The sequence below is a fragment of the Anomaloglossus baeobatrachus genome, chromosome 7, assembly GCF_048569485.1.
Source record: "Anomaloglossus baeobatrachus isolate aAnoBae1 chromosome 7, aAnoBae1.hap1, whole genome shotgun sequence".
NCBI classification, from domain to species: domain Eukaryota; kingdom Metazoa; phylum Chordata; class Amphibia; order Anura; family Aromobatidae; genus Anomaloglossus; species Anomaloglossus baeobatrachus.
Window position 1 is genome coordinate 308,397,125 of NC_134359.1, and position 110,284 is coordinate 308,507,408.

At 50.1% G+C, this 110,284-nt stretch overlaps 1 protein-coding gene and 1 long non-coding RNA gene across 2 annotated transcripts; one reads left to right on the forward strand and one right to left on the reverse strand.

The window, feature by feature from the left end:
• Window positions 1-11,565: 11,565 nt before the first annotated feature.
• LOC142245719 (integrin alpha-M-like) lies at window positions 11,566-78,413 on the forward strand. Its single transcript, XM_075318664.1, has 30 exons — window positions 11,566-11,679; window positions 20,528-20,630; window positions 33,805-33,908; window positions 35,537-35,607; window positions 35,817-35,931; window positions 36,054-36,175; window positions 51,018-51,163; window positions 51,405-51,552; window positions 57,115-57,259; window positions 58,422-58,495; window positions 58,794-58,926; window positions 59,033-59,172; window positions 60,650-60,787; window positions 60,940-61,164; window positions 61,317-61,447; window positions 62,429-62,580; window positions 62,848-63,011; window positions 67,978-68,082; window positions 68,277-68,350; window positions 68,442-68,583; window positions 68,669-68,764; window positions 69,325-69,404; window positions 69,492-69,578; window positions 69,705-69,771; window positions 69,904-70,011; window positions 73,219-73,302; window positions 73,902-74,015; window positions 75,781-75,873; window positions 76,699-76,809; window positions 76,984-78,413. Exons 1-30 carry the CDS (start codon window positions 11,643-11,645, stop codon window positions 77,083-77,085), a joined length of 3,411 nt encoding a protein of 1,136 aa, XP_075174779.1. The 5' UTR covers window positions 11,566-11,642; the 3' UTR covers window positions 77,086-78,413.
• Window positions 78,414-107,843: 29,430 nt separating this feature from the next.
• Window positions 107,844-110,246, reverse strand: LOC142246593 (uncharacterized). The gene is made up of 2 exons (XR_012724906.1): window positions 110,127-110,246; window positions 107,844-108,332 (listed from the first exon to the last, which is right to left on the reverse strand). It is a non-coding gene; the product is annotated as an uncharacterized LOC142246593 (long non-coding RNA).
• Between the last annotated feature and the right edge of the window lie 38 nt (window positions 110,247-110,284).

Here is a 110,284-nt window from a genome sequence, read left to right on the forward strand (position 1 = left end):
GATCTCGGGTGCTCTCCGGGACGTGTCGGGCCTGGGCTCCTGTCTGCAGATCTCGCTCTGACGCCCCCGGAGCCTCCTCAGTCACTGACATCTTACTCTCCTGACATTAAATACAAAGCTTCTGGTTTATCTCTCGTCTCCACCATTGTATTGTACGGCCTGACGCCTCCGGACGGGTGTATGATGGACCGGGGTGGGGGGTGTGCGGGGCGGGCGGGGGGGGGCACCGGCCATATAGGAGGGCAGCGGGGGGCACCGGCCATATATAGGAGGGCAGCGGGAGTCTGGGGTGGGGGAGACACCGGATATATATAGGAGGGCAGCGGGTGTCCGGGGTGGGGGAGACACCGGCTATATATAGGAGGGCAGCGGGAGTCCGGGGTGGGGGAGACACCGGCTATATATAGGAGGGCAGCGGGTGTCCGGGGCGGGGGAGGCACCGGCTATATATAGAAGGGCAGCGGGAGTCTGGGGTGGGGGAGACACCGGATATATATAGGAGGGCAGCGGGTGTCCGGGGTGGGGGAGACACCGGCTATATATAGGAGGGCAGCGGGTGTCCGGGGTGGGGGAGACACCGGCTATATATAGAAGGGCAGCGGGAGTCTGGGGTGGGGGAGACACCGGATATATATAGGAGGGCAGCGGGTGTCCGGGGTGGGGGAGACACCGGCCATATAGGAGGGCAGCGGGTGTCCGGGGTGGGGGAGACACCGGCTATATATAGGAGGGCAGCGGGTGTCCGGGGTGGGGGAGACACCGGCTATATATAGGAGGGCAGCGGGAGTCTGGGGCGGGGGAGACACCGGCTATATATGGGAGGGCAGCGGGAGTCTGGGGTGGGGGAGACACCGGCCATATATAGGAGGGCAGCGGGTGTCCGGGGCGGGGGAGACAGTCTATATATAGGAGGGCAGCGGGTGTCCGGGGTGGGGGAGACACCGGCTATATATAGGAGGGCAGCGGGAGTCTGGGGCGGGGGAGACACCGGATATATATAGGAGGGCAGCGGGAGTCCGGGGTGGGGGAGACACCGGCCATATATAGGAGGGCAGCGGGTGTCCGGGGTGGGGGAGACACCGGCTATATATAGGAGGGCAGCGGGTGTCCGGGGTGGGGGAGACACCGGCCATATATAGGAGGGCAGCGGGTGTCCGGGGCGGGGGAGACACCGGCTATATATGGGAGGGCAGCGGGTGTCCGGGGCGGGGGAGACACCGGCTATATATGGGAGGGCAGCGGGAGTCTGGGGTGGGGGAGACACCGGCCATATATAGGAGGGCAGCGGGTGTCCGGGGCGGGGGAGACACCGGCTATATATAGGAGGGCAGCGGGTGTCCGGGGCGGGCGAGACACCGGCTATATATAGGAGGGCAGCGGGTGTCCGGGGCGGGGGAGACACCGGATATATATAGGAGGGCAGCGGGTGTCCGGGGTGGGGGAGACACCGGCTATATATAGGAGGGCAGCGGGTGTCCGGGGTGGGGGAGACACCGGCTATATATAGGAGGGCAGCGGGTGTCCGGGGTGGGGGAGACACCGGATATATATAGGAGGGCAGCGGGTGTCCGGGGTGGGGGAGACACCGGCTATATATAGGAGGGCAGCGGGTGTCCGGGGCGGGGGAGACACCGGCTATATATAGGAGGGCAGCGGGAGGCTGGGGCGGGGGAGACACCGGCTATATATAGGAGGGCAGCGGGTGTCCGGGGCGGGGGAGACACCGGCTATATATAGGAGGGCAGCGGGTGTCCGGGGTGGGGGAGACACCGGCCATATAGGAGGGCAGCGGGTGTCCGGGGTGGGGGAGACACCGGCTATAAATAGGAGGGCAGCGGGAGTCTGGGGCGGGGGAGACACCGGATATATATAGGAGGGCAGCGGGAGTCCGGGGTGGGGGAGACACCGGCCATATATAGGAGGGCAGCGGGTGTCCGGGGTGGGGGAGACACCGGCTATATATAGGAGGGCAGCGGGTGTCCGGGGTGGGGGAGACACCGGCCATATATAGGAGGGCAGCGGGTGTCCGGGGCGGGGGAGACACCGGCTATATATGGGAGGGCAGCGGGTGTCCGGGGCGGGGGAGACACCGGCTATATATGGGAGGGCAGCGGGAGTCTGGGGTGGGGGAGACACCGGCCATATATAGGAGGGCAGCGGGTGTCCGGGGCGGGGGAGACAGTCTATATATAGGAGGGCAGCGGGTGTCCGGGGCGGGGGAGACACCGGCTATATATAGGAGGGCAGCGGGTGTCCGGGGCGGGCGAGACACCGGCTATATATAGGAGGGCAGCGGGTGTCCGGGGCGGGGGAGACACCGGATATATAGGAGGGCAGCGGGTGTCCGGGGTGGGGGAGACACCGGCTATATATAGGAGGGCAGCGGGTGTCCGGGGTGGGGGAGACACCGGCTATATATAGGAGGGCAGCGGGTGTCCGGGGTGGGGGAGACACCGGATATATATAGGAGGGCAGCGGGTGTCCGGGGTGGGGGAGACACCGGCTATATATAGGAGGGCAGCGGGTGTCCGGGGCGGGGGAGACACCGGCTATATATAGGAGGGCAGCGGGAGGCTGGGGCGGGGGAGACACCGGCTATATATAGGAGGGCAGCGGGTGTCCGGGGCGGGGGAGACACCGGCTATATATAGGAGGGCAGCGGGTGTCTGGGGTGGGGGAGACACCGGCTATATATAGGAGGGCAGCGGGTGTCCGGGGCGGGGAAGCACCGGCTATATATAGGAGGGCAGCGGGTGTCCGGGGCGGGGGAGGCACCGGATATATATAGGAGGGCAGCGGGTGTCCGGGGCGGGGGAGGCACCGGCTATATATAGGAGGGCAGCGGGTGTCCGGGGCGGGGGAGGCACCGGATATATATAGGAGGGCAGCGGGAGTCTGGGGCGGGGGAGACACCGGCTATATATAGGAGGGCAGCGGGAGTCTGGGGCGGGGGAGGCATTGGTCATATCTGAAGAAGGGGAGTAGGTGTCTGTGGTGGGGGACGCACCGGTCATATCAGTGGGGGCAGCGTGTATGTGAGGTGAGGGGCAGCGTATACCCGGGGGCTCAGCACTGATTAGTGTCACTGCTCCTCTCTTCTGAGTCCTGAGGTAATCAGTAAGAAGTTGTGAAACAACAAAACTCAACCGCAAACGTTCAGTCCTGGCCCGTACTTCCCAATACACCCATACAGTGCAGAAATAATACCGCCATAGAAATAACACCGCCATACAGCTCCTGGGTATCGCTATATGGTAGATGTTGTGATCTGGGGTTTGTGGTCCTTTTCTGGGGGTCATGTGATCATTTTTGGGGGGTGATGTGTTCTCTCTTGGAGTGATGTGATCCTTCTTTGGCATGACACTATATACACTGTGTGCAGAATTATTAGGCAGATGAGTATTGTGATCACATGACACTTGTTATACATGTCGTCCTACTCCAAGCTGTATAGTGAGAGCCAACTACCAATGCAGTAATTCCGGTGATGTGCACCTCTGTAATGAGGAGGGGTGCGGTGTAATGAGGAGGGGTGCGGTGTAATGAGGAGGGGTGCGGTGTAATGAGGAGGGGTGCGGTGTAATGACATCAACACCCTATATAAGGTAAATAACTGCCCATGAACTGAGGAAAATCAAGCGTGAAGCTGCCAAGATGCCATTTACCACCAGTGTGGCCATATTTCAGAGCCGCAATGTTACTGGAGTATCAGAAAGCACAAGGTGTGCCATACTCAGGGACAGGCCAAGGTAAGGAAGGCCGAAAACCACCACCTCTGAACAAGAAACATGAGCTAAAACGTCAAGACTGGGCCAAGAAATATCTGAAGACTGATTCTTCACAGGTTTTATGGACTGATGAAATGAGAGTGACTCTTGATGGGCCAGATGGATGGGCCCGAGGCTGGATCAGTAAAGGGCAGAGAGCTCCACTCCGACTCAGACGCCAGCAAGGTGGAGGTGGGCACTGGTATGGGCTGGGATCAGCAAAGATCAACTTGTGGGACCTTTTCGGGTTGAGGATGGAGTGAAGCTCAACTCCCAGACCTACTGCCAGTTTCTGGAAGACAACTTCTTCAAGCAGTGGTACAGGAAGAAGTCGCTATCGTTCAAGAGGAACATGATTTTCATGCAGGACAATGCTCCATCACATGCATCCAACTACTCCACAGCGTGGCTGGCCAGTAAAGGTCTAAAAGATGAAAAATAATGACATGGCCCCCTTGTTCACCTAATCTGAACCCCATAGAGAACCTGTGGTCCCTCATAAAATGTGAGATCTACAGGGAGGGGAAACAGTCCACCTCTGGGAGCAGTGTCTGGAGGCTGCGGAGTCTGGAGGCTGCGGAGTCTGGGGGCTGCGGAGTCTGGGGGCTGCGGAGTCTGGGGGCTGCGGAGTCTGGGGGCTGCTGCACGCAATGTTGATGGTAAACAGATGAAGCAATGACAGGATCTATGGATGGTGGCTGCTGGGGGCATCATATAGAAAGGGGGCGATATATATATATATATTATATTGGGCACTCATTTTTTGGTTTTGCTTTTATGTCAGGAATGTTTATTTCTTCGGCGCTCCATTGGGAGACCCAGACGATTGGGTGTATAGCACTGCCTCCGGAGGCCACACAAAGCAATTACACTAAAAAGTGTAAGGCCCCTCCCCTTCTGGCTATACACCCCCAGTGGGATCACTGGCTCACCAGTTTTCTGCTTTGTGCGAAGGAGGTCAGACATCCACGCATAGCTCCACTGTTCAGTCAGCAGTAGCTGCTGACTCTATCGGATGGAAGAAAAGAGGGCCCATACAGGGCCCCCAGCATGCTCCCTTCTTACCCCACTTGTGGTTTGTAAGGTCGAGGTACCTATTGCTGGTACGGAGGCTGGAGCCCACATGCTGTTTTCCTTCCCCATCCCCCTGAGGGGCTCTGAGGAAGTGGGATCTTACCGGCCACCAAGCCCTGAGGCCGGGCTCCATCCACAGACCCATAGAACCTGCTGGATGTGGAGCGGGAGTGCCGTTCAGGGACAAGGCCCTGCAACTTTCAGGTACTCTGTGTCCCCGTATGGCAGGCCACGCACACTCCAGGCTTGCTGGGTGTGCTAGTGCGCCGGGGACTGTAGCGCTGTGCGCTGGGCTTATAGTCCCTGCAGATTACTGGGGGACTTTACGTGTGGGGACCGCCGCGCCGACCGCCCCTGGAGCGGCGGCGCAGCTGCGACTTGTAGTGCGCCGGGGACGCGCCGACCGCGCTTTTACGGCGGCGGCGCTTCTAACTTTAGTCCCCGGCTTTTGCGGCCTAGCGCCGCTTCGTTCCCGCCCCCACCCTGTCACTCAGGGACAGGGAGAGACGCTGTTCTATAGCAGCGCCGAGGGCTGGAGCCTTATTTGCATTCTCCAGCCCCCTTCACTAGACACAGTGGGCGCCGGGTTCCCGCTCTTGTCTCGGGCACGCCCTCGGCCCGCCCCTCTCCTCTGGACGCCGGCAGCCATTCCGGCACGCAGAGCGGGAAAACGGAGACACTGAGCTACCAGCACAGGATTCCGGCGCCACACACCCGCTTTTGTGCGGGCGGTAAGCGGCAACTAAAGTGCTGACCCACTAATGCCGAAGTGTCCTGTTGTACTTTTGTACGGTCGCTATTCAGGATGCAGACCTAGAAACAGCAGCAAAAGATCAGGGGTGCTAAAGCACAGACTCTATATGCTGCTTGTCTTGCATGTGCTGCAGTGTCATGTGTCCTTTATGCTTGTATGCTTTACATTGCACTGTAAGGGCTATTCTTGGCTGTCTACCCGCCTAGATGGCTAGACAGCGGCAGCAAACAGCAATGGTGCTAAGGCACAGGCTTTCAATGCTGCTTGGATTGCATGTACTGCAGAGTTTATTTTCATGCTTGTACATTCACTGCATGTCGCTATTCTTGGCTAATGCTCCTTGATGACTAGACAACAGCAGCAGAAAAGCAAGGGTGCTAAGGCACAAGCTTTCAATGCTGCTTGGATTGCATGTGCTGCAGTGGTTATTTTCATGCTTGTATGCTATACATTCACTGTATGTAGCTTTTCCTGGCTAATGCTCCTGAATAACTAGACAACGGCAGCAGAAAAGCAAAGGTGCCAAGGCACAGGCTTTCTATGCTCCTTGTACTGCATGTGCTGAAGTGTTTATTGTACTTCATGCTTGTATGCTATACATTGCACTGTACAGTCGCTATTCTTGGCTAATGCTCCTAGATGGCTAGACAGCAACAGCAAAAAAAAAAAAAAAAAAAAAAAAAAAAGCATGGGTGCCAAGGCACAGGCTTTCTATGCTGCTTGTACTGCATGCGACTGTTCCAGGACCCCCAGTGTGTGCAATTATTCAACGGGGTCTCTGCTACAGGTGGCCAAAAGAACCACCTGTGATCCCTGTCCAGGGACAGGGACGGAGTTGCAGTTTCCGCTGATATATTGTCTGTGGCTATGACTAACATCTTACAGACTTTGCAGTCCAGACAGACCTTGGGCAATGTTGATCCAATGCCCCTGGCCACCCTGATTTCGAAACAAATTATGGCTCCAGGAGGGTCCCATGCATCCCAGGGTGCAGGCTCTGACACGGACGACGGTCCCAGACGGCCTAAGCGAGCTCCCTAAGAACGGCCCTCGACTTCATCACAGTACTCTCTGTATGATGAGGCAGCCGTAGCTGTTCAGGACTCTGATCCTGAGACCGCTCTCAATCCGGATACTCCGGATGGTGACGCTATAGTGAATAATCTTATAGCGTCCATCAATGGAAGGTTGGGTATTTCTCCCTCAACTCCTCCAGTGGAGGGGTCAGCTTCACAGCAGAAGAAATCCCTATTTCGGTATCTCAAGCGTATATTGAGTACTTTTCTGGTCACTCTGACTCCAGAGAAGCAGTCCAGGAACACCACGCTTATCCCGATAAGCGTTTCTCCAACCGTATTGAAGATACGCGTTGTCTCTTCCCCCCCTGACGTGCTCAAGCGCTCCAAGGGTGGATCCCCCAATCTCCAGGCTTGCGGCTAGATCTATAGTTGCAGTGGAAGATGGGACTTCACTTAAAGATGCCATTGACAGACAGATAGCCCTATCGGCGGGTCGGTTGCCCCGGCATTCGCAGCCATAGAGGCACTCCAAGCTATTTCAGCTAGTATTGCGCAGAGGGACGCGGTCACATGTACATCTTGGCCGCAGTAGCGTCCTTCACCTCGCAATGTCGGCATTGCGACTCAAGCTGTTTATGCTGTCCTGGACTCTACGAGCCGTACGTCAGTGGCGTCCGCCAACTCCGTGTTGTTACGCTCCTAGTGTTAAGGGATTGGAGCAGATGCTGCTTCCACAAAAGTGCTTAACCAGATTGCCTTTATCTGGTGACAGACTGTTTCGTGAGCGGTTGGATTAAATCATTCAACTGTCCAAGGGTACGGATTCTTCCTTACCCCAGCTATCAAACAAGACCCATCAGGAGAAGGGACAGTCGAGGTTTCGGTCCTTCCCAGGCTCGGGCACGTCCCAATTGCCCTCGTCCAACAGGACTCAAAAGGCTCAGAGGGGCGCAGGTTCCTGGCGGGCTCAATCACGCCCGGAGAAGGCAGCCGGAGGAACCGCTACCAAGGCGGTTTCCTCATGACTTTCAGCCCTCTCTCTCCGCGTCCGCGGTCGGTGGCAGACTCCCCCGCTTTAGCGACATTTAACTGCCACAGGTCAATGGCCGGTGGGTGAGAGACAGTTTGTCGCAAAAACTTCCTCACCGGCCGAGCCGAGGCTCTTCTGCAGGCAGTAGGAGTCGTAATCCCGGTTCCTCCTCAGGAACAAAAGACACTTTTTACTCCGATCTGGTCGGGGTGACAAAATAGGACGACTCCTTCCGTTCCGTTCTGGACCTTAAACTGCTCAACAAGCACGTGAAAACCAGGCGGTTCCGGATGGAATCCCTCCGCTCCGTCATTGCCTCAATGTCTCAAGGAGATTTCCTAGCATCAATAGACATCAGGATGCTTATCTCCACGTGCCGATTGCTCCAGAGCACCGGCGTTTGCTACGATTCGTTATTGAAGACGAGCATCTTCGGTTCGTAGCCCTACCCTTCGGTCTGGCGACAGCCCCACGGGTTTTCACCAAGTTCATGGCAGCAGTGGGACCACTCCCGCACTCTCAGGGTCACCCTGTGATCCCTTACTTAGACCATCTACTTGTCAAGGCACTCTTTTAAGAGGCATGCCAACACAGCCTGAACATGGCGCTGGAGACTTCCCAGAGTTTCGGGTGGGTCCTCAACTTTTCAAAGTTAAACCCAATCGCTGGCATATCTTAGCTTGGGGTTTCACACTCTCTCAGCGATGGTGAAGCTCCCACTGGACAAACAGCGGTCACTACAGACGGGGGTGCAGTCTCTCCTTCAAGGAGACACCTCATCCAGAGGCAGTCCCTTTCACGCAGTTTCATCTGCGTCCACTTCAATAGAACATTCTTCGCTAATGGGAGGGGAAGTCGATGTCCCTACACAGGAACGTCCCCCTTTCTCAGACGATCAAGGACTCTCTTCAGAGGAGTCCACTCTTCAGATCAATTGTCTGGAGCTCTGGGCAGTGCATATGGCCCTGCAAGACTTCCTGCAGTGGCTGGAAGGCAAACAGATCCGAATTCAGTCGGACAATCCACAGCGGTGGCATACATCAACCACCAAGGCGGACTACGCAGTCGGCGAGCCTCCCAGGAAGTCCGCCGGATTCTGCTAGGGGTGGAAGACAGAGCATACACCATATCCGCAGTTCACATCCCGGGCGTAGAAAACTGGGAAGCAGACTTCCTCAGTCACCAGGGCGTGGACGCAGGAGAATGGTCTCTGCACCCGGACGGGTTTCACAAATCGGCACAACAGCAAGGTCCCGGTTTTCATGACGATCAAAGAGCTCTGGCGACAGGCATCTCACGGTCGGTCAACCGTGGGCACTACCAGACCGGCCAGAATTACTGTCCCAAGGGCCGTTTTTCCATCTGAATTCTACGGCCCTGAACCTACTGTGTGGCCATTGCGTCTTAGATCCTAGTGTCCTCAGGATTATCCCACGGGGTCGTTGCCACCATGAGACAGGCTATGAAGCCCACGTCTGCTAAGATCTACCACGGAAGTGGAAGATTTTCTTTTACTGGTACTCTGTACAAGGAGTGTCCCCCTGGCCATTGGCATTGCCTACTTTTCTTTCCTTCCTGCAATCTGGGTTGGAAAAGGGCTTGTCGCTCGGCTCCCTTAAAGGGCAAGTCTCGGCGCTATTGGTGTTTTTTTCAGAAGCGTCTAGCACGACGTCCGCAGGTACGCACGTTCCTGCAGGGGGTTTGGTCATATCGTCCCCCCGTACGAGCGGCCGTTAGATCCATGGGATCTGAACAGGGTACTAGTTGCTCTCCAGAAGCCGCCTTTCGAGTCTCTGACGGATGTTTCACTCTCTCGACTATCACGGAAAGTGGCCTTTCTGGTAGCGATCACGTCTCTTCGGAGAGTGTCTGAGCTAGCAGCGCTGTCATCCAAGGCTCCCTTCCTGGTGGTCCACCAGGATAAGGTAGTGCTGCGCCCCATTCAGGAGTTTCTCCCTAAGGTAGTATCCTCGTTTCATATTAATCAGGATATCTCCTTACCTTCTTTTTGTCCTCATCCGGTTCACCGGTATGAAAAGGATTTACATTTGTTAGATCTGGTGAGAGCACTCAGAATCTACATTTCCCGCACGGCGCCCCTGCGCCGCTCTGATGCACTCTTTGTCCTTGTCGCTGGCCAGCGCAAGGGGTCGCAGGCTTCCAAAGCCACCCTGGCTCGATGGATCAAAGAACCAATTCTTGAAGCCTACCGTTCTGCTGGGCTTCCGGTTCCATCAGGGCTGAAGGCCCATTCTACCAGAGCCGTGGGTGCGTCCTGGGCATTACGACACCAGGCTACGGCTCAACAGGTGTGCCAGGCAGCTACCTGGTCGAGTCTGCACACTTTCACCAAACATTATCAGGTGCATACCTATGCTTCGGCGGACGCCAGCCTAGGTAGAAGAGTCCTGCAGGCGGCAGTTGCCTCCCCGTAGGGGAGGGCTGTCTTTGCAGCTCTAACATGAGGTATTTCTTTACCCACCCAGGGACAGCTTTTGGACGTCCCAATCGTCTGGGTCTCCCAATGGAGCGCCGAAGAAGAAGGGAATTTTGTTACTTACCGTAAATTCCTTTTCTTCTAGCTCCTATTGGGAGACCCAGCACCCGCCCTGTTGTCCTTCGGGATTTTTGGTGGTTTTTCGGGTACACATGTTGTTCATGTTGAATGGTTTTTCAGTTCTCCGACGTTACTTCGGAGTGAATTTGTTTAAACCAGTTATTGGCTTTCCTCCTTCTTGCTTTTGCACTAAAACTGGTGAGCCAGTGATCCCACTGGGGGTGTATAGCCAGAAGGGGAGGGGCCTTACACTTTTTAGTGTAATTGCTTTGTGTGGCCTCCGGAGGCAGTGCTATACACCCAATCGTCTGGGTCTCCCAATAGGAGCTAGAAGAAAAGGAATTTACGGTAAGTAACAAAATTCCCTTCTTCTATATGTTGTGCAGTTGTATTGGTTTCCTGGTGACAATAAACAAGTGATGGGAATAGATTTGGTTTTTATTAAGTTGTCTTAGGCTTTGTGCGCACTAGAAATGTGAAGTTTCTCAAGAAAATTTCTTGAGAAATTTCTGGGAGTGAAAGATTTCCGGACCTCCGGAAAAAATCCGCACCATGCGGATTTGCCGCGATTTTGCCGCGATTTTCCCCCGGGTGGTTCCCTGCGGATTTTGCAGGCTGTACTGGACATGTTCATTTTCTCAAGAAATTTTCTCGAGAAATTCTTCTCAAGGAAATTTGTTGAGAAAAATCCGCACAGTGCGCACAGATATATTTTTTTTTTTTTCATAGAATTTGCTGGGAAATGTGTGCAGAAAGATTGCAGACATTTCTCAAGAAATTTCCGCGGCAAATCCACGGGTAAAAAGGTCTAGTGCGCACACAGCCTAATAATTCTGTATAAGTGAATACCATCTTCGTAGTGATGGGCGGGGTCTCCTCTTCCCGGGGGTCAGGGGTCTCCTCTTCCCGGGGGTCAGGGGTCTCCTCTTCCCGGGGGTCAGGGGTCTCCTCTTCCCGGGGGTCAGGGGTCTCCTCTTGCCGGGGGTCAGGGGTCTCCTCTTGTGGTCTCGGTGGAGCGGTGAGGATGCCGCGTCTCCTCTCTGGGCACTGTACACACCTCAGCGTCTCTAGGACAGACGAGAGCGTCTACGTGATGTTCCCCTTTCCTTACAGAAAACCCGTGTACAATGTGAGAATGAGGCCACGGCTTCTTGGCTCCTTATTACTCGGGGGTCTCGCTACGAGTGCCGGCTCCAGCCTCACCGTCCTGGAGAGGAGGAGAGGGAAGAGGCAGCAGAGTGTGATGGTGGCGCTCTCCGCTGTCCCGCTCCCTCCAGCTCATACTCACATCCATCACTTGTATTTCTTACTTCTGCTTCTGGATGTTGCGTGTGTTTGAGGAAGTCTCGGATCTGACCGTAGAGCTCAGTCTATAAGGGTGTGAGGACTTATCTGAGATCATCAGAACACAGGATCTGGCCGCGGTCTGCATTGGGCTGAGATGGCGGCTCCGCTGCGCTGGTGTCTTCTGGGTCTGGGTGAGTGATGGGGACATTATATCACTTCATGGCTCTGGCTGCAGGGGGATGAAGGGTGCAGAGGAGTAAAGACCCCCCCAGATTGTCCTCAGAGGAGTAAAGACCCCCCAGATTGTCCTCAGAGGAGTAAAGACCCCACAGATTGTCCCCAGAGGAGTAAAGACCCCCCCCCAGATTGTCCCCAGAGGAGTAAAGACCCCCCCCCAGATTGTCCTCACAATAGTAAAGACCCCCCGGATTGTCCTCCTCAGAGGAGTAAATACCCCCCGGATTGTCCTCCTCAGAGGAGTAAAGACCCCCCGGATTGTCCTCCTCAGAGGAGTAAAGACCCCCCGGATTGTCCTCCTCAGAGGAGTAAAGACCCCCCGGATTGTCCTCAGAGGAATAAAGACCCCCCCCCGGATTGTCCTCCTCAGAGGAGTAAAGACCTCCAGATTGTCCCCACAGTCTGAACAGAACACAACGGAGGGGCGCTGATGAGAGCTGGACGGAATATATACGTGATATACTGTATATTGGTGTGGTGTATACGGTATATAGGTGTGGTATATAATATATAGGTGGTAATGCTGTATATAGGTGGTATATACTGTATATAGGTGTGGTATATAATATATAGGTGGTATATACTGTATATAGGTGTGGTATATAATATATAGGTGTGGTGTATACGGTATATAGGTGTGGTATATAATATATAGGTGGTATATACTGTATATAGGTGTGGTATATAATATATAGGTGGTATATACTGTATATAGGTGTGGTATATAATATATAGGTGGTATATACTGTATATAGGTGTGGTATATAATATATAGGTGGTATATACTGTATATAGGTGTGGCATATAATATATAGGTGGTATATGCTGTATATAGGTGGGATATACTGTATATAGGTGTGGTATATAATATATAGGTGGTATATACTGTATATAGGTGTGGTATATAATATATAGGTGTGGTGTATACGGTATATAGGTGTGGTATATAATATATAGGTGGTATATACTGTATATAGGTGTGGTATATAATATATAGGTGGTATATACTGTATATAGGTGTGGTATATAATATATAGGTGGTATATACTGTATATAGGTGTGGTATATAATATATAGGTGGTATATACTGTATATAGGTGTGGTATATAATATATAGGTGTGGTGTATACGGTATATAGGTGTGGTATATAATAGGTGGTATATACTGTATATAGGTGTGGTATATAATATATAGGTGGTATATACTGTATATAGGTGTGGTATATAATATATAGGTGGTATATACTGTATATAGGTGTGGTGTATATAATATATAGGTGGTATATACTGTATATAGGTGTGGTATATAATATATAGGTGGTATATACTGTATATAGGTGTGGTATATAATATATAGGTGGTGTATACTGTATATAGGTGTGGTATATAATATATAGGTGGTATATACTGTATATAGGTGTGGTATATAATATATAGGTGGTATATACTGTATATAGGTGTGGTATATAATATATAGGTGGTATATACTGTATATAGGTGTGGTATATAATATATAGGTGGTATATACTGTATATAGGTGTGGTATATAATATATAGGTGGTGTGCGGCTGACGCTGGATTTATTCTTTCTTTATTTGCATTATCACATAGAGATAATCAGAAGATCAGGAAATGCCAAAACCCGAGCTCCATAGTCACAGCAGCGTATACAGTGACCACACACAGGGGATATATAGTGATTGAGATATATATATATATATATATATATATATATATATCCTGTATATTGCTGGGTATAGATGATATAGGGACAGCAGTGTATACAGTGACCACACACAGGGGATATATAGTGATTTGAGGTATACATATATATCCTGTGTATTAGTGGGTATAGATAATATAGGGACAGCAGTGTATACAGTGATCACACACAGGGGATATATAGTGATTGAGGTATATATATATCCTGTGTATTGGTGGATGGTGCGCAACCAGCTCTGTCCTCACCTATTGTACCATCACCCATTCCCTGTAGATTGTGAGCCCTCGTGGGCAGGGTCCTTTCTCCTCCTGTAGACTGTGAGCCCTCGCGGGCAGGGTCCTTTCTCCTCCTGTAGACTGTGAGCCCTCGCGGGCAGGGTCCATTCTCCTCCTGTAGACTGTGAGCCCTCGCGGGCAGGGTCCTCTCTCCTCCTGTAGACTGTGAGCCCTCGCGGGCAGGGTTCTCTCTCCTCCTGTAGACTGTGATCCCTCGCGGGCAGGGTTCTCTCTCCTCCTGTAGACTGTGATCCCTCGCGGGCAGGGTTCTCTCTCCTCCTGTAGACTGTGAGCCCTCGCGGGCAGGGCCCTCTCTCCTCCTGTAGACTGTGAGCCCTCGCGGGCAGGGTCCTTTCTCCTCCTGTAGACTGTGAGCCCTCGCGGGCAGGGTCCTCTCTCCTCCTGTAGACTGTGAGCCCTCGCGGGCAGGGTCCTCTCTCCTCCTGTAGACTGTGAGCCCTTGTGGGCAGGGTCCTCTCTCCTCCTGTAGACTGTGAGCCCTCGGGGGCAGGGTCCTCTCTCCTCCTGTAGACTGTGAGCCCTCGGGGGCAGGGTCCTCTCTCTTCCTGTAGACTGTGAGCCCTCGCGGGCAGGGTCCTCTCTCCTCCTGTAGACTGTGAGCCCTCGCGGGCAGGGTCCTCTCTCCCCCTGTAGACTGTGAGCCCTCGCGGGCAGGGTCCTTTCTCCTCCTGTAGACTGTGAGCCCTCGCGGGCAGGGTCCTTTCTCCTCCTGTAGACTGTGAGCTCTCGCGGGCAGGGTCCTTTCTCCTCCTGTAGACTGTGAGCCCTCGCGGGCAGGGACCTCTCTCCCCCTGTAGATTGTGAGCCCTCGCGGGCAGGGTCCTTTTTCCTCCTGTAGACTGTGAGCCCTCGCGGGCAGGGTCCTCTCTCCCCCTGTAATTGTGAGCCCTCGTGGGCAGGGTCCTTTCTCCTCCTGTAGACTGTGAGCCCTCGTGGGCAGGGTCCTTTCTCCTCCTGTAGACTGTGAGCCCTCGCGGGCAGGGTCCTTTCTCCTCCTGTAGACTGTGAGCCCTCGTGGGCAGGGTCCTTTCTCCTCCTGTAGACTGTGAGCCCTCGCGGGCAGGGACCTCTCTCCCCCTGTAGATTGTGAGCCCTCACGGGCAGGGTCCTTTCTCCTCCTGTAGACTGTGAGCCCTCGCGGGCAGGGTCCTCTCTCCCCCTGTAGATTGTGAGCCCTCGCGGGCAGGGTCCTTTCTCCTCCTGTAGACTGTGAGCCCTCGGGGGCAGGGTCCTTTCTCCTCCTGTAGACTGTGAGCCCTCGCGGGCAGGGTCCTTTCTCCTCCTGTAGACTGTGAGCCCTCGCGGGCAGGGTCCTTTCTCCTCCTGTAGACTGTGAGCCCTCGTGGGCAGGGTCCTTTCTCCTCCTGTAGACTGTGAGCCCTCGTGGGCAGGGACCTCTCTCCTCCTGTAGACTGTGAGCCCTCGCGGGCAGGGTCCTCTCTCCCCCTGTAGACTGTGAGCCCTCGCGGGCAGGGTCCTTTCTCCTCCTGTAGACTGTGAGCCCTCGCGGGCAGGGTCCTTTCTCCTCCTGTAGACTGTGAGCCCTCGGGGGCAGGGACCTCTCTCCTCCTGTAGACTGTGAGCCCTCGCGGGCAGGGTCCTTTCTCCTCCTGTAGATTGTGAGCCCTCGCGGGCAGGGTCCTTTCTCCTCCTGTAGACTGTGAGCCCTCGCGGGCAGGGTCCTCTCTCCTCCTGTAGACTGTGAGCCCTCGCGGGCAGGGTCCTCTCTCCTCCTGTAGACTGTGAGCCCTCGCGGGCAGGGTCCTCTCTCCTCCTATACCAGTCTGTTTTGTACTGTTAATGATTGTTGTACGTATACCCTCTCTCACTTGTAAAGTGCCATGGAATAAATGGCGCTATAATAAATAATAATAATAATAATAATAATATAGATGATATAGGGACATCAGCGTATACAATGATGGCACACAGGGATAATAGGAATGTATGTGAGCGGTGGGGGGAGGGGCACGGAGAAGAGGACAGGATATGGCAATATAGGCGCGTAGAGCAGCAGCATATATAGGAGGACCCCCGGGGACATCACAGACCCCCATCAGTAATCGGAGAGAACAGCGGGAGATTGTCAGCTCTGCAGTCTGGGCTTTATAGTCCTACAGCGTATAGAGAACTAGATGTGTCCGATCACCGGCAGTGAAGACCTATAGGAGCAGCAGAATATGAGGCGTAAACACCCCCCAACTCTGCACCCCCCACACCCCTCCACCGCTCTGAGAACTTTCTATTTCAGGCACCTTCTCTTCTGCTTTTTATTGTACATTTTACTAAAAACATATATTTTATGAAGTAATATCTGTCTATGTTCCCTTTTATATACTAATGTCCCTACTTAGGTTAGGGTAACTGGTGTGTATGAGGGGCTGGGGCACTGGTGTGTATGAGGGGCTGGGGCACTGGTGTGTATGAGGGGTTGCAGGGGCACTGGTGTGTATGAGGGGTTGCAGTGGCACTGGTGTGTATGAGGGGTTGCAGTGGCACTGGTGTGTATGAGGGGTTGCAGGGGCACTGTTGTGTATGAGGGGCTGGGGGCACTGGTGTGTATGAGGGGTTGCAGGGGCACTGGTGTGTATGAGGGGTTGCAGGGGCACTGGTGTGTATGAGGGGTTGCAGTGGCACTGGTGTGTATGAGGGGTTGCAGTGGCACTGGTGTGTATGAGGGGTTGCAGTGGCACTGGTGTGTATGAGGGGTTGCAGTGGCACTGGTGTGTATGAGGGGTTGCAGGGGCACTGGTGTGTGTGGGGAGTTGCAGGGGCACTGGTGTGTATGAGGGGTTGGGGCACTGGTGTGTATGAGGGGCTGGGGGCACTGGTGTGTATGAGGATGGATGGATGGTTGGAGAGATGGATGGATGGATGGAGGGAGGGATATATAGATATGATAGATGGATATATAGATAGATAAATACTGCATCTCTTTGTAGGTGAAGAAATGAGTCAGATTCATTTGTTCCCATAAAACTATTATAAAGAAATGAGAAATATATATATTTTTTTTATTTTAACCACCTTGGATTGAAACCAGCAACTTTCAAACTTGTGTCCAGCAGCCTCGTGGCTTTCCTAGCTTCTCTAGCTGCTCTAGCGGTTCTAGCTGCTCTAGCGGTTCTAGCTGCTCTAGCGGTTCTAGCTGCTCTAGCGGTTCTAGCTGCTCTAGTGGTTCTAGCTGCTCTAGCTGCTCTAGCTGCTCTAGCTGTTCTAGCTGCTCTAGCTGTTCTAGTGGTTCTAGCTGCTCTAGCTGTTCTAGCTGCTCTAGCTGTTCTAGCTGCTCTAGCTGTTCTAGTGGTTCTAGCTGCTCTAGCTGTTCTAGTGGCTCTAGCTGCTCTAGCTGCTCTAGCTATTCTAGCTGTTCTTGCTGTTCTAGCTGCTCTAGCTGTTCTAGCTGTTGAGCCACTAGGATTGATGACGTCAGGGGGAGGATTTTACATAAATGAACCTACAATGCAGCCTCTGATTACACAGCAGATTACACAGCTCCATTGTACAGAGCAGCGTCTCTGTGTCCTTTATTCTAGAGAGAGAGGAAAAGAGGGTTTTTTTTCATCTAATAAAATTACTAAAAATAATTAAAAAAAATAGAATAATGTAATTTTATTACACTTTTTTATAAAATAATAAACATCACAAATCAGCAAATATCATGGACATATTTGGTGTCCCTGTAATCGTAATGACCCGAACAACGCAGCGATCAGGTTATTGATGGGGATCAGTAAAAGGCGTAAAAAATGGCGCAATTTATTATTTTTCTTTGTTAAAACCCATAAAAAAATGTAATAAAAATGTAATACAAATGTATCGCTGAGGCCGTGTTCACACGAAGCGTAAATGCTGTGTTTTTCTGCAGGATCTGCACCACGAGCGCAATAACAATGTTCTCTGATTATTGGTGTCTGCGGTATTTTTATGCATTGTCCCTTATTTGATACATGTTTGTTGCTGATGTGAATCCTGAAGATTATAAAGAAAGAAACACCAAATCCGCACAGTTCAGCGGCGTCTTTCCATGCGCCAGGGGCGGAGATCGCATGACGTCTCATCCACTTTGCTTGGATAATTAGTCCGTGTTCACATGTGGTGGAAATGCCGGGTTTTGTCTGCAGTTTTTTTGCACATTTATTCTGCTGTGTTTAATTGTCCAAGTAAAGTGGATTTCATGAGAAGACGCCGCTGAACTCTGCGGTTTTCGGGGGGGGGGTTTCTCTGGAGGTTTCTATGTGGACTTTAAAAAAAACCCAGGAAAAAGCTTCTGTACGATAAAAACACTTAAAAATGCAGATTCTCGTCTGAGCCAAAAACACATTAAATAATGGAGAAAAGGCAGAAAAAATGCAGCAAAAATGGAAAAACAGAGAAGATTGTTATTGTGTAGTTTGGTGCCGACAGAAACAATAAGAAACAGGATTTATGCAGCGTGTGAACACGGCCTTATAGGCTCAAATAAGCAGTGTCATATAGTGACACATAGAAATAGAAGAACATTCTGGCTGCTGTGAATATGAATGAACAGTCCGGGGCATCTGCTGAATGACCCTTACTGACAAATGGGTGTGGCTAGGGGCGTGGTTAAAAATTGCCGCGGCGCTCGTAGCAGACTTTGTCCCTCTTTCCTTTCTTTAAAAGGTTTACTAGTTCCATAGCTAATGCTGAAAAGGCCACCTGCCGTCACCTTCCACCGAGGAAGCGATAAAGGGAATCCGTGAGCCAGTCCACCACAGAAGGCCTCATCGCTCCCTCCTCATCCCTAATGTCCATCCATTGGACCAAATATTCAGAAAAGAACTTGACACTTTCATATTATTTATTTTTATTTATTATTTTATTCTCTCTAAAAAGCATTTTCCTGCCGCGATGGCTCCTGAGGACGACTATTCCTCAGATTATTAGCTCCTATAGCACGGAAGCCTCATCTCCTCTGGAAACTGAACCTTTCTTTCTCCAGGGGAAGAGGGCGAGCCCCCCACCTTGGCTTTTGGGGAGTTTACATGAAACCGCTTTTGTTCAGATTTCTTGTATGGGCCATTTATTCAGTCCTAACCCTGACCAGAGGAGCTTCACTTACATTGCCTTTCTCCAGCTCAGTCCACCCTACGTCCAGTCCTCCCCGCACAGTCCACAATACTTCCACTACTTCTCCCCTTCACAGAGTTGTACCGGTTCCAGTCTTTCTCTCCAGCCCAGTCCGCTCTTTTTCTAGTCCTTCTCTGCTCTGTCAATCCTGTTTCCAGTCCTTTTTCCCTTCTCAGTCCACCTTTCTTCCAGTCCTTCTTCCCTGCCCAGTCCACCTTTCTTCCAGTCCTTCTTCCCTGCCCAGTCCACCTTTCTTCCAGTCTCCTTCTTCCCTGCCCAGTCCACCTTTCTTCCAGTCTCCTTCTTCCCTGCCCAGTCCACCTTTCTTCCAGTCCTTCCCATCTTAGTCCACCTCTCTTCCAGTACTTCTTCTCTGCCCAGTCCCCCTTCTTCCCAGTCCACCTTTCTTCCAGTCTCCTTCTTCCCAGTCCACCTTTCTTCCAGTCTCCTTCATTCCTGTCCAGTCCACCTTTCTTCCAGTCCTTCCCATCTTAGTCCACCTCTCTTCCAGTACTTCTTCTCTGCCCAGTACACCTTTCTTCCAGTCTCCTTCTTCCCAGTCCACCTTTATTCCAGTCCTTCTTCCCTGCCCAGTCCACCTTTCTTCCAGTCCTTCTTCCCTGCCCAGTCCACCTTTCTTCCAGTCTCCTTCTACCCTGCCCAGTCCACTTTTTTACCAGTCCTTCCCATCTTAGTCCACCTCTCTTCCAGTACTTCTTCTCTGCCCAGTCCACCTTTCTTCCAGTCTCCTTCTTCCCTGCCCAGTCCACCTTTCTTCCAGTCTCCTTCTACCCTGCCCAGTCCACTTTTTTTTACCAGTCCTTCCCATCTTAGTCCACCTCTCTTCCAGTACTTCTTCTCTGCCCAGTCCACCTTTCTTCCAGTCTCCTTCTAACCTGCCCAGTCCACTTTTTTACCAGTCCTTCCCTTCTTAGTCCACCTTTCTTCCAGTACTTCCTCTTTGCCCAGTCCACCTTTCTTCCAGTCTCCTTCTTCCCTGCCCAGTCCACTTTTTTTACCAGTCCTTTCCTTCTTAGTCCACCTCTCTTCCAGTACTTCTTCTCTGCCCAGTCCACCTTTCTTCCAGTCTCCTTCTAACCTGCCCAGTCCACTTTTTTACCAGTCCTTCCCTTCTTAGTCCACCTTTCTTCCATTACTTCTTCTCTGCCCAGTCCACCTTTCCTCCAGTCTCCTTCTTCCCTGCCCAGTCCACCTTTCCTCCAGTCTCCTTCTTCCCTGCCCAGTCCACTTCTTTACCAGTCCTTTCCTTCTTAGTCCACCTTTCCTCCAGTCTCCTTCTTCCCTGCCCAGTCCACCTTTCCTCCAGTCTCCTTCTTCCCTGCCCAGTCCACTTTTTTACCAGTCCTTTCCTTCTTAGTCCACCTTTCTTCCAGTACTTCTTCCCTGCCCAGTCCACCTTTCTTCCAGTTATTTTGTTCTGTCAAGTCCAGTTATTGAGGGTCGAGAACTGACCACTGATGGCTGCCAATACTCTCACCACAGTGTTTGTCTCCCAGTTTTTCACCTATACGCTGTAGTGTATAAATCTAAGGTGGTATATGTGTTTATGATATATATGTATGAGAATATGAAGGCCTCACAAGAGACGCCCCAGGGGAGGATATCTCCTGGAAGAGTTCTCGTTGTCGGGAGGCCATGTGCGGTATCCACCTCATGTTCTTTACATCCTTACAGCCCTGTTCCCGGCTGGCTCCTCCATCTTGGACACACTGCAGCCAATCGTCTTCCAGGAGAGTGACCGCAGCTTCGGACATCAGGTTGTACAGCTGGGAAATAGGTAAGAGAATCATCTGCTCCATCCCGAAATGATCAGTGTAAGGGAGGGAGACATGTCTGATGGGTATTGTGACCTCTCCCGATGTCTCATGCCTCCTGAGCTTCGCCATGTGTTGTCCCCCATTTACATTCAGAGAACTCCTGCTTGTTCAGTGTCTGCATCTTTATAAAGGGGCTCTGCACAGGCCAGAACAACCAACTGTCTGGAAAACTGGACCGGACCAGTCTCTATGATTACAGGGGTAAGCGATGTTAGGGAATGGCCATTGACAGGTATTGACGTCTGGCGGCTGCTGGAGATTCTTATAAATGCTGCGTGACGTCTGTCATTCACGTGTCACGATGGCGGAGGGGTCTCCAGGTCCATGGCACTAGGCCCGTAGGGCCGGATTCATTGCTTGCATTTTATTTAATCCTCTTCTGCTGTCGTTTGTTGCCATTTTAGCTTCAAATTATTCAAAGAGACAAATCCCAGAAACAAGAAGAAAATCTGCTCCAAAATAGTAACCCACAAACCGCCCAAACCCAACAATCCATCTCTCTTCCTCTTATTTTTTCGTTTTTTTGTTTGTTTTTTGTTTTTTTTTAAACATCTTTTTATTGAATTTTAACCGAATTTCTTTTACAATCTGCTCTTATTTTTTGTTTGTTTTTATTCGTTCATTGTGCGGTCACATTGACTTCCGGTCCGGACGTGTCCGGCGACCCTGACCGTATACCGTTGTGTAGGCAGTGCCGTATACGGGTGAGCAGCCGCCAGGTTTACCCTGATTTTATTCCCTCCCGACTATTACGTTTCTTCTTTCTTTTTTTAATCCTCTGTATTGTTCCAGCCTCATGGGTTTTTTATTTAGTGCCAATTTAAGGTCTTATCCAAAGGGGCGGTGCTTACAGGGTTCCCTGTGGGTGTGGCTATAAGCTGCTCTGAATAATTACCCTGTAACCACACCCCCTTGGTAAAAAGCATAAATTTAGCACTAAATAGGCCCGTATCTCTGAACTGTAGGGAGGAATTAACAATAAGAGGAAACCTAATACTCCGGAGCAGCGGGAATAAAATAACAGCAAACACCGCCGACTCTTCCCCCGCAGGCCGGACCCCGAAATCAGCAGAACCCCATCACCAGGAGATTCTGCCGCACAATGAACCCCGGAAAATGGAGCAAAACAGGAGAATTGTTGGGATTTTTCACTATTTCATTGCACTTAGATTTTTCAGTGAATTATATGATATAATGAATGATGTGAATCACGAAAAGTGTGTGAAGGTTAGATCCTGGAGACCAGCAGTAACCGAGACCCTCGTTGCCAGAACTGTGCCCTCACACCGCAGGGCAAGGAGTTCTGACCATGGCTCCTGGCATGGCGCACTGTGGGTGACTGCATGTAATTGCCGCCATTACTGTATGTGCACGGCTCTGCGGCACGTGGGGTTATATGAAGATCCTGCCGCACAGAGCATCTCATGCTCCAGAGGCGGCACAACTAGATCCAGCAGAATTATGAATGCAGCTCCGCAGCTTCTGGACCTCATCATCTCCTGTGATGTACAGCAATTTTTAAAGTTAATGTATATCTAAAGGTGCTATTCACATGAATTTCTCACTAAATGTCAGTAACAACCCATCCAATCCACTCAGGCAAAAAAGTCAAACCATAGATGTCCATAAATTATGTGTAATAATGAGAACTGACCCAGGGAAACAGTACTGAACACATGATGACATCATGTCCTGACACCAGCAGAAATCTGTCAGTAATTAAAAAGCAAGCCTGCCAATTATTTCATGGTTCAACTGAAAAAAGTTGTCTCATTACCACAGTGCCACACAAAAAACATCTCATGATGGGTAAAACCAGAGAGCTATGTCAAGACCTTTACAACCTTATTGTTGTAAAGCATACAGGTACCATTGATTACATTAGAATTTCTAAACTACTAAACTAAGCTTCCAGTGAGCTCTGTTGGGGCCATAATCCAGAAGTGGAAAGAATACAACTGGCCATGATCAGGTGCTTCCCACAAGATTCCAGAAAGAGGAGTGAGAAGAATTATCAGAAGAGTTGTCCAAGAGCCAAGAACACCTGTGGAGAGCTACAGAAAGACCTGGAAAAAGCAGGTATAATTGTTTCACAGAAACCAATAAGTAATGCACTCCCCTCCATGTGTGCTCCCCCTCCGTTGCCCATATGCGCTCTCCCTCCATGACCCATATGCGTTCCCCTCCGTGGCCCATATATGCTCCCCCTCCATGGCCCACATGCGCTTCCTCGTCGTGGCCCACATGCGCTTCCTCGCCGTGGCCCACATGCGCTTCCTCGCCGTGGCCCGCATGCGCTTCCTCGCCGTGGCCTGTATGCACGCTCCTGTATGCACGCTCATCACGTAAGCCTCCATTGCTGAACAAAACGCAGGTTCAAGATTATTTTTTAGCTTTCTTAACAACATTTAGACAAGTCTGTGAAATCCTGGGAGAATATAGTCTGGTCAGATGAGACCAAAACTGCACTCTTTGGCTGCCATAGTACACACTGTGTGATATTGCTCTCTCTATGTGATGGTTGTCACTCACTTTGCTGCGTCTTAAAGGTAGCACAGGAACACACTTTTATTAAAAGTCCAGATGGTTTATTATACGTGGATCGACTGTATGTCCTCCTCCGCTCACTGACAGCGGTCAGATGACATGAACCCTCACTTCCATCAGAGGGTTCCTTCCAGAGGGATCAAACCTGTCACTGGGTGGCAGGAGATAACAGGGGACCAGGACTTGTAAACTGGCCCTCAGGCTAGGGGGCCCTAGGTATCACTGATCCCAGAGATACCTTTGAAGGTGACGATGTCTGGGCCGCCTTCCTACCCCTGACCACCTCTGATCTAGTACCCCCTAACTCCCTACCCCAGGGGGGGCTGGAACAGGAGTGTTTAAACACCAAAGAAAGACTTTAGGATTGCTGCTTCCAATAGGTGGCGCTAGAGTTTGTCTCCTTTCCTGGAGAGACAATTTGAATAATTCCCAGAGGGGCATTGCAGCTATAAGTCCCCTTACCACTGACAGCAAGACTGGTTTGTCAGGTCTCCATAAGGAGAATAGTCTTCCCCCGTGGTGCCCACATAGCTTTTCATACAGCCAGATCAGATACCCACACTTTGCACTGACGAGGGGCAATCACCCCGACACACCGTGTCTGCAAATTGGGATTCTGATCTGGCATATATCCTAGGTCATATGAAAATGCTTGTTAAAAGGCCAATTTTGACTTTTAGGATCGCTACTTCCAATAGGTGGAGCTAGAGTTTGTCTCCTTTCCTGGAGAGACAATTTAAACACCAACAGTGATAGACAAACAGGGAAAATCAGAACTCTATCACACACACACAGCGCCTCACACTGAGTTATCAGACAAGTGATAAGGAGGAAAACTAAAGGAGGGAGGAAATAAGCAGAGGACAGGAGGAATCCACAGAACACCAAGCAGTAAATCACCAGACTGGAAAACAACAGCACACAGACCGGTGTAGTAGAAAGCTATAGTTGGCATAGGAAGACAAATTCATCCGTCTTAGAAAACCAGGGAATACCTGTGATAGGTCTCCCACAACACGTGATCCAGCAGGCCAGCAGAAATTAAGTCCTGTTAGCCCGATCATTAAGCACACAGCTGGTAGACGCCCGAGCCTGGCTGTGCAACTCAGAAGCACCAGAGAAAGTACAGTTCAAGTACAAGTACAGTTTAAGATTTCTCACGAGCTGCGCCTATGCTCTGGAACACACTACCAAGAGAAATCCGATTAATTCCCATCATCCACACCTTTAAGCGGGCCCTAAAAACGCATTTCTTTAGACCGGCCTATCACCTCACCGCCCTGATCTAATCTAGTCCCTTTCTGCCCTTCATAACAAAAATGTACTTCCAATTCTTGTCCCCTGTACCAGTATAAATTCTGGCCAATGACGGGTTCATGCAGCTGGTTTCGAACCCCCTATTAAATCGATGGCTGGACCATATATGACAAGCTTTTCTCCCCCCATTCACCTTTTGTGCCCCCCCTATGTCCTCATAGACTGTAGCTTACGAGCGCGGCCCGCACTCCTCCTGGGATCTTAATTGTGTTTTTTATATTGTCTCATACTGTCTGTACATGTCCCCTCTGAATTGTAAAGCGCTGCGGAATATGCTGGCGCTATAGAAATTAAACTTTATATATATATTATACAGTGAGGAGTGTCAGAGTGTGTGGTCTGAACAACGTCTGATGCCGCCATGACACTCGGCGAGTCTAGAGCAAAATCCTGTGTGACAAAGCCTCAACACAAAGTCCCAGTCAGGACTCGCCAATCCTCTCTTCCCACAGAGGATTCTTCCCAGAGGATGGACAGAACAAAGTCTTCACTCACTGACTACCATGTGCCAAACAACAGTCTCATTAAGTGACATGAGCCACATCCATTGGTGGAGTTATGTGGATCGCCAAACCCACCCATCTCTCCAGCAATCCATACACCTAGCCCTTCTGAATGCCTTAACCAAACTTGTGGCACTTTAGGCACCAGCATAGCAATTCCAGGTTTACATGCCAGAGGACAACCACCTCTTGGATACATACCAGCCATTCACCATCTTTGCACCATTCCTTTCCCAACCAGAGAGTCTTCTCTCTCAACTCTGCGCTCCAGCCCTTTAGACACAGTCTATCAATGTCACCAGACCCTTTTTAGTCAACCCATCTTTTAGATATGCCTGTTTGTCAGACCTCTCTCTCCATGACCGCCTCCAATAGTTAACGTGGTAGTGAGACCCCCTCATAGTCAGATCTACTGTTTGGTCTTACTCTGTGTTATCTAGTACACTGCAGGGGCTACTATCTTGGTCCCTCAGCATCGAGCTGACAGACGATTTGCAACTTTTAGAACCTCCACGTCCTCTTTTTGCAGATCTATTTTGGCCTCTTCTTCCAGGGTATCTTCAACTGTCTCCATTGACGCATTTTCCTATCACCATCCTTGCTAGAGGCCCGTCATTCCGGCTATCCTTTCCTTCTGATTCTGTTTCAGGGGTTGGCCCCTGCCACCGTAAGGCCTGCTTCCTCTGACATCCAAGGCGACGCTTTTAACAGGTAGACCACACGTTTCCTTCTCTGGTCCCCGGCCTGAAAGCTGTCACCACCTCATACCAACTTCATAAAGTTATTCTGTAATCTTCAATCCTTTCAGATCCAACTGCCTCAGTTCTTCCAGGTATCTCATGCGATATTCTAGGGAGAACCTGTATATTTTCAACACAATCCTTTGTTCCCCCAACGACAAATGGAACTATACCAACTTCAAGGGTATCTTTGTTTCTTCAATTCTTACTCTTACCACCCCTGATTTATCCACAATCTCCTGAATGACTCTTCCATTCTTCCAATAATTTTTCCAACAAGATTTCTGGTCACCTGGATGAAGTTTTCCACAAATTCCAAAAAACATTGCGCTGTTTGGACTGCTTCTACAGTTTCTCCATAAATTCAAAAAGTTCCACCGTCTTCTTTCAATTCGATAGCTGTAACGCCCAGAGTCTTCCTGGTTTGTTGCTGAATATTATTTCTCAGTGCTCGTATTGCAAACCGAATTAACAGTTTCTTCACTGCAATCACTTCCTAAAAAGATGTGGTCAGCTGCTTGATGTATTCTAAGCGTCTGGCGGATTCTCCCTTTTTTACCGTGATCATTTATTTTGTACAAACACATTGTAGGTGCATGTCACTTAGGATAGCCATTCGCTTTTTTATGGCTTCACTTCCCTACCAAACCACCAACTGTCTAGCCTCTGGAGCAGTGTACACTTTAAAGGCTCCTACGGCCTTGAATTTTTCATGTACCATCTTACTGGTAAAGGCTTCTCTCATGCACGTAAAGACTGGGTGGATTCCTTTACCTTCACGGTCATCGAACCATTTCTTGGGTCTTTCACACCCATCATCCACTTCTTTTCTTACCAAAGGCTCCACCTTTTGAGCTGCACGCTCCTTAGGTTTAGCCACAGCCTCCAAGCCTTTGTGTTTCTCATCATATATGATCTCGGGTTTCTCACTCTTTGGAGCCAAGTCAATTTCTGTGTCTTCAGTCTTGGCCTTTATCAGCAGGTTTAATCGAGCTCTCAGCTCCTGATGAGACTCTGGCCCTGATTTTACTTCCTCAGTGGCTGTCTTCACTTCCACAGCTTTAGCTGTCTCTTGGTTCTCCGCCGCATTACATTCAACTTCCTCTTGGGTCTCTGCAGTGTCACCTTCTGCCGTTTATTGCGTCTCTGCAGCATCACATTAAATTTTATCTGGGTTCTCTAGACCTTGAGAGGTTTTCTAGCACTCCATCCCCTCAACCTCATGTTCTCTGGCGTCTTCACCAGTTTTGGCGCTGTTTTCACGGTCAACTGCCCCATCGCTTGGTGGATCACCAGTCTGCTCACCATGACCTTTGTGGATTTTTACTCCACTAACAGTCTCCAGGATTCCTTCTTGTATAGTGCTCTTAAGGAATTATTTTCCTATAGTGCTCCTGAGGACTTCATCTCCTCCAGCACTCTCAAGAACTTCATCTCCTCCAGCACTCTCCAGGATTTCATCTCCTCCAGCACTCTCAAGAACTTCAGCTCCTCCAGTGCTCTCAAGGATTTCATCTCCTCCAGCACTCTCAAGAACTTCATCTCCTCCAGCATTCTCTAGGATTTCATCTCCTCCAGCACTCTCGAAAACTTCAGCTCCTCCAGCACTCTCAAGAACTTCATCTCCTCCAGCGCTCTCCAGGATTTCATCTCCTCCAGCACTCTCAAGAACTTCAGCTCCTCCAGTGCTCTCAAGGATTTCATCTCCTCCAGCACTCTCAAGAACTTCATCTCCTCCAGCATTCTCTAGGATTTCATCTCCTCCAGCACTCTCGAAAACTTCAGCTCCTCCAGCGCTCTCAAGAACTTCATCTCCTCCAGCACTCTCCAGGATTTCATCTCCTCCAGCACTCTCAAGAACTTCATCTCCTCCAATGCTCTCAAGGATTTCATCTCCTCCAGCACTCTCAAGAACTTCATCTCCTCCAGCATCCTCCAGGATTTTATCTCCTCCAGCACTCTCCAGTATTTTATCTCCTCCAGCACTCTCCAGGATTTCTTCTCCTTCAATGCTCTCGCCCTACGCAACATCTTTTTTACACTCAGAAATTGTTGCAGACACCATTAATTCCTCTGTGTCCTTTTCTGTGCTTTCCTCCTGCTGATTTGCGTTGTCCCAACGTATCCTCTCCGATTTTACTTCTGCTTGCACCACAGTATTATCGGCCTCCAAACCAGCGGTTGTGATTGTCAATGTGCCTTCATCAACAAGGTATTCACCCTTCTCTGGACACTCAGATGGTGCATCTTGTTTGACCTCTCGAAGCTAATTATGTCTCCGGCGTTGGGAGGAGGATTTATCCTTCTTACTTGCCTCTTCCTCACTGTACTCTCTTGTCATTTTATTAGAGTTACAGACTTCATGTGATTTTTTTCCTTTCTTGAAGGAGGAAGATTCTCCAAAACGCGTGGAAATAAAATCACCGTAAAAGAATCCTGGATTGTTCCTTACTATGGAAGTGCGGCATTTGACCCTTTCTTATATGATTTAGCTCTTAATAAAACTCGTGGCACTACAGGTACCAACGTAGACATTCAATTTTTACATCCCAAAGGACAACCATCTCGGGTATACATACCGGCCATTCGCAATGTGGCCGGTCACCATCTTACACGTTTAGAGGCAAAAAGCCAAATCACCCCAAAAAAACAGTGAAGTGTGGAGGTGTGAACTTCATGGTATGGGGCTGTTCTTCAGCAGACGGCACTGGCAAACTTCATATAATGGAAGGAAGGATGAATGGACAAATGTAGCGAGACATTCCTGATAAATATCTGCTGCCATCTACCAGGATGATAAAGAGGAAACGAGGGAGGACATTTCAGAAGACAATGATCCCAAACACACGGCCAAGGAAAATACCAACTGGTTTCAGATAAAGAAAAAAAAAACTACTACAATGGCCGAGACGATCACCGGGGCTGAATCCAAGAGAAGGAAGGAACTAAATCTCAAAGATCATAGAAGCAGCCGGGACCTGCAGGATGGGAGGAGTGTTAGTGTGGAAAAATGAGCCAAAATCCACCTGACCGATGCAGGTGACTAGTGTCTCCACACAGGGTGTGAGGAGTGTGTGCAGAAGAATGGACCAAAATCCACCTGAGCAATGCAGGTGACTAGTGTCTCCATACAGGATGTGAGGAGTGTGTGCGGAAAAATGGGCCAAAATCCACCTGAGCAATGCAAGTGTCTAGTGTCTCCATACAGGATGTAAGGAGTGTGTGCAGAAGAATGGGCCAAAATCCACCTGAGCAATGCAGGCGACTAGTGTCTCCATACAGGATGTGAGGAGTGTGTGCAGAAGAATGGGCCAAAATCCACCTGAACAATGCAGGCGACCAGTGTCTCCATACAGGATGTGAGGAGTGTGTGTGCGGAAGAATGGGCCAAAATCCACCTGAGCAATGCAGGTGACTAGTGTCTCCATACAGGATGTGAGGAGTGTGTGCGGAAGAATGGGCCAAAATCCACCTGAGCAATGCAGGCGACTAGTGTCTCCATACAGGATGTGAGGAGTGTGTGCGGAAGAATGGATCAAAATCCACCTGAGCAATGCAGGCAACTAGTGTCTCCATACAGGATGTGAGGAGTGTGTGCGGAAGAATGGCCCAAAATCCACCTGAGCAATGCAGGCAACTAGTGTCTCCATACAGGATGTGAGGAGTGTGTGCGGAAGAATGGGCCAAAATCCACCTGAGCAATGCAGATTACTAATGTCTCCATACAGGATGTGAGGAGTGTGTGCAGAAGATTGGACCAAAATCCACCTGAGCAATGCAGATTACTAATGTCTCCATACAGGATGTGAGGAGTGTGTGCAGAAGAATGGACCAAACTCCACCTGAGCGATGCAGGTGACTAGTGTCTCCATACAGGATGTGAGGAGTGTGTGCGGAAGAATGGGCCAAAATCCACCTGAGCAATGCAGGTGACCAGTGTCTCCATACAGGATGTGAGGAGTGTGTGTGGAAGAATGGACAAAATCCACCTGAGCAATGCAGGTGACTAATGTTTCCATACAGGATGTGAGGAGTGTGTGCGGAAGAATCGACAAAATCCACCTGAGCAATGCAGGCGACTAGTGTCTCCATACAGGATGTGAGGAGTGTGTGCGGAAGAATGGACAAAATCCACCTGAGCAATGCAGGTGACTAATGTTTCCATACAGGATGTGAGGAGTGTGTGCAGAAGAATGGGCCAAAATCCACCTGAGCAATGCAGGCGACTAGTGTCTCCATACAGGATGTGAGGAGTGTGTGCGGAAGAATGGGCCAAAATCCACCTGAGCAATGCAGGTGACTAATGTTTCCATACAGTATGTGAGGAGTGTGTGTGGAAGAATGGGCCAAAATCCACCTGAGCAATGCAGGCGACCAGTGTCTCCATACAGGATGTGAGGAGTGTGTGCGGAAGAATGGGCCAAATCCACCTGAGCAATGCAGGTGACTAGTGTCTCCATACAGGATGTGAGGAGTGTGTGTGGAAGAATGGACAAAATCCACCTGAGCAATGCAGGTGACTAGTGTCTCCATACAGGATGTGAGGAGTGTGTGCGGAACAATGGGCCAAAATCCACCTGAGCAATGCAGGCGACTAGTGTCTCCATACAGGATGTGAGGAGTGTGTGCGGAAGAATGGGCCAAAATCCACCTGAGCAATGCAGGCGACTAGTGTCTCCATACAGGATGTGAGGAGTGTGTGTGGAAGAATGGTCCAAAATCCACCGGAGCAATGCAGGTGACTAGTGTCTCCATACAGGATGTGAGGAGTGTGTGCGGAAGAATGGACAAAATCCACCTGAGCAATGCAGATTACTAATGTCTCCATACAGGATGTGAGGAGTGTGTGTGGAAGAATGGTCCAAAATCCACCGGAGCAATGCAGGTGACTAGTGTCTCCATACAGGATGTGAGGAGTGTGTGTGGAAGAATGGACAAAATCCACCTGAGCAATGCAGATTACTAATGTCTCCATACAGGATGTGAGGAGTGTGTGCGGAAGAATGGACAAAATCCACCTGAGCAATGCAGGCGACTAGTGTCTCCATACAGGATGTGAGGAGTGTGTGCGGAAGAATGGACAAAATCCACCTGAGCAATGCAGGTGACTAGTGTCTCCATACAGGATGTGAGGAGTGTGTGCGGAAGAATGGACAAAATCCACCTGAGCAATGCAGATTACTAATGTCTCCATACAGGATGTGAGGAGTGTGTGTGGAAGAATGGTCCAAAATCCACCGGAGCAATGCAGGTGACTAATGTTTCCATACAGGATGTGAGGAGTGTGTGCGGAAGAATGGGCCAAATCCACCTGAGCAATGCAGGTGACTAGTGTCTCCATACAGGATGTGAGGAGTGTGTGCGGAAGAATGGACAAAATCCACCTGAGCAATGCAGGCGACTAGTGTCTCCATACAGGATGTGAGGAGTGTGTGCGGAAGAATGGGCCAAAATCCACCTGAGCAATGCAGGCGACTAGTGTCTCCATACAGGATGTGAGGAGTGTGTGTGGAAGAATGGGCCAAATTCCACCTGAGGAATGCAGGTGACCAGTGTCTCCATACAGGATGTGAGGAGTGTGTGCAGAAGAATGGGCCAAAATCCACCTGAGCAATGCAGGCGACTAGTGTCTCCATACAGGATGTGAGGAGTGTGTGCGGAAGAATGGACAAAATCCACCTGAGCAATGCAGATTACTAATGTCTCCATACAGGATGTGAGGAGTGTGTGTGGAAGAATGGACAAAATCCACCTGAGCAATACAGGTGACTAATGTTTCCATACAGGATGTGAGGAGTGTGTGCGGAAGAATGGGCCAAATCCACCTGAGCAATGCAGGTGACTAGTGTCTCCATACAGGATGTGAGGAGTGTGTGCGTAAGAATGGTCCAAAATACACCTGAGCAATGCAGGTGACTAGTGTCTCCATACAGGATGTGAGGAGTGTGTGCAGAAGATTGGACCAATATCCACCTGAGCAATGCAGGTGACTAGTGTCTCCATACAGGATGTGAGGAGTGTGTGCGGAAGAATGGGCCAAATCCACCTGAGCAATGCAGGTGACTAGTGTCTCCATACAGGATGTGAGGAGTGTGTGCGGAAGAATGGACCAAAATCCACCTGAGCAATGCAGGCGACTAGTGTCTCCATACAGGATGTGAGGCGTGTGTGCGGAAGAATGGGCCAAATCCACCTGAGCAATGCAGGTGACTAATGTTTCCATACAGGATGTGAGGAGTGTGTGTGCGGAAGAATGGACCAAAATCCACCTGAGCAATGCAGGCGACTAGTGTCTCCATACAGGATGTGAGGAGTGCGTGTGCGGAAGACTGGGCCAAAATCCACCTGAGCAATGCAGGCGACTAGTGTCTCCATACAGGATGTGAGGAGTGTATGCGGAAGAATGGCTCAAATCCACCTGAGCAATGCAGGCGACTAGTGTCTCCATACAGGATGTGAGGAGTGTATGCGGAAGAATGGGCCAAAATCCACCTGAGCAATGCAGGTGACTAGTGTCTCCATACAGGATGTGAGGAGTGTGTGCGGAAGAATGGGCCAAAATCCACCTGAGCAATGCAGGTGACCAGTGTCTCCATACAGGATGTGAGGAGTGTGTGCGGAAGAATGGGCCAAAATCCACCTGAGCAATGCAGGTGACTAGTGTCTCCATACAGGATGTGAGGAGTGTGTGCGGAAGAATGGGCCAAAATCCACCTGAGCAATGCAGGGACTAGTGTCTCCATACAGGATGTGAGGAGTGTGTGCGGAAGAATGGACCAAAATCCACCTGAGCAATGCAGGAGACTAGTGTCTCCATACAAGATGTGAGGAGTGTGTGCGGAAGAATGGGCCAAAATCCACCTGAGCAATGCAGGCGACTAGTGTCTCCATACAGGATGTGAGGAGTGTGTGCGGAAGAATGGGCCAAATCCACCTGAGCAATGCAGGTGACTAATGTTTCCATACAGGATGTGAGGAGTATGTGCGGAAGAATGGGCCAAATCCACCTGAGCAATGCAGGCGACTAGTGTCTCCATACAGGATGTGAGGAGTGTGTGCGGAAGAATGGGCCAAATCCACCTGAGCAATGCAGGTGACTAGTGTCTCCATACAGGATGTGAGGAGTGTGTGCGGAAGAATGGGCCAAAATCCACCTGAGCAATGCAGGCGACTAGTGTCTCCATACAGGATGTGAGGAGTGTGTGCGGAAGAATGGGCCAAAATCCACCTGAGCAATGCAGGTGACTAGTGTCTCCATACAGGATCTGAGGAGTGTGTGCGGAAGAATGGGCCAAAATCCACCTGAGCAATGCAGGCGACTAGTGTCTCCATACAGGATGTGAGGAGTGTGTGCGGAAGAATGGGCCAAAATCCACCTGAGCAATGCAGGTGACTAGTGTCTCCATACAGGATCTGAGGAGTGTGTGCGGAAGAATGGGCCAAAATCCACCTGAGCAATGCAGGCGACTAGTGTCTCCATACAGGATGTGAGGAGTGTGTGCGGAAGAATGGGCCAAATCCACCTGAGCAATGCAGGTGACTAATGTTTCCATACAGGTGGTGTCTGGAAGCTTCATCAACAACAAAGGAGAATGTACCAAGTATTAAATACATTTCAGTAACCTGTTCAATACTTTTCCCTGTATCATTTCTCATTATTATTACACATCATTTATGGACATCTATGGTTTGATGTCTTTGCCTGTGTGGATTGGATGGGTTGTTACCGACATCTGGTGAGAAATGATGTGAATAGCAGCTTAGAGCTGTATTCACTGTTTTCTATGTGGTCTTCGGTGTTGTGGGGCAGGAGCGGGAGACATTACTGCATCTAACATCCTGGCTCTCAGAATTTGCTGAATGTCCATCACTTTCTAGATTAACATTGAAAAGTCATAAAAGTTGTTTTGCAGTTTGTGCGGAGACAATGAGAGGTGAAGTATGACGAGGGGATGCGGCCTTTCCATAGTCGCTGTGACTTCAGTCTTAGCGGGGTGTCTGACTAACCACTTGATGTGTCATTACAGGGTGATCGTCAGCGCCCCCCGCTATCCTGTGGCGACTAATAATACCGGTCGGCTGTATAACTGCAATCCGGGGACCAGTCGTTGTTCTCCCATCACTATCCCTGGTAAGAATAACTCAAGGCAGATCCTCCTCTGGCCAAATAGATCATCTTTCAGCATCATGGACCGTCCTCCAGACTCACAGTTTATCCTCTGGCCTTATAGATTATCTTCTGGCTTCATAGATCTTCCTCTGGCCTTACAGACTGTCCTCTGGCCTCACAGATTGTCATCTGACCTCATAGATCGTCCTCCAGCGTGATAGATTGCCATCTGAACTTATAAATCATCCTCTGGCCTCCTAGATCATTCTCCTGCCTTACAGATCGTCCTCCGGTCTCACAGATAGTACTTTGTCCTCATAAATCGTCCTCCAGTCTCCTAGATCGGCCTCAAAGACTGTCCTCTGGTCTCATAGATCATCCTCCGGCCTCATGGATTGTCCTCCGGCTTCCTAGATTGTCCTTGGGTCTCATAGATTGTCCTCCGGCCTCATGGATTGTCCTCCGGCTTTATAGATTGTCCTTGGGTCTCATAGATTGTCCTCCGGCCTCATGGATTGTCCTCCGGCTTTATAGATTGTCCTTGGGCCTCACAGATCATCCTCCAGCCTCATAGATCTTGCCAGGCCGCATAGATTGTGCTTCATAGATTCTCATACGTGGCCTCCATGTTCGTTGGTGACCCTATGGATCAGATGATGACACACGTCCTGATCTCTTTCTTTTCGCTGTGGTATCAGGCAGTGTATTCTCATTCATGGTCTCATACGTGGCCTCCATGTTTGCTGGTGACTCTGTGGATCGGATGATGACACACGTCCTGATTTCTCTCTCTTCGCTGTGGTATCAGGCAGGGTCTTCTCATTCATCGTTTCACACGTGGCCTCCATGTTTGTTGGCGACTCTATGGATCAGATGATGACACACGTCCTGATTTCTCTCTCTTCGCTGTGGTATCAGGCAGGGTCTTCTCATTCATGGTCTCACACGTGGCCTCCATGTTTGTTGGCGACTCTATGGATCAGATGATGACAGACGTCCTGATTTCTCTCTCTTCGCTGTGGTATCAGGCAGGGTCTTCTCATTCATGGTCTCACACGTGGCCTCCATGTTTGTTGGCGACTCTATGGATCAGATGATGACACACGTCCTAATTTCTTTCTTTTCGCTGTGGTATCAGGCAGGGTCTTCTCATTCATGGTCTCACACGTGGCCTCCATGTTTGTTGGCGACTCTATGGATCAGATGATGACAGACGTCCTGATTTCTCTCTCTTCGCTGTGGTATCAGGCAGGGTCTTCTCATTCATGGTCTCACACGTGGCCTCCATGTTTGTTGGCAACTCTATGGATCAGATGATGACACACGTCCTAATTTCTTTCTTTTCGCTGTGGTATCAGGCAGGGTCTTCTCATTCATGGTCTCACACGTGGCCTCCATGTTTGTTGGCGACTCTATGGATCAGATGATGACACACGTCCTGATTTCTCTCTCTTCTATGTGGTATCAGGCAGGGTCTTCTCATTCATGGTCTCACACGTGGCCTCCATGTTTGTTGGCGACTCTATGGATCAGATGATGACACACGTCCTGATTTCTCTCTCTTCGCTGTGGTATCAGGCAGGGTCTTCTCATTCATGGTCTCATACGTGGCCTCGTCACTCATTGTCCTTTATGTGTTTGGTTTACAGGAGCAGAGGATGATATCAATATATCACTTGGACTTTCCCTGGCAAGTCGGGAGAATCCTGGTCAGTTACTGGTACGTGTAATGTCTCCTTTCTGTTGTCTTTGTCTCGAATCTTAATCTACCTCATGGTCCACTCACATAATCAAGATGTTAGTCCTTGTAGAAGATCCCCGTCCAGGAGGATCTCTTCTCAGCACTATAAGACCCTGGGTGGGGTGATGAAATGTGTGGTGAAAAGTCTCCAAACTGCAGACACCTAATATCACTCATATGTCTGACAGGCGTGCGGCCCGACCCTGCAGAGATCCTGTGGACAGGACATCTATGTCAATGGACGCTGCTACCAGTTAGATCAAAGCCTGAGGGTAGAGGGCAACCTGTCAGCGCCTCCACCAGGTAAGTCCTGTGTGCCCAGTACGGGGCCTGTTTGTCACACAGTGTGCATAGACTGATGCAGAGCTGCGGCTCGGGACCACCCCACCCCACCCCAGCCTCATCACACCTTATTGTTTCCTCAGAGTGCGGTCTGGGTGTGGTTTTCGTCATCGATGGTTCCGGTAGTGTGGAAATACACAACTTCATCACAATGATGACATTTGTGAGGGAGGTTATCTCATCACTGAAGGAGACAGATACAGAGGTAATAAACTGTGCTCACAAGGCGGGAATGCGGGCTGAGCGGGGGCGACCAAAAACCACAGGATCAGAAGATCACAAAACGTGAAGAAAATGCCTTAAGCCCGCTTTACACGGTACAATATATCCTACGATGTGTCGGCGGGGTCACGTCGTAAGTGACGCACATCCAGCATTGTAAGTACATTGCAGTGTGTGACAGGTACGTGCGATTGCGATTGAACGGTAAAACGTTCCTCGCACGCACGTCGTTCATTTCTCTAGAATTGAACGTCAGATTGTTCATCGTTCCCGGGGTAGTGCACATCGCAGTGTGTGACACCCCGGGAACGATGAACAGATCTTACCTGCGTCCTGCGGCTCCCGGCCAGCAATGCGGAAGGAAGGAGGTGGGCGGGATGTTTACGTCCCGCTCATCTCCGCCCCTCCGCTTCTATTGGCCGGCTGCCACGTGACGTCGATGTGACGCCGAATGTCCCTCCCACTCCAGGAAGTGGACGTTCGCCGCCCACAGCGAGGTCGTATGGACGGGTAAGTACGTGTGACGGGGGTTAATCGTTTGTGCGGCACGTTCAACAAATTGAACGTGCCACACATATGATGGGGGCGCTGCAAATCGCATACGATATCGTATGCAAAATTGCAACGTGTAAAGCAGGCTTTAGTCTCTGCTGAGATCTGATTGGTTGAAGTTCCAGAGCTTGAGGCTGTGGCAGTACTGGTGAGACTCTGATGATACCACCTCCTGATCAAGTCTGTGGCAGCACTGCTGAGACTCTGATGATACCACCTCCTGATCAAGTCTGTGGCAGCACTGGTGAGACTCTGATGATACCACCTCCTGATCAAGTCTGTGGCAGCACTGCTGAGACACTGATTATACCACCTCCTGATCAAGTCTGTGGCAGCACTGCTGAGACTCTGATGATACCACCTCCTGATCAAGTCTGTGGCAGCACTGCTGAGACACTGATTATACCACCTCCTGATCAAGTCTGTGGCAGCACTGCTGAGACACTGATTATACCACCTCCTGATCAAGTCTGTGGCAGCACTGCTGAGACTCTGATGATACCACCTCCTGATCAAGTCTGTGGCAGCACTGCTGAGACACTGATTATACCACCTCCTGATCAAGTCTGTGGCAGCACTGCTGAGACACTGATGATACCACCTCCTGATCAAGTCTGTGGCAGCACTGCTGAGACACTGATTATACCACCTCCTGATCAAGTCTGTGGCAGCACTGCTGAGACACTGATTATACCACCTCCTGATCAAGTCTGCAGCAGCACTGCTGAGACACTGATTATACCACCTCCTGATCAAGTCTGCAGCAGCACTGCTGAGACACTGATTATACCACCTCCTGATCAAGTCTGTGGCAGCACTGCTGAGACACTGATTATACCACCTCCTGATCAAGTCTGTGGCAGCACTGCTGAGACTCTGATGATACCACCTCCTGATCAAGTCTGTGGCAGCACTGCTGAGACACTGATTATACCACCTCCTGATCAAGTCTGTGGCAGCACTGCTGAGACTCTGATGATACCACCTCCTGATCAAGTCTGTGGCAGCACTGCTGAGACTCTGATGATACCACCTCCTGATCAAGTCTGTGGCAGCACTGCTGAGACTCTGATGATACCACCTCCTGATCAAGTCTGTGGCAGCACTGCTGAGACTCTGATGATACCACCTCCTGATCAAGTCTGTGGCAGCACTGCTGAGACACTGATTATACCACCTCCTGATCAAGTCTGTGGCAGTACTGCTGAGACACTGATGATACCACCTCCTGATCAAGTCTGTGGCAGCACTGCTGAGACTCTGATGATACCACCTCCTGATCAAGTCTGTGGCAGTACTGGTGAGACTCTGATGATACCACCTCCTGATCAAGTCTGTGGCAGCACTGCTGAGACACTGATTATACCACCTCCTGATCAAGTCTGTGGCAGCACTGCTGAGACTCTGATGATACCACCTCCTGATCAAGTCTGTGGCAGCACTGCTGAGACACTGATTATACCACCTCCTGATCAAGTCTGTGGCAGCACTGCTGAGACACTGATTATACCACCTCCTGATCAAGTCTGCGGCAGTACTGCTGAGACTCTGATGATACCACCTCCTGATCAAGTCTGCAGCAGCACTGCTGAGACACTGATTATACCACCTCCTGATCAAGTCTGTGGCAGCACTGCTGAGACACTGATTATACCACCTCCTGATCAAGTCTGTGGCAGCACTGCTGAGACTCTGATGATACCACCTCCTGATCAAGTCTGTGGCAGTACTGGTGAGACTCTGATGATACCACCTCCTGATCAAGTCTGTGGCAGCACTGCTGAGACACTGATTATACCACCTCCTGATCAAGTCTGTGGCAGTACTGCTGAGACTCTGATGATACCACCTCCTGATCAAGTCTGCAGCAGCACTGCTGAGACTCTGATGATACCACCTCCTGATCAAGTCTGTGGCAGTACTGGTGAGACTCTGATGATACCACCTCCTGATCAAGTCTGCGGCAGCACTGCTGAGACTCTGAGGATACCAACGCCTGAACAAGTCTGCAACAGCACTGCTGAGACTCTGATGATACCAACGCCTGAACAAGTCTGCAACAGCACTGCTGAGACTCTGATGATACCACCGCCTGATCAAGTCTGCGACAGCACTGCTGAGACTCTGATGATACCAACGCTTGAACAAGTCTGCAACAGCACTACTGAGACTGGTCAGGTCTCGTCTTTACTTTCCCAGTGTTGGTGTATACTGGACAAGTCCAGGCCAGCTTTTCCCTGCTGTGGTTACACCCAGCTCTGACCTGGTCATGTCAGGGGTTAACTTCCTTTGCCTCGTTATGGATCCCAGGACGCTATATATTGCCTCTCTCCCTATGGGTCAGTGCCAGTGATATTTCTGCCTTGCAGCGTGTATACTGGCTCTGGTGAGTGTTCCCGATCTGTCCTGCCTCCCTGCTACTGTGTCCTGACTTGTACCCTCCCTGTTCGTCTGCCTGTCCCGGTCCCTGACTTCCCACTCCTGTCTGTTGTTTGTGTTTCCCTCTGCATTCCTGATCTCCCGACTTCTGACTCGGTTCTGTTTTCTGACTTTGATATTGATCCTCCCTCTGCAGTGACTCGACTTGCCTGGCTAGACCCTGACTGTTTGACTACTCTATTGCCCCCTGGTGGCTTGCCTGTTAACTGCCTGCTGAAGTTACTCTGCTGTACTTCAGCTGCCTTTCCGTTACAGTGTTTCTTTGTCTCTGCTTCACTACTCTGCTGCCACCTAGTGGGGATTACGCTGTACTATGTCTTACTAGCCCTTTGTACAGCGTGACAACAAGTCTCTTCTCCACGTTCCCAGTGTTGGTGTATACTGGTCAGGTCTCTTCTCCACGTTCCCAGTGTTGGTGTATACTGGTCAGGTCTCTTCTCCATGTCCCCAGTGTTGGTGTATACTGGTCAGGTCTCTGCTCCACGTTCCCAGTGTTGGTGTATACTGGTCAGGTCTCTTCTCCATGTTCCCAGTGTTGGTGTATACTGGTCAGGTCTCTTCTCCACGTTCCCAGTGTTGGTGTATACTGGTCAGGTCTCTTCTCCACGTTCCCAGTGTTGGTGTATACTGGTGAGGTCTCTTCTCCACGTTCCCAGTGTTGGTGTATACTGGTTAGGTCTCTTCTCCATGTTCCCAGTGTTGGTGTATACTGGTCAGGTCTCTTCTCCATGTTCCCAGTGTTGGTGTATACTGGTCAGATCTCTTCTCCATGTTCCCAGTGTTGGTGTATACTGGTCAGGTCTCTTCTCCACGTTCCCAGTGTTGGTGTATACTGGTCAGGTCTCTTCTCCATGTTCCCAGTGTTGGTGTATACTGGTCAGGTCTCTTCTCCACGTTCCCAGTGTTGGTGTATACTGGTCAGGTCTCTTTTCCATGTTCCCAGTGTTGGTGTATACTGGTCAGGTCTCTTCTCCATGTTCCCAGTGTTGGTGTATACTGGTCAGGTCTCTTCTCCATGTTCCCAGTGTTGGTGTATACTGGTCAGGTCTCTTCTCCGCGTTCCCAGTGTTGGTGTATACTGGTTAGGTCTCTTCTCCATGTTCCCAGTGTTGGTGTATACTGGTCAGGTCTCTTCTCCATGTTCCCAGTGTTGGTGTATACTGGTCAGATCTCTTCTCCATGTTCCCAGTGTTGGTGTATACTGGTCAGGTCTCTTCTCCACGTTCCCAGTGTTGGTGTATACTGGTCAGGTCTCTTCTCCATGTTCCCAGTGTTGGTGTATACTGGTCAGGTGTCTTCTCCACGTTCCCAGTGTTGGTGTATACTGGTCAGGTCTCTTCTCCATGTTCCCAGTGTAGGTGTATACTGGTCGGGTCTCTTCTCCATGTTCCCAGTGTTGGTGTATACTGGTCAGGTCTCTTCTCCATGTTCCCAGTGTTGGTGTATACTGGTCAGGTCTCTTCTCCACGTTCCCAGTGTTGGTGTATACTGGTCAGGTCTCTTCTCCATGTTCCCAGTGTTGGTGTATACTGGTCAGGTCTCTTCTCCACGTTCCCAGTGTTGGTGTATATTGGGCAGGTCTCTTCTCCACGTTCCCAGTGTTGGTGTATACTGGTCAGGTCTCTTCTCCACGTTCCCAGTGTTGGTGTATACTGGTCAGATCTCTTCTCCACGTTCCCAGTGTTGGTGTATACTGGTCAGGTCTCTTCTCCACGTTCCCAGTGTTGGTGTATACTGGTCAGGTCTCTTCTCCATGTTCCCAGTGTTGGTGTATACTGGTCAGGTCTCTTCTCCATGTTCCCAGTGTTGGTGTATACTGGTCAGATCTTTTCTCCACGTTCCCAGTGTTGGTGTATACTGGTCAGGTCTCTTCTCCATGTTCCCAGTGTTGGTGTATACTGGTCAGATCTTTTCTCCACGTTCCCAGTGTTGGTGTATACTGGTCAGGTCTCTTCTCCACGTTCCCAGTGTTGGTGTATACTGGACAGGTCTCTTCTCCACGTTCCCAGTGTTGGTGTATACTGGTCAGGTCTCTTCTCCACGTTCCCAGTGTTGGTGTATACTGGTCAGGTCTCTTCTCCATGTTCCCAGTGTTGGTGTATACTGGTCAGGTCTCTTCTCCACATTCCCAGTGTTGGTGTATACTGGTCAGGTCTCTTCTCCATGTTCCCAGTGTTGGTGTATACTGGTCAGGTCTCTTCTTCACGTTCCCAGTGTTGGTGTATACTGGTCAGGTCTCTTCTCCACGTTCCCAGTGTTGGTATATACTGGTCAGATCTCTTCTCCATGTTCCCAGTGTTGGTGTATACTGGTCAGGTCTCTTCTGCACGTTCCCAGTGTTGGTGTATACTGGTCAGGTCTCTTCTCCATGTTCCCAGTGTTGGTGTATACTGGTCAGGTCTCTTCTCCATGTTCCCAGTGTTGGTGTATACTGATCAGGTCTCTTCTCCACGTTCCCAGTGTTGGTGTACACTGGTCAGGTCTCTTCTCCATGTTCCCAGTGTTGGTGTATACTGGTCATATCTCTTCTCCACGTTCCCAGTGTTGGTGTATACTGGTCAGGTCTCTTCTCCACGTTCCCAGTGTTGGTGTACACTGGTCAGGTCTCTTCTCCATGTTCCCAGTGTTGGTGTATACTGGTCATATCTCTTCTCCACGTTCCCAGTGTTGGTGTATACTGGTCAGGTCTCTTCTCTACGTTCCCAGTGTTGGTGTACACTGGTCAGGTCTCTTCTCCATGTTCCCAGTGTTGGTGTACACTGGTCAGGTCTCTTCTCCATGTTCCCAGTGTTGGTGTATACTGGTCAGGTCTCTTCTCCATGTTCCCAGTGTTGGTGTATACTGGTCATATCTCTTCTCCACGTTCCCAGTGTTTGTGTATACTGGTCAGGTCTCTTCTCCATGTTTCCAGTGTTGGTGTATACTGGTCAGGTCTCTTCTCCACGTTCCCAGTGTTGGTGTATACTGGTCAGGTCTCTTCTCCACGTTCCCAGTGTTGGTGTATACTGGTCAGGTCTCTTCTCCACGTTCCCAGTGTTGGTGTATACTGGTCAGGGTTCTTCTCCACGTTCCCAGTGTTGGTGTATACTGGTCAGGTCTCTTCTCCACGTTCCCAGTGTTGGTGTATACTGGTCAGGTCTCTTCTCCACGTTCCCAGTGTTGGTGTATACTGGTCAGGTCTCTTCTCCATGTTCCCAGTGTTGGTGTATACTGGTCAGGTCTCTTCTCCATGTTCCCAGTGTTGGTGTATACTGGTCAGGTCTCTTCTCCATGTTCCCAGTGTTGGTGTATACTGGTCATGTCTCTTCTCCACGTTCCCAGTGTTGGTGTATACTGGTCAGGTCTCTTCTCCATGTTCCCAGTGTTGGTGTATACTGGTCCGGATTCTTCTCCATGTTCCCAGTGTTGGTGTATACTGGTCAGGTCTCTTCTCCACGTTCCCAGTGTTGGTGTATACTGGTCGGGTCTCTTCTCCACATTCCCAGTGTTGGTGTATACTGGTCAGGTCTCTTCTCCATGTTCCCAGTGTTGGTGTATACTGGTCAGGTCTCTTCTCCACGTTCCCAGTGTTGGTGTATACTGGTCAGGTCTCTTCTCCACAATCCCAGTGTTGGTGTATACTGGTCAGGTCTCTTCTCCATGTTCCCAGTGTTGGTGTATACTGGTCAGGTCTCTTCTCCATGTTCCCAGTGTTGGTGTATACTGGTCAGGTGTCTTCTCCACGTTCCCAGTGTTGGTGTATACTGGTCAGGTCTCTTCTCCACGTCCCCAGTGTTGGTGTATACTGGTCAGGTCTCTTCTCCACGTCCCCAGTGTTGGTGTATACTGGTCAGGTCTCTTCTCCACGTTCCCAGTGTTGGTGTATACTGGTCAGGTCTCTTCTCCACGTTCCCAGTGTTGGTGTATACTGGTCAGGTCTCTTCTCCACGTTCCCAGTGTTGGTGTATACTGGTCAGGTCTCTTCTCCACGTTCCCAGTGTTGGTGTATACTGGTCAGGTCTCTTCTCCATGTTCCCAGTGTTGGTGTATACTGGTCAGATCTCTTCTCCATGTTCCCAGTGTTGGTGTATACTGGTCAGGTCTCTTCTCCACGTTCCCAGTGTTGGTGTATACTGGTCAGGTCTCTTCTCCACGTTCCCAGTGTTGGTGTATACTGGTCAGGTCTCTTTTCCATGTTCCCAGTGTTGGTGTATACTGGTCAGGTCTCTTCTCCATGTTCCCAGTGTTGGTGTATACTGGTCAGGTCTCTTCTCCATGTTCCCAGTGTTGGTGTATACTGGTCAGGTCTCTTCTCCACGTTCCCAGTGTTGGTGTATACTGGTCAGGTCTCTTCTCCACGTTCCCAGTGTTGGTGTATACTGGTCAGGTCTCTTCTCCACGTTCCCAGTGTTGGTGTATACTGGTGAGGTCTCTTCTCCACGTTCCCAGTGTTGGTGTATACTGGTCAGGTCTCTTCTCCATGTCCCCAGTGTTGGTGTATACTGGTCAGGTCTCTTCTCCACATTCCCAGTGTTGGTGTATACCGGTCCGGATTCTTCTCCATGTTCCCAGTGTTGGTGTATACTGGTCAGGTCTCTTCTCCACATTCCCAGTGTTGGTGTATACCGGTCCGGATTCTTCTCCATGTCCCCAGTGTTGGTGTATACTGGTCCGGATTCTTCTCCATGTTCCCAGTGTTGGTGTATACTGGTCAGGTCTCTTCTCCATGTTTCCAGTGTTGGTGTATACTGGTCAGGTCTCTTCTCCATGTTCCCAGTGTTGGTGTATACTGGTCAGGTCTCTTCTCCATGTCCCCAGTGTTGGTGTATACTGGTCAGGTCTCTTCTCCATGTTCCCAGTGTTGGTGTATACTGGTCAGGTCTCTTCTCCACGTTCCCAGTGTTGGTGTATACTGGTCAGGTGTCTTCTCCATGTTCCCAGTGTTGGTGTATACTGGTCAGGTCTCTTCTCCATGTTCCCAGTGTTGGTGTATACTGGTCAGGTCTCTTCTCCATGTCCCCAGTGTTGGTGTATACTGGTCAGGTCTCTTCTCCACGTTCCCAGTGTTGGTGTATACTGGTCAGGTCTCTTCTCCACGTTCCCAGTGTTGGTGTATACTGGTCAGGTCTCTTCTCCACGTTCCCAGTGTTGGTGTATACTGGTCAGGTCTCTTCTCCACGTTCCCAGTGTTGGTGTATACTGGTGAGGTCTCTTCTCCACGTTCCCAGTGTTGGTGTATACTGGTCAGGTCTCTTCTCCATGTCCCCAGTGTTGGTGTATACTGGTCAGGTCTCTTCTCCACATTCCCAGTGTTGGTGTATACCGGTCCGGATTCTTCTCCATGTTCCCAGTGTTGGTGTATACTGGTCAGGTCTCTTCTCCACATTCCCAGTGTTGGTGTATACCGGTCCGGATTCTTCTCCATGTCCCCAGTGTTGGTGTATACTGGTCCGGATTCTTCTCCATGTTCCCAGTGTTGGTGTATACTGGGGTTGTATACGGCTTTTTCTTCCCCCACAAGTGTTGGATTGGGTTGGGGTCTGGGGACTGTGGGGACAATCCAGCTCCTCTACTTCATTGTCATTGTGTTATGACCGGACGTCCTAGTGAGATCCAGCGAGTCACAGACTGCGGCCCAGGCAGAAATGCCACACAGCAGTATTTACTGGAAGGGATAGGGGAGAGGCTCACAGGGAAAATGCGTTTACAGTTTCTCCCCGGTCAGTGCTATGCTTATGCATAGACAGGCTATACGCCGCGGTGTTAACTCCAGAGATCCTCCAATGTGTTTCACAAACTACAGGAACAAATTCACCTAAGGACCCCCTGTGTGGCCCAAACAGAGACCACCTTACGCTTCAACAGACAGGGTGTAAATACAATGGTGTAACTGAGGGTCTCTGGAATTAGCACAGCGGCTTACAGTTACCAATACTAAATGTCACTACAGCAAGCGCAACCTATGGATGCTTCAACTGCTCGGAAACCAGGGACAGTGACAGGGACAGTGACAGGGAGAGGGACAGGGAGAGGGACAGGGAGAGGGACAGTGACAGGGAGAGGGACAGTGACAGGGAGAGGGACAGTGAGAGGGACAGGGACAGTGACAGTGACAGGGAGAGGGACAGGGAGAGGGACAGGGAGAGGGACAGGGACAGTGACAGTGACAGGGACAGTGACAGGGACAGTGACAGGGAGAGGGACAGGGAGAGGGACAGTGACAGGGAGAGGGACAGGGAGAGGGACAGGGACAGTGACAGTGACAGGGAGAGGGACAGGGAGAGGGACAGGGACAGGGACAGTGACAGGGAGAGGGACAGGGAGAGGGACAGGGAGAGGGACAGGGAGAGGGACAGGGAGAGGGACAGGGAGAGGGACAGGGACAGTGACAGGGAGAGGGACAGTGACAGGGAGAGGGACAGGGAGAGGGACAGGGAGAGGGACAGTGACAGGGAGAGGGACAGGGAGAGGGACAGGGACAGTGACAGGGAGAGGGACAGGGAGAGGGACAGGGACAGTGACAGGGAGAGGGACAGGGAGAGGGACAGGGACAGGGAGAGGGACAGTGACAGGGAGAGGGACAGGGAGAGGGACAGGGACAGTGACAGGGAGAGGGACAGGGAGAGGGACAGGGACAGTGACAGGGAGAGGGACAGGGAGAGGGACAGTGACAGGGAGAGGGACAGGGAGAGGGACAGGGAGAGGGACAGTGACAGGGAGAGGGACAGGGAGAGGGACAGGGACAGTGACAGGGAGAGGGACAGGGAGAGGGACAGGGACAGGGAGAGGGACAGGGAGAGGGACAGGGAGAGGGACAGTGACAGGGAGAGGGACAGGGAGAGGGACAGGGACAGTGACAGGGAGAGGGACAGGGAGAGGGACAGGGACAGTGACAGGGAGAGGGACAGGGAGAGGGACAGTGACAGGGAGAGGGACAGGGAGAGGGACAGGGAGAGGGACAGTGACAGGGAGAGGGACAGGGAGAGGGACAGGGACAGTGACAGGGAGAGGGACAGGGAGAGGGACAGGGACAGTGACAGGGAGAGGGACAGGGAGAGGGACAGGGACAGTGACAGGGAGAGGGACAGGGAGAGGGACAGGGACAGGGACAGTGACAGGGAGAGGGACAGGGAGAGGGACAGGGAGAGGGACAGGGACAGTGACAGGGAGAGGGACAGGGAGAGGGACAGGGACAGTGACAGGGAGAGGGACAGGGAGAGGGACAGTGACAGGGAGAGGGACAGGGAGAGGGACAGGGAGAGGGACAGTGACAGGGAGAGGGACAGGGAGAGGGACAGGGACAGTGACAGGGAGAGGGACAGGGAGAGGGACAGGGACAGTGACAGGGAGAGGGACAGGGACAGTGACAGGGAGAGGGACAGGGAGAGGGAGAGAGACAGGGACAGGGAGAGGGACAGGGAGAGGGACAGGGAGAGGGACAGTGACAGGGAGAGGGACAGTGACAGGGAGAGGGACAGGGAGAGGGAGAGGGAGAGAGACAGGGACAGGGAGAGGGACAGGGAGAGGGACAGGGAGAGGGACAGGGACAGTGACAGGGAGAGGGACAGGGAGAGGGACAGGGAGAGGGACAGTGACAGTGACAGGGAGAGGGACAGTGACAGGGAGAGGGACAGGGAGAGGGACAGGGAGAGGGACAGGGACAGTGACAGTGACAGGGACAGTGACAGGGACAGTGACAGGGAGAGGGACAGGGAGAGGGACAGTGACAGGGAGAGGGACAGGGAGAGGGACAGGGACAGTGACAGGGAGAGGGACAGGGAGAGGGACAGGGACAGGGACAGTGACAGGGAGAGGGACAGGGAGAGGGACAGGGAGAGGGACAGGGAGAGTGACAGGGAGAGTGACAGGGAGAGGGACAGGGACAGTGACAGGGAGAGGGACAGGGAGAGGGACAGTGACAGGGAGAGGGACAGGGAGAGGGACAGGGACAGTGACAGGGAGAGGGACAGGGAGAGGGACAGGGACAGTGACAGGGAGAGGGACAGGGAGAGGGACAGTGACAGGGAGAGGGACAGGGAGAGGGACAGGGAGAGGGACAGTGACAGGGAGAGGGACAGGGAGAGGGACAGGGACAGTGACAGGGAGAGGGACAGGGAGAGGGACAGGGACAGTGACAGGGAGAGGGACAGGGAGAGGGACAGGGACAGTGACAGGGAGAGGGACAGGGAGAGGGACAGGGACAGGGACAGTGACAGGGAGAGGGACAGGGAGAGGGACAGGGACAGTGACAGGGAGAGGGACAGGGAGAGGGACAGGGAGAGGGACAGGGACAGTGACAGGGAGAGGGACAGGGAGAGGGACAGTGACAGGGAGAGGGACAGGGAGAGGGACAGGGAGAGGGACAGTGACAGGAAGAGGGACAGGGAGAGGGACAGGGACAGTGACAGGGAGAGGGACAGGGAGAGGGACAGGGACAGTGACAGGGAGAGGGACAGGGACAGTGACAGGGAGAGGGACAGGGAGAGGGAGAGAGACAGGGACAGGGAGAGGGACAGGGAGAGGGACAGTGACAGGGAGAGGGACAGTGACAGGGAGAGGGACAGGGAGAGGGAGAGGGAGAGAGACAGGGACAGGGAGAGGGACAGGGAGAGGGACAGGGAGAGGGACAGGGACAGTGACAGGGAGAGGGACAGGGAGAGGGACAGGGAGAGGGACAGTGACAGGGAGAGGGACAGTGACAGGGAGAGGGACAGGGAGAGGGACAGGGACAGTGACAGTGACAGTGACAGGGACAGTGACAGGGACAGTGACAGGGAGAGGGACAGGGAGAGGGACAGTGACAGGGACAGGGACAGTGACAGGGAGAGGGACAGGGAGAGGGACAGGGACAGTGACAGGGAGAGGGACAGGGAGAGGGACAGGGAGAGGGACAGGGACAGTGACAGGGAGAGTGACAGGGAGAGGGACAGGGAGAGGGACAGGGAGAGGGACAGGGACAGTGACAGGGAGAGGGACAGGGAGAGGGACAGTGACAGGGAGAGGGACAGGGAGAGGGACAGGGACAGTGACAGGGAGAGGGACAGGGAGAGGGACAGGGACAGTGACAGGGAGAGGGACAGGGACAGTGACAGGGAGAGGGACAGGGACAGTGACAGGGAGAGGGACAGGGAGAGGGAGAGAGACAGGGACAGGGAGAGGGACAGGGAGAGGGACAGGGAGAGGGACAGTGACAGGGAGAGGGACAGTGACAGGGAGAGGGACAGGGAGAGGGAGAGGGAGAGAGACAGGGACAGGGAGAGGGACAGGGAGAGGGACAGGGAGAGGGACAGAGAGAGGGACAGGGAGAGGGACAGGGAGAGAGACAGGGAGAAGGTGAGGGACAGGGAGAGGGAGAGGGACAGGGAGAAGGACAGGGACAGTGACAGGGACAGTGACAGGGACAGTGACAGGGACAGGGACAGGGAGAGGGACAGGGAGAGGGAGAGGGACAGGGAGAATTACAGGGAGAGGGACAGGGAGAGGGACAGTGACAGGGAGAGGGACAGGGAGAAGGACAGGGAGAGGGACAGGGACAGTGACAGGGAGAGGGACAGTGACAGGGAGAGGGACAGGGAGAGGGACAGTGACAGAGAGAGGGACAGTGACAGGGAGAGAGACAGTGACAGGGAGAGGGACAGGGAGAGGGACAGTGACAGGGAGAGGGACAGGGAGAGGGAGAGGGACAGTGATAGGGAGAGGGACAGGGAGAGGGAGAGGGACAGTGATAGGGAGAGGGACAGGGAGAGGGACAGTGATAGGGAGAGGGACAGGGAGAGGGACAGTGACAGGGAGAGGGACAGTGACAGGGAGAGGGACAGTGACAGGGAGAGAGACAGTGACAGGGAGAGGGACAGTGACAGGGAGAGGGACAGTGACAGGGAGAGGGACAGTGACAGGGAGAGAGACAGTGACAGGGAGAGGGAGAGTGATAGGGAGAGGGACAGGGAGAGGGACAGTGACAGGGAGAGAGACAGTGACAGGGAGAGGGAGAGGGAGAGGGACAGTGACAGGGAGAGGGACAGGGAGAGGGACAGTGACAGGGAGAGGGACAGGGAGAGGGAGAGGGACAGTGATAGGGAGAGGGACAGGGAGAGGGAGAGGGACAGTGATAGGGAGAGGGACAGGGAGAGGGACAGTGATAGGGAGAGGGACAGGGAGAGGGACAGTGACAGGGAGAGGGACAGTGATAGGGAGAGGGACAGTGACAGGGAGAGAGACAGTGACAGGGAGAGGGACAGGGAGAGGGAGAGGGACAGTGATAGGGAGAGGGACAGGGAGAGGGACAGTGATAGGGAGAGGGACAGGGAGAGGGACAGTGACAGGGAGAGGGACAGTGATAGGGAGAGGGACAGTGACAGGGAGAGAGACAGTGACAGGGAGAGGGACAGTGACAGGGAGAGGGACAGCGACAGGGAGAGGGACAGTGATAGGGAGAGGGAGAGTGATAGGGAGAGGGACAGGGAGAGGGATGGCCGCAATGTACAGGATCCGTTGACCTGCAGGATTTGGACACAGGCGTCCTGCACTGAACTTCACATTCCTTCAGTTTCTGGATCCGTTTGCCCCTTGTTCCCTTGTTTCTTCAGACCTATTTCCCCCATCAGAGCCATCTATTGACTTTCTTCTCATCGCTCCAGATCTCCCGTTTCCAATCTTCCACTTTTCTTTATTCTTTGTAATCTCGAGCCGACCCTTCTTATTACGATATATTGAAGTCGTGGCTTCTTCACCTCTTTTCAGGCCACCATTCCAGACTTGTGTAACGTGCGTCGCTCTTCATGGACGTCTGTGATGTTACTATTATGGAGCAGACGAGCCGCCTCCACTGCCGGGTGTCTCCAGAACTGATAGACCTTGTGATGAGCGACTTGTGGACTCTAATATCTTCCCTGGACGTCACCTCTTGGCTTGTGAATGGAGGGACTTCATTTCTTATTCCTCCACCTGTCATGGCTCACATGAGGCAGTTTGGCAGAGAGACCCTCAACGAGGAGCTGGATGATTTTTCTTGGGAAATCTTCATGGCTCCTCAATTCCAACCAGTGATCATTCACTTGGGAATCAACCTACTAACACACTGAGCTATTAAGGAATGTGAGAGCAGGTTGTGATTTGTAGTATACAGGAAGAAATGGAGCAAAACAGTAACAATGCAGCGACGAGAATCTGCAGAATTAAATATATGCTAAATAGCTGCAAGTCACATTAATGTATGAAAAGCCAAGGTGATTATCTATAAGATGAAGACGTCTCAATGCAGAGCTGTAGAGGACAGAGAGATATGGAGGCTGGAAGGCAAAAGTGCAAAACATTGTTACCCTTTTGCTTGTCAGTGTATGGGGTCAGTAGAGCAGTGGGCACTTTTCTGCCCTCTGCTCCTGAGCACTCGGCCCCCCACTCTGTAATGTTATGGGGTCAGCAGAGCGGTGGGGTCTTTTCTCTGCTCCTGAGTACTTGGCCCCCCGCTCTATAACATTACGGGGTCTCACCTTTTTGGCTGACTTGCGCACAGGTGATGGAGAAGATTCAGGAGCAAGGAATGTCAGGATCAGCCTTGTTACCCCACTGGCTCCTATTACAGGACGCACTGGTATCAGTGAGCTCTGCACAAAGTGAGCAAAACCAGCTGCTCTTGTTGATGATGATGTGGTGGATTATGGGCAATGATATGGTGGATTATGGGTGATATGGTGGATTATGGGTGATGTGGTGGGTTACGGGTCATGATGTGGTGGATTATGGGTGATGTGGTGGATTATGGGTGATGATGTGGTGGATTATGGGTGATGTAAATTATGGGTGATGATGGGTTGTGATTGGCTGTCCTGTGACTGCTTCTTCTCCTCCCTCTGCAGTTTGCAATGATACAATACTCTGAAGATGTTACGGTGGAGTATAACTTCAGAAGATTTTCTACTGAAAAGGATTTGATCGAAGGGACAAACATTAGATATCAGAATGGAGGTTTTACAAGGACTCGCACCGCCATCCTGAAGGCCGTGTACGTATCCACTCCCCACCGGCTAGTATCTGCTTTATACCATATTTCTCAGGAGGGGGGCGGTAGGATGAACATTAATGGTTATGGCTTCCTTGTTCATGTACCCATTTCATGTATCCGGCATGGGGCACCATCATACTGCCAGGCTCTGCCATATGAGGACGTCCCTTGGACGCTGGATCCGGGGTTCTTGGAGGTTTGGGTTCTCAGGTTGCTGATTACACCTTTTTTCTTTCCACAGTAATGAGCTATTCATCCCTAAGTCACGGAAATACACCCAGAAACTTCTCATCGTCATCACAGATGGACAATCCAATGGTGAACGCATTAGTTTTAGAGATGTAGCAAGAAAAGCCCAGGAACTCGGGATCCAGCGGATATCTATTGGGGTATGTTTTTCAGAATAGCCTGTATTTCTCTAGACCTAGAAAAGCAGACGAGGAAAGAGAAGTGTCAACTACAGAGAGAATGTGTCATCTAAATCATAATAGGGTGAGGCCACCAGTCCCCTTGCTCTCGGGTCAGGGTGAGGCCACCAGTCCCGCTCTCGGGTCAGGGTGAAGCTGTAAGTCCCGCTCTTGAGTCAGGGTGAGGCCACCAGTTTCACTATCAGGACAGGGTTAGGCCATAGGTCTCGCTTTTGGGTCAGGGTGAGGTCATCAGTCTTGCTCTGGGTCAGGTTGAGGCCATCAGTCTTGCCCTTGGGTCAGGTTTAAAACCATCAGTCTTGTTATCAAGTCAGTTTGAGGCCCTCAAACTTGCTTTCAGGTCAGATTGAGGCCACCACTATTGTGACTTATTTCATATTCCTAATGTTGAGCATGATATTCGATGCTTCACGTCTCACCAGCCATCACTGTGCCTCCTCTTAGGTGGAGACCAAAGACCGGATACAGATCCCTAACACACAGAAGGACTATAAGATTCCTGGGACATTCACATATTCCTCTTCCAACGTGGTGTACTTAATCCTGTGCACTATATGTCCTATTGGGGGTCTCTATGTTGGAGATACAGGACAGAGACTGGGAGCGAGGATGAGATCTCACTGCCACACAATTACAGACAAAAAAACCTCATTTACCTGTGGCCAAACATTTCTGTGCTTCAGGACACAACATAAACCACATGAAAGTTGTCATATTAAAAGGCAACTTCAGATCACAGAATCATCGCAGGGTCTGGGAATACAAATTCATCCCAATGTTTAACTCTGTGGACACAGGACTCAATCTCTCAGAAGGATTTATGACTCATTATAAAATCTGAGAGGTCAGCTCCAGAGACTCACCAGACCTCTGATCCTACATGGATATTGGGGACAATAAAACTCACACCACTAATCAAAGCTAATTAAGGATTCACTTTCCAAGCTCAGTGTTTGTTTATTTAAATGTCCTTTTACTATGCATCCCTCTACCCTGTTTTGTGTATACAGTCAAATGAAAAGGTTTGGGCACCCCTATTAATGTTAACCTTTTTTCTTTATAACAATTTGGGTTTTTGCTATTTCAGTTTCATATATCTAATAACTGATGGACTGAGGAATATTTCTGGATTGAAATGAGGTTTATTGTACTAACAGAAAATGTGCAATCCGCATTTAAACAAAATTTGACCGGTGCAAAAGTATGGGCACCCTTATCAATTTCTTGATTTGAACCCTCCTAACTACTTTTTACTGACTAACTAAAGCACTAAATTGGTTTTGAAACCTCATTGAGCTTTGAACTTCATAGGAAGGTGTATCCAATCATGAAAAAAGGTATTTAAGGTGGCCACTTGCAAGTTGTTCTCCTATTTGAATCTCCTATGAAGAGTGGCCTCATGGGCTCCTCAAAACAACTCTCAAATGATCTGAAAACAAAGATTATTCAACATAGTTGTTCAGGGGAAGGTACAAAAAGTTGTCTCAGAGATTTAAACTGTCAGTTTCCACTGTGAGGAACATAGTAAGGAAATGGAAGAACACAGGTACAGTTCTTGTTATCCCAGAAGTGGCAGGCCAAGAAAAATATCAGAAAGGCAGAGAAGAAGAATGGTGAGAACAGTCAAGGACAATCCACAGACCACCTCCAAAGACCTGCAGCATCATCTTGCTGCAGATGGTGTCAATGTGCATCGGTCAACAATACAGCGCACGTTGCACAAGGAGAAGCTGTATGGGAGAGTGATGGGAAAGAAGCCGTTTCTGCAAGCACGCCACAAACAGAGTCGCCTGAGGTAAAGCACATTTGGACAAGCCAGTTACATTTTGGAAGAAGGTCCTGTGGACTGATGAAACAAAGATTGAGTTGTTTGGTCATACAAAAAGGCGTTATGCATGGAGGCAAAAAACATTCCAAGAAAAGCACTTGCTACCCACAGTAAAATTTGGAGGAGGTTCCATCATGCTTTGGGGCTGTGTGGCCAATGCCGGCACCGGGAATCTTGTTAAAGTTGAGGGTCGCATGGATTCAACTCAGTATCAGCAGATTCTTGACAATAATGTGCAAGAATCAGTGACAAAGTTGAAGTTACGCAGGGGATGGATATTTCAGCAAGACAATGATCCAAAGCACCGCTCCAAATCTACGCAGGCATTCATGCAGAGGAACAATTACAATGTTCTGGAATGGCCATCCCAGTCCCCAGACCTGAATATCATTGAAAATCTGTGGGATGATGTGAAGCGGCTGTCCATGCTCGGCGACCATCAAACTTACCTGGAATTGTTTTGTAAACAGGAATGGTCAAATCTACCTTCATCCAGAATCCAGGAACTCATTAAAAGCTACAGGAAGCCACTAGAGGCTGTGATTTCTGCAAAAGGAGGAGCTACAAAATATTAATGTCACTTTTATGTTGAGGTGCCCATACTTATGCACCTGTCAAATTTAGTTTAATGCAGATTGCACATTTTCTGTTAGTACAATAAACCTCATTTCAATCCAGAAATATTACTCAGTCCATCAGTTATTAGATATATGAAACTGAAATAGCAAAAACCCAAATTGTTATAAAGAAAAAAGGTTACATTAATAGGGGTGCCCAAACTTTTTCATATGACTGTACAGTGCCTACAAGTAGTCTTCAACCCCCTGCAGATTTAGCAGGTTTGATAAGATGCAAATAAGTTAGAGGCTGCAAACTTCAAACAAGAGCAGGATTTATTAACAGATGCATAAATCTTACAAACCAACAAGTTATGTTGCTCAGTTAAATTTTAATAAATTTTCAACATAAAAGTGTGGGTCAATTATTATTCAACCCCTAGGTTTAATATTTTGTGGAATAACCCTTGTTTGCAATTACAGCTAATAATCATCTTTTATAAGACCTGATCAGGCCGGCACAGGTCTCTGGAGTTATCTTGGCCCACTCCTCCATGCAGATCTTCTCCAAGTTATCTAGGTTCTTTGGGTGTCTCATGTGGACTTTAATCTTGAGCTCCTTCCACAAGTTTTCAATTGGGTTAAGGTCAGGAGACTGACTAGGCCACTGCAACACCTTGATTTTTTCCCTCTTGAACCAGGCCTTGGTTTTCTTGGCTGTGTGCTTTGGGTCGTTGTCTTGTTGGAAGATGAAATGACGACCCCTCTTAAGATCCTTGATGGAGGAGCGGAGGTTCTTGGCCAAAATCTCCAGGTAGGCCGTGCTATCCATCTTCCCATGGATGCGGACCAGATGGCCAGGCCCCTTGGCTGAGAAACAGCCCCACAGCATGATGCTGCCACCACCATGCTTGACTGTAGGGATGGTATTCTTGGGGTCGTATGCAGTGCCATCCAGTCTCCAAACGTCACGTGTGTGGTTGGCACCAAAGATCTCGATCTTGGTCTCATCAGACCAGAAAACCTTGAACCAGTCTGTCTCAGAGTCCTCCAAGTGATCATGAGCAAACTGTAGACGAGCTTTGACATGACGCTTTGAAAGTAAAGGTACCTTACGGGCTCGTCTGGAACGGAGACCATTGCGGTGGAGTACGTTACTTATGGTATTGACTGAAACCAATGTCCCCACTGCCATGAGATCTTCCCGGAGCTCCTTCCTTGTTGTCCTTGGGTTAGCCTTGACTCTTCGGACAAGCCTGGCCTCGGCACGGGTGGAAACTTTCAAAGGCTGTCCAGGCCGTGGAAGGCTAACAGTAGTTCCATAAGCCTTCCACTTCCGGATGATGCTCCCAACAGTGGAGATAGGTAGGCTCAACTCCTTGGAAAGGGTTTTGTACCCCTTGCCATCCTTGTGACCCTCCACGATCTTGTCTCTGATGGCCTTGGAATGCTCCTTTGTCTTTCCCATGTTGACCAAGTATGAGTGCTGTTCACAAGTTTGGGGAGGGTCTTAATTGAGGTCCAGTCACACTAAGCAACTTACCAGCGATCCCAACAACGATAGGGATCGCTGGTAAGTTGCTAGGAGGTTGCTGGTGAGATGTCACACTGCGACGCTCCAGCGATCCCACCAGCAACCTGACCTGGCAGGGATCGCTGGAGCGTCGCTACACAAGTTGCTGGTGAGCTCACCAGCAACCAGTGACAAGCCCCCAGCGCCGCGTGGAAGATGCTGCGCTTGGTAACTAAGGTAAATATCGGGTAAACAACCCGATATTTACCTTGGTTACCACCGCACGGAGCTACAGGTGCAGAGAGCAGGGAGCAGCGCACACTGAGTGCTGGCTCCCTGCTCTCCTAGTTACAGCACACATCGGGTTAATTACCTGATGTGTGCTGCAGCTAAATGTGCACAGAGCAGGGAGCAGCGCACAATGCTTAGCGCTGGCTCCCTGCTCTCCTAGTTACAGCACACATCGGGTTAATTAACCCGATGTGTGCTGCAGCTACATGTGCACAGAGCAGGGAGCAGCGCACAATGCTTAGCGCTGGCTCCTTGCTCTCCTAGTTACAGCACACATCGAGTTAATTAACCCGATGTGTGCTGCAGCTACATGTGCACAGAGCAGGAGCCGGCACTGACAGTGAGAGTGGCGGAGGCTGGTAACAAAGGTAAGTATCGGGTAACCAAGGACAGGGCTTCTTGGTTACCCGATGTTTACTGTGGTTACCAGCCTCCGCAGAAGCCGGCTCCTGCTGCCTGCACATTCAGTTGTTGCTCTGTCGCTGTCACACACAGCGATCTGTGCTTCACAGCGGGACAGCAACAACTAAAAAATGGCCCAGGACATTCAGCAACAACCAACGACCTCACAGCAGGGGCCAGGACATTCAGCAACAACCAACGACCTCACAGCAGGGGCCAGGACATTCAGCAACAACCGGCGACCTCACAGCAGGGGCCAGGACATTCAGCAACAACCGGTGACCTCACAGCAGGGGCCAGGTTGTTGCTGGATGTCACACACAGCAACATCGCTAGCAACGTCACAAAAGTTGTTCGTTAGCAGCGATGTTGCTAGCGATGTTGCTTAGTGTGACGAGGCCTTTGGTCAGAAAAGGCTGGAAAAAGAGATAATTAATCCAAACATGTGAAGCTCATTGTTCTTTGTGCCTGAAATTCTTCTTAATACTTTAGGGGAACCAAACAGAATTCTTGGGGTTTGAGGGGTTGAATAATAAATGACCTCTGAATAAACTTTTCACAATTTTAAAAAAAAAAAAAAAGAAATAACATTCTTTTTTGCTGCATTTCACACTTCCAGGCTGATCTACAGTCCAAATGTCACAATGCCAAGTTACTTCCGAATGTGTAAACCTGCTACATCTGCAGGGGGTTGAAGACTACTTGTAGGCACTGTATATGTGTTTCTTCAGCTATTTTGTCATACCATGCCTGAGGAAGAGACCTGAGATGTCTCGAAAGCTGCTTTATAACATCATATTTTATTTTTATTTTAATCGCCATTAAAAGGTATCACAACTACAACATTTTAATTTTGTTTCTCTCACTGAGAGCAATCAATAATTTTTCAACTGGCTAACACGGTACCAAAACCTTTTTCATTTTCCTCGTAGGTGGGTGATGCCTTCTCCTCTTCCAGAGCCTATAACGAGTTACTGATGATCGCCTCGTCCAGAGATAACATCTATCAAGTCTCTAACTTCTCCGCTCTGAACGACATCCTGAAGGGGCTGCAGCAGAAGATCTTCGCCATTGAAGGTTGGTGTGACCTGTCATCGTTGCTCTCCTACAATCACTCTACATATCAGCATGGCCTTAAAGAAAGTATCGCTCGTCCCGGAAAAAAAGACGCCAGACCTGATCCAGTGAAGCTGATGAGCTAGTGAGAAGGTTCTGGCCGCTACAACTATGAATGAATGGACAAAAACAATTCCACAGGTCCTGGACTCCGCAGACAGTCCTATTGGGAAAAGGGAAGATCCGGCTCACCCACAGGCTCAACTGAAGCAAGGAAAGTCCATTGAATCAAACGTGGATATCCAGAAATGAGGAAAAATTCCAGTTTCTAACATTCCAAAAGTTTATTAGAAAAATGGATATAAAAATCAAGATGAAAGCAACGCCTTCCAAATGCTGCAATACGGCCTGTTTTTGAAGAAACTTTTGGAATTTTAGAAACTGGAATTTTTTCTTCAGTCCTAAATTTAGGTCTACACCCTGCAGACCCTGTATCTGCTAAATGTCCCTCACTGCCCCCGCCCCTCTGAGAACAACTCCTGCCAGTGTAGAAAGAAATGGTAAATGGATGTGACAAACATCTGGCGTGTCACTCACAAGAGTACTCTGAGGAGGACTCACAGGGGAACCCTCAAGTGAGAACTCTCAGGAGGACTCTCAGGAGGACTCTCAGGAGGACTCTCAGGAATACTCTCAGGAGGACTCTCAGGAGGACTCTCAGGAATACTGTCAGGAGGACTCTCAGGAATACTCTCAGGAGGACTCTCAGGAGGACTCTCAGGAATACTCTCAGGAGGACTCTCAGGAGGACTCTCAGGAATACTGTCAGGAGGACTCTCAGGAGAACTCTCAAGAGGGCTCTCAGGAATACTCTCAGGAGGACTCTCAAGAGGGCTCTCAGGTGAGGACACTCAGGTGAGGACACTCAGGTGAGGACACTCTGATGAGGACACTCATGATGACACACAAGAGAACATGCAAGTGAGGACTCACAGGAAGACTTTCAGGAGAACTCACACTAGGACTCACACTCATAGAAGAATTTTCAGGTGAGGACTCTCAGGAGGATTCTCAGAAGAACTCGTAGGAGGACTCAGGATCTGATGCCAAACATTCCTCCGACTGCCTCTCATCATCTGTGACCTCGGTTGCATATGAGCCGTCACCTCTCTTGTTCCTTCAGGTACACAGTCACTCACCGGACAGTCATTTGAGATGGAGTATTCACAGGAAGGATTCAGTGCAGTCATCACCCCGGTAAGAGAGATATATCTGGATCATCCTCATATACAGGTTCTCACCTATAACTCTCATGTATACAAGTTATCCTCTCTTATATCATATATACAAAGCTTCCTCCCCTATATACCTCAGCTATATACGTGCTCCTCTTCTATATTATGTATACAGATCCTTCTCCTCTATATCATATAGACAGATTCTCCTCTCCTATATAACTCATGTATACATCTCCTCCTCCCCTATATATATAATATATAGGTGATCCTCCCTCTCTCGTACATTCATGTTATATCAGTTTTTTTCCTGTCCTTAGAATGGCGCCCTCCTCGGGGCAGTCGGTGCTTATGGTTGGACCGGTGGGGCGTATAATTACCGGATTGGTCAGGAAAATGCGACCTTTATAAATGTGACAGAGAATACGTCAGACATGAAGGACTCGTACATGGGTGAGGATCTCAGTTGTTGTCCTGGTGCACTGTCCATGCATCGTCCTCCAGACATTAGGCTTCGATTCTCATATCTGCATTTACTGACATTTTGGATTTCTTTAAGGTTATTCTGTGCTGCAATTACAATCTGACATTATCGTAATGGGCGCCCCCCGATACCAACACACTGGGAAAGTCTTGGTCTTCAGATGGGACACACAGAACGCACGCTGGAAGCCAGCAGCCAATGCCCTCGGTGACCAGGTGATGACAAAATGAGGAAATGACGGTGATCTCAAAAAGCCAACAATGACCTGCTCCATACACAGTGTCCTCCAGTGTTATGGACATCTATGACTTGTACCTAGAACATTCCTGCTCCATACGCTGTGTCCTCCAGTGATATGGACATCTATGACTTGTACCTAGAGCATTCCTGCTCCATACGCTGTGTCCTCCAGTGTTATGGACATCTATGACTTGTACCTAGAGCATTCCTGCTCCATACGCTGTGTCCTCCAGTGTTATGGACATCTATGACTTGTACCTAGAAGATTACTGCTCCATAGGCTGTGTCCTCCAGTGTTATGGATATCTATGACTTGTACCTAGAAGATTACTGCTCCATACGCTGTGTCCTCCAGTGTTATGGACATCTATGACTTGTACCTAGAGCATTCCTGCTCCATACGCTGTGTCCTCCAGTGTTATGGACATCTATGACTTGTACCTAGAGGATTCCTGCTCCATACGCTGTGTCCTCCAGTGTTATGGACATCTATGACTTGTACCTAGAAGATTACTGCTCCATACGCTGTGTCCTCCAGTGTTATGGACATCTATGACTTGTACCTAGAGCATTCCTGCTCCATACGCTGTGTCCTCCAGTGTTATGGACATCTATGACTTGTACCTAGAGCATTCCTGCTCCATACGCTGTGTCCTCCAGTGTTATGGACATCTATGACTGGCACTTAGAGGATTCCTGCTCCATACGCTGTGTCCTCTAGTGTTATGGACATCTATGACTTGTACCTAGAAGATTACTGCTCCATAGGCTGTGTCCTCAAGTGTTATGGACTTTTTCTGGAGGCCTCCTTCTCCCTACAATGCACCCTCCAGTTCTATACAATTACCATGACTTGTTCTAGAGGCCTCCTCTTCCATATGTTGGCCCTCACGGAGTGTACAATTACCCATGACTTGTTTTGGAGGTCCTCTTCCTTATGTTGACCCTCCTGTACTGTACAATCACCTATGACTTTTTCTGGAGGTCTCCTCCTCCCTACGCTGCACCTTCCAGTTCTGTATGATCATCCATGACTTGTTCTGGAGGCCTCCTCTTCACTATGTTGGCCCTAGCGGAGTGTACAATTACCCATGACTTGTTCTGGAGGTCCTCCTCCCTACGTCGGCCCTCCTGGACTGTACAATGATCTATGACTTTTTCTGGAGGCCTTCTCCTCCCTACACTGCACCCTCCAGTTCTATACAATTACCCATGACTTGTTCTGGAGGCCTCCTCTTCCATATGTTGGCCCTCGCGGAGTGTACGATTACCCATGACTTGTTTTGGAGGTCCTCTTCCTTATGTTGGCCCTCCTGTACTGTACAATGACCTATGACTTTTTCTGGAGGTCTCCTCCTCCCTACGTTGCACCCTCCAGCTTTGTACAATCACTCATGACCTGTCTCTGGAGGAGCCTGTAGCTTTTGGTTACTATTTTGTTTTTTCTTACAGATTGGATCGTACTTTGGATCAGCCTTGAGCGTGGTTAAAACATCTTCAACAGATTTTGTCTTGGTGGTCGGAGCCCCAACGTATTATTCTCCAGTAACTCCAGGAGGACGAGTCTATGTGTGCCCCATCTCTACCCGGGTGAGACTTCTAGTTATCTCATAGCCATGAGCCTTTGAATGGGACCTTCCTCCCGCAGAATGTCACTTGTGCCTCTGGGATCGTCAGTGGTTCCTCTCCATATTTGTATATTGAGGTCACTCAATGCTTTACGTCATTGTTCGTCCCAGCAGATGTTCCTTCGGAGAACATCAAACACCCTCACCTGCCGTGAGACTCTTCAGGGTGAGAGCAGCCAATCTATGGGTCATTTTGGTGCAGCCATCACTGTTCTTCCAGACCTAACTGCAGACGGCCTTCCAGATCTTGCCGTTGGGGCCCCTATTGAAAACGATGGTCAAGGAGCTTTGTATATCTTCCCAGGGAAGGTTGGAGGCTTCAGAACATCTCATATACAGGTAAATATATAGGTTATTATACATCAGCAGGCAGCAGATATGCAGCTTACTCCCTAAGTGTCTCCCTCTCCATGCTCCATGATTCATTGGCGCCATTTTCAGCTGTTGCTGGTTTGATGCACTGATGATTTACGTTTCCTCTTGTTCTCCAGCGCATTGTAGGGAGTCAGCTGAGAAGTGGAGTGCAGTTCTTTGGAAGGTCGTTGGCGGGTAACTTAGACATGACAAATGATGGTCTGCCGGATGTGACGGTGGGGGGTGAAGGAGTCGCCATCATACTGAGGTAAGAATGAGGCCTCCGCCCCTCATATTAAACACCGGTCTGCTCTGTCATGTCTCGCACAGATTCTAAAGATCATTTCACACCATAACTGGGTAATCAGGAAAGTGGAGGATGTGTCGCTACATTAACGGCCATCTTTACCATACAGACCTTTGTGTGAGCCTCCTGGGCCACCACACTATTTGTTCCCCTGCTTCACCAGTGTTGAGGATAAGAATTAAGTAACCAAAAATACTTAATTCATCCATTTCACAGACCCAAATATATAGTTTAGTTGATGTAACCTAACACATATTTATGAATGCTTTTGTTTCTTAGTAACACATTATATAAATACTGTGTGTGTGTGTGTGTGTGTGTGTGTGTGTGTGTGTGTGTGTGTGTGTGTGTGTATATATATATAAGGTAGTAAATTACTATATAATATAGTATATATATATTCAGTGATTTTCCTTAATACAATATATTAGTATATGTAACTTTAAAGATGGCTGCCACATCCTGTCTACACCCAAGATAATGAACACAAAGGAGAATTCTCAACGTATGGACTGACCAATCCAGCAGAGACTATGCAAATTCCTATACGTCCTGAGCCCGACCTGCGCTACTTGATTGGACTATATTTTGTCTACACCCTTTACTCCTCTAGAACTATAAAGGCTTTGTGGAATATAAACGGGCAGAATTCACTGGCGTCGGTCATGAGAGAAAGTCGTAACTGACTTGTAGTCCGTTAATTATATTCTCAAAGTGCACACATGACATTATAATCTGAACACGGCAGTCAGACCTTAAGAGACCCTTTGTAGTCTCATCTCAACACCAGAAATGTGATAATGGGATATTTAACCACTGGTCTGAAGAGGCCACTCCAGCACATCTATTTATGGGGGGTTTCATGACTTGTTGGGGTAATATCCTCTTCCCCGTCTCCTGTTCAGTTCTCCTTGTCACATCATTAATGTTTCTTTCGTTCAGATCTCGGCCCGTCATCCAGGTTGCGGTGTCCATGACCTTCAGGCCCTCCGAGTTTTCACTCTCTTCCTATGAATGCACAGATACTAGAAAACAACAGAAGACAGAAATCCATGTCTGCTTCAACCAGAGGCTAAAGAGCCTCGGAGCGACAGGTATGGTGGGTGGTATGGGGAAGGGCCAACCATAGGACTATGGCCAATGTGCAGCCACCTACAGACCAGCGCTGTAGGTAGAATGGTCGTTCCAATGTTCAGCAGGTTACACAAAGCCATCTGATTGGCCTGTTCCTCCATTATGGCAGGTGATATATGGGTATCCTTGGTATCTTCAGCCTATAGGTTGTCCTTTATCGGATTATACTGCTATATTCAGTGGTGAGACACCTGTCTGCCATTCTTACTGATTCTTCTTTATTTCAGCTGGCACCATGGCATCAGTGGAGTATACCCTCCTGCTGGATGCACGACGCACCCAAAGTCGTGCTGTCTTCTCTGCAACCTCAAACCCTAAACCTCGTGTGATATCGGCATCTCGGCAGCTTGGAGGATTTCAAAGCTGTGACAAATACGAAATCAATCTTCCCGTAAGTATCCATCACTCCCTCCAGTCTCACATCAGCCCATCACACTGACCATCAAAGGCCGATTCTCTCCACCGGTGCGGACTATTCCACCACGTAGCCAATCCTTGGAGTCCTCAGTCTCACATCAGCCCATCACACTGACCATCAGAGGACAATTCTCTCCACCGGTGCGCACTATTCCACCACGTAGCCAATCCTTGGAGTCCTCAGTTTCACATCAGCCTGTTACACTGACCATCAGAGCCGATTCTCTCCACCGGTGCGGACTATTCCACCACGTAGTCGGTCCTCAGAGTCCTACAGTCCAACAGAAGCTGACCAGGTTGTAGGGTCTCTATTTTAGAGAAAAATTAGGAGTTTTCAATTGTCCCTTGACAGGAATGAAGGATCCATTACTGCCGCACTGTCACCCCGCTGGGAGGCCAAAATGGTACAAAATTAAGGAATAGACAAAAAAATATATTTTTCTAGGTTCAGTACCACAATGCATCACTTCCAGAGTCTGTCAAATGACGGCGTTCAGGTGATAGCTAATATCTGTCCTATAAAGGAACAAGGGCAAAATCTGACATACTGCACCCGTGCACATAGGAGGAGCACAACTTATCACCTTCACTTATCTGCACTATTGTCCAGACACTAACATGAAACTTGTCCTCTACTCATCACCTCCACTTCTCTGTACCACTATCTGGATATTAATATGGCGCTTGTCCTCTACTCATCACCTCCACTTCTCTGTATCATTGACTGGACATTAATATGGAGCATGTCCTCTACTTATCACATCTACTTCTCTGCACTATTGTCCAGACATTATTTTGGAGCTTGTTCTCTACTCATCACCTCCACCTCTCTGTACCATTGCCCAGACGTTAATACGGAGCTTGTTCTCTGCTCATCACCCTCACTTCTCTGTACTGTTCCCCGGACATTAATATAGAGCTTGTCCTTTTCTTATTGTCTCCACTTCTCTGTACCATTCCCCCGGACATTAATATGGAGCTTGTTCTCTACTCATCACCTCCACTTCTCTGTACCATTGTCTTGACATTCATCTGGAACTTGTTCTCTAGTCATCACCTCGACTTCTCTGTAGCATTCCTCAGACATTAATATGGAGCTTGTTCTCTACTCATCACCTCCACTTCTCTGTACCACTATCTGGATATTAATATGGCGCTTGTCCTCTACTCATCACCTCTACTTCTCTGTACAATTGTCCAGACATTATTTTGGAGCTTGTTCTCTACTCATCACCTCCACCTCTCTGTACCATTGCCCAGACGTTAATACGGAGCTTGTTCTCTGCTCATCACCCTCACTTCTCTGTACCGTTCCCCAGACATTAATATGGAGCTTGTCCTTTTCTTGTTGTCTCCACTTCTCTGTACCATTCCCCCGGACATTAATACGGAGCTTGTTCTCTACTCATCACCTCCACTTCTCTGTACCATTGTCTTGACATTCATCTGGAACTTGTTCTCTAGTCATCACCTCGACTTCTCTGTAGCATTCCTCAGACATTAATATGGAGCTTGTTCTCTACTCATCACCTCCACTTCTCTGTACCATTGTTTGGACATTCATCTGGAACTTGTTCTCTAGTCATCACCTCGACTTCTCTGTAGCATTCCTCAGACATTATTATGGAGCTTGTTCTCTACTCGTAACCTCCACTTCTCTGTAGCATTCCTCAGACATTAATATGGAGCTTGTTCTCTACTCGTCACCTCTACTTCTCTGTACAATTGGCTGGACATTATTATGGAGCTTGTTCTCTACTCGTCACCTCCACTTCTCTGTAGCATTCCTCAGACATTAATATGGAGCTTGTTCTCTTCTTGTCACCTCCACTTCTCTGTACAATTGGCTGGACATTATTATGGAGCTTGTTCTCTACTCATCACCTCCACTTCTCTGTACAATTGGCTGGACATTATTATGGAGCTTGTTCTCTACTCAACACCTCCACTTCTCTGTAGCATTCCTCAGACATTAATATGGAGCTTGTTCTCTACTCATCACCTCTACTTCTCTGTACAATTGGCTGGACATTATTATGGAGCTTGTTCTCTACTCAACACCTCCACTTTTCTGTAGCATTCCTCAGACATTAATATGGAGCTTGTTCTCTACTCATCACCTCCACTTCTCTGTACCATTGTCTTGACATTCATCTGGAACTTGTTCTCTACTCATCACCTCCACTTCTCTGTACCATTGTTTGGACATTCATCTGGAACTTGTTCTCTAGTCATCACCTCGACTTCTCTGTAGCATTCCTCAGACATTATTATGGAGCTTGTTCTCTACTCGTAACCTCCACTTCTCTGTAGCATTCCTCAGACATTAATATGGAGCTTGTTCTCTACTCGTCACCTCTACTTCTCTGTACAATTGGCTGGACATTATTATGGAGCTTGTTCTCTACTCGTCACCTCCACTTCTCTGTAGCATTCCTCAGACATTAATATGGAGCTTGTTCTCTTCTTGTCACCTCCACTTCTCTGTACAATTGGCTGGACATTATTATGGAGCTTGTTCTCTACTCATCACCTCCACTTCTCTGTACAATTGGCTGGACATTATTATGGAGCTTGTTCTCTACTCGTCACCTCCACTTCTCTGTAGCATTCCTCAGACATTAATATGGAGCTTGTTCTCTACTCATCACCTCCACTTCTCTGTACAATTGGCTGGACATTATTATGGAGCTTGTTCTCTACTCGTCACCTCCACTTCTCTGTAGCATTCCTCAGACATTAATATGGAGCTTGTTCTCTACTCATCACCTCCACTTCTCTGTACAATTGGCTGGACATTATTATGGAGCTTGTTCTCTACTCGTAACCTCCACTTCTCTGTAGCATTCCTCAGACATTAATATGGAGCTTGTTCTCTACTCATCACCTCCACTTCTCTGTACAATTGGCTGGACATTATTATGGAGCTTGTTCTCTACTCGTCACCTCCACTTCTCTGTAGCATTCCTCAGACATTAATATGGAGCTTGTTCTCTTCTTGTCACCTCCACTTCTCTGTACAATTGGCTGGACATTATTATGGAGCTTGTTCTCTACTCATCACCTCCACTTCTCTGTACAATTGGCTGGACATTATTATGGAGCTTGTTCTCTACTCAACACCTCCACTTTTCTGTAGCATTCCTCAGACATTAATACGGAGCTTGTCCTCTACTCATCACCTCCATTTCTCTGTACCATTCACTAGACATTAATATGGAGATTTTCTGCTTATTAATGAGCTTGTCGTTTTCCTTCACCTCCTCTTTTCTGTGCTATTGTCCGGATATGAATATATAGCATAGACCGCCAGTCTCTGTTTAGATTTACAATAGGGCTGTGTGCCCAGAGTGCGTTTTTGCCGCATTTTTTGATGTGTCTTTGAGTTCAGATTTTCACAAAACCTGAAGGGAATCCGGATGCCAGCAAAGTCAATGAGAATCCTTCTGAAGTGTTGTTCACACACGTTGCTTATTTGTGACTTGCAGATTATCTGCTGAAAACAATCTGAAGCATGTCAATTATTTCAGCATTTTTTCACCTCCTTACTTCAATGGGTGACTGTCAAAAACCCTAAAAAACACAGCTAACAAAATTAATGCAGATTTGCTACATTTTTGTACAGTTTTTCCTTGAGTATTTTTGCATGCTTTTTTTCTATGGAGATAGATAATAGATGGAGATAGATAATATAAATAGATAGACAAATAAACCCCCTGATGAATAATATGAATAATAAAATTGCACCCTATTGAGCTTATTATGAGTAAACAAATTAATTAAATAAAAAAACCTACATTTTTGATAACCAGACAAGGTAAAGCAGACAACTGGGGGCTGGTATAATCAGACTGGGAAGGTCCATGGTTATTGAGGCCTCCCAGCCTAAAAGTCGCAGCCCACAGTCGCCCCAGAAGTGATGTATCCATTAGATGCCCCAATTCTGTCGCTTTGCCCAACTCTTCTCGATTACTCTGTTGCGGTGGTAATCGGGGTAATATTTTTGGAGGCTGATATCAGCTGTATAATGTCAGCTGGTATCAAGTCCTGGTCTTAGTAATAGAGAGGCGTCTATCAGACACCCCCATTACTAACACTCCCCGACTCTTTCCGTGGTTCACCATTTTATAAGAAAAAAATCCATGCAGGTCCAATGTAGTCCAGGGAATCCGACATAGTCCAAAGGCAGAGTGAGCAAGAACATCTGAAGACTAATGTCACCTCTCGTGAGACCTGGCACCTCTGCAGGGCAGTGATGACACTGCTCACGAGACCCGACACCTCTGCAGGGCAGTGACATCGCTCGCGAGTCCCAGCGCCTCTGCAGGGCAGTGATGACACCGCTTGCGAGACCCGGCATCTCTGCAGGGCAGTGATGACACCGCTCGCGAGACCCGGCATCTCTGCAGGTCAGTGAAGATACCGCTCGTGAGTCCCAGCAACTCTGCAGGGCAGTGATGACACTGCTCGCGAGACCCGGCACCTCTGCAGGGCAGTGACATCATCGCTCGTGAGTCCCAGCAACTCTGCAGGGCAGTGATGACACTGCTCGCGAGACCCAGCACCTCTGCAGGGCAGTGACATCATCGCTCGTGAGTCCCAGCCCCTTTGCAGGGCAGTGATGACACCGCTCGCGAAACCTGGCACCTCTGCAGGACAGTGACATCATCAATCGCGAGTCGCGGCGCCTCTGCAGGGCAGTGATGACACCGCATGCGAGAACCGGCACCTCTGCAGGTGATTCAGAGGAGGCGAAAATCCTCATGAGGCCGATGCTGATTGTCAACAGTAGAGGAGACAATCCTTCCTGATTCCACCAGCAGCTATCAGACGAGTCCCCTGGATCACTGCCCATCACAGAATCCAGTACTCATACAATTCCAATATTCTGCTCACATGTGTGAATGTGTTTTCCTTTTTTCTCGCTCTTTGATCCTCAGGACTGTGTGGAGGACTCTCTGACTCCTCTCCGTGTCAGTGTCAATTTCTCATTGATTGGGAATCCTGTTCTTAGTGAGGACTCACAAGTCAGCCACTCCGGAGAGGTAAGAAGCCCCGGGAGAGGTCGTTATTGTCTTGTAGTGTATGATGGAGGATCGTGGTCCGGCTCGTGGTTGCACAGTCTGGAATAATCTCTGTTCTTTAGGGCACATGGGGAGAACGTTGGACAATCTGAATCTTCAGATTATGGGGGATTCTTCTCCGTTCCATTCATTGCTAGAAATTCTCTATTCTGTAGATCTCATTTGAGAAGAATTGTGGTGTTGACAGCGTGTGCAGGGATGACCTGAGTGTGAATCTCACCTTCAGTGGGTAAGAGCTGCCCCTTGTCTTGTCCATGGTCAGCTCTCATTGAGATATCACACATCTGGTGACGGTCTCTCGTCTGTCTCGTCTCTCGCAGTCTCCAGCAGCTGGTGGTTGGTTTATTTCTTGATGTTAACCTAACGGTGGCAGTGACAAATAAAGGGGATGATTCGTACAATGCTCGTGTCCTGATTCCCTTCCCCCCAAGCCTGTCTTATCGCAGAGCATCTCTTATACAGGTGGGTCTCTTTTTTTGGTTGATGTCTCTCTGTTTCTGCCCTGGACATGTTTAGTTAGTGTTTTCTTGTCTTTTCTGTTCTTTAGAGTAACAAGCGGGTAACAATCACGTGCTCCACTCTTGAGAACCAGAGAACTGTGAGCTGTGGAATCAACAGTCCTCTGCTGAGACCCAACACTACGGTGAGAGTCCACCAGAGGCGGGTGAGACGGTGTGAGACCCACATCATGTCACACAACATTGTGCGTGCAGATGAATATTTTCTGTTTATCTGCCCATAGACCTCGAGGCTTACTTGTAGACTCATGCATGGCCTGTTGGTCAGATAGGAGGTCATTGAACAGAATCCCACAAGATGTCTGACCTGTATAAGACCATGAGGTCTGGAGATAAGTCCAGCTGAGAGGGGAACTGGGGCACATGCCCAAGGGGTGTACTATTAGGTAATTCATATTCAGTTCTAGGGCAGTAAAATGAATGTTCACCATGGGTGAAGTCTCATTACAGTCCTAGATACTTCCATACATGAGTCCCACAAAGAGTATTAATCAGGCCACTAGGAGAAACAAGGAGTCCTGAGCCAGCGCTGAATGGAGGATCCATTTTTTGGCCGATATCCATCGGTTGCACTTTGTGAAGATGCAGGCAATGACTATTGTATGACAAATATCCGGGGCCATCATCAATCTCGGTTACTGAATCTTAAGTCTCATGCTCATTTGCTTTTCTGGGTTTCCTCCAGGCCATCTTCTTGGTCAGTTTTTATGTTGCACCCTCCTCGGATTTGGGAGATTCATTAATGATGGCTGCCAATGTGACTAGGTAAGAGCCCGGCCCGTGCAGAGGGCAGTGTCCGGACGCTGATTGTACAGATCACAGCCGTAATTAATTCTTCATGTGTCTCTGCAGTGATAATAATGCGACCGCTCCCAATGAACGGATGACGTCCTCCGCCACCATAAAAGTGCTCTACTCCATCTTTGTGACCATCACCAGGTGAGAGAAGAGAGACCCCTGTGTGGTATCTGAAACCCACGCAGTTTAGGCTGAGCTGTGAGAAGAGCTCACACTCTATGAGCCCACCATGTGCGGATGACATGATAGGATTTGTATATGTTTCAGCCTGGAAGAATCCAGTAAATATGAGAACTTTACATCCCCGGATCCGAGTATTAAACACATATACAAGGTGGGAATATTCATGTGTTACATGTGGTCCTCTTCTCTGGATATGATTGGCAGCGCTGTATGTAACAGCATATTCTCAGGTGCTTCAGTGTCTGTAGCATCTGTACAATCTGTCCACTCTTCTGGTCTGCAGGTGACCAATCTTGGAGAACGCCTGTTTCCACTGTCTGTGACTTTCCTGATTCCTGTCCGTTTGGGGGAAAGTGTCATCTGGGAGACACCAAATATTACCAGCTCAGAGGTAAATCATAAAATCTCTACGGGATGGAAACCATGCTTAGGATATTCTGTACAGATATCCTGATACCATCCATAAAAGACCCAATCGCCACCCACTACTGCTAGAAGGTTAGATCAGGTTAGATCAACGCTTATTAGGTCTCATCCCAAACACTACTAGGTCTTAACATGAAACAGTACTAGGTCTCATCCACATAACTACTAGGTCTTATCACAAAACACTACTAGGTGTCATCCTCATCACTAGGTATCATCCCCATCAACACTACTATGTCTCACCCCCAACACTCTGAAAGTCTCATCATCAACACTACTAGATCTCATCGACAACACTGCTAGATGTCATCCCCAACACTACTAGGTCTCATTCCCAACACTACTAGGTCTCATTCCCAACACTACTAGGTCTCATTCCCAACACTACTAGGTCTCATTCCCAACACAACTAGGTCTCATCTTTAACACTATTAAGTCTCATCCCCAACCTTACTAAGTCTCATGCTCAATACTACTACATCTCATCCCCATCACTAGGTCTCATTCCCATCAATACTACTACGTCTCATCCCCAACACTCTGAAGGTCTCATCATCAACACAACTAGGTCTCATCCTGAAACTTTACTAGGTCTCATCTACATCACTAGGTCTCATTCCCATCAATACTACTACGTCTCATCCCCAACACTCCCCAACACTCACTAGGTCTCATCATCAACACTACTAGCTCTCATCCCCATTACTAGGTCTCATTATGAACACTACAAGTTACTACTAATCTCCATTAATCGGTCTCATCCACAATAATACTACTAGGTCTCATCCCCATCACTAGTTCTCATCCACAACAACACTACTAGGTTGCATCTCCAGCACTATGTCTCATCCACAACATCACTACTAGGTCTCATCCCCAACACTACTAGGTGTCATCTCCACCACTGCTAGGTCTCATCTCCACCACTGCTAGGTCTCATCTCTAACACTACTAGATCTCAACCTCAACACTGCTAGGTCTCATCCCCATCACTAGGTGTCCTACCCCATCAGTACTACTACATCTCATTCCCAACACTAGTAGGTCTCATCTCCAACTCTACAAGGTCTCATCCCCAACACTACCAGGTCTCATCCCCAAGACTGTTAGATTTCATCACCAACACTACTAGGCCTCATCCCAATCAATATGTCTCATCCCCATCACTAGGTCTCATTCACAAAAATAGTATGAGGCCTCAACCCCAACACCATTAGGTTTCATCCACAACACTGCTAGTTCTCATCCCTAACACTGCTGGGTTTCATCCCCAACACTACCAGGTCTCATCCCTAATGGTCTGATACCCAACACTTCTAGTTCTTATCCCCAAGGTTGCTTGGTCTCATTCTCAACACTACTGGGTCTCATCCCAATTACTAGGTCATATCCACAACAACACTTCTAGGTCTCATCTGCAACACCACTATGTCTCATCCACAACACTATTAGGTCTCATCTCCAAGCTGACTAGGTCTCATTCTCAATACAACTAGGTCTCATCCACAACAATACTACTATCTCTCATACCCAACACTACTAGGTATAATCCCTAACTTCACTACGTCTCATTCTAAACACTCGTAGGTCTCATCCCCATCACTTGGTCTCATCTACAAAAATACTACTATGCCTCATCCCCAACACTGCTAGGTCTCATCCCTAACACTACTAGGTCTCATCCTGGAAAATATTACTAGGTCTCATCCCTAACACCGATTGATTGGTCTCATCCCCAACACTACTAGGTCTCATTCTCAACCTTACTAGGTCTCACTCTCAACTCTGCTAGGTCTCATCCCCATCACTTGGTCTTATCTCCATCACTAGGTCTCATTCCCAACACTACTACATCTCATCCACAATATTGCTAGGTCTCATCCCCAATTCTACTAGTTCTTATCCCCAAGCTTGCTTGGTGTCATTCTCAACACTACTGGGTCTCATCCAAATTAGTAGGTCTTATCCACAAAAACACTATTAGGTCTCATCTGCAACACTCACTAGGTGTTATCACCAATACTATTAGGTCATATCCTCAATCTTACTAGGTCTCATGCTCAATACTACATCTCATCCCCATCACTAGGTCTCATACACAACAATGCTACTAGGTCTCATCCCCCACACTGCTAGTTTTCATCACCAAAACTACTAGGTCTCACCCCCAACACTGGTAGGTCTCATTCCTGACCGTACTGGAACTTATCCCCAACACTACTAGGTCTCACCCCCAACATTTCTAGATCACATTCCCTTCACTACTAGATCTCATCCCCAACCCTGTTAGGTCTCAATGCCAGCACTGCTAGATATCATATCCCCAACACTGTTAAGGTGAACTCTTAACCAGAGATCACTAGTTGCCTACTGCCTGGCCGAATTGGAATGGACCAAGTGCATGCATAAAAGAATTCACACCAGACACAGTCGGATATGAAATCTCTTCTCTGTCACAGTAAAGATGGCACCGAACAGACAGAGAAGAACATGCGTCCTCTTGATATAGGCTAGGGGCGTACACAAGTTCAGATATGCACATTTAGTGGGACAGTTCATGAGCTAGCCAATGGGGAGATCCGTGTTGCTATTGATGGGTGCGTCTGACTTCAGTGGATGAAACCATAATGATGGGAGGGACGTCATCTGGTGCATCCATGCTGATGGTTTGGTCTGTGATATCATCCAACACTACTAGATCTTAGCCCCATCTCTACTATGTTTCATCCCCAACACTACTAGCTCTCACCCCCAACATTTCTAGGTCACATTCCCTTCACTACTAGATCTCATCCCCAACCCTGTTAGGTCTCAATGCCAGCACTGCTAGATATCATATCCCCAACACTACTAGGTCTCCACCCAAATATTACTAGGTATCATCCCATACACTACTACATTTCTCCACAACACTCACTAGCTCTCATCCCTAAGGCTACTAGGTCTCTTTCTTAACATTACTAGGTCGTATTCTCGAGACTGCTGGGTCTCTTCCACAACACTCACTCGGTCTCCTCCCCAACACTAGATGTGATCCCCATCACTAGGTCACTTTCTCTCATTTTGGTAACTTCATCAGCTGGTGTCTACATTTTTTCTGTGTTCCTTATTTTTGAAGATTTTAAGCATTTACTGCATTTTTATTGTTTTTTGTAACTCTTTTGTGTTGCAGCCTCAGCTCACTAAATGTATGACAATCGGTGAAGTAGAAGGAGCAAAGAACTACCAGGAGCTCCTGAAAGCAAGTCCAGTTCTAGTAAGAACCTCTGTGTCCCTTTATCACATAGAACATATAGGATCGCCCGTGCTAGGGTACAACATGAGAAGAACCTCTCACCACCTCGATTAGTTTCTCAGACTTACCATGAATAGACCACCCCAACTGGACAACTTCTGGGTAATTGGCCTCCAAACTGGGACATTGCCTCAAAAACACCACAGGCATGAGCATCAGAAATGTATAGACTGACCACAAGAGAACCCGAAAATGGCAGATAACATTAAAAATTCCTGTCACGGAAGGAACCTGTGTGACTATCAAAACTAGCAATGGTTAGTTAGTAATACACCATAATACACAACAAAACAGGGTATTCTGTGACAAATCCACATAAGATAATATCAGTGTCTGCCAGTCCAGGCAAAGCAGCGCTGCAGCAGGTCAGGACTAGTAATGGACTCAATCATCCCCTTCCCAGCCACCATGTGTCTGGATCCGGGAAACAAGCCCTCTATGTGACTAAGCTGCTATAAAGTTGTAGGAGCTATCTTGTTATATTCTCCTCCACCCTACATATAAATAATAGCAATGAGGACTCCATTACTCTTCACCTTCTTCTCTGCCTCCTTCCACAGAACTGCTCGGTTGGAACTTGTCTCAGAACTGTCTGTAACATCAGCAGTCTGAAGAAGGATGAATCAGTGACCTTCACCATCAGTGGGCCGGTGACCAAAGAATGGGAGATGCAGGTCCGGAAATTGTCAATGTGTAGAAAAAGGTCTATGTGTCCCATATAGCGTGGTTCAGATCTAAACTGGATAGATATGGGTGATCACATGGGAGAGGTCTGCCATGAGGACACCATGATTGAGGCCTAGTCAGAGACATATCCAACATTGAACCACCATGGGTGATGCCAGGAAGTCCTCCATATTTGAATTATCTGTCATTGAGGCACCATGAGTGAGGTCTAGCCAGACAGTCCTCCACGTGGGAGATGTCTGCCATAAGGATACCGTAAATGTGGCTCAGTCAGAAAATTCTCAACTTGGGAAGCATCCACCATTGGGCCACCAAGGGTGGGGCCAGGAAGTCTTCCACAATTGAGGTATCCACCATGAAGACATCATGAGGGAGGGATAGTCAGGAAATGCTCTACATAAAAGGTATCCACCATGAAGTCACCATGAGTGAGGCTTAGTCAGGATGTTCTCCACGTAGTAGGTGTTCACCATGTGGACACCTTGAGTGTAGTGTAGTCAGGAAGTCCTCCACCTGGGAGATATACGCCATGAGTGAGGCCAAGCCAGGAAGTTCTCAACATAAGAGGTATCCACCATGAAGTCACCATGAGTGCAGCTTAGTCAGGAAGTCTTCCACCTGGGAGATATACGCCATGAGTGAGGCCAAGCCAGGAAGTTCTCAACATAAGAGGTATGCACCATGAAGTCACCATGAGTGCGGCTTAGTCAGGAAGTCTTCCACCTGGTAGGAATCCATCATGAGGACACTATGGGTGACGCAGAGTTGGGAAATTCTCAACATAATTGTTTTCAACCATGAGGACCTCATAGGTGAGGCCTTGTTAGGAAGTCCTCCATGCAGGAGGTATCCACCATGGAAACACCATGAGTGAGGTTTAGTCGGGAAGTCCGCCGCACGGTTGGAATCCATCATGAGGACACTATGGGTGATGCCTAGATAAGAAGTCCTCCACGTTGGAGATGTCAACTATGAGGACATCATATGGGAGACCTTGTCAATAAAGGCCACTTTACACACAGCGACATCACTAGCAATGTTGGTCAAAGCACCTGCCCGTGACGCATAAACGACGGGGGCAGGTGCTTGTCCGTAGCGCACAGCATCGCTAGGACCCGTCACACGTACTTACCTGCCTAGCGACGTCGCTGTGGCCGGCGAACCGCCTCCTTTTGTAAGGGGGCGGTTTGTGCGGCGTCACAGCGACGTCACTAAGTGGCCACCCAATAGAATCGGAGGGGCGGAGATGAGCGGCCGGTATATCCACCCCACCTCCTTCCTTCCTCATTGCCAGCGGCCGCAGGTAAGCTGTTGTTCCATGTTCCTGCAGTGTCACACACAGCGATGTGTGCAGCCGCAGGAACGGACGAACAACCTGCGTCCTGCAACAGCAACGATATTTGAGATTAGAACGACGTGTCAACGATCAACGATTAGATGAGTAGTTTTGATCGTTAGCGGTCGTTCGTACGTGTCACACGCAAGACGTCACTAATGAGGCCGGATGTGCGCCACGAATTCCATGACCCCAACGACATCTCGTTAGCGACGTCGTTGTGTGTAAAGTGGCTTTAAGTCTCACTTGGGATTCTGGTGCTAAATCCAATTTTACCTCATTGTGGGAGCACAAGGACAATTAGATATTTTCCCCGAGTCGCCGGTCACCCCCCCCCCCGGTCCTGGGTACAGTCCATGGGCTGATGTGATAATATGTTGGTAATGGACAATAATAATTATATATTTTTGTCTCAGACTGAACAGAAGAAAATATTGCTCCAGAGCTCAGCGGAAATTCATTATGACATCCGGATGTATTTCATGGAGCTGAACTTCACCAAAGCTCAGGTATCGACCCCTGCCATGTACAGCAGTGTACGCCATGTTATATGTTATGGGAGATGATGAAGTCAGGATGGTTTCTCTAGGGGTCTTTACATTTGGTGGGCTTCTATAGAGGATGGTGGGATCCTTGGGAACCATATCTTTTCATAGCTGCGCTAAGCTCTCTGATAACTGGGTCATGTAATTGTTATCTGGGCTACGTTCCCCCTTTTCTGGGCTACGTTCCCCATTACCTGGGCTACACTCCCACTTATATGGGCTACACTCTTCGTTATCTAGGCTACGTGCCCCACCATTATGTGGCTTATACTATCTGGGCTACAGTCTTCATAATCTGGGCTACTCTCTCCGTTATCTGTCTATCTGAGCCATGCTCCCCATTTTTTTGGGCTATGGTCTCTTTATCTGGGCTATGCTCCCAGTTACTTTGGCTACGTTTTCCATTGTCTGGGCTACACTCTTCAATATCTGTACTAATCTCTGTTATCTGAGTATCTAGGCTACACTCCCCCTTGTCTGGACTATTCTCTGTGTTGTCTGGTCTATGCCCTTGATATCTGGGGTGTGCCCTACCTTTTCTGAGCTATGCTCCTCGTGATCTGGGCTACACTTCACCCTATCTGGACTACACCCTCCATTGTCTGGGCTATTCTCTCTGAGCTATGTTCCCCATATCTGAGCCATGGTCCCCCCTTATCTGAACTATGTTCCCCCATATCTGGTCTATGGTCCACCTTATCTCGAGGTCTCTTCGATAGTGTGATGTCACGTTCAGCAGGTTTCTTCCTCTTTTCTGCCTTCATTGTCCACTTGCTTTTCCTCCCGCAGACCCAGTCAGTGCTGGAGGTGATCGTCCAGTATAATTACCTGCCTATAATAATCGGGAGCAGCGTTGGAGGATTGGTCCTCTTGGCCCTGATTACTGCCGGCCTCTACAAGGTGAGTCCGGCTCCACCATGGTGATGGTAACACTCCAGCTGCGCATAGTCTCAGATGTTACATATACGCTATGCTCCGTGTATGTGGCCCTTGGCGCAGTCTGTGTCACTTATTACTGGCGTCATTTCGCGGCTTTGTCTCTTATATTATATTATTGTTCTTTTCTGCTTGTAGCTCGGCTTCTTTAAGCGTCAATATAAACAGATGCTGGAGGACACGGATGGAGACACCTCCACCAAGGATCTCACAACCACAACCAATGGAGGTCCAGAGTGACGAGGACGTATTCCAGAGTACAGACCCTCTACAGATTATCCCCCATATATCTTCTCTGTGAACACACCAGTCACTTCTATGTAATCCTCAGATCAGACACAAGCAAAGTGCGAACAGACCCTCACCCTCAGTGACATGGCGGCCATAGCTGCCTCCACCAATCACCTGCACCAGACTCATGGGACCCCACCCATAACCCGCTCTTCTACACTGATGACAAATGAAGAAAACAACAAAATGTAAAAACAAGGCTGAATCCAGAGTTATATGGTGAGAAGGCAAAAAACAAGAGTGCCATCGGAACAACAGGGAGTGCCACTGAAATAACAAGGAGAGTCACTGAAACAACAGGGTGTGCCCCCAGAACAACAGAGAGTGTCTCCAGAACCAACAGAGAGTGTCTCCAGAACCAACAGAGAGTGTCTCCTGCACATCAGTGAGTGCCACCTGAACAACAGAGAGTGCCACCAAAACAACAGGGTGTACCCCCAGAACAACAGAGAGTGTCTCCAGGACAACAGAGAGTGTCTCCTGCACATCAGTGAGTGCCACCAAAACAACAGGGTGTACCCCCAGAACAACAGAGAGTGTCTCCAGAACCAACAGAGAGTGTCTCCAGAACCAACAGAGAGTGTCTCCTGCACATCAGTGAGTGCCACCTGAACAACAGAGAGTGCCACCAAAACAACAGGGTGTACCCCCAGAACAACAGAGAGTGTCTCCAGGACAACAGAGAGTGTCTCCTGCACATCAGTGAGTGCCACCAAAACAACAGGGTGTGCCCCCAAAACAACAGAGAGTGTCTCCAGAACCAACAGAGAGTGTCTCCAGAACCAACAGAGAGTGTCTCCTGCACATCAGTGAGTGCCACCAAAACAACAGGGTGTACCCCCAGAACAACAGAGAGTGTCTCCAGAACCAACAGAGTGTACCCCCAGAACAACAGAGAGTGTCTCCTGCACATCAGTGAGTGCCACCTGAACAACAGAGAGTGTCACTGAAACAAGGACTGTCACCGAAATAAGAGTGTGCCACCAGAACAAGCAAGAGTGCCACTGGAACAACAAAGAATCCCATAACTAATCTGTTCTGAAGTCTACCATGAACTTGGGAGAAGATTGTAAAATGGAAAATCCCCAATAATAGATGAAGACCACCAAATGCAGTGTATTATCCCCCCACTTTATATTGTATAATGTATGTGTCCCTACAGTAATATATGTAGACCCCCATCCAGATTGTCTACTATACATTGTCCCCCCCCATACATGGTGTATAATGTATGTGCTCCTTACAGTTATATATAAAGAGCTCTCCATAAAACGAGACAGCATAATGTCCTGTGCCCCACTCTGTTGTTCAGATGTCGGGCCGAGCATTACTGTGTATGGAGTAGATAGGAGAGATGGCTGTTGGGCCGAGCGTTCCTGTGTATGGGGGAGACGGGGGAGATGGCTGTTGGGCCGAGCGTTCCTGTGTATGGGGGAGACGGGGGAGATGGCTGTTGGGCCGAGCGTTCCTGTGTATGGGGGAGACGGGGGAGATGGATGCAGGGCCAAGTGTCCTGTGTATGGGGGAGAGATGGCTGTGGCGCCGAGCGTCCTGTGTATGGGAGAGATGGCTGTGGCGCCGAGCGTCCTGTGTATGGGGGAGATGGCTGTGGCGCCGAGCGTCCTGTGTATGGGAGAGATGGCTGTGGCGCCGAGCGTCCTGTGTATGGGAGAGATGGCTGTGGCGCCGAGCGTTCCTGTGTATGGAGTAGATAGGAGAGATGGCTGTTGGGCCGAGCATTTCTGTGTATGGGGGAGACGGGGGAGATGGATACAGGGCCGAGCGTTTCAGTGTATGGGGGAGATGGATGCAGGGCCGAGCGTTCCTGTGTATGGGGGAGATGGATGCAGGGCCGAGCGTTCCAGTGTATGGGGGAGACAGGAGAGATGGCTGTTGGGCCGAGCATTTCTGTGTATGGGGGAGATGGATACAGGGCCGAGCGTTCCTGTGTATGGGGGAGATGGATGCAGGGCTGAGCGTTCCTGTGTATGGGGGAGATGGATGCAGGGCCGAGCGTTCCAGTGTATGGGGGAGATGGATGCAGGGCCGAGCGTTCAAGTGTATGGGGGAGATGGATGCAGGGCCGAGCGTTCCTGTGTATGGGGGAGATGGATGCAGGGCCGAGCGTTCCTGTGTATGGGGGAGATGGATGCAGGGCCGAGCGTTCCTGTGTATGGGGGAGATGGATGCAGGGCCGAGCGTTCCTGTGTATGGGGGAGATGGATGCAGGGCCGAGCGTTCCAGTGTATGGGGGAGACAGGAGAGATGGCTGTCGGGCCGAGCGTTCCTGTGTATGGGGGAGACAGGGGAGATGGATGCAGGGCCAATCGTTCCTGTTTATGGGGGAGATGGCTGTCGGGCGAGTGTTCCTGTGTATGGGGCAGATGACTGTTGGGCCGAGCGTTCCTGTGTGTGGGGGAGATGGCTGTCGGGCGAGTGTTCCTGTGTATGGGGCAGATGACTGTTGGGCCGAGCGTTCCTGTGTGTGGGGGAGATGGGGCAGATGACTGTTGGGCCGAGCGTTCCTGTGTGTGGTGTAGTCGAATGTTGTCTGGTGACCAGTATATGAGGCGACTACGTATATGAGGGGACCTTTATTCTCCGGACATGGCTGACCAATCTCCAGGCGCTGCTCGGTGGCAGCAGTGATTGCAGCAGTGCCGGGACGTTCTGGAGAAGACATCCTGGAGCGAGGGGAGCTGGTGAGGAAGGTTTGTATTTGATTTACATAATGAATCTCCAGCGCATTGGACATATACAGTGCTCAGCATAAATTAGTACACCCCAACAGATTTGTCAGAAAACCTTTCCTTTCAGAATTCACATTTTCTATGGGATCGCAGCCTACGCAATTCTCCCATAAATGTGGGACACTGATTGCAAACATTTATTTTTCACTCCAAAAAGTAATTTTTCTAAAAAATTCGTTGACCATGTTGTAAAAATGAGTACACCCCAATGAAATTCTTAGGAGCAAAGTTTAGACCAAAAAAATTGATTCATAGAAATCTGGTAAGTTTAATTCTTCATTACACTGGTGTCCAGCAGACGGGTGACTACAAGAGGGCGAAACTTAGCACAGAAACCTCCCGCCTTTTCATAGTGTCTGCAATGGCACCACCTGGAAGAGAAATGTCACAAGATCGGAGGAAAAATTTTTTTTTTTTTACATAAGAACGGTGAAGGGTACAAGAAGATCAGCAATGTCAATGCACAAAAAAGCTGCCTACAATGTGCAAGAGCACATGAGCTGTCAGTGTCGAGGGGCTCATGAGCTGCCGGTGTCGTGCCGAGGGAGGGCACACAAGCTGCTGGTATCGGGGGGCACATGAGCTGCCAGTGTTGGGGGGAGAGGGGCACATGAGCTGCCGGTGTTGGGGGTACATGAGCTGCCATATCTGGGGGGGGACATGAGGGGCTGGTGTTGGTGGGGCACATGAGGGACTGGTGTTGGTGGGGCACATGAGCTGCCGGCGTCGGTGGTGTATGGCACTGTGCACACTGCGCCACATGCGATGTACAGGGCGCACTATCCGAAAACCGAAGAGAAGAAGTTCAAATCAAATGTCCTCGACAATAATCCTCCTATTCAGGGGCCGCCAGACCCCTCCAGGGAAGACACAAGGGGGGTTTTTAAAATTGAGAATTTTTGGGACGAGAAAAAGTGGATGGGCCGAAGTGGTGGAGGAAGCAGCCATTGTGGAGGGAGTCTATCACTAATCACCGAACATCCCTCAGGCCTGAACTATGGAGACTACTCTTAGTCCCGGAGTTTTCGCTCCTTTACAGCTGGTTTTATGTTTTTATGTTTGTATTTTTATCTTTTTGGTTTTGGGGTTCTGCTTAATAACATTTTTGAGTTTCATTTTTCGCTGCGGTTTATGTTTCATGAAATGTTGTTCGTGATGTTTTGGCTGTAATGTGATCATGCTCCTACACAGCTAGTATTAGGCAGTAGTTTTTTGTACATGTATTATTTATTCACCACTTATTTTCTTCTTGTGTTTACACCGCGTGCAGAAGTATTAGGCAAGTTGTATTTTAGAGGATATTTTTTATTATTGATCACAACTCTGTTCTCAATCACAGAAAAGACTCAAATATCAGAGCTTAATATTTTTGGCAGTTGGAGGGGTTAATATTTTTGGCAGTTGGAGGGGTTTTTAGATTTTGCTATCTTAGGAGGATCTGTTTGTGCAGGTGACTATTAGGCCATGTGCCCACGGGAGCTTGCGTCTGCGGATTTTTCCGCTGAAAACCTGCGGATTTATCTGGATTTTCCAGATAAATCCGCAGGTTTTAGCATGTACAGACACTCCCCATGTTATCCTATGGGACATGGGGAGTGTCTGTGTCCACGCTGCGGAAAGTGCGGCTGCGGAACATGTTGCGGATGTCCCGCAGCCGCACGTAACTGCATGTCAATTATTCCTGCAGTATTATCTGCGGAAATCCCGACCCTCCACTATGGAGATAGAGGCCGGGACGTCCGCAGGTAAATGGCATGAAAGTCCGCAGGTTTCCCGCAGCTATATCGCTGGAATCCTGCAGCTAAAAATAGCTGCGGACGCCGGCGGGCAGCTGCGGGAAACCTGCGGCCGTACCTGCGGATACATCCGCAGGAGCGATCTCCCATGGGCACATAGCCTTACTGTGCAGAATTATTAGGCAACTTAATAAAACCAAACCTATTCCCATCACTTGTTTATTGTCCCCAGGTAACCAATATAACTGCACAAAATGTAGAAATAAACATTCCTGACTGCAAAAATAAACCCAAAAATGAGTGCCCAATATCGCCCTCTTTCTTTCTGATGACACTCAGCAGCCGACCATCCATAGATTCTGTCATTGCTTGATCTGTTTACGCTCAACATTGCGTGCAGCAGCCACCGCAGCCTCCAGCCACCGCAGCCTCCAGCCACCGCAGCCTCCAGCCACCGCAGCCTCCAGCCACCGCAGCCTCCAGACACCACAGCCTCCAGACACTGCTCCCAGAGGTGGACTGTTTTCCCTCCCTGTAGAGCTCACATTTTATGAGGGACCACAGGTTCTCTATGGGGTTCAGATCAGGGGAACAAGGGGGCCATGTCATTATTTTTTCCTCTTTTAGACCTTTACTGGCCAGCCACGCTGTGGAGTAGTTGGATGCATGTGATGGAGCATTGTCCTGCAGGAAAATCATGTTTTTCTTGAACAATATGACTTCTTCCTGTACCACTGCTTGAAGAAGTTGTCTTCCAGAAACTGGCAGTAGGTCTGGGAGTTGAGCTTCACTTCATGTCCCACAAGTTGATCTTTCCTGATCCCAGCCCATGCTGGCGTCTGAGTGGGAGCTCTCTGCCCTTTACTGATCCAGCCTCTGGCTCATCCATCTGCCCATCAAGAGTCACTCTCATTTCATCAGTCCATAAAACCTGTGAAGAATCAGTCTTCAGATATTTCTTGGCCCAGTCTTGAGGTTTTATCTTATGTTTCTTGGTCAGAGGTGGTGGTTTTCGGCCTTCCTTACCTTGGCCATGTCCCTGAGTATGGCACACCTTGTGCTTTTTGATGCTCCAGTAACGTTGCAGCTCTGAAATATGGCCACACTGGTGGCAAATGGCATCTTGGCAGCATCACGCATGATTTTGCTCCATTCATGGCCAGTTATTTTGCGCCTTTTTTGCCCAGCACGCTTCTTGCGACCCTGTTGGCTATTTGCCATGAAGCGCTTGATTGTTCGGTGATCACGCTGCAAAAGTTTGGCAATTTCAAGACTGCTGCGTCCCTCTGCAAGACATCGCACAATATGGACTTTTCAGAGCCCGTCACATCTCTCTTCTGACCCATTTTGCCAAAGGATGGAAGTTGCCTAATAATGAAGCCCCCCTTATATAGGATGTTGATGTGATTATACCGCACCCCTCCTCATTACAGAGAGGCACATCACCTGAGTTACTTCATTGGTAGTTGGCTCTCAGCCTATACAGCTTGGAGTAGGACGACGTGTATAACAAGTATCATGTGACCACAATACTCATCTGCCTAATAATTCCGCACACGGTATACAACTCTTGGACACGTGCGGTGACTCTAGAGACAACTTGTTCTGATTTCTTACGTGCTACAGGATCGTTTCCGATTTCCATCCTCCCGTCATGAATTGACTCTTGATAGGTTGTTTCTCCAGTGATTGGCAGATCTGTTGCGTTTCTCCAGTAATTAGCAGATTTGGCTTTAAATAAACTCCCATGATGCAGTGCTGTCATTCAGTAAACAAAGGCCCGATACACAGATGAATATACTGGGCCTTCTGCCAAAAATGAATTTTAATATGTTTTTTTCACAATAAATTGAAGATTTTATTCCACAATCCCGAGACTTCCCTTCTTCAGAAGAGAACACCGTATTGAAGGGAGGATGGATGGGTTCAGGTATCACCAGATTTTGGCCAACAACCTCCTTCCCTCAGTTACAGCATTGAAGATGGGTCGTGACTGGGTCTTCCAGCATGAAAATGACCTGAAACACACATCCAGGGCAATTAAGGAGCAGCTCCAAAAGAAACATTTCAAGTTCCTGGAGTGGCCTAGCCAGTCTCCAGACCTGAACCCAAGAGAGAATCTCAAGAGGAGCTGAAACTCAATGTTATCCGGCAACCACCCCAAAACCTGAAAAATCTGGAGAAGATCTGTATGGAGGAGTGACCTGAAAGATCTGGAGAAGATCTGTATTAAGGAGTGTCTGGAAGATCTGGAGATTTGTATGGAGGAGTGTCTGGAAGATCTGGAGATTTGTATGGAGGAGTGTCTGGAAGATCTGGAGAAGACCTGTATGGAGGAGTGTCTGGAAGATCTGGAGAAGACCTGTATGGAGGAGTGTCTGGAAGATCTGGAGAAGATCTGTATGGAGGAGTGTCTGGAAGATCTGGAGAAGATCTGTATGGAGGAGTGTCTGGAAGATCTGGAGGAGATCTGTATGGAGGAGTGACCTGAAAGATCTGGAGAAGATCTGTATGGAGGAGTGTCTGAAAGATCTGGAGAAGATCTGTATGGAGGAGTGTCTGGAAGATCTGGAGAAGATGTGTATGGAGGAGTGTCTGGAAGATCTGGAGAAGATCTGTATGGAGGAGTGTCCCGAAGATCTGGAGAAGATCTGTATGGAGGAGTGTCCCGAAGATCTGGAGAAGATGTGTATGGAGGAGTGTCTGGAAGATCTGGAGAAGATCTGTATGGAGGAGTGTCTGGAAGATCTGGAGAAGATCTGTATGGAGGAGTGTCCCGAAGATCTGGAGAAGATCTGTATGGAGGAGTGTCCCGAAGATCTGGAGAAGATGTGTATGGAGGAATGTCTGGAAGATCTGGAGAAGATCTGTATGGAGGAGTGTCTGGAAGATCTGGAGAAGATCTGTATGGAGGAGTGTCTGGAAGATCTGGAGGAGATCTGTATGGAGGAGTCGCTGATATCCCTGAGCAGTGTGAGCAAACCTGGTGAAGATCTACCGGAAACTACCGACCTTTAACTGCAAACAAAGGTTTCTACCAAATAATCAGTTCTGTTTTTCTATTGTATTGAATACTTATTTAATGTAATAAAATACAGATTGATTATTTATAAATCCTACAATGGGATTCTCTGGATTTTTTATTCTGTCACAGATTAAGTGAATCTACGATAAAAATGACAGATCTCTCCATTCTGTGTAGGGGGGAAAACTGCAAAATCGGCAGAGGATCCGATACTTCTTTTCCTCACTGTATATACGTGCATACATATATACACATATATACACCGTACAGAGGATAGACCTCGTACAGTCTGGGTCACAGGGAGCGGCATCACCCACCATTGGTGAAAATGCCGAGCGACTCCCTTCCCCCCGGCACTGCTGTACATGGTGGGCCTCCATCAGACAGTATGAACACGTACACCGCTCGGTATGGTGAGTCACTGCGGTAAGCGTATAACATGTTCCCAGGACCTTGTGTGAAACCACAGGAAGCGCGAGCCACGCACGGCTCTCACCACGTGGTTTCACGCTCTCACAATACATTCACATTCAATACCACAAGATAAATATCTACACCAGACGGCCGGGAGGCGACTATGGCTGGAAATGTGAACACCCCAAATCTGCACGAGAGGTGGCGACGTCCCTAGAGGCCAGAAGGTGCCCCATCCATGGCGGGCAGGGGTGGACATGGCCTGGGGCGGATGGCATTGAATATCCAGGTGTTCAGATGAACAATAAATCCTGAAGAAGTGGAAATACTAATTGTGGCCATTACTGATTTATCGATGACAAACATTCATCAATCGCTGAGATTCACTGATCTAACGAAATGTATAATCTAGTATTGGAAATCCCATATACAGCGCCCCCCGCTCCAAACTGCACCTCATGCATCTCCGTATTCTGCAAGCCCCTCCATCACCCCTCATATTACACCTCATGCATCTCCGTATTCTGCAAGCCCCTCCATCACCCCTCATATTACACCTTCATCTGCTCCGTATTCTGCAAGCCCCTCCATCACCCCTCATATTACACCTCATGCATCTCCGTATTCTGCAAGCCCCTTCATCACCCCTCATATTACACCTTCATCTGCTTCGTATTCCGCGAGTCCCTCCTTCTGACCCTCATATTACACCTTCATCTGCTTCGTATTCCGCGAGTCCCTCCTTCTGACCCTCATATTACACCTTCATCTGCTCCATATTCTGCAAGTCCCTCCATCACCCCTCATATTACACCTTCATCTGCTCCGTATTCTGCAAGTCCCTCCATCACCCCTCATATTACACCTTCATCTGCTCCGTATTCTGCAAGTCCCTCCATCACCCCTCATATTACACCTTCATCTGCTCCTGATTCTGTCCCTCCATCACCCCTCATATTACACCTTCATCTGCTCCTGATTCTGTCCCTCCTTCTGCCCCTCATATTACACCTTCATCTGCTCCTGATTCTGTCCCTCTTTCTGCCCCTGATATTACACCTTCATCTGCTCCTGATTCTGCGAGTCTCTCCTTCTGCCCCTGATATTACACCTTCATCTGCTCCTGATTCTGTCCCTCTTTCTGCCCCTGATATTACACCTTCATCTGCTCCTGATTCTGTGAGTCCCTCTTTCTGCCCCTGATATTACACCTTCATCTGCTCCTGATTCTGTCCCTCCTTCTGCCCCTCATATTACACCTTCATCTGCTCCTGATTCTGTGAGTCCCTCCTTCTGCCCCACATATTACACCTTCATCTGCTCCTGATTCTGTGAGTCCCTCCTTCTGCCCCTGATATTACACCTTCATCTGCTCCTGATTCTGCGAGTCTCTCCTTCTGCCCCTCATATAGCACCTTCATCTTCTCCTGATTCTGTCCCTCCTTCTGCCCCTCATATTACACCTTCATCTGCTCCTGATTCTGTGAGTCCCTCCTTCTGCCCCACATATTACACCTTCATCTGCTCCTGATTCTGTGAGTCCCTCCTTCTGCCCCTGATATTACACCTTCATCTGCTCCGTATTCTGAGTCCCTCCTTCTGCCCCACATATTACACCTTATTCTGCTCCTGATTCTGTGAGTCCCTCCTTCTGCCCCTGATATTACACCTTCATCTGCTCCATATTCTGTGAGTCCCTCCATCACCCCTCATATTACACCTTCATCTGCTCCTGATTATGTCCCTCCTTCTGCCCCTCATATTACACCTTCATCTGCTCCTGATTCTGTGAGTCCCTCCATCTGCCCTTCATATTACACCTTCATCTGCTCCTGATTCTGTGAGTCCCTCCTTCTGCCCCTGATATTACACCTTCATCTGCTCCGTATTCTGTGAGTCCCTCCTTCTGCCCCACATATTACACCTTCATCTGCTCCTGATTCTGTGAGTCCCTCCTTCTGCCCCTGATATTACACCTTCATCTGCTCCGTATTCTGAGTCCCTCCTTCTGCCCCACATATTACACCTTATTCTGCTCCTGATTCTGTGAGTCCCTCCTTCTGCCCCTCATATTACACCTTCATCTGCTCCTGATTCTGTCCCTCCTTCTGTCCCTCATATTACACCTTCATCTGCTCCTGATTCTGTCCCTCTTTCTGCCCCTGATATTACACCTTCATCTGCTCCTGATTCTGTCCCTCTTTCTGCCCCTGATATTACATCTTCATCTGCTCCTGATTCTGTCCCTCCTTCTGCCCCTCATATTACACCTTCATCTGCTCCTGATTCTGAGTCCCTCCTTCTGCCCCTGATATTACACCTTCATCTGCTCCTGATTCTGTCCCTCTTTCTGCCACTGATATTACACCTTCATCTGCTCCTGATTCTGTCCCTCTTTCTGACACTGATATTACACCTTCATCTGCTCCTGATTCTGTCCCTCTTTCTGCCACTGATATTACACCTTCATCTGCTCCTGATTCTGCGAGTCTCTCCTTCTGCCCCTGATATTACACCTTCATCTGCTCCGTATTCCGCGAGTCCCTCCTTCTGCCCCTCATATTACACCTTCATCTGCTCCTGATTCTGTCCCTCTTTCTGCCCCTGATATTACACCTTCATCTGCTCCTGATTCTGTCCCTCTTTCTGCCCCTGATATTACACCTTCATCTGCTCCTGATTCTGTCCCTCCTTCTGTCCCTGATATTACACCTTCATCTGCTCCTGATTCTGCGAGTCTCTCCTTCTGCCCCTGATATTACACCTTCATCTGCTCCGTATTCCGCGAGTCCCTCCTTCTGCCCCTCATATTACACCTTCATCTGCTCCTGATTCTGTCCCTCTTTCTGCCCCTGATATTACACCTTCATCTGCTCCTGATTCTGTCCCTCTTTCTGCCCCTGATATTACATCTTCATCTGCTCCTGATTCTGTCCCTCCTTCTGCCCCTCATATTACACCTTCATCTGCTCCTGATTCTGAGTCCCTCCTTCTGCCCCTGATATTACACCTTCATCTGCTCCTGATTCTGTCCCTCTTTCTGCCACTGATATTACACCTTCATCTGCTCCTGATTCTGTCCCTCTTTCTGCCACTGATATTACACCTTCATCTGCTCCTGATTCTGTCCCTCTTTCTGCCCCTGATATTACACCTTCATCTGCTCCTGATTCTGCGAGTCTCTCCTTCTGCCCCTGATATTACACCTTCATCTGCTCCGTATTCCGCGAGTCCCTCCTTCTGCCCCTCATATTACACCTTCATCTGCTCCTGATTCTGTCCCTCTTTCTGCCCCTGATATTACACCTTCATCTGCTCCTGATTCTGTCCCTCCTTCTGCCCCTCATATTACACCTTCATCTGCTCCTGATTCTGTCCCTCCTTCTGCCCCTTATATTACACCTTCTTCTGCTCCTGATTCTGTCCCTCCTTCTGCCCCTGATATTACACCTTCATCTGCTCCTGATTCTGTCCCTCCTTCTGCCCCTCATATAGCACCTTCATCTGCTCCTGAATCTCTCCCTCCATCTGCCCCTCATATTACACCTTCATCTGCTCCTGATTCTGTCCCTCCTTCTGCCCCTCATATTACACCTTCATCTGCTCCTGATTCTGTCCCTCCTTCTGCCCCTCATATTACACCTTCATCTGCTCCTGAATCTCTCCCTCCATCTGCCCCTGATATTACACCTTCATCTGCTCCTGATTCTGTCCCTCCTTCTGCCCCTCATATTACACCTTCATCTGCTCCTGATTATGTCCCTCCTTCTGCCCCTTATATTACACCTTCTTCTGCTCCTGATTCTGTCCCTCCTTCTGCCCCTGATATTACACCTTCTTCTGCTCCTGATTCTGTCCCTCCTTCTGCCCCTCATATTACACCTTCATCTGCTCCTGATTCTGAGTCCCTCCTTCTGCCCTTCATATTACACCTTCATCTGCTCCTGAATCTCTCCCTCCATCTGCCCCTGATATTACACCTTCATCTGCTCCTGATTCTGTCCCTCCTTCTGCCCCTCATATTACACCTTCATCTGCTCCTGATTCTGTCCCTCCTTCTGCCCCTCATATTACACCTTCATCTGCTCCTGAATCTCTCCCTCCATCTGCCCCTGATATTACACCTTCATCTGCTCCTGATTCTGTCCCTCCTTCTGCCCCTCATATAGCACCTTCATCTGCTCCTGAATCTTTCCCTCCATCTGCCCCTGATATTACACTTTCATCTGCTCCTGATTCTGTCCCTCCTTCTGCCCCTTATATTACACCTTCTTCTGCTCCTGATTCTGTCCCTCCTTCTGCCCCTCATATTACACCTTCATCTGCTCCTGAATCTCTCCCTCCATCTGCCCCTCATATAGCACCTTCATCTGCTCCTGATTCTGTCCCTCCTTCTGCCCCTCATATAGCACCTTCATCTGCTCCTGAATCTGTCCCTCCATCTGCCCCTGATATTACACCTTCATCTGCTCCTGATTCTGTCCCTCCTTCTGCCCCTCATATTACACCTTCATCTGCTCCTGATTCTGTCCCTCCTTCTGCCCCTTATATTACACCTTCTTCTGCTCCTGATTCTGTCCCTCCTTCTGCCCCTCATATTACACCTTCATCTGCTCCTGATTCTGTCCCTCCTTCTGCCCCTCATATTACACCTTCATCTGCTCCTGATTCTGTCCCTCCTTCTGCCCCTTATATTACACCTTCTTCTGCTCCTGATTCTGTCCCTCCTTCTGCCCCTCATATTACACCTTCATCTGCTCCTGATTCTGTCCCTCCTTCTGCCCCTCATATAGCACCTTCATCTGCTCCTGAATCTCTCCCTCCATCTGCCCCTGATATTACACCTTCATCTGCTCCTGATTCTGTCCCTCCTTCTGCCCCTCATATTACACCTTCATCTGCTCCTGATTCTGTCCCTCCTTCTGCCCCTCATATTACACCTTCATCTGCTCCTGAATCTCTCCCTCCATCTGCCCCTGATATTACACCTTCATCTGCTCCTGAATCTCTCCCTCCATCTGCCCCTGATATTACACCTTCATCTGCTCCTGATTCTGTCCCTCCTTCTGCCCCTCATATAGCACCTTCATCTGCTCCTGAATCTCTCCCTCCATCTGCCCCTGATATTACACCTTCATCTGCTCCTGATTCTGTCCCTCCTTCTGCCCCTCATATTACACCTTCATCTGCTCCTGATTCTGTCCCTCCTTCTGCCCCTCATATTACACCTTCATCTGCTCCTGAATCTCTCCCTCCATCTGCCCCTGATATTACACCTTCATCTGCCCCTGATATTACACCTTCATCTGCTCCTGATTCTGTCCCTCCTTCTGCCCCTGATATTACACCTTCTTCTGCTCCTGATTCTGTCCCTCCTTCTGCCTCTCATATTACACCTTCATCTGCTCCGTATTCCCTGTTTAGCATTAGGGAGAGCAATTAAAGGGAAGGTGTCGTCCAAAAAAAAAATTCAATAACTGAAAAAATGTAAAGTATTAATGTTTTAATGTTTTGTTTAAATTTTAAATTGTTTTTAATTGAGCAAAGTATAAAAAAAAATATGAAAAAGTTGATATTTTCCACTCTTAAACACTAGGGGGAGCAGCTACTGAAATCCTACAGAAATCCTACTGTAGAACTAGCTCACATTACAGCTGCAGTAAAAGTGGGCGGAGTCTTCTCTCTTCTTTGTGATGTCACCTCTCCCTCCCAATCTGGGTGTTTCCAGATGGATAAGGGAAGATGAAGTTTAGGATCATAGGGTGGAGGCATTTTTTTGGTGACCACAAATGTCTAAAGTGTCACCAAGCACAGCTATATAGTGCTCCCCACATAGCACTCTGCATGCTCCAGTCCAACAATGCTTTGCCGCTTGCACGCCCGCAATGCTCTAGTGCATGCACAGCGGCAGTGACACGGCCCTGGTACTCACACATCCCGGCGGGTGACAGGGGGAACGTGCAGCACACGCTGTGAGCTCCACAAAGATGGCAGCGATGTCCTCCCTCTGCTGTGATCTCGACAGCCCATGAGCTCTCAGTGTTACAGAATAGGGTCGCAGCTCGACAACTTTCTCTTATGCACAGCGGCTGCCGTATTTGAGGGAATTGTCGTTACACACAGCAAATGCAAGATGGCCGCCCCCAGTGCTTCAGGAAAATACAATAAAAACTAAATAAACAGTGAATTTAACTTTGTATTAAAAATACGTGATTTCATAATCACCATTAATACAAAAATAAAAAATGCGACACCTTCCCTGTAAATGCGCCATTCTACGGAACCACCGATAAAATTACAGTATTTCCAACAGATCAAGGAAGGTCAGTAATAAAATCCATGGAGTCAGCTATGGACAACAGCAGGAGAGAGCCGGAAGGACGAGGATGCAGGGTCCGCGAGTGTGCGAGGGACAAGGAAAAGAAACTCAGAACGGCTGGAGACTCCGAACAGGAAAGTAGAAGGTAAGGACGGCTTAGGCTGCTTTCACACATCCGGGTTGTGACTGATGCAACGGATCCGTCGCAGATTGTGTAAAAACTGATACGACGGATCCAGCAAAAAACGGATTTGTTTTTTTTTTATGCCAAGAGAGAGGAGAGAGACTATCATCACCGCACACACCGGTACTACCGCCCCCCATCATCACCACACACACACACACACACACACACACACACACACACACACACCGGCACTACCGCCCCCATCATCACCACACACACCGGTACTACCGCCCCCATCATCACCACACACACCGGCACTACCGCCCCCATCATCACCACACACACCGGCACTACCGCCCCCATCATCACCACACACACCGGCACTACCGCCCCCATCATCACCACACACACCGGCACTACCGACCGCATCATCACCGCACACACCGGTACTACCGCCCCCCATCATCACCGCACAAACACCGGCACTACCGCCCCCCCCATCATCACCGCACACACACGCAGGCACTACCGCCCCCATCATCACAGCACACACGCAGGCTCTACCGCCCCCATCATCACCGCACACACGCAGGCACTACCACCCCCATCATCACCGCACACACGCAGGCACTACCACCCCCATCATCACCGCACACAGCGGTACTACCGCCCCCATCATCACCGCACATACCAGTACTACCGCCCCCATCATCACCGCACACACACGCAGGCACTACCGCCCCCATCATCACCCCACAACCCGGCACTACCGCCCCCATCATCACCGCACACACACAGGCACTACCGCCCCCATCATCACCGCACACACCGGCACTACCTGAGTGAAATCACCACTGCCAGCGCGACTCACTTCAGTTGCTGCAAGGAGCTCACAGAGAGCGGCGGTGTTCTACGGCCGCTCCTGTCAGGTTTCGATGTAGCAGAGCTGGATGAGTCGTGGGACCTCGTGTGGATTACGCCGGACCTGGAGGGGTGTTTGGGGATTAATAAAGTGGTGAAAGAGGGTGTTTTTTTGTCTTTTATTCCCAATAAAGGATTTTTTCAGGTGTTTGTGTTTATTTACTTTCACTTACAGGTTAATCATGGAATGTGACTGACACCTGCCATGATTAACCTAGGACTTAGTGGCAGCTATGGGCTGCTGCCATTAACTCATTACCTCGATTGCCACCGCACCAGGGAAATTTGGGATGAGTCGGGTAGAGTCCCGGGGTTGTTGCATCTAATGGATGCGGCAATTCGGGCGGTTGCTGGCTGATATTTTTAGGCTGGGGGCTCCCCATAATGTGAGGCTCCCCATCCTGAGAATACCAGCCTTCAGCCGTGTGGCTTTACCTTGGTTATATAAAAAATGGGGGGGACCGCACGCCGTTTTTTTTTTTAATTATTTATTTATTTTACTGCACTATAAAGACCCGCCCACCGGCGGCTGTTATTGGTTGTAGTGGGACAGCTGTCACTCAGCGTGGGGGCATGTCTGACTGCAACCAATCATAGGCGCAAGTGGGCGGGGGAAGCAGGGAATACGAGATGGAATAATGAGCGGCCGGCATTTTCAAAAGCTGGAGAAGCCACCAGAGCAGTGTGAACGCCGTGCAGCGCCGTGACGGTGATTGGTGCGTATAAATGAGTGAGGGGGAGACCGACCGACAGATAGAGACAGATAGAGAGACTAATTACACAATGTCTGATCATGCCCAGAAACAAAATCCGGATCCATTGTTGGTTTCGGGCAGGTCTATATCATGCAGTACAATAAATAATAATAATAAAAAAATATATATATATATATATATATATATGTGTGCAGTCCCCCCCAATTTTGATACCAGTCCAGTCAAGATAAAGCCACACGACTGAAGGCTGGTATTCTCAGGATGGGGAGCCCCACGTTATGGGGAGCCCCCCAGCCTAACAATATTAGCCAGCAGCAGCCCGGAATTGCTCCATCTATTAGATGTGACAGTCCCGGAACTCTACCCTGCTCATCCGGAATTGCCCTGGTGCGATGACAATCGGGGTAATAAGGAGTTAATGGCAGCCCATAGCTGCCACTAAGTCCTAGGTTAATCATGGCAGGCGTCTATGAGACAACCCCAATGATTAACCTGTAAGTGAAAGTAAATAAACACAAACAACGAAAAATCCTTTATTTGGAATAAAAGACAAAAAACCACCCTCTTTCACCAATTTATTAACCCCAAAATACCCCTCCAGGTCCGACATAATCCACACGAGGTCCCACGACGCTTTCAGCTCTGCTACATTGAAAGCTGACAGGAGCGGCCGTGGAACACCGCCGCTCTCCGTGAGTTCCATGCATGGGCGGTAGTGCTGGGGTGTGTGCGGTGAAGATGGGTGCAGTAGAGTAGTGCCGGTGTGTGCGATGATGATGATGGGGGCGGTAGTGCCGGGGTGTGTGCGATGATGATGGGGCGGTAGTGCCGGGCTGTGCGCGGTGATGATGGGGGCGGTAGTGCCGGGATGTGCGCGGTGATTATGGGGGCGGTAGTGCCGGGGTGTGCGCGGTGATTATGGGGGCGGTAGTGCCGGGGTGTGTTGTGAATGTTAGTTATGTCTTGGCTGCTGGGAGGCTCCCTCTGGTGGCCAGGAAGGGTTTGGACAGAGACCAGGTGGGTTGTGCAGTGGGTGTTTCCTTTCCTAATTCTCTGCTTATTTAAGTCCTGGTCTGATTGCAGGCTGTTGCCGGATGTCAGTTGTTCTTTGTATCTCTAGCCTGCTTAATCCTGCTCTACACCACATCTTCCCCAGATAAGTGCTTGCTCTTTATTTATTGTCTGGTTCTTTTGCTTATCTGGGTTTGTCATTTGTTGTGGTTGGTTTCAGTTTATTTCCTTCCAGGGATTTTTCCCCTTAGTGGATTATTGAGGAACTCCCTGCAGTTCTGTGTGGAGTATAGCTCCTTTGGGTCCATGTGTTTATGGCTTGTTGAATTTGTTATAATTCTTGTTTTCTGTTCATTGGTATGACAAGGGCACCTGGTATAGGACGGAGTTCAGATCAAGCGATCTGAGGGCCTTTTTGTACTATCAGGAAGTTGGTATTTTGTAGGGTTTTTCTCTGGCCACCATCAGTCCCTTTCCTGTCCTTTCCTATTTTAGTCAGCGGGGGCCTCACCTTTTGCTAATCCTGTCATCTACCTGTGTATTGTGTTTTTCCTATATCACCGCAGTCTTTGAATGTGGGGGGCTTGCTATTCTTGTCTATGTTCTGAGGCAGAGTTATTCATCTTTCCTACCTTTAGGATAGTTAGTTCTCCGGCTGGGTTCGCGGTGCACAGGATGTTAGTTCACCCCTCGGCTACTTCTAGTTGTGTTGGTTAGTAAGGGGATGGCGGCCAGATTAGTTGCCAATGCTCTTGTCACCTTTTTGCCAATGATTTGTGGTGGTCTTCCATGGTTCCGAATCATAACAGGGGTGTGCGCGGTGATTATGGGGGCGGTAGTGCCGGGGTGTGTGCGGTGATGATGGGGGCGGTAGTGCCGGGGTGTGTGCGGTGATGCTGGGGGTGGTAGTACCAGTGTGTGCGGTGATGATGGGTGCGGTAGTGCCGGTGTGTGCGGTGATGATGGGGGACGGTAGTGCCGGGGTGTGCGCGGTGATGATGGGGGGGGCGGTAGTACCGGTGTGTGCAGTGATGATGGGGGCGGTAGTGCCGCGGTGTGTGCTGTGGTGTGTGCGGTGGTGATGATGGGGGCGGTAGTACCAGTGTGTGCGGTGATGATGGGGGCGGTAGTGCCGGGGTGTGTGCGGTGGTGATGATGGGGGCGGTAGTGCCGGTGTGTGCGGTGATGATGGGGGCGGTAGTGCCGGTGTGTGTGTGGTGATAATGGGGGCGGTAGTGCCGGTGTGTGTGGTGATGATGGGGGCGGTAGTGCCGGTGTGTGCGCAGTGATGATGGGGGGCAGTAGTGCCGGTGTGTGTGCGGTGATGATGGGGCAGTAGTACCGGTGTGTGCGGTGATGATGGGGGCGGTAGTGCCGGTGTGTGTGTGGTGATGATGGGGGCGGTAGTGCCGGTGTGTGTGCGATGATGATGGGGGCGGTAGTGCCGGTGTGTGCGCAGTGATGATGGGGGCGGTAGTGCCGGTGTGTGTGCGGTGATGATGGGGGCGGTAGTGCCGGTGTGTGTGCGGTGATGATGGGGCAGTAGTACCGGTGTGTGCGGTGATGATGGGGGCTGTAGTGCCGGTGTGTGTGTGGTGATGATGGGGGCGGTAGTGCCGGTGTGTGTGCGGTGATAGTGGGGGCGGTAGTGCCGAGTTGTGCACAGTGATGATGGGGGCGGTAGTGCCGGTGTGTGTGTGTGGTGATGATGGGGGCGGTAGTACCGGTGTGTGCGGTGATGATGGGGGCGGTAGTGCCGGTGTGTGCGGTGATGATGGGGACGGTAGTGCCGCGGTGTGTGCTGTGGTGTGTGCGGTGGTGATGATGGGGGCGGTAGTACCAGTGTGTGCGGTGGTGATGATGGGGGTGGTAGTGCCGGGGTGTGTGCGGTGGTGATGATGGGGGCGGTAGTGCCGAGTTGTGCACAGTGATGATGGGGGCGGTAGTGCCGGTGTGTGTGTGTGGTGATGATGGGGGCGGTAGTACCGGTGTGTGCGGTGATGATGGGGGCGGTAGTGCCGGTGTGTGCGGTGATGATGGGGACGGTAGTGCCGCGGTGTGTGCTGTGGTGTGTGCGGTGGTGATGATGGGGGCGGTAGTACCAGTGTGTGCGGTGGTGATGATGGGGGTGGTAGTGCCGGGGTGTGTGCGGTGGTGATGATGGGGGCGGTAGTGCCGAGTTGTGCACAGTGATGATGGGGGCGGTAGTGCCGGTGTGTGTGTGTGGTGATGATGGGGGCGGTAGTACCGGTGTGTGCGGTGATGATGGGGGCGGTAGTGCCGGTGTGTGCGGTGATGATGGGGACGGTAGTGCCGCGGTGTGTGCTGTGGTGTGTGCGGTGGTGATGATGGGGTGGTGGTACCAGTGTGTGCGGTGGTGATGATGGGGGCGGTAGTGCCGGGGTGTGTGCGGTGGTGATGATGGGGGCGGTAGTGCCGGGGTGTGTGCGGTGATGATGGGGGCGGTAGTGCCGCGTTGTGCACAGTGATGATGGGGGCGGCAGTGCCGGTGTGTGCGCAGTGATGATGGGGGCGGTAGTGACAGTGTGTGTGCGGTGGTGATGATGGGGCGGTAGTACCGGTGTGTGCGGTGATGATGGGGGCGGTAGTGCCGGTGTGTGTGTGGTGATGATGGGGGCGGTAGTGCCGGTGTGTGTGTGGTGATGATGGGGGCGGTAGTGCCGGTGTGTGTGCGGTGATGATGGGGGCGGTAGTGTCGGGTTGTGCATAGTGATGATGGGGGCGGTAGTGCCGGTGTGTGTGGTGATGATGGAGGGGAAGTACCGGTGTGTGCAGTGATGATGGGGGCGGTAGTGCCGGTGTGTGTGCGGTGATGATGGGGGCGGTAGTGCCGGGTTGTGTACAGTGATGATGGGGGCGGTAGTGCCGGTGTGTGCGGTGATGATGGGGGCGGTAGTACCGGTGTGTGCAGTGATGATGGGGGCGGTAGTGCCGGTGTGTGTGCGGTGATGATGGGGGCGGTAGTGCTGGGTTGTGCACAGTGATGATGGGGGCGGTAGTGCCGGTGTGTGCACAGTGATAATGGGGGCGGTAGTGACGGTGTGTGTGCGGTGATGATGGGGGCGGTAGTGCCGGTGTGTGCGCAGTGATGATGGGGCGGTAGTGACGGTGTGTGTGCGGTGATGATGGGGCGGTAGTACTGGTGTGTGCGGTGATGATGGGGGCGGTAGTACCGGTGTGTGCGGTGATGATGGGGGCGGTAGTGCCGGGTTGTGCACAGTGATGATGGGGGCGGTAGTGCCGGTGTGTGCACAGTGATGATGGGGCGGTAGTGACGGTGTGTGTGCGGTGATGATGGGGCGGTAGTACCGGTGTGTGTGGTGATGATGGGGGCGGTAGTACCGATGTGTGCGGTGATGATGGGGGCGGTAGTGCCGGGTGGTAGTGCCAGTGTGTGTGTGTGGTGATGATGGGGGCGGTAGTGCCGGTGTGCACAGTGATGATGGAGGCGGTAGTGCCGGTGTGTGTGTGGTGATGATGGGGGCGGTAGTGCCGGTGTGTGTGTGGTGATGATGGGGCGGTAGTGCCGGTGTGTGTGCGGTGATGATGGGGGCGGTAGTGTCGGGTTGTGCACAGTGATGATGGGGGCGGTAGTGCCGGTGTGTGTGGTGATGATGGGGGGGAAATACCGGTGTGTGCAGTGATGATGGGGGCGGTAGTGCCGGTGTGTGTGCGGTGATGATGGGGGCGGTAGTGCCGGGTTGTGTACAGTGATGATGGGGGCGGTAGTGCCGGTGTGTGCGGTGATGATGGGGGCGGTAGTACCGGTGTGTGCAGTGATGATGGGGGCGGTAGTGCCGGTGTGTGTGCGGTGATGATGGGGGCGGTAGTGCTGGGTTGTGCACAGTGATGATGGGGGCGGTAGTGCCGGTGTGTGCACAGTGATAATGGGGGCGGTAGTGACGGTGTGTGTGCGGTGATGATGGGGGCGGTAGTGCCGGTGTGTGCGCAGTGATGATGGGGCGGTAGTGACGGTGTGTGTGCGGTGATGATGGGGCGGTAGTACTGGTGTGTGCGGTGATGATGGGGGCGGTAGTACCGGTGTGTGCAGTGATGATGGGGGCGGTAGTGCCGGTGTGTGTGCGGTGATGATGGGGGCGGTAGTGCCGGGTTGTGCACAGTGATGATGGGGGCGGTAGTGCCGGTGTGTGCACAGTGATGATGGGGCGGTAGTGACGGTGTGTGTGCGGTGATGATGGGGCGGTAGTACCGGTGTGTGTGGTGATGATGTGGCGGTAGTACCGATGTGTGCGGTGATGATGGGGGCGGTAGTGCCGGTGTGTGTGCGGTGATGATGGGGGCGGTAGTGCCAGTGTGTGTGTGTGTGTGTGGTGATGATGGGGGCGGTAGTGCCGGTGTGCACAGTGATGATGGAGGCGGTAGTGCCGGTGTGTGTGTGGTGATGATGGGGGCGGTAGTGACGGTGTGTGTGCGGTGATGATGGGGCGGTAGTACCGGTGTGTGTGGTGATGATGGGGGCTGTAGTGCCGGTGTGTGCGCAGTGATGATGGAGGCGGTGATGCCGATGTGTGTGCGGTGATGTTGGGGGCGGTAGTGCCGGTGTGCACAGTGATGATGGAGGCAGTAGTGCCGGTGTGTGTGTGGTGATGATGGGGGCGGTAGTACCGGTTTGTGCGGTGATGATGGAGGCGGTAGTGCCGGGTTGTGCACAGTGATGATGGGGGCGGTAGTACCGGTGTGTGCGGTGATGATGGAGTCTCTCTCTCTCTTGGCATGAAAAAGAAAACAAAACGAAAAACGAAAACGAAAACGAAAAAAAAAAAACAACAAATCTGTTTTTTGCTGGATCTGTCGCATCAGTTTTTATACAATCTGCGATGGATCCGTTGCATCAGGCACCAACCGGAATGTGCCTGATGGCAAAAAACTGATGTGTGAAAGCAGCCTAAGGGCTCGTGTGCATGTTGCGTACTTACATGCATTCATGCTGCGTATAGCACTGCACTGTAGATGCATGCGTCCTGCGTCCCCTGCACAGTCTATGTAGATTGTGCATGAGACGTGCGCACGTTGCTTTTATGAACGCAGTGATTTGGAGGCTAAAATTTTGACCCAAATCTGTGCGGTCATAAAAGCAGCATGTCAATTATTTGTGCGCTATGGATGCAGCTCCTGCTCTGTCTATGGTGGGGGCAGCAGCCAGAGCGCAGGAAATCGGCTTTTCTCTACAAAAATACTGTATTCATTACACAGTGTTTCTGCAGTGATTTGAAGTGCACATGAGCTGTCAAATCGCTGCAGAATATTCAGCAGGTACATGCTCATGAGCCCTTACAGCAAGTCTAAACTGCAACAAACTGCCGAAAGCCATAGTCCAGTGTGTATATATATAGTTCCGTTTTTCAGATAAAAATGCTAACTCCGTTGTTTTCCACCAGGTGGCGCTATAGGTGGTTTCATTGCGTAGCACATGGCTACTTTACTATACCTAGACACCACTTCTATTCCTATAGCTGCCGCTGTTCTCGAGTTAATGGCAGTGTATACAGGATATGGGTGGACACACTGTATATAGGTGCGGTGTATACAGGATATGGGTGGACACACTGTATATAGGTGCGGTGTATACAGGATATGGGTGGACACACTGTATATAGGTGCGGTGTATACAGGATACGGGTGGACACACTGTATAGAGGTGCGGTGTATACAGGATACGGGTGGACGCGCTGTATAGAGGTGCGGTGTATACAGGATACGGGTGGACGCGCTGTATATAGGTGCGGTGTATACAGGATATGGGTGGACACACACACATATGTATGTATGTATGTATATATATATATATATATATATATATATATATCTGAGAAATAAAAGTATGAGGAGATCAAACTTTTGAATGGTAGTGTGTGTATATGTATGTATATAAAATATATATATATATATATATATATATATATATATATATATATATATATATATATATATATATATATATTTTATATACATACATATGCACACACTACCATTCAAAAGTTTGTTCTCCTCATACTTTTATTTCTCAGATGAGCTGCATAATGAATAGAGAATATCGTGCAGTGACGAGGTCAGGAATAATGATTGTTACATGGAATAATTATTTCCTCTTCACACTTGGCTTTCGGCACAGATCGCTCCTTTGCACAATTCCAGCTTTGCAGAGCTTTGGCACATTCTAGCTGGTAATGTGCGGGGGTAATCTGGAGATATTTTTCCCCATGCTCCCCCCTCCACAAGTTGGATTGGTTGATGGGCACTTTTTGGCACCATACGGTCAAGCTGCTCCCACCACAGCTCTATAGGGTTGAGGTCTGGTGACTGGGCCCCTCCATTACAGATAGATACCAGCTGCTGTTTCTCCCCTAAATAGTCCATGCATAATTTGGAGGTGGCTTTGGGCCATTGTCCTGTTGTAGGATGAAATTGGCTCCAATCAAGCGTTGTCCACAGGGTATGGCATAGCGTTGCAAAATAGCGATAGCCTAACTTATTCACTTATTCACAATCCCTTTTACCTTGTACAAATCTCCCACTTTACCAGCACAAAGCAGCCCCAGACCATCACATGACCACCACCATGCTTGACAGATGGTGTCAGGCATCTTCCAGCAGCTTTTCAGTAGTTCTGCATCTCACAAATGTTCTTCTGTGTGATCCAAACACCTCACACTTGGATTCGTCTGCCCATAACACTTTTTTCCAATCTTCCTCTGTCCAATGTCTGTGTTCTTTTGCCCATATTAATCTTTTCCTTTTATTAGCCAGTCTCAGATATGGCTTTTCTTTGCACTCTGCCCTGAAGGCCGGCATCCTGGAGTCTTCACTGTAGACGGTGACACTGGCGTTTTGCGGGTGCTATGTAATGAAGCTGCAGTTGAGGACCTGTGAGGCGTGGATTTCTCACACTAGAGACTGTAATGTACGTGTCTTGTTGCTCAGTTGTGCAGCGCGGCCTCCACTTCTCTCTACTCTGGTTACAGCCTGTTTGTGCTCTCCTCTGTTGTGCAGCGCGGCCTCCACTTCTCTCTACTCTGGTTACAGCCTGTTTGTGCTCTCCTCAGTTGTGCAGCGCGGCCTCCACTTCTCTCTACTCTGGTTACAGCCTGTTTGTGCTCTCCTCAGTTGTGCAGCGCGGCCTCCACTTCTCTCTACTCTGGTTACAGCCTGTTTGTGCTCTCCTCAGTTGTGCAGCGCGGCCTCCACTTCTCTCTACTCTGGTTACAGCCTGTTTGTGCTCTCCTCAGTTGTGCAGCGCAGCCTCCACTTCTCTCTACTCTGATTACAGCCTGTTTGTGCTCTCCTCAGTTGTGCAGCGCGGCCTCCACTTCTCTGTACTCTGGTTACAGCCTGTTTGTGCTCTCCTCAGTTGTGCAGCGCGGCCTCCACTTCTCTCTACTCTGGTTACAGCCTGTTTGTGCTCTCCTCAGTTGTGCAGCGCGGCCTCCACTTCTCTCTACTCTGGTTACAGCCTGTTTGTGCTCTCCTCAGTTGTGCAGCGCGGCCTCCACTTCTCTCTACTCTGGTTACAGCCTGTTTGTGCTCTCCTCTGTTGTGCAGCGCGGCCTCCACTTCTCTCTACTCTGGTTACAGCCTGTTTGTGCTCTCCTCTGAAGGGAGTAGTACACACCGCTGTAGGAAATCTTCAGTTTCTTGGCAATTTCTCTCATAGAATATTCTTCATTTCTAAGCACAAGAATAGACTGTCAAGTTTCACATGAAAGTTCTCTTTTTCTGGCCATTTTGAGAGTTTAATGGAACCAACAAATGTAATTCTCCAGATTCTCAACTAGCTCAAAGGAAGGTCCGTTTTATAGCTTCTCTAATCAGCAAAACTATTTTCAGCTGTGCTAACATACCTGCACAAGGTGTTTCAAGGGATTTCTAAACATCCATTAGCCTTCTAACACAGAAAACACAATGTACCATTAGACACTGGAGTGGTGGTTGTTGGAAATGGGCCTCTATACACCTATCAAATATATAATTAGCACCATCTGCACATGGTAAGGAATGTAAAACACTTCAATGCATGAATAATATTTTAAGATCATTTAATTCAATAATATGAAAACCGTCATGCAGAACTGGACTAGCAACGGCTAATCGCTGTGTATTAGACCAAACCACCACGAGAAAAAAAACTATCAAATGCCCAATAATATTATAAATTGCAAAATGTTATTAATATAGTGCACATGAGAGAGGTGGAGCAAGACCAATGCGGGAACTTATAAAAAGCCCAAAAAGAAAGGTCACAGATCCCTCCTATTGTAATACCATGCTTCACCCAGGTATATATAGAATGGCTCCACTAGGTGGCGCTCTATACCCAGTGATCAGACATATGGACACCCACGGGATTCAATAATCAAAAAGACAACAGTACAATTAAATCCAATATGTGACTTACCTACATCGATGTCCGCAGCTCACTGGATGTCAGGAAGGGAGAGGGGGATTACTGCGACCCACCCACCTGGTGGAGAGGTTCAGGGAGAGGGGATACAGCAGACGCATGATAAAGAGAGCCGATCATCGGGCTAAATATTCATGCGGGGATCCACTGCTGTGCTCCAATTCTGCCCCTGGACTCTCCCATCAGGTCCGTCTTATAACCAACTATAGTTCAGGTTTTAATTTTGTGGGGTTCTGCTTGGAACGTGCCCGGCCCATATTAATGGCTGATCCTAGATTAAAGAAAGTTCTACCAATTACACCTAAGATTACTATTAGGAGAGGGAGGAACCTCCGCGATCTGTTGGTGCACAGTCACTACGCAGTGACTAATAAGGATAGACCTTTCTTGGGGAATGCAGGGCCCAGCAATCGGCGTGGCTGCTCTCCCGATGGTGGATGTGTCGCCTGCCCCAACATCTGTCGCCGAAAGACCTTCACTGATTCCTCGGGCAGTAAGACTTAGTACATCAAGAAATGTATTACTTGCTCGTCACGAGCGCTAATTTATTATGCAACATGTCCATGCCCGAGGATATAGGTAGGATTAACTACCCGTCAGTTAAAGGTTCGAGCACATGAACATGTGTTGGGGATTGAGGCGGCACCGAGCCAGGGCGATCGGACTACGTTAAAAACTATCTCTAAGCATTTTTTGGTGCATCATTAATCTAATAGTACCCAATGTTGGGTCTTGGGAATTGACCAGATTGACCTTGGCATCAGGGGTGGTGAGGTGAGCAGGAGGCTGGCTCAGTTATTATTATCACAGTCTACAGGAGGAGAGAGGTCCCTGCCCGCGAGGGCTCACAGTCTACAGTAGGAGTGAGGGCTCACAGTCTACAGGAGGAGAGAGGACCCTGCCCGCGAGGGCTCACAGTCTACAGGAGGAGAGAGGACCCTGCCCGCGAGGGCTCACAGTCTACAGGAGGAGAGAGGTCCCTGCCCACAAGGGCTCACAGTCTACAGGAGGAGAGAGGTCCCTGCCCACAAGGGCTCACAGTCTACAGGAGGAGAGAGGACCCTGCCCGTGAGGGCTCACAGTCTACAGGAGGAGAGAGGTTCCTGCCCGCGAGGGCTCACAGTCTACAGGAGGAGAAAGAACCATGCACGCGAGGGCTCACAGTCTACAGGAGGAGAGAGGACCCTGCCCGTGAGGGCTCACAGTCTACAGGAGGAGAGAGGTTCCTGCCCGCGAGGGCTCACAGTCTACAGGAGGAGAAAGAACCATGCACGCGAGGGCTCACAGTCTACAGGAGGAGAGAGGACCCTGCCCGCGAGGGCTCACAGTCTACAGGAGGAGAGAGGACCCTGCCCGTGAGGGCTCACAGTCTACAGGAGGAGAGAGGACCCTGCCCGTGAGGGCTCACAGTCTACAGGAGGAGAGAGGTTCCTGCCCGCGAGGGCTCACAGTCTACAGGAGGAGAAAGAACCATGCACGCGAGGGCTCACAGTCTACAGGAGGAGAGAGGACCCTGCTTGCGAGGGCTCACAGTCTACAGGAGGAGAGAGGACCCTGCTTGCGAGGGCTCACAGTCTACAGGAGGAGAGAGGTCCCTGCCCGCGAGGGCTCACAGTCTACAGGAGGAGAGAGGACCCTGCCCACGAGGGCTCACAGTCTACAGGAGGAGAGAGGACCCTGCCCACGAGGGCTCACAGTCTACAGGAGGAGTGAGGGCTCACAGTCTACAGGAGGAGAGAGGACCCTGTCCACGAGGGCTCACAGTCTACAGGAGGAGAGAGGACCCTGCCCACGAGGGCTCACAGTCCACAGTCGAATACTGTATATCTCTCTGGCTTAAATGAGAATCTTCGTTTCGTGTCCTTCTTGCGATGATTTTCCACTGGATGTGAGACCCTGTGCGCATTGTTTGTTTTTATTGGTGTAACTGTGAGAGGTTTATATGCTTTTGTTTTTTATCTTTATTCTTGCACTAGTATTGGGCCCTTTGTTTGGATTGTAACCTTGGACCTCCTGACTCCTCTTCACATCTCTGATGCGTCATTTGGCAACATGGACGCCTGGCGGCAATTTATTTCTGTGTATTTTATTGACTAATTAGATAATTACAGACTTGCTCCTTTATCCCTCTCTGTGTGCGCCGGTACGCATGCGCTGTGCAGTGGTCCGCTGTCTGGCTGTCAGCCGCGTCTGTTCTGAGCAGGTGGTCACGTGTATTTATACCCGCGGCCACGTGACGCGGCTGCCGGCCCAGTGCGGAGGTATGCACTGTGCAATCGCGTGCGTCATGGAGGCGTGCCCGGTGATTGGATGGAAACCTCACATCCTGGCCCATACAACCACATTTCCTGACGAAAGTCACCTTGAGTTACTGAAACGGCCGTCAAAAGGGTGGGTCGCGGTAATCCCCCTTTCCCTTCCTGACATCCAGTGACTGAGCTGCGGACATCGATGTAGGTAAATCACAGATTGGATTTAATTGTACTGTTGTCTTTTTGATTATTGAATCCCGTGGGTGTCCATATGTCTGATCACTGGGTATAGAGCGCCACCTAGTGGAGCCATTCTATATATACCTGGGGGAAGTTTGGACACTTCTCATTCAAAGAGTTTTCTTTATTTTCAGGACTCTGAAAATTGTAGATTCACATTGAAGGTATCAAAACTATGAATTACCACATGTGGAATGAAATAGTTAACAAAAAAAGTGTGAAACAAGTGAAAATCTGTCTTATATTCTAGGTTCTTCACAGTCGCCGCCTTTTGCTTTGATTACTGCTTTGCACACTCTTGGCATTCTCTTGATGAGCTTCAAGAACTAGTCACCAGAAATGGTTTTCCAACAGACTTGAAGGAGTTCTCAGAGATGCTTAGCACTTGTTGGCCCTTTTGCCTTCACTCTGCGGTCCAGCTCACCCCAAACCATCTCGATTGGGTTCAGGTCTGGTGACTGTGGAGGCCAGGTCATCTGGCGTAGCACCCCATCACTCTCCTTCTTAGTCAAATAACCCTTACACAACCTGGAGGTGTGTTTGGGGTCATTGTCCTATTGAAAAATAAATTATGGTCCAACTAAACGCAAACCGGATGGAATAGCATGCCGCTGCAAGATGCTGTGGTAGCCATGCTGGTTCTGTATGCCTTCAATTTTGAATAAATGCCCAACAGTGTCACCAGCAAAGCACCCCCACACCATCACACCTCCTGCACCATGCTTCACAGTGGGAACCAGGCATGTAGAGTCCATCCATTCACCTTTTCTACAAAGACACGGTGGTTGCATCCAAAGATCTCAAATTTGGTGACTCATCAGACCAAAGCACAGATTTCCACTGGTCTAATGCCCATTCCTTGTGTTCTCTTCTGCTTGTTGCCTGTCCTTAGCAGTGGTTTCCTAGCAGCTATTTTACCATGAAGGCTGCTGCACAAAGTCTCCTCTTAACAGTCGTTCTAGAGCGGAGAAGGTGTGTCCAAACTTTTGGTCTGTACTAATATATTTAGATTTATATATCTATACACACACTGTAGGTATAGAAGCATCCTTGTCATGTTCTTAGCTCTGTCAGCAGCTTCTTTCTCCGATTCCTCGCTCCACCACTCAGGGGAGATAGACATTCAGTTCAGAGAGGAGCCAGAGGGGGGCCGGAGCAGGAGCGAGGAGCCAGAGGAGGGCCGGAGCAGGAGCGAGGAGCCAGAGGGGAGCCGGAGCAGGAGCGAGGAGCCAGAGGGGGGCCGGAGCAGGAGCGAGGAGCCAGAGGGGGGCCGGAGCAGGAGCGAGGAGCCAGAGGGGGGCCGGAGCAGGAGCAGAGGGGGGCAGGAGCAGAGGGGGGCCGAGGCAGGAGCAGAGGGGGGCCGGAGCAGAGGGGGGCCGGAGCAGAGGGGGGCCGGAGCAGGAGCAGAGGGGACGGAGCAGAAGAGGGGGGGGGGGAGCCAAAGCAGAAGAGGGGGGGGGAGCCGGAGCAGAAGAGGGGGGCCGAGCCGGAGCAGGAGAGAGAGGGGCCGGAGCAGGAGAGAGAGGGGCCGGAGCAGGAGAGAGAGGGGCCGGAGCAGGAGAGAGAGGAGCCGGAGCAGGAGAGAGAGGGGCCGGAGCAGGAGAGAGAGGGGCCGGAGCAGGAGAGAGAGGGGCCGGAGCAGGAGAGAGAGGGGCCGGAGCAGGAGAGAGAGGGGCCGGAGCAGGAGAGAGAGGGGCCGGAGCAGGAGAGAGAGGGGCCGGAGCAGGAGAGAGAGGGGCCGGAGCAGGAGAGAGAGGGGCCGGGCGCTGACAGTCCAGAGTGAGGCCCTGTAATTACAGCTTCCCTCCCCCCTCTTACGTCTCCTCATCCGCTCCATTGCTCTCTGCAGTTGCTTTATTTCCATCCACAATCCCCCCCCAGTCCCGATTCTTGCAGGAATTACAATTTACCTCGTATTTTTATAGGACAAAATTATTTTGAGAGCAAATTTATATGATGAGAGAATGTGAGAAGCCTCCAGTGAAGAGGCCGGACCTGAGCGTCTCACGAGGACTCCGTGTATCAGTGACCGGAGACCACAGACGCCGCCACGTCAGAATCAAAGATCGGAAGAATCCTACAAGAGGCTCCAATGTGAAAGGACATTTACAGCGTGTCCACCCAGAGGAAGTTCCGCACCGCAGCGCCCAGCGCTATGATCCGCACCACAGCGCCGAGATCCCAGCACCAAATCCGCACCGCAGCGCCAAGATCCGCACCGCAGCGCCAAGATCCGCAGCGCCAAGATCCGCAGCGCCAAGATCCGCACCGCAGCGCCAAGATCCGCACCGCCGAGGTCCCAACACCAAGATCCACACCGAAGCGCCAAGATCCGCACCGCCGAGGTCCCAGCACCAAGATCCTCACCGCAGCGCCAAGTTCCGCACCGCAGAACCAAGATCCCAGCGCCAAGATCCACACCGCAGCGCCAAGATCCACACCGCAGCGCCAAGATCCCAGCATGACCTGCCAGGAGGAGGACGAGCGTCTCACACATCAGTCACTGGATGTGCTGTCACAATAGCAGCAGATATTATAAAGCCGCACAGACCTTGCTGTGAGGACGGTGAACCATTATCATCATTTCCCACTATCGTCATTTCCCACTATCATTATTTGCAAATCCAGCTTTTACAGTTCTTAATGGAGAATTGGCCACAAACTTGGGGTGTGAGGATGACACAGGGGCGGAGCCTGCAAAGAGTGGAGCCTGCCAGGGGTGGAGCTCCGGCGTGATGACGACACAGGGGCGGGGCTGATAGAAAACTCTTTATTATTATCTGTTAATTATCTTAATGCAAAAATAAGCGGAATGTCCCCGGAGGCGGGACCTTATATATCGCGTCTGATTGGTCAGTGTAAAGCATAAGGAATGCTGGGAAGAAAGGCAACCAATAAATGTATCAGAGCACGGCAGCAGCTGTCCTCATACACTACTACCCCCAGCCTCCAGATGTGCTCACCCTCATACTGTATATACACTATATACACGTGTACACTGCCGCAGGGTCTCTTCACACATCAGGCCCCCCCGCAGGGTCTCTTCACACATCAGGCCCCCCCGCAGGGTCTCCTCACACATCAGGTCCCACCAGAGACTGCAGGCAGGGCCCAGGCCCTCAGCAGCACCTCTTCACATGTGGCTTCTTCTTGGTCTTGGTGATGGTCACCACCTCGGTGGGCCGCAGCCGGGCCTGGCCCTCCTTCTTCACCCTCAGGACCAGACGCGTCACCGACAAGAACATCTGCAGAAATAAAGATAGATAATGTAAGTGGCCTAAGTGGTGGGGGCCCCAAACATGGGGGGCCAGAAGGTAAGGCAGTACTACAGCCGGCACAGGAGCGCCCCCTGCAGGGTGAGGACAGTACCAGTAGCCCCAGTATCCGTCATATGAGGTAATATCTGGAGGGTATACATTACACATATGCCTGGCGGGGGAGGGGCTCTACCCTCTTCTACATTACATATACAGAGTCTTGAAAGTATTCAAACCCCATGAACTTTCCCTTATTTTTCAGGTGATTCCCACACACGTACAGTTTCATAGCTTGTAAAGTTGAGGGTTGGGAGAAGTCCATCGAGTCCAGTCTACAAACGGACATGTTTATCCAGAATAGGCAAAAACACCGCCAATGCCAAGTGCTCCACTGAGGGGAAAAACTCCCTCCCAACTCCACACAAGTCTGTACGGTCAGACACGGCCATTACACAGCACATAGCAGAGGCACCCTGTGCGGTTAGACACGGCCATTACACAGCACATAGCAGAGGCACCCTGTGTGGTCAGACACGGCGATTACACAGCACATAGCAGAGGCACCCTGTGCGGTTAGACACGGCCATTACACAGCACATAGCAGAGGCACCCTGTGCGGTTAGACACGGCCATTACACTGCACATAGCAGAGGCACCCTGTGCGGTCAGACACGACCATTACACAGTACACAATGGGGTACACAGATCTATATATCTGAGCACAGGAACATTTTATATAACGTCTAATTGTGAAAATTATTATTATTCTGAGATCTACTGATTAAAATCAACTTCGTAGTTATGGGAAACCCTCTAATTCCCGCAGTTCTCTGGGGCGTCGGCCATCCGGGCCGGGGATTGTCTACATTAGTGATTCTGAGGCGGCGCCGCACCTCCTGGGTTTTCAGGTGATATTTCATGGGGAAATTCTGGTCTCCTGCTCTAGTCTGTCCTGGGATTTTGTTGTATAAATACTGAAGAGAAGACTATATTTAGCAGATTCCCTCCTCCTCCCTCTTGCGTCGCCACCTCTTCCCTCTTACGAAGCTCCTCGCCGCCTCCTCCTCCCTCTTGCGTCGCTCCCTCGCCGCCTCCTCCTCCCCTCTTGCATCGCTCCCTCGTCGCCTCCTCCTCCCTCACCGCCTCCTCCTCCCACTTGCATCGCCTCCTCCTCCCTCTTGCATCACTCCCTCGCCGCCTCCTCCTCCCTCACCGCCTCCTCCTCCCACTTGCATCGCCTCCTCCTCCCTCTTGCATCACTCCCTCGCCGCCTCCTCCTCCCACTTGCATCGCCTCCTCCCTCTTGCATCGCTCCCTCGTCGCCTCCTCCTCCCTCACCGCCTCCTCCTCCCACTTGCGTCGCCTCCTCCTCCCTCTTGCGAAGTTCCCTCGCTGCCTCCGTCTCCCTCTTGCGAAGCTCCCTTGCCGCCTCCTCCTCCCTCTTGCGAAGCTCCCTCGCCGCCTCCTCCTCCCCCTTGCGTCGCCCCCTCCTCCTCCTCTCCCCTCTTGCGTCGTTCCCTCGCCACCTCCTCCTCCTCTCCCCTCTTGCGTCGTTCCCTCGCCGCCTCCTTTTCCTCCTCCCTCTTCCGTTGTTCCCTCGCCGCCTCCTCCTCCCTCTTGTGTTGTTCCCTCGCCGCAGGCGAGTTGATCCGTCGCGAGCCGATTCCTCGCCTCCTCTGCATTACATATATACATGGGGGGTCCTCGCCTCCTCTACATTACATTTATACATGGGGGTCCTCACCTCCTCTACATTACATATAAACATGGGGGGGTTCTCACCTCCTCGACGTTGCGGTTTTCTTTTGCACTCGTCTCATACAGCCGGACCCCCATCTGGTCACTGAACCTCTTTGCGTCTGCAGTCTCCACGCGTTTTCGGGACGGGTCGTCATCTTTATTGCCCACTGCAATAGTAAATTGTACAGCGCAGCCGGTGA

Bases quoted from the DNA above. Each gene is read 5' to 3' on its own strand.
- LOC142245719 (XM_075318664.1), top strand. From the start codon at position 11,643: ATGGCGGCTCCGCTGCGCTGGTGTCTTCTGGGTCTGG. The intron at 11,680-20,527 runs GTGAGTGATGGG...ACATCCTTACAG, and splicing joins CTGGTGTCTTCTGGGTCTGG to CCCTGTTCCCGGCTGGCTCC. The intron at 33,909-35,536 runs GTAAGAATAACT...TTTGGTTTACAG, and splicing joins TTCTCCCATCACTATCCCTG to GAGCAGAGGATGATATCAAT.